Source organism: Nesoenas mayeri, assembly GCF_963082525.1.
Source record: "Nesoenas mayeri genome assembly, chromosome: 17".
NCBI classification, from domain to species: Eukaryota; Metazoa; Chordata; class Aves; order Columbiformes; family Columbidae; genus Nesoenas; species Nesoenas mayeri.
In genome coordinates, this window is record NC_137565.1 from 12,251,884 (window position 1) to 12,393,531 (window position 141,648).

General features: G+C 52.0%; 4 protein-coding genes across 6 annotated transcripts in view; all 4 read right to left on the reverse strand.

The window, feature by feature from the left end:
- Window positions 1-963: 963 nt before the first annotated feature.
- TESC (tescalcin) lies at window positions 964-8,611 on the reverse strand. 2 transcript variants are annotated; one of them, XM_080355472.1, is made up of 8 exons: window positions 8,540-8,611; window positions 4,643-4,712; window positions 2,644-2,724; window positions 2,261-2,322; window positions 1,861-1,922; window positions 1,683-1,790; window positions 1,224-1,271; window positions 964-1,121 (listed from the first exon to the last, which is right to left on the reverse strand). In XM_080355472.1, the coding sequence occupies exons 1-8, from the start codon at window positions 8,595-8,597 to the stop codon at window positions 1,044-1,046; spliced, it is 567 nt and encodes a 188-aa protein (XP_080211598.1). In that variant the 5' UTR covers window positions 8,598-8,611; the 3' UTR covers window positions 964-1,043. The 2 variants fall into 2 exon arrangements, with proteins under 2 accessions (XP_080211598.1, XP_080211597.1); XM_080355471.1 differs by having other exon boundaries at window positions 2,261-2,400.
- A 3,945-nt stretch (window positions 8,612-12,556) lies between these two features.
- On the reverse strand, window positions 12,557-32,616 carry FBXO21 (F-box protein 21; the record flags this gene model as incomplete). The annotated part of the gene is made up of 13 exons (XM_080355447.1): window positions 12,557-13,019; window positions 13,323-13,497; window positions 16,434-16,591; window positions 17,560-17,750; window positions 19,942-20,074; window positions 20,799-20,975; window positions 21,770-21,906; window positions 22,983-23,116; window positions 23,603-23,749; window positions 25,179-25,300; window positions 27,144-27,238; window positions 29,385-29,520; window positions 32,396-32,616. The coding sequence occupies 13 exons, from the start codon at window positions 32,614-32,616 to the stop codon at window positions 13,004-13,006; spliced, it is 1,842 nt and encodes a 613-aa protein (XP_080211573.1). The 3' UTR covers window positions 12,557-13,003.
- A 10,737-nt stretch (window positions 32,617-43,353) lies between these two features.
- Window positions 43,354-84,989, reverse strand: NOS1 (nitric oxide synthase 1; the record flags this gene model as incomplete). 2 transcript variants are annotated; one of them, XM_080355446.1, is made up of 27 exons in its annotated part: window positions 43,354-43,534; window positions 44,531-44,725; window positions 45,938-46,086; window positions 46,583-46,704; window positions 46,969-47,056; window positions 47,799-48,009; window positions 48,232-48,401; window positions 49,329-49,522; window positions 50,424-50,502; window positions 51,236-51,374; window positions 51,793-51,967; window positions 52,209-52,325; window positions 55,368-55,426; window positions 55,572-55,676; window positions 56,096-56,240; window positions 59,325-59,410; window positions 61,385-61,579; window positions 62,356-62,457; window positions 63,975-64,149; window positions 64,587-64,726; window positions 66,001-66,142; window positions 66,380-66,471; window positions 67,619-67,781; window positions 68,413-68,558; window positions 69,025-69,162; window positions 74,315-74,441; window positions 84,268-84,989. In XM_080355446.1, 27 exons carry the CDS (start codon window positions 84,987-84,989, stop codon window positions 43,412-43,414), a joined length of 4,299 nt encoding a protein of 1,432 aa, XP_080211572.1. In that variant the 3' UTR covers window positions 43,354-43,411. The 2 variants fall into 2 exon arrangements, with proteins under 2 accessions (XP_080211572.1, XP_080211571.1); XM_080355445.1 differs by having other exon boundaries at window positions 74,315-74,447.
- A 43,873-nt stretch (window positions 84,990-128,862) lies between these two features.
- Window positions 128,863-141,648, reverse strand: part of KSR2 (kinase suppressor of ras 2) — a gene marked incomplete at both ends in the record, with an annotated part of 79,192 nt that continues 66,406 nt past the window's right edge. The window contains 4 exons of the mRNA XM_080355005.1: window positions 128,863-129,000; window positions 129,410-129,539; window positions 132,216-132,347; window positions 136,936-137,069. Of these exons, the coding sequence (XP_080211131.1) occupies window positions 128,863-129,000; window positions 129,410-129,539; window positions 132,216-132,347; window positions 136,936-137,069 (534 nt within the window). The remainder of the gene's footprint in view (window positions 129,001-129,409; window positions 129,540-132,215; window positions 132,348-136,935; window positions 137,070-141,648) is intronic.

The following is a 141,648-nucleotide window of genomic DNA, read 5'->3' on the forward strand; positions in this document are numbered from 1 at the left end:
CCTCAGTGCGGGGCTGCCTGGGCAGTGCAGAAACCTCCGTTAACACGGAGCAGAGAGAGAAATAGTCCATGCTGGGCACTCACTGCCCATGGGGGGACAGAAGGGGTGGCACAGGGCTGTGCATTGCTCACCGCAGGCTTTGCTCGCGGCCGCTTGCTGCGGTGGGGGCTATTTTGCCACTGAGCATACATATTACCAGGAGAACCTATTTTTTGATAAAACAAACAAATCTTTCCAGCTTTTCTAAAAATAGCCATTGCCCTTTTTTTCTCCCCCCGCTTCCCTTCCCAGCTCAGGCTGCCTTAGAGACAGAAATCCGCCTCGAGCCATCCAGTTATTAATACCAGTAAACAAACCCTTATCTCCGGTGCCTTGTTCTAGCAGGAACACGTGGGGGCGGGAGGCACCCGGCTGCCGGGAGCCCACGTCCCCATGTCCCCGCATCCCCGCTGCCTGTGCCCCAGCCCCGTGGTGGGGCTGGATGTGAACCCCCATCCCCAGCACAGTCCCCACTGCTCCCCGTGCCCGGCAGACGCAGCTCAGGTGCCTGGTTTGGGTTTCAATCGAGGTTTTTCCTCATGCTGCTACCACCTTCACCAGCTTGTGTATCTCATGGGATGCGACTGGCCGTCCAGGTGCGGATGCTGCTGCCTTCACCCCCCAGCATCCCCATCGCTGCCTGCACACGGTCCCCATGGCACGGGATCGGGGGCTCCCCGCACAAGTCGGGCAGCCCCTTCCCCATGGCAGAGGCTACAAATTCACATCTAAGTGGACACGAGGATTGTGGAGGTTTTCTGCACAGGGAGAGACCTCGCCAGGCTTTGGGTGATGGACGGATGGAGTATTTCTCAGCAAGGAGTAAAAAGAGAAATACCTTTTATTACAGATAAAAGCCTCTTATGTTTCTAGAGAGCAGAAGGCAGCCCTACCACAGGACAGGCACAAAGCGCTTGGTGCCAGGAACATGGAGCTGCTGCAGAGTCCTCTTCCTCCCCCACCTCCTCCTCCTCCCCCTCTGGCTCCCCGGAGGCGGCCGGAGCTCAGTAGCAGTGCGCGATGGTCTCCATGTTGAGGAAGCGAACGTGCATCTTGGTTTCGATGTCGATCCCCTGCCACATCTGCAAGGGGAAGGGGCTGAGCGGGGCCGGCGGCCGAATGCCCTGGTCCCTGCGGCCACCCGGTGCCCTCCTCCTGGGGACACGAGCGGAGATGCCACCAACCTTAAGGAAGTCTTCGAAGGTGATGCCCTCGTACACCTGGTCCGGCCCCTGTGCACAGCAAGAGAGAGAAGGTGACAGCTGCCCTCAGGGGTCTTGGGACACTGTGTCACCAAGGCTGGGTCCCCTGGGGCTGTGGGACACGTCTCCCATGGGCGCTGTGCCCCATGGCCAGCCCAGAATTGGTTCCCAGAGCCACCATGGCTGCAAGGAGCTGCCTTTTACATAAGCACTAAAGCCCCAAGTACTGAGGATGGTGCTTTATGGGGTGCTGCTTGCTTATCCTCCTTGGCTCTTATAATGGAAAACACCCCTCCAAAAAACCCTGAAAGCTTCTGCCTGTGAAAAAATAATCGGTAACCAAAGCAGCCTGGGGACAGGGAAGATGCCTCGGGCACCTTCCAGCCCTGTTTTGTATCTGTGTATCTCTGTGCCATGGTAGAGCAAGGAACCGGTTCCCACCATTTGTCCCACACAGATGCTGGCCGCCTCCATCATGGCCCCGTCAGCGATGGACCGCGCCGACTCCTTCTCCAGGTGGGGGTTCCCCGATAGCAGCTCCTCCACCACCTACAAGGCAGCAGGTCAAGCTGAGGGCCGGGAATTCGGTGGTGCTGGGGCAGGAGGGACCATACGTTACATTTCTGTACTCCTGCAGCGTGATCTTCCCGTCGTGGTCTGAGTCGTACATGTGGAAGAGGACTGGGGAGAGGAACACGGCAGGGTCAGGGGAGCCCTGTCCCATCACTGAATCACAGAATAGACTGGGTTGAAGGGACCTTCCCATCTTCCCCCCTGCCATGACAGAGACATCTGCACCAGCTCAGGGTGCTCAGAGCCCCGTCCAGCCTGGCCTGGGATGTCTCCAGGGATAGTTCAGCCACCACCTCTCTGGCCAACCTGGGCCAGGCTCTCACCACCCTCAGGGCAACAATTCCTTCCTCATGTCCACCCTGAATCTCCCTCCTTTAGTTTAAAACCATCACCCCTTGTCCTATCAACCATCCGACCCCCAGCCCCGGGCTTTGCATAAGCCTCACATTTGAGTTTCTCTTTGCGGAAGCGATCGAGCTGCTCCTCGTCCATGTTCATCTCGATGGGTCTGAAGTAGGACATGATGGTCAGGAAGTCTTCGAAATTTATCTCATCCGCCAGCCCATCTGACTCCGGCCGCAGGTTCCTGCGAGAGCGGAGCCACTGGTGACAGAGAGCTGACACCCCCGGCTACCCCCACCTCCCGCAGAGCCCAGTGTGTCCCTTGGCAAAACTTTAGGACTGTTGTTTCCCTAAGACTTAGCTTTAATGTCTGTAATTTTTACCCTGGCTCCCTCCCAGCCTTCAAGGAGAAGATCTTTGCCCTCCTGCTTCTGCAGGATAAACCAATTACCCCTGACCCTCCCGGCAGCACCGTGGATGTTCTTACCGCTTGTCGAAAAAGGCATGAACGATTTTGGCCCTAATCGGGTTGAACTCCAGGTCAGGGATGCTGTCGAAATTCTCCTTGCTGCAAAGGAAACACAGGCAGCCCAAAATGTAAAGGGAGCCGCAGAGGAGGGAGATGCTGTGACAGTCACTGAAGGGCTGGAGCAGAAGCCCTGACCCCATTCTTTCAAAGGAATGCTGGGTAAAAAAAAGGAGGTTTTGCATGAAAACCCCTTTTTGCCTCAATTCAGAGTGAAATCAAGCTGTGCTACTGCATCAGTCCGTGCTTGGTGGAGCTACAAGGGATTTTTGTCTCCACTAAAATGGGTCTTGGGGAGCTCTGGGTCACAGCAGCTTGGGGCTGATGTTTGGGCTCTTTGCACGGTTTTCAGGCAGTTTTCCCAGGCACACGGGGTTGGACGAGGTGGGGAAGGAGCTTCTGCCGCCCCCCGTGCCCCGGGCTCCCTCTGCCTTTGCACCTCGCTGTGCTGGGCTGTGCGGCACCAACACCGGGCCAAGCCTGGGCTGGGTGTTTTGCCGTCAACTTTTTACAAAGCAAATGAGCCAAGAAACAATCTCCGCTGCGGCGGATGCAGAGGGCAGCTGGGCTGCCCGGCTCCTCGCGTGGCTGGTGCCGCCGGTCGGGTGTGCCGGAGCTTTCCTGAGCCGCGGCTTTGGTGAACCATGTCCTGCAAAGACACTGGGGACAGGGAAAAGGGCAAGTGCAGCAGGAACGTCTCACTTCCCTCCCCAAAACTGATTTTAAGGCTGGAGAAAAACAAGATATTCGGCAAGAGCAACCCAGCTCTCAGGCTACATCTTTGCCGCTCATTTTTCCTCCTATTATTTGCAATCCTAGAATAGTTTGGCTTGGAGGGACCTCCCCAGCTCCCCCAGTGCCCCCCCTGCCATGAGCAGGGACATCTGCACCAGCTCAGGTTGCTCAGAGCCCCGTCCAGCCTGGCCTGGGATGTCTCCAGGGATGGTTCAGCCACCACCTCTCTGGCCAACCTGGGCCAGGCTCTCACCACCCTCAGGCCAACAATTCCTTCCTTGTATCTAATCTAAATCTCCCCTCTTTCAGTTTAAAGCCATCACCCTTGTCCTGTCACTATGTGTTGTCATAGAAAAGTCCTTCTCCAATTAAATTTTACAGTGAAAATTTTAAGTACTAACTCAAATTATTTAAGATGTCATATGATCTCTTTTCTCTATTTGTTTACAGCTTTGATATTTTACATCTTTACGGGAAAATGTTTTTCTAAATTCCTATTTTGTTAAGGATTATAGTCTGAGCATTCACAAAAAGGAGTGAAAATACACATGTACGAAAAAGAACAATGGAGTCATATGAAGCAAAAAGTCTTTCAGGTTGGGTTTTATCATGAAATTATAATATTCAACTAGGTATGAGACTAATCAGTCTAATCAAACTCTGTCAATATAAAATGGTGAGATATCTGAGCTGGAAACTATGAACTGTAACTGCAACGCCGGGCTGCAGAGAGCAGCTCAGCACGGCCAGGGGTGGTGGGAAGGACCCAGGACCAGGTGCACCCTGGGGACCCAGCTCCCCAAACTGGCACCTTTGCCAGCCTGGGGGACGCAGGTGCTGGGGGAGCTCTGGGCAGCCCCGCGGGACAGGGATGGAGTCACAGAATCATTTTGGTTGGAAGACACCCTCAGGATCATCGAGTTCAACCATAACCCAACTCTAGCACTAACCCATGTCCCTGAGAACCTGATCTAAACGCCTTTTCAACCCCTCCAGGGATGTGACTCCACCACTGCCCTGGGCAGCCTGTTCCAGTGCCACGAAGATAGGGATGAGATGATGGAGATGGAGATATGGAGATGATGGAGATCAAGATAGATGGAGATGGAGATGATGGAGATGGAGATTGGAGATGGAGATGGAGATGGAGATGGAGATGGAGATGGAGATGGAGATGGAGATGGCGATGGCGATGGAGATGGAGATGGAGACAGACGGGCCATACCGGATGGTCAGCTGGTCGCGGCTCAGCTGCTTGAATCGCCGGTGCAGGTGCTCGATCTGCTCTGACGTGACTGTCAGGGGGGAAAATAGAGAGGTGATGTGGTTGGAAAGAGGTGACAGGGGGAAAAGAGAGAGGAGACAAGGGTGATACCCCTGGGGAACAGTCCTTGGGGACCCCATCTGCAGGGCTCCTGTCCTGCCCACTGCCACAAGGAGATCAGGGGGCACCAAAACCTGCCACAAAACTCATTCCGTGGGGACACCAAAGCCCACCCTGTCCAGCGACAGCCAAAAGCCTTCCTGCTCCTGCATTCCCTTGGGCAGCCTTGGGCACTCCTTGGCACAGTTGTCCCCATCCCCATTTCCCTTTGTTGGCGCTATGCAGCCCTGCAAGGTCCACCCTGCTCCGCTGCTCCCTGGGTGCTGTGTCCCTTGCTGCGAGGCGGGTGACAAGGGGATGGCGAGGGCTGGTTTGTGACCAGCCCCCTGGCTCAGACTGCCCAGCACGGCACAGCGGGATCCCACCTCCCCCAGTTTAGGATTCACAGACCCTGCAAACAGGCTTGACCGTTTAATCTGGGGTTTGCTGGCAGCCTGGGCAGGAGCTGTGTGCCCTGGGAGCGCATCTCAACCTGTCCCAGGGTGTCCCCGCTTTCTGCTGAGAAGTTAATGTGCTCATGGCCACAGCCATGAGAGGGAGACAGAAAATAAAGCTAAACAAACAAAAAGAAAAGCCCAGCGCTGAGGACAACCCGCTGTGTCTTGCCAGGGCCGAGGAAAGGCTGAACATGCAGGAGATGCAGCGGCACCCAAAGAGCAAAGCCGGGTTTTGAAACAGCTGCTGCTTGAGCAAAGCTGGGACATGGGGGAGCCCTGGACCATCAGCCTGGGCTCTGGGCTGGAGGCAGAGCCTGTCAGCTTTGCTTTGAGCCCCCAAAATGCTGAGGTTACAGCGTGAGGCTCAGCAGCATCTCTTCACCTCTTTCATCCCATGCCACAGGCTATTTGGTTTTTTCCCAGCTACTCTCTACAGGCTGTAACCAAGCTCTGCAAACCCCGGGAGACCTGCAGAGCCTGACTCTCTTGTACAAATATTGACAGTAGCAATTCCCAGGGGCCAGGGAAGCGGCTTTCAGTGCTGTTCACATGGGATGGTGGCGTCTGCCTGGGCACCACCTGGACCCTGCGCTCAAGGCGGCTCCAAGCAGGTCAGCAGCCTTTCCCGGCGGTGCGGAGAAGGATAAAATCACGTTAAAGTGTAATTGAGGGGTTGCAAATGGTTAAGCACTGCAGCTGAAAGACAACAGGTCAATGCTGAGCTAGCGTGCTCGCTGGCTGGCTCCCTCTCTCTCTTTTATTATGTTTAAATAATGTCCTCTGCTCCGTTTCTCTTTGCTGTTTCGCAGCCTTGAAATAGAAATGGTATCGATCAGCGAGGCTGAGCCGTCAGAGCCCTCTGTTAATGGACTGGGAAACCCATCTGTGCTGCTGGGGCTCAGTGTCTGGTCCCTTTGCAGGATGAGGCCATTTGAACCCCTTGGATCAACTTTGGGGGTCCCCCCTCTGAACCCACTGGCCCTCAGGCTGCATAGACACCACTAATTCACCCATTTGATGTTTTTTCCCTAACGCCTCTCTGCCTGGTGCTCTGCTGCTGTTCACACACACACACACAAACTTTCTCTGGTCTTTGCTTTCCAATTTTGGCCACAAAGAAGTGACCTTTCGCTTTTTCCCGTGACAACATGGCCGTCACCATGGGAGCAGCTGGGCCACCGAGCCTTCAGCATCAGCTGGGACTTGGTCACACACCAAAAATCTTTGATCTCTTGGAAAAATATTTCCATGACAAAAATGTGGGGTCAGTGGCTGGATGCTCACGGTCAGTCCAGCCCCGCTCCCCATCCAGCTGCAAGGCAAAAAAGAGGGATCTTCCTGGCTGTTTCCCCAAACCCATGTGTTTGCGGCACAGGCAGGTCTCCGAGGACGGCACCGTCCTGCCAAGGGCAGCAGCACTCAGCTGCTTTCCAATCAAAAAGCAGCAAAGCCGCACCTACACAAAGGGCAAAGGCTTTTCTGCGAGCAGGACTGGCTCAAGGGCAGCACAGGCTGCTCGTACTGAGCATCATCCCCAGCGCTCTGATGCTGCAGGCCCGTGGCTGAGCACGGTAACCTGTGCTATAGGGGGAAAAAAGGGTATTTAAAACAAAGGGTGTTGGGTTTGCTGTTTCCCAGCCTGCAGCAGTTTGTAGGGGTGTTCCCCGGGAAGAGATGCGCTGGGGGGGGCTCAGCCCCCATTGCCCTCCCTGTGCTGTGTTTTGCATCACTGGACTGGCCTGGGTGTAGAAAAGATTGTATTGTCCCAGGAAGAGCCACTTCAGCTCCGGGCAGACGCCGCTGCCGCTGCTTCTTCTTAATAGGGCACGTGGCAGCAAGGACGGGAACCGGTCCTGATGGTCCTGAGCAGACAATAATGGGCTCCCCTGTTGCTTTTGGGGAGGGAGAAGGCAAAGGAACATGCCATGGGCACGTCCTGGGGAGCTGCAGGGACCATTGCCCTGTCCCTGCCACTCCCACGGCCCAAGGGTGATAGCAATGCCCTCCACGCAATGCCCACAGTCGGAAGCCTGGGGCAAACTTGCATTCCCCAGGTTCTTCCAGCAGCAGCCACAGCACCGTGGGAGCCCTGTGAGTCCTGCTGGTCCTGGCACAGGGTTATTGCAACTCCCGCCACCCCCAGCTTCTGGTTTCGGTGAGACTTTTTCTGGGTGTTGTCTCTATAAACCCTTATCTGGAGGGATTCCTGGGGCACTCGAGTGTGGGGCAGGTGCTGGAGAAAGGCTCGTGGGCAGAATCTGCACAGGAGGTGCCTGGTACAGGCGGCCTGGCAGCACCGGTGCGGCAGGATCCTCAGGTTAGGGTGTCCCAAAAACAACCTCCTCCCACCCCGGGCTGCCACGCTCGCACCCTGGGCTCCCCGGCTCTTGCCTGCCCGCAGGGCTGAGCTCACCCCGGGTGCTGCAGAGCTCAGCGCTTGCTGGGAGAGGAAGAGGAGAAGAAGCGAGAGGGGAGGAAGCACGATGTGACCATAGGGTTGGGGAGAAGGGGCTGGATCGCCCCCAAGCCCAGCACATCCTTTGGGTAGGAGAAGAGCCTCCACTCCCCCCTCCATCCCAGCTGGGGGAGTCGCGGGGGAGCGCCCCAGCGCTGGGCACATCCTGGGGCACCCTGGAGCGATGACATTTCCCAGGAGGGACATGACCACCAGCACCGAGCCCAGCTTGGAGCCCTGGGCCACGTCCCCCCTGCAAACCCCCGCTGCAAACCCCCGTCCCTTCTTCCCGCACCGCCGGGCGCTACACCCGCACCGGCCCCGCCAGCATCGCCGGTGGCTCCGGGGCACAGCAGCGACGCGGGGACAATTTCTCGCAGTGGCAGCGTGGGTGGGCAAAGCGCTGCCGGGGCTCACACGTGTGCGGCACCGGGGGTGCATCCCTGCGGGTCACACGGCTGCATGTGTCTCCCCCCCCACGGCCCTGGTGACATGCCAGCACCTCCAGGTGACATTCCTACATCTCCCCCCCACCCCCCCATCCCCGGTGACATGCCTGCATCCCCCCGCACCGCCCCCGGTGACATGCCAGCAGCTCCAGGTGACACGCCTGCCCCCCCAGCCCGGTGACATGTCTGCATCCCCCCCCCCGCCCCGCAGCTGACATGTCCTGCACCCCCCCCCCCCCGGTGACATGTCCCCTGCAGGGCCGGCCAGCCTGTGTCCCCTGGCGGGTGCGCGGCGGTGGGGCAGGAGGGCTCCGGGCGCGGGGGAAAAAGCGGGCAGGGCCCGGCCAAGGTGCCCCCGGGCCGGGCTGCCCCTGCCCCCGCGGCGGGCGATACTCACAGCCGGTCCTGTCGGCCAGCTCCCGCATCTCGGCGGGCACGGAGTGCGCGGAGCCCATGCCGGGCCGGGCCGGGCCGCTGCACCGGCCGCCGCCGCCGCTGCTGTCGCTTATAAGGGCGGGCGCGGCGGGGAGGGAGGAGGCGGCAGCGCGGCTCCTCCGGGTCCCTAAGCAACCCGCTCCGCCGCGCCATCATTAGGTTCCAGAGTTAACAGCCTCCCCCGCCATGCGCTGGTAGCACTTGCAGCACCCGGCCGGGCCCACTCATGCTGGGACCAGTCCCTAGGAGATGGGCACAGAGTGGCCCCACGGTCCCCCCACTCCCTGCCCAGCCTGGGCTGGGGTCTCCCCCGTTGCAGCAGGAACCCCAGTTCTCATGTGAGCCCTCCAGCTTCTCCCACAGGGACCCAGGAATGACACAGGAAGCTGGGAAGAGACCCAGGGATGACACAGAGTCCCCTCAAAAGCAAGAAACCCCAGCAGAGGCGCTGGCTGTGACCCCGGGGTGCAGGACCAGTGGGGAGGCAGCACCCAGCAGGTCTGCCGGGGCCCGGTGCAGAGGTGGGTGTTTCTGTCACCGTGTCTCTCGGTGCCAGACTGGGCTCTGGCAGTGGCAGCGACACGTCAGCCTCCCACGGGCGCAGGGAAGAGCAAACGCGTTCCGGAGACAACGCCGCAGTTTGGGGAGAGGCGGCTCAGGAAGCGCAGCACGCGAGGACAGGAGGCAGCAAGTCAGGGTGGTTTATTTTTTTTTTAAAGCCAAATACAAACAGGACAAGAATCAAATAATTTCCAGCCTCCAGCTGCCCCAGATCCAATAAAACACCTGTTTCATGTTTTTAAAAAAAGGATAAAGGAGAGATGTCCCCATGCTGCAGCCTCAGCTGTCACCCTGGGCCAGGACTGGGGGAGACAATTCATCTTCTGTATCTTTTCACCCAGCCCAGGTGTCCCCAGCCAAAGGAGATGGGTAGGAAAGCGCGGTGACACCAACGCAGCCAGTCCCCGTGTCGCCGCAGTAGGGAAGAGCCACAAACCTTGGAGATGTTCAACACTAGGCAGGACAATACCCTGCACAACCCAGAGCGAAGCTGAAGGTGGTTTGGAAGGGACCAGAAGACCCAAATAGGTCTTTCCTCCCTTTTCCCTCCCACACTCAGCAGCAAAGCCCTGGAAGATGCAGCTCGCCCCTGGCCAGAGTCCGGGCTGGCTGGTGCATGGGGCATCTGCTTTTCCTGTAGAGGCTGGTGACAAACTGCCACGGTTTGTCACAGAGGCCACACGCCACGCCATCAGCTCTACAGGTTGTCAGGGCACACCTCCCATGTGTCCCCAGTGGCCCCATGTGTCACCTCCCTGCGCCCCTTCCCTAATGAACCAGACAACAATTACTACTTGCTCCTGTCCTCTCTTCCTCCCCTCTGTATTTTTCTCCTTCACCCTCCAGAGAGCCATTTGAAGGCGGTGGCACCCTGGCTGTCCTGTCCACAGGACAGATGGCCGATGACACAGAAAAGATGGTGTTGGCTGCGGGAAATTCACCCCTCTGTGGCACGGGACCCAGGATGAGGAGAGCTGGGCACTGCACCACACCAGGGGTGGCAACTCCACCTTCTCCAGAAAGCAGAACGTCCCTTCTCCCAGGTGAGCTCTGCATAGACACGACAGGACAAACCGGGATGTATGTGCATCTTTGACATACATAGATACACGTGGACCCAGACGTTACTCACAGACATGAACTTTTGGGGACCCACCGCTGGCTTCTTGGGGAGATGGTGGCTGCAAAGACACCCGGGCTGCCAGGAGGGGAGGGCGGGACAGAAGAGCCACCCGAGGGACCAGCAATCACCTAAAGCTGACTTCCATCAGCCAGCAGTGCCCTGGCTGCGCTGGACCGTGGATGCTCAGCCCGCAGGAACAGAGGTTGCTCAAGTGGGGATACAGATGTGGGGTTTTCAGTTTCCCCGAGGACCCTGGGGCTGAGGTCTCCACAGCTGCACACACACACACAGCTGGGTATTCCTCCTCACAAAGACTCAACGCAGTAACTGGCACATCGAACCAAACCGGAGCAAAACGGGGGAGCCTTCCACACTGTTTCCTTTGGTTTTGTCTGAAATCCCAAAATGGGACTTGGATGCTATGCTGATGGTTTGCGGTGCCTACCCAACACGCCTCCATCTCTTCCCAATTTGGCACGTACAAGGGGGTGTCTGCGCTCCTGGATGCCACCAACACCCATGTAACTGTGCGCCAATGCGGTCAGCACAGCAAAGCAGGCAAGAAGTCCTGTCTGGGGACGCAGTTCCTCTACAAAACGTCTGTCAAAGCGACGAGAGGTTTTTAGCAACAGGGCTGGCTGGGTCGCCTTGTGTACTCAAGTCACTTGCAGTCTGTCCCCTATTGCACCAGAACGCTCTCCTTTTGCACCCCAAGCGAAAAGGGAAACAGCAAAGAGCCTGTGGGTGGGGGAAACGTGTGTGAACCGCGTGAGGAGCAGCTCCCACACCTCCTTGGCCAGACTCTGAATTTGCAGAGTATAAACACAGAGTGGCTTCTATGTTTAGAGGCCATAATAATGGGCTCCTGCTGGCTGCTCTGGGACCCCCACGTTAAAGCACACAGCACATTTTCACACGGGTTAGATCAGCGCTGTCCAGCCTCAGTTTTCAGAGGAACTTTGGGCAGGTTTCTGTTGACTCCTGTGGCTTTTTTAATGGTGCAATCCTCCCCGAGGCAGCACCTCTTGCTCAGGGCTCCTACGAGCTCAGTATGCGGCAGCTCTCCATGCACTTGAGAGGAGCAAGGTGTCGGCAGACTGCCCGTTCGGTAGAGAGGAGCACAAAGCCCCAGGAAACTCACTGGTATCTGTGCTGTCGCAGAGTCGCCCTTGTCAAAGTTGAGGCTGCGAATGGAGAGCCCAGGTCCTGGCCCCGCAGGGCTGTTCTCAGCTACCAGCACCAACCCTGTGACTCCACAACCCCATCCCCAACCTTGCATCCCTGCTGGGGATCTTTTGAGATCTGCTTTCAACCCTTAAAAAGGGTTGGGGTCTACTCCAACCCTCAGAAACAAGAGATGGATATTAAGATTTTGCCTAATGATTCCCTACCCTGCTTTCAGTTGGACCCATTCTGCTTCTGCAGAAATCCTTCAGCCTCCCCCCTCTCCAAGTTCAACACTGACTTTACAGACAGTTCTCCTGGGAGTACAGCACCTCCACCGCTCCTCAGCACCAAAACACCAGCACAGCTGTTCTTCCTAAAGCACCCGGAGCCCTGCAGACCCACCACCACTCTGCTGGCAGAAGCGCTGGGCTTTCCGTGTTTATTTCTCACATTTAATCAGTGCTTAATATTGCAAGAGGATGGCATGCAGTTCAAGCATTCTTTTAAGAGGTGGGCTGTGTGATTTTGAATGGCGATACCTGAAGGGCTACAATAGGCTAAGAGCATCCATCTAATTCTATAGGGCATGGTTCCTAATGCTCACCTCTGGCATAACTACGGTTTTGCAAGGGGACAGTGACAGGAGACAGTAGCTGCACCCAGTCTGTAGATGTTGCTTCAGAAAGCACAAAGATACGTACGCGCAAACACTGTGTCACTCTGCAGCCCCGTAATACCTGAACCCAGAGGAAAACCTTTGCTGCAGTGGCTGTCTGGGCCTTTAAGTCATGTTATAATAAAATCCATGTGCCTTGAGCTGTTAAAGCTCTTTTCTTCTGGGCAGCAGAGTCTGCGCTCCCCTAAAGTCCATTCACTTTTGGCAAAAAGGAAGAAGGACTCAAGCTGCAGGAATTAACATCTCTCTTCTGTACATGGTTTGGCTGACTCCAAGGTTGGCCAGTTTCCAGTCATGATGCCATTATATAATATTGCATAAATACCTATAGATGGGAGACAGCAGCGAGTGGAAGCTCCCCATACATCAAAGTCATTGTGGCACTGACTTCAAGGCTTCCACGAAACAGTGCTGTGAGGTTCAAAATCATCCTGGGAGCTCTCGTGGGGGTGCTGAAGATCCTGTCTTGGACATACACAATGAACAGATCAAAAAAAAAGGTGAGAACATGGAGTGGGTGTGTTTGGCAGGCGCGGAAAAGGGCTAACAGCTCATCTTCTGCTTTGGGAGAGTTTGTATCATCAGCAAGGCGCCCAAGTGGGCCTCAGTGTTAGCCCTGCAGCGGTTTTGTTGCCAGGGCCCATAAGGACATTCAGAATTGGAATGGTAGCTCTATGAATAATCAGACTACAGAGGTGAAGCAAAACCTTAGCAAAAATTCAGACTGGAAAAGACAACAATGAAACATAAGAGAGTTTAAAAACTATCACCTGCGTGAGATATACTTTAAAAACAAACAAACAACAAACCCCAACCAAACGAAAACTCACAACACTGCAAGGACAAGTAACTTCCTTCTCTGCAAGAGGGGGGTTCTTCCATATTCCACATCAGGGATCTCACTGTGTCGACCTTCTGGGCAAGACAATCACAGAACGAGTAGCATGCGCAAATCCTCCCAAAGGACAACACGCTTCCTAGCACAACTGGCCCTGCAAGATCCTTACGCTTGGCCTCAACTACCAACGCGTCCCTGTGCCTTTGGGCCTTGCAGGCAGGCAATGGAAAGATGCTATAGCACCGGTTACAAAGTTCAATGCAGTTTTCAATGCATTAAGCCGAAGGATTGTCGCCAAACTTGCCTTCCACGCAAGTTTTGCAAAGAGGGTAAAGCTACACTCCAGCTGCTTCTGTGCTCACGATGCTTTTTGCACTCACTCCTTGCCTGAGCTGTAGATCATCTGAACTGTGACACGTGTCAGGTCCATGTCCTCCGGGTACCGAATTTCTAGCTCGGTATTTGCTAGGTAGTGAATGCCTGTAAACTCTGAAAAATAGCGGCCGATGTCAGGGTGAGGGATCTCTCGAGGCTCAGAGTTATATTCCAGGTTCTCTGTTAGGAAAGAAAAGAAGTTATCACCACATGAAATGCTTGCTACAAGGCAATAAATCCTGTACCTCTCTCAAGTCTTGTTTCTGGCTCTAGAAACACCACCTGCTGATAAGATAAAAAAAAATAACAAATAACAATCCAGGAAACATGTACAGAGTGTGCCAGTACAACTGCTCACAGAGCCGCATCTCCTACGTGATGCTGACCCCGTTTACTCATTGCATGAAAACTACTTTATGCCTGATCACATTGTCTGACGTTGGGTTAGAGAAGGAGGACACTGTTGGTCACAAATCTTGGTTGTATGCACAGGGAGAAGCTGCTGCCGCTGAGCTCTGATCCCTCAAGCCCCATGAGAGATGAGTTTCCAGAAGGGACCTTCTCAAATGCTCCAAGGTGAGGGTGACTGCACAAGGTTGTCCTGGCAGAGGAGTCAAGTGTTTTCTTGCTGCTCTTCAACCACGTTAAGTCACCAGTCTGGTTTTCAAGCTAAATTAGCTTTTCTAAATCCAAACTTCCCAAAGCTAAGAGAAAGTCCCCAAGAAGAGCACATTAATTCCTTCCCAGAGTGCCCCATTTCCTCCTTTGCACTAAAAGAGGACCTGATTAAGCACAAGAGTTAATCAGCGCAGAAGCACTGGCATTAAAACACGAAGGTGACCCAGGCTGAGGGCCCCTTTGCTCCCGCAGTATCTGTGTAACGCAGCGCGAGCAGGAGGCAGCCCGGCAGCAAATCACACGCGCAGGTGCCCTGCAGCGGTCCCCAAATGATGTCATTTTTTCCAGCACGGCGCCAGACACACAGGTAGAAACCAAAGCTGCCGGCATCCCAAAGCCTGACTTATCTGCAAGGCAGGGCAGGCACAAGATGGGATGCAGAGAACATAATTCAGCTGTCAATCAAACTATTCAGTTCACTACAGAGAGCACATACAAGTCAATATAAATCCATACAGGCTCTTGGAAGCTGCTGTATATCGGTGTGCACAGCCAAAAGCACGAGAGCTTTCTGCACTTCACTGGGCTGGTGCAATACTACGGGCTTGCAAAGTACCTTTTTCATATACTGCACCACTGCGGGAAAACAATTTGCACTCCCCTCTGCTCTGCAGAAGCAGTGAGCTGTGTACAGAGAGAAAAACACAGCGGAAAAAGAAGCTGGCAGGGGGGAAGAGACCGAGACAAGCAAGTTTGGCACAAGGTGAGGAGCCTGAGAAATATGCTGACTACAAATTTTCAAACCACAGATATCTGCCCTGTGCTGTCACAAAGGAAAAAAAGGAGTGGACAGGTAGATACCAAACTCACTGTATGAAACCGGTGTTTTGGCATTAGTTACAGCTCCACCTACAAATGTACAGGAAGGACTCAAAGTGAGGTACAATTAACTATAATAAGCTTGGTGTTATTTCTGAGCTGGTTAGCTAAAGCTCTGCATGCAGATTTAAGGTTCTATAAGTAAAAAACTAACATTGCCTCCCCAGAGTCAGGTCACTAAGTTACGAAATAGTCCCTTCCCAAACGAGCTGGCGATGTATTTGAGAGGGAACACTCGGTAGCAAGGCAGCAAGATTTCAGCAAGCAAGGACAAACCGTTCCGTTTTCCCCAGCAATATCAAAACACTTGGATGCCAGAGGGATGATTGTGTCAACCTACAGCTTGGCTAAAATACTCTGTGCTCTGGAACCAACCAGCATTGTACTCGTTTATAAACAATTAGACAAAAGATATGAGAGATGACTCAGCCCCAGAAGTGTCGTGGCCAATTATCTGATTAGTTTTCACAGATGCGTGTTCTAATACCAACCCATGGCACACACAGATTTTTAGTTTTTTAAGACTTCAGGAAGCTAAATACTGCCTAACATGAGCCATAAGGCTGAGCTTGATATTCACAGACCCCACTTCTAGACTGTGCTTTTGCAAGAAAGGTTGGACCAGATGATCCTTGAAATCCCTTCCAACCTGGTATTTTCTGACTGATTTTCTTGCACTACTGAATAGAAAGTAACATTCAGGATACTGAGAAACACCTGCACTTTAAACCTACAAAGACAGGAGCGTCCCCTACTGTAAAACCACCTCTTGCTCACATGCACAGGACCAGGACGTGCTGGGGAACATCCCTGAGTGAAAGAGCTGAGCTGCATTTTGTCCAGCATTTCACCTCCAGCAGCTTCTACATCTTGTCTTAGCAAAACACAGTCAGGCTGTGCAGCTGCCCTGCCAGCTGGATGGGATGTCTCCGTGTCACAAGAAAAACAACAAATATGAGGAAAGAAACACTCTGTTTACAACAGATTGAGTTACAAACATATAAGTCTTTTTCCCCTTTTGAACCTCACTTGAACACATCTTGTATCTTAACCTCATATCCTGACCATCAGACATGAATATCCTTTCTTACAGTGTGTTGCAGAAAGAATGGGTGATAGAGATTTCACAAACGCAAAGAGGTTTAGAAGAGATGTTCGCTTTTGTCCCTTTCTATGCGAGGTGGCACTAAAAGCCACACTACCTGTTCTCTGGGAGCTTGGCATGTCCAGTCTCTCGATGAGAACCGTGCCCTGGCAAGCAAAGCCTGGGTGCTTCCTCACTAGATCCTATTTTGAGGCCCTGCCCAAAGCACACCTACAATTTCAAAGAACAAGAGCTGGTGACAGAACTTCAGACTTCAGAAAAAGGTGAATTACTTCTCTCAAAAGCAGCAATCACGGTTTACACCATAAAACCAATCGTGTCCAAAGCACATTTCTTGGGCAAGAAGAGACTACACCAGAGTGCTCCTTGATGTTCATTCCTATCAGGCCATGAATTCAAGATCATCTTCCACCCTTTTAGTTTATGTTTCATACTTGAAGTGTTAATCATTTAAGCATCCCTCTCTCCTAACGTATTTCTAAACAGATAGTAAACACAGGAGACTCCTACTCACCTTGAGCAGCGTATCTGCAAGAACCATCTTCCACCAGCACGTTGTAGAAAGGCTGGTGGGGGCCATGGGTAAGGCTGTGGACGTTCATATTCCGGATCCATTCATGCCCCATCATGCAGGCGGGATCCCAGCCATAAATCACGCAGTTATAGCCATATCTAATTAAAAAAAATTGCACACCAAAGACTGTGAAAACTCCAGGGCCAGCTCTTTTTCCTCAAGATTAATAAAGCACAGACTGGATAGGAGCCTCCTGTGAGTTGGCACAAGGAGAGGACAAGGGGGGAAAAAACCAATCAATTAAAAAAGATTGTGTGTATATGTGTGTGTATTTTGCGGTGGAGGGAAACAACTAGGAGTGGCTGGATAGACAGACAGGAACAAAGAGCTGAGGACAAAGAAACCAAACAGGAGCAAGAAAGGAGAATGGGAGAGAGAGGAAGAAGGAAACAAGAAACAGGGAGGGAAACAACCATCCTACTGTGTCGTGCAATTCCTTCTGAGCCCACTGCACAGACATGGTAATCCCAGTGCTGAACTCCCAGAAACAAAGCCATCGTTATTTTCAGATTGTTTATGCGATTAATCGCAAGGTATTAAAATTGTCACTGCCGACACCCTTAAAATATACTCCAGATGTCTTGTTGAGTTGGAGAAGAGGCCAGAGCAGCACAGTGCTGGCATGTCACTCTGGCAGAGTAGTGCAGACAAGAACACAAAGCCTCTGTGCAGTGCAGGAAGGGGGGATAATAATAGCACAGGGAGAGATTAATAAGCTGTCTTAGGAATCTTACAATCCCTTTTGAAGTCGACTCTTCCATGGTCCCTCATTAACTGATTATTGATGTTTCTTCGAGAGCTCTGGGATGTGGAAATTTTAGCTGTGTGATATGTGATGACTCAGACAAGTCACCTCACAAGCTCTCCTCTGCGAGCAAACAGCAGTGAACACGCTCGCTCTCTCAAAGGACAGACAGAGCTGCTCCCGTTTTCCTATGAGGTACATGGCACAGATGCACGTCTGGTATTTTCCATTCCAGGTACCTCCTTGCCAGACAAAACCACATCTCGTTACTGTCAGAACAAACACTTCTGCCTAATGTGAGGAAGGTTTTGAAGAGCTCACCTCTTGTGTTTCATAATGAGCCCGATGGAAAAGCAGACGTCTTTGTGCTTCTCATCTGAACGGTACTTCACCTCAGGTCCCACCTCCTCTTTCCGGCGTTCAATATGCTCCAGGGTATGTTGAACCAGGTACCCGACAGCCCCATGCTGGGATGGGTCCAAAGCCTGAATATGCTGCAAGATGTCCAGAACCTTCAGCAACCAAACCAAAGAGACAGATTCAGAACAAGTCTCTACTGCAGTCCAACACTTACACGTATATACTGCGTTAGTGCCCAGGCCTAGAGGTCTCCCACACAAGTTTTCCAGAGAGGACTGAGAACCTTTTCTCCAGTTACAGGCTCCCAAGGAGTTCTTCACACTTGCTCAGTCTGTAGAAACTGCAACTGCTCCTTTTCCATTTGTAAAGCTCCCTACTTCCAAGGAAGGGCAGTGTTGAGCAAAGTAACTCCCTAGAACTAAGTCATACAAGTTAATTGCGTCACATTTGCTGCACTGACGAGACCCTTTCAAGGTGTATGAAACGCTAAGAGAAAACTGGTGCTAGTCTCCCAAAATGCTGCTGTGAAGTGACTCCAGATGATTTCTGTTGTACTCGAGAACAAATATTTTAGTTTAAAAGAGCTCCTCAGCACACCTGCGGGAGCCTGGAAGAGGAAAAATGGAGCAGCACAGAAGGAAACACAAATAACCTCTATGATGTTATAGCATGAAATAGTGAATGAGACAGAGAGCCTGCTTGTCTCAGGATGACTAAAGAACACTAACTTTAAACGTGCTTTCAAGGCAGCAAACCCTGTAGATCCAGAAAACCAGCCCAGCAACACCCTCTGGCACACTTTCTTTCCTGCTCTTAACAAAACTGTTGTCTAAACAGGTTGGGAAAAGACAGATGCGTCTGTCCCAATATCAAATATCCCAAGTGCTGCCACAGTTTTAAAATGTGAAACACCATAGCACCTGGCAAAAGGATTTTCGCCTTGATCACACATGCTGGGAGTTTTGGTCAACACTAAGTTCAGAGCAGCAGCAGAAGAGGAACAGAAATCTCAGGCATGAGCATCAGCCAAGAGGTGAAGAAAATAATTGCAGAAAAAGAACAGGTAAGTAATGAGGTATGAGAAGAAGAAACACAGCTCAGGCTTCTCGGTCACCTTAATTCTCTGACAGGCACCTTAAGAAGGATGTGAAAATCCCCAAAAATCCCACAAAAAGGGGGACAGTGACCACAGCTTCTTGGCAATTTAATTTACTGTTATTTGCAGACATTTAGGACAAATTCCAGGTAGCCTTGCTTGACTTTTAAGATTTTGTACCTCTTTCCGTAAATCTGTCAGATCTCTATTAAAACCAGCATCCCCTGTTCTGTCAGACACAGCGTTCTCCCTGACTTAGCTACAAACCCACCCGACACCCTGGAACGACTGGGTGCATTATGAGGATGCAATACTGAGAAGTCCAAATGTACCCATTTTCAGTGCACCTGGAATGCAAACCTCAGCCATGGGCCTTCATTATTTGTCTGAGGGCAGCAAAATGCAAGTATGTAAAGCCTCGATGCTTTACAAACACATCACTGAGTGCCAGAAACGGGAAGGAAGATCTTGCAGCGTTTCACTGAGCTGTCTCCTATTTACGTATAGTTGCCACTTCAGCTCAGTGAGTCCCCTGTACACAATTCCTTAGTTTGTGCTTTTCTTCTCCTGTGGCAACCCTAAAATTTGCTGCCATAAGAAAGGAAAGGCAAACTTATGTTCTTCAAAAGGAAGGCAGCTTGTAAGTCTTGGCACCTTCCTTCCCATTTTCCCAAGACTCAAGTCACTACGCTAAAGGTGACATTAAAAAAGAATCCCAAGGACAGGAATTTAAGTTGCTTTTTCACATGAGCCACTGCTTGTGTGGCTGAGGTTTTCTGAGAACAGTTTTGATCATAATTATAAAAGATAACTTCCTGCAAGTTTTCTGATAAGCTAATTGCTCCTTTTACACGAGTTCAGGAGGAGTTTTACCACCACTCCCACAATCTAGGGGTAAACCAAAGAAAATGCCCTTACAGAACTTACAACCACAGTATCGGTTGCAAGACAAGCTGTCAGACTTGGGCAGTAAATCATACATTATGACTCAGACTCGAGGCTGCTGACAAGTCTCCCCCCGGGCAAGCAAGAATCGTCCTCTCTTCCCTGCTTCGTATAGTACAAATTGATTCTCTGAAACATGATAACCCATTTAATTGTGTTTATTACAGAAGCAACTTGTGGCAGACTGTAATGCAAGCTGACGTAGTCCAAAAAAAACCCAACAACAACAACAAAAAAAATCAATAGACATGTGTTAATAGCATTTAGCCTAACAGAAAACATACGGCTGAGCGGCGAGGTACCTTTTCTGGCCAGATTCCCAGGTGGAAGTATAACCTGGCCTGGAGCATCAGATGCTGCACGTTGTCCGGATACATGGCCAGGTACAGATCCAACGAGTCTCTCAATAGTTGGTAAGACTGATCAGTGCTTTCCCTGCCAGGAAAAAAACAGCACAATCTTAAGGTTAGCTCCTCAACCCCTACCCCCGGTACTCTGATTTACAAGGATAGTCACAGAAAATGACACTACACACATGCTCATTCAATCAGAGTGACTTCAGCACTGACTGTCACTTGTCACACCCAACAGGCTGCTCAGGAGGCAAAACAGGACACAACTGACCATTGGGCTCTACCCTCCCACTTCACTAGTATTCTACTTGGTCAAATAATCCTACACAGACAATTCACTCTCCAAACCATTTTCTTTTGAAATCTGCTTTTGTTCCCCTAGCTTAATTCCACCTAAAACAATCCCTTCACTCTGGGATTTATTTTTTTGGCTACTTGGGAAAGTGATTATCGGGGGTATTAGAAAATAAGACCAGATTTTCTACAAACCAGCAGTAACTATGAAACTGCCAGTGGGTTGTGTTTACCAGATCATAAAAGGCCTCAGCTCTTAAGGGAACAGTGGGCACTCCCTATCAGCTTTTCACAGAGAAATAAACTATCTGTCCATTTGCTTGTGGGGAACTAGTTTTACTAGATATTCTTGTTTCCATGTAATACTGCTGCAGGTGATTAGAAGCAACTAAATGCAACATGACATGCAGAATTTTCATGATCCCCTGGGGCGACTGACACCTTTTTAAAGCACTCACTCAGTATCAGACACACAGACACTCTCCTTACAGGCAAGATGATCCTCAACTCACCGCTTGCCAAGGTTTAAGAGATTTCCCACCATCCGCTGCAAGACCTCTTTGGAAGTCACCACTCCGTAGAACTCTTCTGTCACATGGTGGCCAATTAGGTACTCGCACTCCTTCACCGTCAGCTGCTTCCCCTTCCCAAAGGCATCGATGTAGGTGTAGTCAAAAATATCTGTGCTTCTAATGAATCAACACAGAAACGAAATTGTGAACAGCACAAAACCTAAATTGTGATGATAGGTCTCACGGTAAAGCATGATTACCTATTTTTGTTCTTCCCTCAGCACTTTCAAGCTTGTTTTTAAAAGCAGCGTCATTCACACCTCAGCTCCCTCCCAAAAAGAGATCACCTGCCACCTTCTCTCTCCTCCTAGCTACTTCTTCAGGTAAATATAGGTTTTTTCCTTCAGATATTTTCAGGTTTGCTGCATCTACCGCTAGATTATATTATGACACTGCATCAGAAAATGTGACAGAGCCCACGCATACAACATCTGAAGCCTAGTGCCAAAATACCTAGTGCAAACAAAACCACCACCTTCAACTGGACTGCTGATGTCATTCACAAAATAGATTTCTGTAAACTGATCATGACCTGGTCAAAGAGGTATCCTGCACTGACTCAGAGAATTAAATGAATGTATGGAACAACAGCAATGGTCTCTAGCTGCTGTTCTGTATGAAAGGTCATATGAAATCAGCACCTTTTATCTTATTTTCAGCTTTCCATTATTTTCTTCAAGAAGAGAAACATCACCTCATGTTTGCTACTATTTCACACTCAAAATCTGTTCTCATTCATCATCAGGAGAGCTGAGTTCTGGGAAAACTTCTTCAGAGGTCTGATCTTGTCTTCCATATAGGTTATAATTAGATGGAAAATAATTAAACATTCTGGTATACATCTGGAGCTGTAAATGCTTTCTGGCTTCTATTACTGTGGACACAACTTCGAAATTCAGCAGATCACTTACCCTTCTTTTCCTTGACACCATCGCAGTAGAAAATGGCTGGGGAAGTTGACAGGTTCAAGTTTGACTCCCAGCTGCCTGGCAATTGTTAAATAAAGCACAGACAAACTGATGGGAATTCCCGTCCTGCGGATCAAAACCTGGGGGATAAGAATATGATAAAAACACATGGGATATTAAGAAAAACACCAACCCTTAAGGTTCGATTTCACAAATGAAAAATACTGTATGCTAACGTACTGCCGCCCAGTGAGACCTGGACAGGCTGGAGAGTTGGAGGGGGAAAAACTTAATGAAATGTAACAAGGGCAAGTGTAGAGTCTTGTATCTGGGCAGGAACAACCCCAGGTTCCAGTGTAAGTTGGGGAATGACCTATTAGAGAGTAGCGTAGGGGAAAGGGACCTGGGGGTCCTGGGGACAGCAGGGTGACCATGAGCCAGCACTGGGCCCTTGTGGCCAGGAAGCCAATGAGACCTGGGGTGGGTTAGAAGGGGGTGGTCAGTAGGTCAGAGAGGTTCTCCTGCCCCTCTGCTCTGCCCTGGGGAGACCACACCTGGAATCTTGTGTCCAGTTGTGGCCCCTCAGTTCCAGCAGGACAGGGAACTGCTGGAGAGAGTCCAGTGCAGCCACCAAGATGCTGAAGGGAGTGCAGCATCTCCCGTGTGAGGAAAGGCTGAGGGAGCTGGGGCTCTGGAGCTGGACAAGAGGACACTGAGGGGGGACTCATTCCTGAGGATCAATATGGAAAGGGGGAGTGTCAGGAGGATGGAGCCAGGCTCTTCTGGGTGACAACCAGTGACAGGACAAGGGGCAATGGGTGCAAACTGGAACACAGGAGGTTCCACTTAAATTTGAGAAGAAACAACTTCTCAGTGAGGGTATCAGAACACCGGACCAGGCTGCCCAGGGAGGTTGTGGAGTCTCCTTCTGTGCAGACATTCCAACCCGCCTGGACACCTTCCTGTGTAACCTCATCTGGGTGTTCCTGCTCCATGGGGGGATTGCACTGGATGGGCTTTCCAGGTCCCCTCCAATCCCTGTGATTCTGTGATACACCAACTTGAGAGAATATGCACTAAATGATGACATCATATTGACTTACAGCGAGTTGTTCTTCAGAGAAAAATATTTGTCTGACTACATCTGGACTACTAAATCTACAAACAGAATTTCTCAAGCCTGGCAGCCCCCTCTTTTTCTCCAACATATACATACCTGGTGAATGTATGAATTCAGGGAGTTATAGTAATCCAGCTCGTTCCCTTTGTATTTTAACTGCTCATACAAGACACAATTCATAGCATCAAGCACCTGCCGCTGAAGCTCCACTTCTGGAATCAGGACCTCTCCTAAAAACAGACGCAAAGAAACACAGACTGAGAAAACAAGTGGTCTTAACATTTGTGCAATTAATCTTTTAGCAAAATTCTTCATATGGGCTAAGAACACAAGAGATCCATCTCAATTTAGATTCAGCGCTGCCTCGCTTCCTTCTGTAGCTGAAGGACTTGATCTCCTGTCTCACAGCTCTGCTACACACATCAAGACTCAACTTCAGAGAGAAATGGGAACAAAAACAAGAAGAATTCCCCTCCCAGTCCTTTTTGCTAATACAGCATCAGACAGACAGGCAATCCTGGGCTATGGAGTTCCTGTGACTGAACAAATGGCTATTTCCTGAGTGATGCTTTAAGCAAATGTCAGAATACGCTTGCCAGGGGATAAAGAACAACAGCTCTTTAAGCCATGATAATTCAACAGCTGTTTCACCTTGTCTGCCTGTATTGAGACTTGCAGAAATGCTCCGCAGTAAAACATGTATTTCTGTACAGTACCTGCCTTGGAAGCCAAGCTGGGGTGCCTTGGATTTTTCGTCCGCAGGACTTTGCGCACTTTATCTGTGATATCATCCACCTGCGCCTGGACGCTTTTTAAGCAGATGTCTGACAGCGGGTTACAGTACTGGTCAATTAAAACAGCACCTGGAAAAAACAAACTATATAAGAAACAGGACTTCAGTTTTTTTTTCTTTGCTTAGTTTTATCTGTTCTAAATTCCAGGCATGCAGCAAGCAATTGCAGCAGAACACAAGAGCTTTCTTTTTAAAATTTATCGCATAAAATGCAAAGAATAAGCTGACAGGATAAATACCATTTCAATCCAGTATTCACCTCTCCACCATCTTGATAAGATTTGTACACTGAGCAGGTGTTCTGCTAAACCAGGCTTAACCATCCAGCTCTCCAGTTCCACTGCATCCCCTGGCATCCTCTCAACTTACAGTTGTTATTCAGAGCCTGAAACAATCTCCACTTCTGATTTCTTCCTGCCATATCCCCCATAGCTATCATTCTTGCTCATCATTCCATCTACCACTACATTCATCTTTCTCTTCCACGCCTGCTCTCCATCTTCATGTCAAAAACCCGCTATAATAGAACACATTTTCATTTTTCTTCTGCCCAAGCCTCTTCTGTCAAACTTTTGCAGCAAAAAAAATAGCCCTTTCTCAGGATCTTCTCCTTGTCATTTCATCACCATCGCTCTTTCCAAAGCCTGCCTATTGTTCAATCTTTGGAATTAACTGTATCCACTTGCAGGAACTTTGCCTGGATCATACCTCTTCCAGCTTCCTACACTGCTTTGTTAGCCCGTCCGTGACAGGCCTGATCAAGGATTTCAGCAGGACTCCAAGTCATGTCTTCTTTGCCCGGTGCTCTCCATGCTGAGCAGGTGAAGTTTCCCAACAGACTACCTGTTGGTGCTCTCACGGTACCTCCATGGCAGACAAATGCATTTATTTGTGACCCACATGATTAAGTCACACAATTAACTGTCTCAGTTGTTTCCAGTTAAAGCTGCTTTTGACTTCTCCTTCTTGCCTTAACACAGTCCTTTCTTCAAAGTCTACTGCCACTAACAAGAACCAGTTTTGGTGTTAGAGACTCCTTTGTGTGACATTTTTGAGGTACATACCAAGAGTAAGGGACTCTTCTATATACACCGGCAGCTTTCGATCCACTCATAAGACCTTCTCCATCGGAAACTTGAAGAAGAGAACAAACCCCCAGACTGAGGACACAAATTGTGGAAAAGCCTTTTCTTTCTTCATATCTGGTGCCTTCCCACCATGACACTGGACACTTCTCTGTTGCTTTTCAGCTCACCTGTCCGTGTGCAATTATTCAAGCATACAGCACTGACAGAATCTAACGGAATCCTGAGATTCTGATGCAACACTGTGCAACTACGGCAAGACTTGAAGGATTTCAGGCACATCAAAAATCCAAACTTAATTCTGCGTTGCCCAAGTGCTAGTTGAAATACAAACAAGGAAGGCTCTTTCCAAATAAAGCAACAACAGAAAGCTGTCATTAAGTGTTTTACATGGGACTTCTTTCAAAGACTTACCCTCCAAAAACGACTGCCGATCAGTCGGGCGTTGAAGATACTCCTTCAGGTTTTTTAGTATATTCTGTTGCCGTAAGAAGTATAGAATTTTCTTTGCATAGTACTTCCAGGTGAGACCTTTTCTGCATATTGAAACACAAAGAGCAAGCACTTTAAGGGTGAACATTTGATTTAACTTTTCCAGTGAATACAGGTTTACAATTCAGATTGTTGCTTTTTTAACAAGTTTAACAACACCACTATCACTGATGAGTCAACCAAAAAGGTCAATGTTAAGAGGAAACTCATTAAAAACCCTGCAATATAGGACACTTGCAAAACATTTCAAATTTTTATCCTATCACCAATATATAATTTTGAGAAGATATAGTATCATGGGAAACAACACAGGTCATAATTAAAGTAGCTCGGGAATATCTGGTTAAAATCCTATCCTTCATTCTTAAAACACTAGTCTCTGTTTGACTGGTTCCCTCCAAAAATCAAACTATCCCCTCATCATTAACAAGAAATTGATGAGGACACAAATGTAGGTCCAATAGTATTCAGAAGAATAAACAAAATCCCCATAGGAAAAACACCTCTGCTGCTCTGAATAGGCAGGAACAGATCAATAGTTGGTCTGTAGATCATACAGCCCCAAAACCTTACAGCTTTTATAGTAAAGCCCCTTCTCTTTCTAAATTAACAAGTGAAGGAGAGTGCCCAAGAAGCAATAGAGCTGGTTATTATCCAGGTAAGTTTGAAAAGGTCACCTGAATATGACAGACCAATGTTCTTCAGAAAACAACCTTTTACCCTGCTTACATTTCCTCTCCTCCAGACTGCAGGTAAAAATCAGCCTTCTCCATCCTGCTGGCCAGGAGAACAATCAAACCTCATCACATTTATCCTCTTCCAATAAATTGAGATGCTCAATAGGGACAACTGCTTTATTGGGATACCTTCCAGGGAAATGATTTAGCCTAATGCCCCTGCGCAGTAATGGTGACAGCTTCATCAGGGTGTACTTAGCATCAATTCTGCTTTATCGGGAGGCATTTGGCTGGTGCAAAGGCTCAAAAGCTTTTCATCCAGTTGTCAAATGGGAGATGTTCAGTCCCAGTTCAAATAAAGAAAATAATAAAATGCATGTGAAAAAAGCAAAAATGAGATGATTGCCATTACAGTTATAGTTTGTTTTTCAAGCTCCACTAACAGTCTCTTTAATCAAGGTTATTAGACCCCATTAAGAGCAATCTATCGCTGCTTCGTAGCACAGCAAAATCAGCATGGTTTATATGCTACCAGCAGAAAAACCTTCAATTAAAGCAGTGACTTATTCATCTTGCCCAGTGTTAACTGTAGTGATGGGAATACCTAGGCAGGTGCCAATCAGAAGTTTTATTTACCTGCTTGGCATTTCATCTGTCTGAATTACTTACAGAACTGCAAATTTTGCAGTGGCTGAATTAAACTCAGTTGCTTATTTGGGGACAAAAATTGTACCAACCTATGGAGCTAAGAAAAGCAATAAGAAGAGGGGGGAAAGGAAAAACAAAGGCTGTAATTTCATGATAGGTGCACTCAAGGTGACAGTCCTCAGGGACTATTCCTGCTTTCCTCCCGTGCTGTGGCCTCATCCAGCAAATCAGTTCAGCACACTGATCCAGATTTAAATAAAAAAGGAACAGGAGGATGGGAACTTCTTAAATCAAAACTACAACAGAGAAAGGGGCACGTGGAACATGTCCCAAGTGATGGCATGAAGTAGCAAGGCAACAAGTAACAATCCACAACACAAAGCCAGGTGACCTTCTTCTTGTAGAACACAGCAATACTTCTCAGCCTTGGTCAGCCTGGGGATGTTGTTTGACAAGTGACAGAAGGACAGAAGCCAAGGGCAGACGTTTACCACAGTACCATTCTTCTTTAATTGATGAAAGGGGAAAAACCCCTTCCATTTCTAACCCTTCTCTTTCTTACCTTCCTTCCATGTTAAGGATACACATCAGTTCATCCTCAAAAAAATGACTTGGGCACCCGAGCGTCTCAATGTCACTGAATCCATCACAGGGGACCTGTCGAACCAGACAATGAATTATGCAGAGCCCAACAGATTCTTCCCAAAAGAACATAATCACAGAATATCATAAAAAGTCTCAAACCCAATTTTGTTCTATTTTTTAAAATTTATCTAAGATCTTAAAAATGTCCAGCTCACCAAATACTCATAGTCTCTGCTCCATGGAATTACTGCAATTTTAGCTAAATAAAACAGTGTCCAGGACTCCTCCAGCGGGTGTATGGACCAGCCGAAGTGTATCAGATCTTACGCAGACTGGGTCCAAGCTGAAAGTAATTTTAGGGTGGAATCAACTGTGGTTGACCAAACCTCTACATATGCTCCTTGGTGTAGCAAACTGCTCCTGAGGAAAGAAATGAAGGACCAGAAGCCTTCATTTCAGCCTGAAACCTACACTCAAAAACCTCACCTGATGAAGCAATAATGACAAGCGCTAACCCACGGTTACCAGTGTGTTGCTAGAACAGTATTTTTTGGAACACCTTGGTTTGAACTGTAAGAAATATTCCCGCTTTCAAGCTTGTCAGTATAGGACATGGGCTAACAGAGGAAAAAGCAACTCCCATTATACTGTATCTTAGTGGACATTCCACAGGATCTAGTGGAAGTAGATTGAAAATCTCTTCCCCTCAGTTCTAAGTAGGGAATCAAGCTGCAGTTTCCAGCCCTACAGGAGATGATCCTCATTCACAGAATCCCAGAATGTCAGGGATTGGAAGGGACCTCAAAAGCTCATCCAGTGCAATCCCCTCATGGAGCAGGAACACCCAGATGAGGTTACACAGGAAGGTGTCCAGGTGGGTTGGAATGTCTGCAGAGTAGGAGACTCCACAACCCCCCTGGGCAGCCTGGGCCAGTGTTCTGATACCCTCACTGAGAAGTTGTTTCTTCTCAAATTTAAGTGGAACCTCTTGTGTTCCAGTTTGAATCCATTACCCCTTGTCCTACCGTTGGTTGTCACCGAGAAGAGCCTGGCTCCAGTCTCCTGACACTCACCTTTTATATATTTGTAAACATTAATAAGGTCACCCCTCAGTCTCCTCTTGTCCAGCTCCAGAGCCCCAGCTCCCTCAGCCTTTCCTCACATGGGAGATGCTCCACTCCCTTCAGCATCTTGGTGGCTGCGCTGGACTCTCTCCAGCAGTTCCCTGTCCTGCTGGAACTGAGGGGCCCAGAACTGGTGTTGCTGACTGGTCTCTCAGTCTTTGCACATGTGATTAAAACAGCAGGAAACCAGGAGCCTCTGCCCCCAGTTATTAATGCCCTGACGCACATTTCTTCACGGTCAAATGTCCCACTGTTGTAGCTACAGCTGAACAATTCAAAAAGAACAGTTTAGAGAGATGCAGCTCCAAACAGCCTTTTTCTCCAGGGGTGCAAACCCAGGTGCCAGCCCTTAGTTAAAATCAGATAAGATTTCAACACAGGTCTCCTATGTCTTAGGGGAATTCTCTAATGGACCACAACATATTCACAAATGAGCCACAGAGGGGCAGCCCTTCAGTGGCTCTTGTGTGAACTTTTTAGGTTACAGGCAGCATTTATTCCTATTATTTCACAGAATTTCAGGCTGACTCAAATTGTACGGCTAGCCAAAACCCACAGCCACCGACTAAGCAAACAGACAATGAAATAACTGTTGATCCTCAAACACGTTAGACAAGATTTTCACCTTATTCACACTGAATGCAAAAGCATCTTGATGTCATGGCTGTGCAAAGAACTTCAATAATATACTTCACAATTCACTGAACCTATTGCACTTTGGTCCTGTTTTCAAATGACTTCTGCCAACTCGCAGAACGTATCCTTGCACAAGGTCTGCAGTGAGATAAATTCATACGTGTAAACAAGCCATCAGTCCATCAGAAGTTCCCAGAGCCAGGTCTGAACACGCAGCAACAAAGAAAGAGCTTTTAAAGCTGCAGCAGCAACAGCTGAATGTTGCGTGCAGTTTGCACCTTTGGATTTTGAACTGTCTCTCTCCGTTTTTGGCTGGTGCTCTAGCATTTCCACACAAAGTGAGGAAATAGGCATTTTCTGAATGGATAGCTGAAAAGATGTGAAGAAAGAGGAAAAACAAACTAATAAAAATACTAAACAAGAAGTTGGGCTGTTGCACATACATAGAGACGACTTACATGTTCTGAAAAGAACCTTTTGGAGAATGATGCTACAATTCTCTGGGCTTCTAGACCAGCGTTGTGCCGTGCTTTGTACTCTTCAAGCCAGCTGACACCGTCTGTGTGGCTGTAATACTTCAGCAGTGACGGCCACCTACACAAGACACCAGTGAAAAGGTTCATTAGAATTTCAGCATCACTGAGAACCTCCAGAACTGTCTAATGTATATTGTAACCATGTGAATCGAGGGGCTGAGACATTGCCAAGACACAGTACAACTTTAAATGTAGTTGTATACATTAATACAATGACTGACTCAAGCAACAAAGTATAAATCCGATGGATTTCACCTGTGTATTGTTATTTAGCAGGAAGCTCTCCTGAAGTCTTCCGACAGGAAACCTTCAAAGGCTCAAACGTATTTCAATATCTAAATATCCTAAACACTTTTGAGATTGATAAGAGGAGTAAAGGTATCACATTAGTAGAAGAGATGCAGAGTTTTATAATAAAAAAGCTTGCCATTCTGAAGATATATCACATTTAAGCTAACCTGTCATCTAACAGACTGAGAATTCACTGTCCTGTCTTCTTCCTACTGCCTTGTGGGTCTAATTAAAAGGAGCACCCTCTATTGCCCTCGCTGGCGGCAACATCTACTGGAGGAAAACAGAATTCTGAAGTGAAACTGTGACAACTAAATGGCTTTGGAGATCATTTTTAACGCAAGAAATAATTATTTAAAAAAACCCTCAAGCCTTTATTGTAAAAGAAAGCTGTACCTGCTTTATTGAGTCTAAAAATCCAAAAGCTAAAACACCCTCTACAGTTTACTAAGAAGTGTTTCAAGTGAAAACCTGCAAGTATTATTTTGGGGACTATAAACTATAAAGCAGCACCTTTTCTATTAAAGTGGGCACGTGGTGCCACAACACAGCCCTGTGCAATAAAATCCGAGCCAGCGCAGCAATACCCACGATGGTTCTGAAGACACCAAGATCATTCGTATCTGAAACACGAAGAAGAATCAGCACAGATGGAAATATTTTGGACAGCATGGGAAAGCAAGCAGAGAGAAAAGCCTCTTGTAATTTACAGAGAGGTCCATTTCACATTTTGCAATTCTGTTAATTATTACTGGTTTTTACAAAACATTTTCCTTCAAGTAGGTGGATTGCCCTAGGTCCTTTTCAGGTTATAAATATTTTATACATATATATATATATATATGTACTTTTATATGTCTTTATAAATAGAGAGAACATCAAATGTTTAAATCACTAGTTCTGTATAAAAATTGTTACCAATTGACCAAAATGTAGAGTTATGTCCACCTACACAGGGATGATACTTCATTACTAGTTAATAATAAAACTCCACTGCAATTGCAGTTACAAAATAACATCAAAGGCTAACCAAGTAACTTCACATTACATAACAAGCGCTCTCCTGATAGATCCCTGGCCGCTCATCTACTGCTGAAACGCAGCCACGTCATACTAACAATTACAATCATTTATTTTAGGATGAGAACGAATAATTTCCTGGGTTGAAATTATACTGAAAATTTTAGGGTGATAAAGCGCAACTGCTCACAACGAAATCCAGCCAGGACAAGGTCAATGTGCAAACTCCTGCCAAAGGTTCTATTATCAAAGACAGAGAGGATGGCAGTGTATGGTAATCACCTACCACACTCCATTTCAGCTGTTGGATCTCAACCATTTTTAAACTTTCAGGTTCACTTCAGAAATTAAGAGCCACTGAATCGGTGAAAGGATCTGGCCGGCCATCCCAAGCCATAATTCAGTGAATTGGGGAGGCTGCAATTGTCCGGCAGCCTTTTTCAACCGTGAAAAGAGAATCATTCCCTCAATTGAGCTGTGTTAAATTTTAGAAGCCAACTGGTGATTAGAGAAAGCAATATTGCTACTTTTTCTGTGCCAAAACAGACAAAACGAGGTAGCAAATGAGTGTGTGCTATTCCAGACAGGTTGGCAGCCCCAGTGAAGAGGTGGCATTTATAGAACTGCTGAAACCAGTGTAGCATAAGCGATACAGCACTCACACTGTATTTCCAACTAAAGTATTAATAGGTTCCCCGGTTATAACACAGCTCTGCCCTCACCAAGTGCCCTGTGACAGCCTTTGAGGGAAAATAAACCCACAAGAAGCAAAAATCCATCCAAAGGATTTTGGTTGCTGTGGAAATAACTCTCCCAAAAGCACCACAAATAAACACACTGCAGAGTATTAGTCCTGGGACAGGACAAGTCTCGGTGGTTACTTTGGAAGCTGCCAGCTATAGCTGCCTACCGGGGAGGTCAATCCACAACTCCACTGTGTGTGTGGCCCTATGTCCATAGCATGGACACCAGGTTGGATCTGGGATGCACCACAGGCCCAGCTGTGGAAAGGGTTGAAAAGATTGATTTTCCCTAAGCGACAAGGCTCAGCCCACAGAATTCCGGAGGGGAAGCAGCCTGGCCGCAGTCCCTGCGGGGAAGGACACCCGCACCTCCTCACCCCTTAGACACACAGCAAAAAGCTGCAGGGTTCATCCAGCTCGTGGTTCAGATTGGATATCTGGAAACATTTCTTCCCCAAAGGGCTGTGGGGCATTGGAACAGGCTGCCCAGGGCAGTGCTGGAGTCACCATCCCTGGAGGGCTGGACAGACGGACATGAGGCTCTCAGGACATGGGGCAGTGCCAGGGGTGAGGAATGGCTGGACTCGATCTTGAGGGTCTTTTCCAACCACAGTGATTCTATGAGGGTTTCAGCATGCAACTTGCGAAGCCGAGGAGACAAACACGGGGTGTGTGGGGGGCACCTCAGCACCCCAGGCCCCCCCAGGCCTTCGCACGCAGGACACGGTCCCCGTGCCCCTGAACCCCCGGGCAGGCCCCGCCTGCGCTGACAGGGCCCGCGGGGCGCTGAGCAGACCCCGGGCACCCCTCGCCCGCCTTCCCCGAGCCGCGTCCAGCCAGCGCAGCCCCCGGCGGGCCGGGCCGGGCCGTGCTGCCCACCTGAGGCGGAAGCGCTCCCGCCACACCTTCCCGCGGGGCTGGCACGCCTCCCGCAGCCGGCGGCAAGTGCACGACACCCGCCCGATGTCGGCGGCTCCCAGCACGTCGCAACAGAGGATCAGCTCCAGCAGCTCGCCCGGCAGGTCCGTCAGGCCCATCCCGTCGGGCTCAGGCCCGCCCGGTGCCGCCGCCGCCGGGCCCGGGCTCTCCGCCGCCGCCATCTTGGCTGTTTACCTGCCCGGGGAGGGGTTAGGGAGCGTCTGCCGCTTCCGGCGCAGAGCGAAGGCGGAGGAACGGCCCAGGGAGCGTCTGCCAAGTCCCGCCGCGCCGGAAAGCGCAGAACGGAGCGAAGCGACGCTTTCTCCCATGTAGGCACCAGGGAGCGTCTGACAAGTGTCGCGGCGCAGAGCGGAGCGCAGCGCCACTCCGGGTCATAGCAGCGGCGGGGCCTAGGGAGCGTCTGCAAAGTTCCTATCCGCCGAGGGGACCCTTAGTGTCTGCAAACGGCGTCTGCTCCCCCGACCCCGATAGAGCTGGGCGGGCAGTTAGAGACCAGGGCCGACCCCGGGGCAGGGTGCAGGGAGCCGGGGCTGTGCAAGCGGTTTGTGCCTGTCTGCCCTGGGCTGACAGGGCTTAGGGCGGCAGAGGTGGAATGCAGTGCAACTCTGCCACCGTGTCTGAGGTGACACCTGAGGTGCCACCTCTGTCAGCAGCAGCACCTGAGGTAATGCCACCGCCATGCCTGTGGCAGCACCTGAAGTAACGCTGCCGCCATGGCTTTGGTAACGTAACGCCTGAGGTAATGCCACGGCCATGTCAGCAGCAGCACCTGAGGTATCACTGCCATCATCTCTGTGGCAGCACCTGAGGTGACACCACTGCCATGTCTGAGGTAACACTGCTGCCATGTCTGAGGTGACACCACTGTCATGTCTGAGGTGACACCGCTGCCATGTCTGAGGTGACACCGCTGCCATGTCTGAGGTGGCACCACTGCCATGTCTGAGGTGGCACCGCTGCCATGTCTGAGGTGGCACCGCTACCATGTCTGAGGTAACAACATGGCCATGTCTGAGGTGACACCGCTGCCATGTCTGAGGTGACACCACTGTCATGTCTGAGGTGACACCGCTGCCATGTCTGAGGTGGCACCGCTGCCATGTCTGAGGTGGCACCGCTACCATGTCTGAGGTAACAACATGGCCATGTCTGAGGTGACACCGCTGCCATGTCTGAGGTGACACCACTGCCATGTCTGAGGTGACACCGCTGCCATGTCTGAGGTGGCACCGCTGCCATGTCTGAGGTGGCACCGCTACCATGTCTGAGGTAACAACATGGCCATGTCTGAGGTGACACCGCTGCCATGTCTGAGGTGACACCACTGCCATGTCTGAGGTAACACTGCTGCCATGTCTGAGGTGACACTGCTGCCATGTCTGAGGTGACACCACTGCCATGTCTGAGGTGACACTGCTACCATGTCTGAGGTGACACTGCTACCATGTCTGAGATGGCACTGCTGCCATGTCTGAGGTGACACCACTGCCATGTCTGAGGTGACACCGCTGCCATGCCTCAGGTGACACCACCACAGTGACCGAAGTGACGCTGCTGCCATGTCTGAGGCAGCACCACCATGGTCTCTGAGACAACTCTGTGGTGATGTCTGAGGTGTAACCGCAGCAATGTCTGTGGTCAAACCACCGCTGTGTCCCAGGTGACACAGCAGCCACGCACCCCTCACGCCAGCCGGGGAACAGCCCTTCGCTCCCGCACAGCGACGCCTTCCATCCTCCTGCCCGCTCCTTGCAAAAAACCTGGGGTCTTTCTGCCCTGCTCACATTCCTGGTAACCTGTCCTGCTGCTCTTGAGGGAGCACTAAGAACTGAACTCTTTAATAAAGGCAGATTAGCACCCCGTTACAACAGCACGCTGCCTTCCCGTGCAAAAAGCCGCGTCCATACTTGTGGCTCTTTCGCCTCTCCATGTGCAGCTGTTATTTTTGCCAGCCGGGCTGCTTGGGTGGCATTTTCCCAGCGGACATGGTATAAACGATGTGAAACATATAATGCTGTGACTCAAGCAACCTTACAAGAATGTGTTTCTGTCTTGCAGATAAATAGATGATGCCATCATCCTATTTATAGTGCTCTGGCATTACAGGTAGCGAACCAGAGCAAAGCCAAGATATCCAGAGAGGCCTTTCGGCACTAAAACCTCAGAGATAAAAGAATGAGGTCCACCAGATTTTCGTTCACTTTTTTATTTTGACTGTAATGCAAACAGGCATAAGTATTCCATAAAATCAGAAGATCGGAACTATATAGAAAGAGGTGCATGCTTCAGAACAACGTGGATATCTTGCAAACAGAGCCAGAGTCAGTCCGAAAGAGGGGGCTGGAGTACATTGTACGAATGGCAAAGATTTTAGCAGCATTAAGAGCTCAGAGGTAGGGGAAAACCATGTTTCTGACCGCTTAAAGCACTGGTATGATCAAACACAACACCGGCTCATCCCTGCTCCCATCGTCCCCACCCCTTTACTCAGAAAAAACCCACCTTAGGATCACACGGAAAGCTACAAAATAAGCTACTCCCTCCCCCCCAACATATACCTGTCTTATGGGATGCAAAGTGAGAGTAAAGACAAGGTGCCAGATTTAACTCACGGCATCATTTTATAAACCCAATGAAGGCACAGTGAGATGAGGAGGTGCGGAGGGAGGGAGGGAGGAAGGACCAGAGAACAGCGAGAGGCTGGAGCCCCATCGGGCAGAGCAGAATTAACCCACAGCCGAAGAGTTTAGAAAAACCTCTGTGATGGAAAGTTTGGGACTTTCCTGCCCCAAAACTGCAGCCCTTCACAGATCGGTCCCCATTCTCATCTGGGCACGACTGCTCTGCATGAAAAAGGCCACCAGAAAACAAACAAACAAACAAACAAATCCAAACCAACCTTTGAGGCTTATGCTTTTCAAAGGTGCCTAAGGGAACCGAGGGAATGAATCCCTGTTACAAAAATTAATTGGCACTGAATATCGGATTCCCTGGGCGGCTGGCAGAACTCATGTTTCTAAGCACATGCAATCTCCAAAGCAATGAGTCCTGGCTGAAAGTCATCGTATTCCTGCCTGGGGAATTTTGTGCACTCTGCAAGAGCTGGGGATGGTGCTGCAGACTAGGGAACTCAAGCTCTTTTCAGCGTGCAGATCCCAGGGTTTTTTGAAGGCATTTCAAGGCAGCAGAGCACATTTAACCTTGGGAATTGTGGACATTGGCCTATTTCGTAGAATTCTAGCAAAGCAGGAATTTTGCATTGAATTTCATTGGCTTCAAAGCCATCACTTCAATGCTGGGTACGGGGAGATTCTGAAACACCATCTTCTGCTTCTGCAAATCCTGTCGAGTACTGTTAAGTATATTTTGTTAAGACATGATTCCATGCCATGATCACACAGAGAGAAAAATTAAAAAGCAGGTTCAAAAGCAAGTAGTGCTAATGCCTCTTGTTGGAATTGAGTATATATTAAGGCAGTTTTCTTGCCCTTGGAAAAATTTAAAATCTCCATCAGCAATTATTTTGGGAACAAAATACTTGATTTAATCCAAAACAGTTTGATATATTTTTTGTTTGCTTTCCCAATGCCTGAAAACAAAGGAACAAAAAGAAGCCCCAAATTGGTTGCTCTTTTAGACCGAGTTTTTTAGTATCTAATCTTTAAACTTCTAAAGTATTAAGAATGCCCCTGGAAGAAAAATACTTTTCTCGGTGTTATTCTCTAGCAGATTTCTGAGGAAGCCCCGCAGACCTGTGTGCAGATGCTGCAGTTGGGCTGTGCAGGACTCTCCCGGCAGCCCAGCACCACGCTCCAGCTTCTGCACAGCCCCACAACTGCTCCTCAAGCTTCGACCCGTGGACGCAAGAGAAGCCACCAGTGTCTTGGCATTTTCTTGCTTTTGAAGTGCTTTCTCCTTCTTCCCTCCCTGAAATCTGGCCAGGTAGGTACATGAATAAGGCAGGAAAGCGGCAGCCCTCTCAGTGAGGCACTCTCACTGCTAAACAAGCTGCGACTGCTCAGCTACGAACTCACAATCTGTTTTTTCTTTATTATTTGTCTCCTGTGATTCGATGGCTCAAACTTCCATCACAGCCAAACATCTGTAGGGGTGGAGGCCAGGAGTTTCTAGTCTGCTTCATTCCTGGCATGGCAGGAAAAAGGCGTATCTGCATTACAATACTTCAATATTTCATGAGTTGCCCTTCTAACCGTGCTAAATTCAAGCCAATTTCAACATCTGATAAGGTCTGTTTTACTTCTGGAACCAAGTGCTTTAAAGCAGCAATCTCATCAGCTTTCTCCAGCTCCCCTGATTTCCTATTAAATACACACGGCCGTATGGAAGAAGCTCGAGCTAGATCTCCCTGTTGAGGGTAGATTTCGAATGAATTGCTAAGAGTCATGCATTGCAGGCAAGTGCAAGTGCAGATCGACACACGCAAAAACACTGCTGTCACAAAATTGCTGCCGCTGCTGTGAAAGTTTGATCCCACAAGCTGCTGAAATCCCCAGCGCCACTGAAGCCGGTGGGTGCAGAAGGCGTTTTGTATCTGTGAGAACTCAGATTCTAGATTAACTTAATCCAAGTTTGGTAATACAGTTTTCAAGAGTGTTTAGCACTGGCCAAATTTTGCCCTTCCTGTTATAGCAGAAGAAATTGTTATAACAAAGACAGAATTATGGCAAAGTTGAATGATCCTGGAAATGTGTCTCCATCTGTTCTGTAAAGGGACTGTGCTCCCCTCTGGAACTATCAAAGCAATTGCAAAGTAATCAGGGCAATTCTGAAGCTGAGAAGTGGTCCCCAGTGAAAGCAGGAACAAAATTTAGTTTTAAGCATAAAATTCTCCTTCCGAAAAACGCTGGGAACTCTCTGCAGCTTCCCCACAGGTATAAATCAGAGGACTAATGGCTTCAGTGGTCATGAAGTTGGGAGGCAGCAGCTTTGGCTTGGGCTTAGTGCAAGGCCATGAGGCTTCAGCAAAAACATGCCCTCTCTCCCCAAACAGTGTGGTAAAAATGTGGTTTCCAGTATGTGGCGGGTGTTCACAGACCCATGGTGCTTGCAGAGGGTTGTGTCTGGTTTGCACCCCCACTCTAACCGTGCCCTGCCTCCGTTCCCCTATAAAGCCCCATCAGTGGGAGACTAATTAGCAAGGAGGGCTGTAAGTTTGCTCTCAGGGGGAACTTGTCCAGCAAGAATTTAATTTATAAAATGATGTTTACCGTTCCCCTCAGCGCCCAGGCTCTGTGTGCAAGGAGCATCTCTGCAGAGAGCAGGATTGGGAGGGCACCCTCGGTGCAAGAGTCTTCCCAGCACAAGGCACTGTAAGTCCGTTGCTGTCCCCAAGACTGACCCGTGCTGAGCAGCTTGCTGCACCTTTTGGCTGGGCCGACAGGGCTGAGAAGGAGAAAGGAGGGATCTCCAGGGGGGTCTCCAGAGAGAAGCAGTGGAAGGAAACTGGGTTACAGCCCAGGACGGGGCGAGAGGTGTTGCGTATGGAGAGTAAAGGAACTAATGAGCAATCCCATTTAAACTAGACACAGCTTCACACAGCTCCTGTCTCTTCCCATCTCCTCTTCTGTGTAGGTACAATCACATTTGCTCAGGACACAACTGCAAATTTGCCAGCTGCGCACAGACACGTTGGCTCACGCTGCTCTGGGTGTGAACAGAGTCCCCTGCTTGTCCCTGGGGATGCATAGGCACAGGACAGGGGACAGGGAGTGAGGACAGCCCAACCCCAAACCCCATTTCTCTGGCCAGTATGGATGCGGCTGGCTCGGTTCCTCTAGTGCAACAAGCTCAGGCCTGCCCAGCATCGATCGTGGAGCTGTCATCTTTGCGAGTCTGCTCCTGGTGACAGAAGTCTCATTATTTTCCCGCTGTCTATCATAAACAGAAGAACAACAAACTCCCAGGCAGTCCTTCTGGGGAGATGAAACCTTTGAAGTCATCAGCAACACAGACAGTAGATACCCTTGCACTGTATGAACAACTTGTTTTTCCCTGTTAGTGGACACAGCAGGTTGCGAAAACAGAGAACCATTTCCCACGAGTTTTTGAGTTCATATATAACTTTCTCTGAACATGGAAAAACCTACATATTAGAATCTTCAAGAAAAAAAAAAAACCCTCATTTCACCATGTCTTGAAAAATCAAATCTGTTTAGGAAGAGCCTCTTTAAGTTTAATCCCTGGGAGGGAAAAGGAGCTGAGCTGCTGCAAAAGCAGCAGTGACGGACATCCTCCATGAGGACATCGGATCAGGCTGGGTGTCCATCACATCCAGTGTCCCCTCACCGCAGGAGCCACATGGGGCTGTGCAGGAGCCCGGACAGGGAGCAGCCACCCAGAGGTGACAGGTTTGTGAACCAAGTGCCCGAGACACAACCCCTGTGTGCATGACACCCTCGAGCAGCTCGTGGCACTGATCTGCGGCAGACCCCACCTCGATCTCTGCTGTTTACGCATGCCGGAGATATTGTGCCTACACCCACATGTCAGAAACGTCACACTGAGATGAGCAGAGTTGAAACAACTGGTGGAAGAGCCACATTTGTGGGATGATAAAGCAGATCCACAAGTTTATTTCCCCCTTTGCTGTGGGAGAAAATGAAGCTCGAGAGGAGTGCGAAGCCCCTGCAGGTAAGACGGATGAAGTTAAGACGTCTGAGACTGACTCAACCAAAAACAATGAATCAAAATTCCCAGTGGTGCACCTTGTGAGGAGCAGACGGTCCCACTCAGGCAGAGGGAGCAGAGAGGCAGCTCAGAGCCCTTGGGGACATATTGACTTCATGGACCTTCCCGGCAGGGAGGGGGTTTCTTCTCCAGGGCCTGGCAGGCAGGCTGGCCTTAAAACAGCATTTCCCTTCCAAAGAGCTCTGAAGGACTCACCTACACAAAGCCTGTTGAGGTGGCCTTGCCCGTCTGCTCTGCACAGACCCTTTTGGAGATCCCATTGATGGTGATGCACGCACCCCGGTCCCTGCTCTGCTGTGCTTCCTGCTGCTTTCACTGGTGGTTGAAGTGGACAAGGGAGATGCAGGTGGCAGTATTTGGGGTGCAGGAAAAGCAAAGCCAGTTCATCCCAGACACAGACTGAAGCAGCAATATGACTTCCAGCTGTGAGAATGTATAGTGATACGGGCAGAAGGCAGCACAGGAGAAAACGAATTGCCAGCAACACAGGATGAGCTGGGAAGAGGATGAAGACGAGGGCATTTCTTTGGGCACTACCTCCTCTTCAGTTCTCATCGCTCCTTCTACTTAAAGGAGGACCCGAGCCTAAACTCCAAAGTCAGAATAAAATTTCCCAGAAAGAGGAGATGGGTTTGAATCTGTTTTTTAGCTCTATTTCTGCAGCTGTAGGACTGGGGGTTTGGGCCAGGCCAGGGAGCAGGACCTCTGCCCAAACTCACACATCCCAGCAGAAAAGGGACCTGATTCTCCCACAGGCTGCCTGCCCTGGGATTTGGGCACAACCCACAGAGGTGGAGCAGGGGCTGCCCTATTTCCTGTCTTGTCCTGCTTTCACTTCCAGGCTACAAAGTCCCCGAGCGCTGACACAAACCCAGCCTTGCACCTGGCTCCGACCAGCCCGCCAGCCCAGCGAGCTCGGCTCTGGCCGCATCGTGGCAGCAGTCATTCGCATTGTGCACCGATGCTCTGCTGCGACCAACAAAACCGAGACCTGGATCTTGAATTCTCCCAGTGCCTGGATGCCTTTTGCTCCTGGATTTCGGGCTGGAGCTGCTTCAAGCATTCAGGGAGTCAAAGATGCAGAAGATGGTCACAGCACATGAAGATGTGGCCAAGCCACAGGAAAGGGCAGGAGGTGCTGGCTGAGGGTGTGGACAGCCTGAGGTCAGAGGAGCCAGCACGGCTTGTACCATGGGCTGAGAGGGCAGCAAACCTCCTGCAGTGATTTTAGTTCTGATTCTGGCTTAGGGAAGTTAATCTCAGCCCTCTGAAAGCAAAGCTCACCATTGCAGCTCCTGGACAAACCCCCTGCTGTCACTGGTGCAGGTGCTTTGCTCCATAGAAGCACCAGCACGCGGTGCAGCAGAGCAGGGGCAGGAGGAAAGGATCAGCACCTAGCAGCTTAAAACATCAACACTGTCTCCCTGCCTCCAGTAAGACACAGCCATGCCCTGCTGTCCTCGTTCTGGCAGCGAGGGCGGACGGACCTTCTTCAGGGTGAGGAAGGGAGGAGGAGGAAGGACACACAAGGTCAGAATGCTTTACCTCACAGATAGCTTTTCTCTGTTAAAGAGACTGGGACCTTTCTGTGATCGTGTTCACAGATTGCTTTCAGGGCCAGATTTTTGCAGTGGGGCTGACGTGCGAGCGTGTCAGAGCCCAGAATCACGCAGCATCTTTGCAGCCGATCTCACCTCCCTTCTCACATGAGATGTCCTGGCAGAGACAGCTCGTGCCGCTGGCAGGTGGCGCAGAGCCTGCAGAGGGGACGCGCTTGCAACCGAGATGCCACATGTATTTCTTTTGGCAGGCAGGTCGCTCAGTGCTGGCACTTGCTGCTCCCAAAGGTGTGGAAGTGGCTGGTTCTGCTGTCCCAGAACTGTGCTAAGGTGGAGCTGATGCTCTCTGGGATTTCAAAAGTCCTTGGTTGGCACATCCTCACCAGGAGCCTCCGTAACCCTCCAAGTGCTGCCTGAGTGCTTCTGCACTCAGAATAATGGGGGTTAGTTTTGGTCAGAATTAGGCCTTCCAAATAGGCTTTGTTACCAGGAGGCTGGAGCTGCTTCTCTCGCATCCTTGTGGTTTTCCAGTCTCACCTGGGAGGGGGTTCACACATTCACAGCATGCAAAGCGCTGGGATGCAGACGGTCCCTGTATGTCTCCCACCAGCATCACGGCTGCAGATCACAGATCTCCTGGAAAGCCTTCTGGAGGACAGCCTGGCCAAGCAGCACTCATTGCCATGAGTTTTTTCCCCTAAGATACACATCAGTGTTCAGTGCTTGGCTCCTCGGCAGGAGGACTTTCATGCCAGCGAATGTTGGGACTGAGCAAAAGGAGGGGTTCGTGGGGAACAGGGAGAAGAGATGGAGGCAAACACAACACAGAGTCCATTTATGAGAAACCACGATGTGTGAATCAGAGACATCCAACCCTTCAGATCAAAATAGACACATTGGTACCCGCGCTTTGGGGATGAACAGAGTTCATAGGCACGAGGGCATTGCACATCGTCTGCCCCCAGCCTCAGGTGTGCAGCCAGGTCTGTGCAAGTCCAAAGAAAAGCTGAGAAAATGCAAAGATTCAGCCAAGCCCTGACCTGGGGAAAAGGGGAGCCTGGGGGAAACAGCCCCAGCTCTGGTCAAGCAACGAAGACCTTGCTATTGCCCAGCCCCTGCCACCTCTGCTCTCCCCCAAAACACCAAAAACATAGATGATCACGAAGATGGTGATTTCATGCAGATGCAAAATGCCCTTATGAGAAGAAGGAAAAATGTGAAATTCTGTTAAGAGCCACGGCAGATTATAAAGCCATCGTACTTTAGTGGGGAAATCTGGGGAAAACCAGGGAAACAGGGTGAAAAGAAATGGCCACAGGACAAGAGCAAGAGAAAGAGGAAGAAAAGGAAATAAAAATCATCATCATCATCATCAGGACACAACAACAGGACAAGAGACTTTCCATGGGCAGTTCCCCGCGGAAAAGGAGCCACCGTGTCCGTGAAATACAAAACCCAGTGCCCTCTGGCTGGAGGGGCCAGCAGGTGCTGGGACTGGTTTGGCATCCCCTTGGGGTGAAGGGTCCAGTTAGGAGCAGAAAACCCTGCAAGGGAAAGGGGAGAAAGGCCAAGCTTAGAGCGATGAGGAGCACCTAGGTCTAAGCACTTCCCAAGGGACCATGTTGTGGATGGGAATTTACAGAGCCCTTTGCAGGTGGGTGAGATGAGCAGGTAGGTGACTCTTATCCCAACCTAGAGATGGGAAACTGAGGCACTCTGTGTACAGTGCAGACCTCAGAGTATGGGTTGTGTTGGAGAAGGTGCTGCAGCCTCAGCTGCTGAGGGGCAGGACTGGTGACAAGGGAGATTCAGGCCAGACACGAGGAAGGAATTGTTGGCCCTGAGGATGGTGAGAGCCTGGCCCAGGTTGGCCAGAGAGGTGGTGGATGAATCATCCCTGGAGACATCCCAGGCCAGGCTGGACGGGGCTCTGAGCAACCTGAGCTAGTGCAGATGTCCCTGCTCATGCCAGGGGGGGCACTGGGGGAGCTGGGGAGGTCCCTGCAACCCAAACCCTTCTGTGATTTTATGATCCATGCAACCGCCCATCCCTTCTGCTAAATAATCCTGCTCAGCCAGGGAAAATCCTGCCAAGGCAGAGCTGAGCAAATGGCAGGACACAGTGGAGCAGAAACAAACATAGCAAATGTCAAGGTTCTTTTACTTCTTTTGGTTGTTTTTACACCAGTGGAAAGAAAAGTCTCTAGATCTTTCCTAACCAGGCATGCAGCAGCCTGGAGACCTCTCGAACCGTGGGTACCTGCTGCCGCACCCATGGAACCAACCAGGTCCCCCCAGCCAGAACTGGAGCTGGGGAGAGCCCCCCCTGCCATGGATCCTGCAAACCTTGTACCCATGATCCGCTGGTGGCTGTCTGGAGAGCAGAGACAGGCGGCAGGCAGGACTTTTGCTTTGCATCCCCATTGGGATGGGATTGTCAGGGCTGAGCACATTGGTACAGTGGGTGCAATAACCCAGGAATGCTGGGGGGATTTGTCCTGGCGAGGTGACAGCTATTTCAGAGCGACTGCCAGGCTGCAGCCACGGCTTCCAGTGCAAAAATCAAATATCTTGTCTCAGCCTCTGCTATAAGAAGGACCACATGTGTGCAAAAGTTAAAGCTCCCTTCCCCATCCCACAGCCCACGTGCTTGGGAGATCATCGAAGGGGTTAAAAGAAACACGTCAACTCACTCGTCCGTATCTTTTTTGCTCTCCTCGATGAATGCAATAGACTCAGATCTAAGGCGGTTAGTCACTTCGTACGTACGCAGGGTGACTCCAAAAATATCCTCGTGGTACCGGCTGTCATCCTGAAACAGAGGATGGGAGGGGGGCAGTGGGAAAAAGGATATTTACAGAAAAAAAAAAAAAGAACATTTACAAAAAAGAATATTTACAAACAGTTGGCACTGCTGCAGCACCAGAAAGCTGCCATGTTGTGAGTAGGTACCAAACACACACCAAGTGTCCTAGGGCCTGTCACAAGAGCTGGTGGGACAGGAGGGGCAGGGACAAGCAGGGAGGTGACATGACCTTCCCAAAGTCGCACTGCGGAGTGGTGGTGGAGCTGCTCAGTGCTCAGACCTCAACTGCTGCAACCCAAGGACTGCCTGGCTGTCAAGGGGACAAGGAGCTTGAGGTCAGCTCACATACAAGAGATTTGGTGGCAAACCAATGAAAAATGTGGTTCTGGGCCCCCTTGGCTCCTGGGTGGAGTGTGGGGACATGCTTCAGCCCTGTAGGAATCAGGCTGAGTGGTCCTCCTGGGCAGAAGCAGAGCGGTTTGAGCATCTGTCCTCGGGGCTGTGTCCCAACCTGAGCTCACTTCTGCTTCAGCTGCAATGTCAGCAGCAACGTGTTTGTCCAGGGGCAGCATTCAACCAGATGGACAGACAGAGGAGATTTCGGGAGGGGAATGCTCATGCTGCCCTGTTAGCTTGCTGCAATGATGGAGGGACAGCGGGGACTTAACCAGGTGAACAAGCCCTGCCTGGGCTACCTAGGATGCCCCAAAAGAGCTTGTAGCAGCGCTCAGCACAGCACCAGGCTCATTGTGGGTGCCCAGCGCAGGCTGGGAGGGGTGCAGCCCAGAGCAGAGCTCCTGCACTGCCGATGAACTCCACTGCACACCCAGACCTTCAGCAGATCGCTCTCCCAACCCTGCCCGGGTGCAGGCAGTGTGCGAGGGAACTGCAGACCCCCCAGCACCTGTTTCCTCTGTGCTGCCCGTTCCGCAGGAGGAGGCACCAGGTGCAGCGCCCGTGGCAGCAGCTCGCCCGGTGTCTGGCGGTGCAGACGCGACTCACCCTCAGCTTGCTGATGAAAGCTCCTGCCTCCTCCACCGACAGCTGGCCCTGCTGCCTCACAATGCGCTGAATGGTCTTCAGGACGTCCCCGGCCATGGTGACATCCCCACAGACGTAGATGTGGCCTCCTTGCTCCTTCAGTGCTTTGAACACAGTTTGGGCTAGCTGCTCCTGTAACACGTCCTGCACGTATTTCTGAGGGAGAAGGAGGTGGGAGCAGAGATTAACTACAGCTCATAGAATCATGGAATGTCCTAAGCTGGAAGGGACCTGCAAAGATCATAGAATCCAACTCCTGTCCCTGCATATGAGAATTGCAATATTCCCACCATGTGTCTGAGGACATTGTCCAGTCTCTTCTTGAACACTGTCAGGCTTGGAGCCATGACACCTCCCTGGGGAGCCTATTCCAGTGTCCAGCATCCTCTGGGTGAAGCATCTTTTCCTAATGTCCAATCTAAACCTCTTCCCGCCATTCCCTCAGGTCCTGCAGGTTCTCAGCCCCATCCACCTGTACACTCTGGTCAGTTTCATGTGCACCAGCTGCCTTCGAGGCAGCTGTGCAATGTGGCCACCTCTTTGGGGAAGCATCCCTGCACCTTGCAGCACCCACAAGGAGAGAAAAGAGATGAGGAAAGCAGCAAAGCATCATTTTGCTCTTGCATCTTCACACCTCTACTATATATAGAATCACAGAATCGTTTGGGTTGAAGGGACCTTCCCAGCTCCCCCAGTGCCCCCCCTGCCATGAGCAGGGACATCTGCACCAGCTCAGGTTGCTCAGAGCCCCGTCCAGCCTGGCCTGGGATGTCTCCAGGGATGGTTCAGCCACCACCTCTCTGGCCAACCCGGGCCAGGCTCTCACCACCCTCAGGGACAACAATTTCTTCTGCATGTATGGCCTGAATCTCCTCTCCTTTAGTTTAGAACCATCCTATCGCAAGAGTCTGTCCCCATCTTTCTTATCAGCCCCTTTTAAGTATGGAAAAGCCACAATAAGGTCTCCCCAGAGCCTTCTCTTATCCAGGCTGAACATATATCTCGTTGCCACACCTGCTCATGTGGCAGTAGGAATTTGGAGCAGATGTTCATGCTGGCACTGGGCCACCCCACTGGTGACACCACTCCTTGCCCACCTGCTCAGGAGGTTGTGTCCGGTGAGGGCAGCTGCAGCCCTCCCAGGCAAAGTGTGAGTGATGTGGGGACATGTTCAGGCTGGAGCAGGGATAGGGATGGGCCCTGGGAACTGGGGCACACTGGGAAGGGCATGATCCTGTACCTTTATGCAACAAGAGCACCCCAGTGCATAAGCTACTTTGGCTTCACCAAGGAACCAGCATCTCCACACTGTACCGGCCATGGCTACCCATGGCCACACACCAGGACCGTAGCGGTCCCATCACACACCTTTGGTTTGTCCGGCTCCCGGGAATAGGCTGTGTACAGCTCTCTGAAGACACCTTGGGTTTTGGCAAAGAGCGTCTCCTCTTTGTAAATGTGGTCAATCCTGGACTGTCGGCAGCCGAACACCAGGACCATAGGACAAGGCTTCAGACCTGGGGCACAGATAGGGGAAGCAATTAGCCCAGGAATCACCGATACCTGATTTCTGCAAGCCACCATCCTCCAGAGCCGGCAGCAGCCACAACAACCAGTGTCAGGCTGCCAGGAGCTTTCCCCGGCCAAACTGGGAGGGAGGAAAAACCAGCAAGGAAGACGGAACACACTGACTGGCTGAGCCTGGGAATCACATGGCAGGGGCTCTGTGCCAGGATTTGGGGAGAAATTAAACTCTTTCTTTTTTTACCTAAATGGTCTAAATGACAAGTGAAAAATCTGTATTCACATAAAAACAATGCCAATGTTATATTTCTGCCATAAGAACCTGCAAAGTTTTACAGAAGGATTTTCACGGCGTTTGTTTTGGGAGCTTGGGCAGATCTCCAAGCCTGCTTTGAGGAGCCCTTTGCCTTCCAGGGCAGACTGGACCTCCTTCTCTGCACCACCAGCCCAGGGTGAGCTGAGGAAGAGGAGGAAGAAGCATCAACCCACCTTTGTGCTGGATTTCAAAAAGCCGCTGCTGCCAGAAGCTGCGGAAAGGGGCGATGCCGGTGCCGGGGCCGATGAGGATGCAGGGAACCTGCGGGTCCTGGGGCAGGTGGAACCCGGGTGCGCTGCACACATGGAAGGTGTCAGTTTAACCCAAGAAAGATGATCCCCCAGCCCACAGCAAGCTGAGACACCACCCAGAGAAAGAGAGGTAGAAAACAAGGAGAAATCCCAGAAAATTATATTTTAGCACAGAACTGCATCCAAGAGGGACCCATTTGCTCACAAATCCAGCCCTATTTTCTTCACTCCCTTAGTGCTTTGCAAAGAAGAGCAGAGGGCAAAGAGCTCATCCTGCAAGGGGGGTCACCCTTGTGTGGGCCACTTACCCTCTCACAAAACAGGGCACCACTTCATCTGTCTGTATACGATTGAGCCAAGAGGAGCAGACCCCGTGGTGGATTGGTCCTTCTCCATCTAGGAGGGTAGAGAAGGAGATCTGTGCTTGACACACCAGCCAACCACTCCAGTTACTTTATTTTCTGAAACCCTCCCTGCTACTTTCCACATGAATGCTGCACTGAAAACTTGAGTATCTCTGTGTCCATCCCCCATGATCTTGGTGGAAGTTTGGCACTTAGAACCCTCTGTGGAGCTACCCAAGTTCCCCCAGGAGCCAGCCCTGGGATACCTGGACCTTCACAATCCTTAGGACACACCCAGCTTCAATTTGGTCCTTTTGGGCAGAAGCAGCATCATGCTGTGGTGCTTCCAGGCACAAACCCTCTATGGCACCCCCAGATGAATGGCCAGAGTCCTCCCCTGTGTCCTGCTGCTGCAGGAGTGATGGGGCTGTGTCCATCTACACCACAACCAGGGCCATGTGGCCACATCGGTGCTTGCACAGGGACAGAAGTCTGGCTGGTCATGGCAGTGTGGACTTCAGTGCAAAAAAATGATCTCATGTGGAGCTTGGAGCCACTGTGGCTGGTACCTGACCCAGACCTGGCACCTCTGTAATACACTGATGGATGGCCGTTCTCCATAATGTGGGCCAGCAGTGGCACGGGTTGAAGGAATCTTGTCTTTGCAGCAGGCAGAAAGGCTTTAAAACACCATCTCTCTGCCAAAGACCTTGTGGTGTTGCCCATGTGCAAACACTTTTCCCCTGCTCCCCACCCCGAGCCTGTCTCCACTGCCCCCTGCGTGAGTGCAGTACCTCTGGTGCGATACGAGACCACAGCCACGGTGAGGTGGACCTCGCCTGGGTACATCTCCGGGGAGGAGCTGATGGAGTAGTAGCGCGGTTGGAGGAGGGGGAGCTGTGTGAGCAGCAGCGTGGAGGGCATCTGCACGGAGGGGAACTCCTCCAGCACCTCCACGATGGTGGGATTCTTGGACCACTTCCATTCCTCGTACTCCTGCAAGCCCTGCAGCCAGGGAAGGAGGGGGGAGAGAGCTGCAGCATCGACCTGTTCCAAGCTGTGTCCCTCCACCAACGTCCCACCAGACCTATAGCAAAGCTGGGGCGGGTGGCATGAAGGCAGGAGCTCTGCTATCACAGGTAGAGACTTAACACAACCACAGCGTGGGGTGAAAGTGCCCTGGGGCTGTGATTGTCCCCAGGGCCTTGAGGAACTTGGGGTCTTTACCTTGCTAAGGACCTGCAGACGTTTCTTCTCCTTGTCACTGGTGGCTAACAAAGCAAACTGCTGCAGCAGCAGGGGGGTGGGAGGGGTGGTGATGTCCAAATAGTATTTAAAAGCCTGGAAGATGGTGCATGGTGGGACACGGTTCTCATCTGTCCAGTTGCTGATGACACCTGCCAGGAGGGAATTCAGCACAACCAGGGGATCAGCTGAGCATAAGAGTCAAGTTGGATAAATCTTTGCTTTCCTTCCCCCTTATCAGCTCTATGACAGTGAATGATGAAGAGCTGGAAAGAAGAGTCAATGAGATATCCTTGTGCCACAAGTGAGATGCTGTACAATGAGCACAAATTGTCTGATACTCCACCACCTTCAGCCTCGGTCTCTCCGAGTTAACTAATACTGTTTTCCACCTCCTGTTACACTGTGCATGGCAGTAGGGTATCAGACTTATCCCTGAAATACAGCATTGGGATGGTCCATCAAGATCCCTGAATTCTTCCTTACAGTTCTAGACGTTGTTTTGTCACAAGAGCATGTACTGACAGGACAAGGGGTGCTGCCTTTAAACTGAAAGAGGTGAGATTTATATAAGATATAAGGAAGAAATTCTTCCCCATGAAGGTGGTGAGACACTGGAACAGCTACCCAGAAAAGCTGTGGATGCCCCATCCCTAGAGACATTCAAGGCCAGGCTGGATGGGGCTTTGAGCAACCTGGTCTAGTGGAAGGTGTCCCTCCCTGTGGCAGGAGGGGTTGGAACTACAGGATCTTTAAGGTCCCTTCCAACTCAAACCATTTTCTGATTCTGTGATTCTGTGTTTCTTTTTCCATGAGAATATAAACAGCTTTAATTCTTCTGAAGAACAAGGGAACATCTTGTCACCCTTCAAACCCTTACTGTACACCCCACATGCAGACGAGCAATGGCTCTGCGCAGAGGAAGGTTGAAGAAGGTGAGCCCAATCCAGGCAAATACACCAGTGAGATAGGAACTTATTTCTCCTGGAGGCCACCTCCCTTCCCAAGGAGCTACAAGAACCACTCCAAGGGAGAGGTGAGGAGAGAGGCCACCTCTACATAGAAGTGGCCCTGGTTACCTAGAGCTGTGTTCCTCTCCTCCAGGAGCTCCACCTTCACCAGCTGGTTGGCTGGGGGAGCATCTTCAAGCCTGTCGATCAAAGCATTGACCAAGTCTTCGTGGTTCCCTGGAAACACGCCCAAGTGGTCCCCGGGCAGGTACTGCAGTTCCTGGTGGCCGTTGGTGTGGAGGCGCACGAAAATTGTCAGGCGACTACAGGAACAGGAGAAAAAGCAGGATGGGTTTTGGGTGAGATCTTCAGGGAGATGCTGAGCTCCGGCCTCAAGAGCTGCTGGTTGTGCTGGGCAGTGGTGGCACGTCCAAGCCCTGGTGGCTGGCTGAGCACATCCCCAAAGTCACAGCGAGAAAGGACACTGCAGTGGCCACCTCCCTTCACCGCTGACTCACCCTCAGGGACTTTTTAAAAGGGAAAAAGCAGTTTAACCTCTTGCTTCAGCAATTTTATCCTTTTTTTTCCTTTTTTTTTTTTTGTTTTTTTTGTTTTTGCATGTGCCCCACCACTCCAGCAGTGCAGCCACCCGTGTTCTCATCCTTACAGGCAGGAGGCTCATTTCTGTACCAGCAGATTTCACCGGGTAAGAAGGCAGGAAACATCCTTCCCTGGGTCAATGGGGCTTCCAGTGTTGGTCATAATTTGCACAAAGATGCAATCCATGGGACATTTAGGGGTCAAGGGATATTTGCAGCACCGTGTGCAGGGATGCTTTGGTGCACCACGAGTATCTGCAGCTTCCTGGACAGCTGCATCAGTGCTTAAAAGGGGCCAATAAGAAGCATGGGGACAGACTTTTGAGCAGGGCCTGTTGTGACAGGACAAGGAGTGATGGTTTTAAACTAAAGGAGGGAGATTCAGGCTGGACATGAGGAAGAAATTGTTGCCCTTAGGGTGGTGAGAGCCTGGCCCAGGTTGGCCAGAGAGGTGGTGGCTGAACCATCCCTGGAGACATCCCAGGCCAGGCTGGACGGGGCTCTGAGCAACCTGAGCTGGTGCAGATGTCCCTGCTCATGGCAGGGGGGGCACTGGGGGAGCTGGGAAGGTCCCTTCAATCCAAACCATCCTGTGATTCTATTCCATGATGCTATGATCTCTTACCTGGACTTTGGGCTCTGCAGGTTCTGCCGTGTGATAAGCCGGGCTGCATAGACGCGTTTTTTGTGGATGCTGTACAGTCCTGCAGAGAAGAACAGTCATGAAGCAACGCAGCAGAGTGTGGCCAAGGCAGGTGGCCTCTGGCATTTGCAGGGCTGTTGGCCACCGCGCTTCAGACTGGAATTGTCACCAGAGGACAATGGGCTCAATGACTCTCCTGTCCCCATCTCCTGCAAAGCTTCAGCGAGCCCAGGGGATCCAAAACCTCAGGGGGAAACCCAACACCTGTCCCTTGTGTTAGTGACTGAGGAGGACAGAGAAACCACCCGCATGAGGCTCAGGGACGTGCCCTCATGTGCAGGAATGCACCTCTCGCTGCCAGAACCACCTGAATTCGGGAAGATCTGAACCGGTGCGGCAGATCATCCACTGCAGGAGCCGTGCTGAGTGGCCAGGTGTCGGTGGGCTGGACCTGCCATTGTACCGCCATGCTCAGCCGAGCGGCATTTGGACACAGTGAGCTTGGAAAGCTCCCAGGTTTCCAGCTCTTTGCTTCAGAAAATGGGGTCAGGAGGAGGGAGATCAGATCAGATCTCAACATCTCTGTTACAGAATCAAGCAGGGACCAGCCAGAGGGGCATGAGACCTTCACAAACTGTTCCTACAGCATGAGATGGAGGGGAAAAGATAGACTGAAAAGTTGGGAATTTAACACAGAATAAGGATGTCTGGCCCCTTTCTGCCCACTTGAGCCCACTGTGTCTTCTCCACCTGCCCCACATCCAGATCCCCTTGGGGTGACCCCACCTTCATACCTTGTGTGAGCTCCGGGGCCTCGGCCACGTAAGTCAGGCGAAATTTGCTCCTCTTCCAGCTCCGGTCGTTGCTGATGAGGGAGTTGTTTGCTTTCTCAATGTTGACATCGTCCCCCACGCAGAACACGTCGCACGCTGCCTGCAGCACACACCAGCCTCTCAGGCACCTCCCCGCTGCCCCTTGGCTTCCTGACCCAGCCCCACAACCTCTCTTTTCCCTCCCCACCTCAGCCAACACATGGAGGAGGTGGCCCCAATGCCATAGGGCTATAGCAGAGGCCATGGGCATGTCCCGTGGTGCCCACCCCCACCAGTTGTCTGAGATAACACGGGAATTCAACATTCAGCTCTGGCAGTCAGCACAAACCAGAGTGTCAGCTCCACCAAAACATGGAGAACTTCTTTATTGTGGGCCAGGGTGATGGGCGGGTGTCCTGGTGTAGGGAAGGAGATGCAAGGAGATGCTGGATTTTGTTCCTGCTCAAACCAGCAGCTTTGCTCTGTCTCTGTGTCCTTCCCTCCCTGCTCCTCCCTGGAGCACCAGGGACGTGAGTTACCTTGAAGACCTTCTTGGCCCAGGTCCTGAAGGACTCCTCTTGGCCACAGAGCTCATCCCCTTCTCCCATGCGGAGGATTCTCTCTCCACCCAGCTCCTCCAGGAGCGTGTCCACTGCCCGGGCAAAGGCGCAGAAGTGGGGGTACGCTCGGGACCCCAGCCCAAAGACAGAGAACCTGGGGAAAGGTGGCATAGCTGTGGACACCAAGCTGGGAGGGACATGGACATCTCTCCCTCACACACCACTATGGCCAACACCAGCATGAGGGAGCATGGAGGGATCTGCTTATGGCAAGAATACATCATATTATAGGAAAGAATGAGCTGCAGTAGGAGAAAGGGGCTCCGTGCAGCACCAGCTCCTGCTCTGTCCCTTCTGCAGCAAGAAATTGTCACCTCCCACCCCAACCCATTTACCTGACATTAGCCAGGGGCCCTGTGCTCTCGAAGTTGTCCCTGGAGTCGGGGCCATCACTTGAGGATTTCCGTGCATCCGAGTAAGAGGAAACGCTGTTGAAACGAACCTTGTAGCTCCTGTGAACAGCAACAGCATCAAGTATTAACTGTGATGACCATGTGCACGTGGGTCCCACCGGGCTGCATGTCAGAAGGGGACCACCAGGCTGTGGAGGACATGAAATCAGAGCAGGCTCAAGCTCAGGGCTCAATATTTCATGAGCAGGTACTGTGATCAGTGTCTGGAGCAGAGAAATGTGCTCCCTCCTGGAGGTAAGCCATAGCAGCCCATATAGAATCATAGAATCATTTTGGTTGGAAAAGCCCCTCAAGATCATCAAGTCCAACCGTTCCCCCACCCCTGGCACTGCCACATGTCCTGAGAACTTCATCTCCATCTGTCCAACCCCTCCAGGGATGGTGACTCCAGCACTGCCCTGGGCAGCCTGTTCCAATGCCCAACAGCCCTTTGGGGAAGAAATTGTTCCCAAGATCCAAACTCAACTTCTCCTGCTGCAATTTGAGGCCATATGTTGCACCCCACCAGCTGGAGCTGGTTTACTACATGGGGTCTGCCTGTCACCTCAGCTGTTGGCCACCACTTTGTCCCCAGTGGTGCAGAGGTGGCAGGACCTTTGGCTCTCCCTGTCCTTCCCTGACTGTACACAAGGTCGGGTGTACATCTGAACAGATATTCTGAAGGTTTTTTCATTCATAGCAAGTAAAAAAAAAACCCACAGAGTGAGAGCAGGGAGGAGGGGGAAAGGGGGAAAGGGAGGGGAGAAAAAAAATCTGACAACAGCAGAAGTATTTCTGAATTGAACCATCTTCAAAAATTGCTCTACACAAGAGTTTCTAAATATACTGCCCGAGCAACGCAGCAGTGGTGTGTGGATGAGTCACAGCATCCTCCAGCACTGACACGTTGAGGAGACAACCCCTGAGCTAAACATCTGCCTGGGTCATAGAGCCCCGTGCTCCCCCTCTGCTCCGGAGCCTCCTCCTCTCTGCCCCGACAGCAGGTCCTTAAATACAGAAGGATCATTCAGGCCATACATGAGGAAGAAATTGTTGCCCTGAGGGTGGTGAGAGCCTGGCCCAGGTTGGCCAGAGAGGTGGTGGCTGAACCATCCCTGGAGACATCCCAGGCCAGGCTGGACGGGGCTCTGAGCAACCTGAGCTGGTGCAGATGTCCCTGTCATGGCAGGGGGGGCACTGGGGGAGCTGGGAAGGGCCCTTTCCACCCAGATTATTCTGTGATTGTGAATGCCTCTGGAAACACGTGGCAAACCCTTGCTGTAAGACACAAGGAACCAAATATACAACTGGGCCATGATTGGAGAGCCACAACTGCAGTGCCCTGGCAGGCTCCTTGAGACATGGTGGCTTCCAGAGGCCACCAATCCCCACATTGCGGGGTCTCAGCCACCCTCAGCATCCTCAGGTGGACATGGAGCTGGGAGCTCATGGGATGCAGGGACAGGAGCTGCTCCCTCCAGACCTTTCTACCAGGCTGACTCTGCTCCTCTTCCCTAGAACATCTTCTCCAGGGCGCCTTTTCTCATTGCAAAAGCTTTTTTTCATGCTTAACTTCAGCATCTCTTCCTACCGTACAGAGCCATGACCTCTTGGCCTGTCCTGGGGGGGGCACAGGGAGTAATTTATTCCCTCCGCCTCTGCAGTCACCTTTGCTGTATGTGAAGTGTGCTACTGCACTGCATTTCTGTCTCCTCTGCTTCACATAAAACAGCTCTCACCCTTTTGATCCATCCTCGCAGGTCGCTGTTTCCAGCTCTCTGACCATTTTTGCTGTCAGGTAACCAAGCCACAGGCAGTCTCAGCTCTTAGAAACTCCTGCCAGTCCCTTAAATTCCATTCAGAGGTGACTGGCCCAGCTGGCACCCAGCTTGGGTGCTTTTGTCCTCCTCAAACCTGCCAGGCTTGCCATGGGTGGCACCTCCGCACCCAACCCACCCCCAAAAAGGGAAGATCCTTGGGGTGAGTACCACGTGCAAAACGCCCCTTTCTCCATTCAGACACCTCCCGGGCAGCCTGCACATCCCATTTTGTCGGCTGTCCCCATTAAGGCACAAGGCTATTAGACACCTAATGGGTTTTTGGCTGGCGAGCCCTGTGGGATCCATCAGATGACTTGGCTGCACAGCCAGGAGATCACTTTGGAGCTGCTGCTTCACCAGCAGCAGAGAGGTACAAATCGGTCCCTGCCCAGCGCTGTTTGTCACCACTTAAGCAGAAAGTCAGGGCTTCGGTGCCCAGTTAAATTGCACAGCATCTCTGGCCAGTGCTAATTCTTCCTTAATTAAGGAGCAGCCTTTTGCCAATTGTGAGCATCACTGTGTTAACTCAGGAGAGACTCCAGAGCAGTGTCCCAGTTAAGCAAAATATATTGTATTTAACAGATAAAATAAGAGGAGGTCCCAAATGATTAACACTTTGCCAGCTGCCCTCACTTCCCAGCCTCCTGGACACGCAACAAGATGCTCGAGGTTCATCTTCCACCAATGGGGGATTTTCTAAAACCCCAGACCTGGTCTCCAAGGTACCAGTTCCAGACTCAGTGTTACAGACATCACAGCTGGAATTTATCACAGCTCTTATTTTCCCTAGAAATATTATGACATGATGCAAGAAGCTAAATTTGGTTCTCAAGCCTTACCCCACCTACATCCATATAACTGGGATCTCCCTTCTACCTCCAGATCTTACTATCTGGGTGTCTCCTGGACAGCCCCAGCACTTGGATTCAATGATTTGGGGGGAATTCCTGATTTTATATATATCTATGTATATAGATACATATATAATTTTTTAAAATAGATGCCCGGCTCTTACAGCTGAAAAGAGAAACTTTACAATGCCAGCCCAGGGAATTACAAGCTGGAATCCACAGCCATGCCTGACTTGGTGCTTGTGTCCTCCCTGGGACCTCCACCTCCTCCATCCCCTGGTTCTCCAGGCAGGTTCCATCCCTCGGACCTTTGCAAACTTGAAGCCCACATAGGGATTTCACACTCCCTTCCAAAAGGAGGGACGCAGAGGAGCAGGCTGTCCTGGCTGTGGGAAGAATGAGTGGAAAAGAGGGGTTTGGGGTGCTCTTACTTTCTCTCCTCCAGGTTGGAGTTGGGATTCTTCATCTCCATTAACGCACAGCCAAATTTCTGCAGAGAAGAAATTTTTAAAAAGCCGTCAGTTCTGGCAACATCTACAGGAACCAGAGCAGTGACCAATGCCCTGGGATGTTCCTCCCCATTCCCCACTGCCCGTGTCCCCACATCAGTCACCCACCCCTGTGCCCTGTCCTACCTCTCCGTTCTCAGGTGGGTCTCCATTGCCAAAGGTGCTGGTGACCACCAGGACCATGGTTTCATGCTCTAGGTGCACGATATCATATTCGTCCATGGACATGACCTGGGAGCAACAGAGATGTTGTTATAGCAAGAGGCCTTTGGTGGGGAGATCTACCCCCAGCCGCTCTACAGGGATGGAGCCCAGTCCACCCGAAGATGGGAGCAGCATATCCTCACAGAGATCTCCACACAGGGAGCATGAGAACAAGAGCTTTAAGGAACATGGACAAACTACGGGGCTACCATCTGAAAGGCAGTAGACATACATATGCTACAAAGCCTGCAGGACCTGGAAATCAGCTGGAAAAATTCCTGTGCAGGCTTCAATCCAGACCCACAATGTCAAGTCCTGGGAGGTGCTGAAGCCCCTTGGCAGCTGGGAAGCTCCACATGATCCGTGTATTTTCCCAAAGCCACGTATCTCATTGGGCCGCCCAGATGTGCACATTATTTTGCAGGGGCTGGGAGCCGGTACGATACCTTGGCATCGAAAGCGTGCTTGAAGATTTCACACAGCGTTTTTGCATAGACCTGCGACTTCCCTGTTTCTGTGGCGTACAGGATGGTCGCTTTGACTCTCTTAGCCATGGCCTGTCCCATCAGCTTGGCTGAGAACTTCACAGCCCTAGGAAGGAAGAATAAATCCTGATAAGATACCTTGCTTCTTTGTTGGCACTTCTAGCCCAGACTAGTCACATCGTGTTATTTATTATTAAATGAACATTCTGCCTTAAAAACTGCAGCATCATTTTTTTTCTTTTGCTGTTATGTGCCAAACAGGGCAGCTGTGGAAGAGTCTGTCTGTCTTGACTTGTCAGAGAGGAAGATGAGATGGGGGGCTTGAAAAAGAGCTGAAATATCTGCCCGGGTGTAGGGAGGAAAATGCTAAACCAAGTGCAGAGGTGCTCTTTCTGCAGGGACACAGAAGCAGAAGAATGAGAGGCAGCAGCTGCTGAACTCAGTGACCAGACAACCTCAAAGGCAAAGCTGTAGACCAGCCTCTCCATCTCTTCATGTCTTTAAATCCTACCTGGCTGCCATTCTGCAGGAGGTGACTGAGCCGAGCAGGGGTGCCTGGGCTCCACACATCACACACGAAGCCCCAGGACAAGGAGAAGGTCAGACCAGGCTGTCGTCCCTTTGATTTGCACTCCGGTGACATTATGAACTTGACTCAGAGGAACAGCCCTCCCGAGGCTGAGAGGTTGCACATTTATTTGAGTGTTCACAGGGCTGTGTCTAGCCGGCTGCCTCCTGCGTCTGCAATCGTGACTAGAAGCATTTGCTCTGGTTTTCCCCACCGTCTGGGCTCTAACAGGAGGGCAGAGGGGCCCAGAAAGGTCACCAGCCTCTCTAATAATGGCCAAGGTGATGCAGCACTAGAAACACTGGCTCCTTGTCAACGCTAGTGCTGCCAGGTTGGCATTGAATCATTTTGGTTGGAAGAGCCCCTCAAGATCATCAAGTCCAACCATTCCCGCACCCCTGTCCCTGCCCCATGTCCTGAGAACCTCATGTCCGTCTGTCCAACCCTCCAGGGATGGTGACTCCAGCACTGCCCTGGGCAGCCTGTTCCAATGCCCCACAGCCCTTTGGGGAAGAAATTGTTCTCCACATCCAACCTCAACCTCCCCTGGCACAACTTGAGGCCGTTTCCTCTCATCCTATCATCAGTGGGAGCACAGTGATGAGGGACACGAGCCAGCTTTGGGGTGCACAGTGGGGCACCAGACCCAATGTGGGAAATTTGTTATTTTAGAGCCATTCATAAGCACAACATTTTTTTTTCTAAGTGCAGAATATCTTCACCTTTTCTAAATGGACCATCAAACCTTTGTATAGAGCCACCAGAAAGATGGGTCCGGATTTAGCCTGATACGTTGCAACAGGGAAGGGGCAGTTTCTGGAGTGGCTGAGAGAGCACACAGCACCTCTGCAGCCTTTGCAAGAACAAGGGCTGCTTGATTCACTTCTGTGGGGTGATCAGACCCTGCCCTGGGCAATCAAGTTCAGCAGGACTCCAGCATCCCCTTCAGAGGAGCTATGGGGAATGGAGATGAAGATGGACTGGTCACACTGGCAGGAGAAGAGAAGCCCAGCTTCCCCCTGCCCCTCCTGCCGGGAGGGAGGAAATCACTTGGGGGACACAAAAACAAAAGAGGAGGAAAGAAGAAGTAGAAACCCCACCAGGCTGGTATGTTTTGCCTCCTCTGCGCAGCTCCCCTTCATGCCAAAGTCAGCCTCAGGAGCTTTTATATTATCGATATTTGCTGCTATACAATCACTCCTCAGCATCATTCTGCATGTTGAAGTTGCCCATTTGCTTTCATGTGACGGTAGTGCCGCCTGTCCCCAAGGCTTACCCTGTCCCCAGGGCAGGGAAGGGGCAGGGACTGCAGCTTTGAAGGCTCAGATTTGGCCAGAACCAGCACAGCCTGTCTGAACAGGCACCAAAATCCTGCTGCAACCAGTGCCAAGCACAACGCTCAGGGCTGCGGGGCTCGGTCTGTGTCTTGTTCAGCTGATTAGCTCAGATCCAGGTAGGATTAATGGTGAATTACAAAAATAATTCCTCTCCTCTACATCAGGGACAATAGGGTTGTTTTTTTAATTACCTGCCATGCTCACGTTTTTATAAAATCATTCATCAGTCGCACACACACAAATAAATGCATTGTTTCTCCCGACTCAATGGCTCAATTAATCTTCCTGTGCTCTCCAGCAGCCCCGTGCTGCAGCCCAGACCTGGGCACCGGTGTAAGCCCCAGGAGCACATTCGATCACGTTTATGGATGCTCCATGGAAAACACCTTCAAAAGAGGTGACAGCTGAAGAGTGGGAACAAACTGATGGCAGGGACTTGGGGAAACTGAAGCGTGGGGAGATGCTGTGAACAGCAAAAGGCCACCCGGCAGCCTGGCCACAGGTACTGGGGCAGACCTGGACCTTTCCAATCTTGGCTTAGGGCTCTGCTGTGGAGTCAGCCGCTCCTACAAGAACCTCTCCGCCAATGGCCCGCATGGAAGACATTTGGGCCATGATTAGCCAAAAGGTCCAAATTACACTCCATTCCTACACGCCTAGGAGATTTGATGGGGAGAGGGACTCCCCATCACTAGGGGTCATCTGGCCATGAAGTCCAAATCTGAGTTCAGCCCTGATCCGTCTGCTACTTGTCAGGAGATTCCTCATTCCCATCTCCCCGCTCCTTGCAAAGAGGGTGTTTGGAGGTTTAGACGCGCACTGGAGACAAGTGCTCCTCAAGTAGCTAAGGAGCTGGTGAGAAAAAGAGAAATATGGACAGGAGTTTCACCTCGCTGGTGCCAGCATGGCCCTGGACAGTGGTGGGTGATGTTCCTGGAGGCTGTGACAGGAGAAACAGGCAATATACCCACAAAGAAGTGAGAAAGCCCTTCATGAGCATCTCCACATTAGTGGAGAATGAACCAGCTTGGGAGAAGAGAGTATATGCAACATCTGGTATTCACCTGGTTGCACAGCTTTTGATGATCTCATGAGGTGTTTAAAAGGCTGCCTGTTTCTCCAAATGTCCTTCTTGGTGGTTAAAGGCTCCAGTGGCCTGAGATCCAGGCTCACAACCCATCAGTTTGCACACATCCGTACGGCAGCACCATCAAACAACCCGACTGCCCAAAAGCAGGACCAGCCCCAAACCCTTCACGGCTTTTCAGAGCCTACTGGTGCTTACTTTGCTAACTTCTTAAAGCCAATGGCCCTCTTCTTGGTGGGTGTTCCATTGACCCCTTTCCAGACGTGGGTGTTCCAAGGGTCCGGCTAGGAGAGAAAACAGCAGCAGCAGCTGATGGGCTTTGCTCAGAGCTTTGAGAAATGCCCTACGGCAGCACGGAGTGTTGAATTCCTCAAGTCATGAAGGGGAGGACTAGCTGGCCTCTTCTGCTTCTTCTCTATAGGTCCCTGGTCTATGAGCCCCATGGGTTTCTTGGGGAAGCTGGGCAATGGAGTATGCACAGAAAAAATGGCAATACAATAGAATTATAGAACCACAGAATCATTTCGGTTGGAGAGACACTCGAGCTCATCGAGTCCAACCATTCCCCCACCCCTGTCCCTGCCCCATGTCCTGAGAACGCGTCTCTGTCTGTCCAACCCTCCAGGGATGGTGACTCCAGCACTGCCCTGGGCAGCCTGTTCCAATGCCCCACAGCCCTTTGGGGAAGAAATTGTTCCCCAGATCCAACCTCATCCTCCCCTGGCGCAAATTGAGGCCATTTCCTCTGCTCCTGGTGCTTGTTCCTGGGGAGCAGAGCCCGACCCCCCTGGCTCCAAGCTCCTTTCAGGCAGTTCAGAGATCAGAAGGTCTCCCCTCAGCTCCTGTTCTCCAGCTGAACCCCCCAGGTCCCTCAGTCGCTCCCATCACACTTGTGCTCCAGCCCCTCACCAGCTCCGTTCCCTTCTCTCCACTCTATAATAAAACCTTTCTGGCTTGTAACAGCATCTGGCCAAATGCTTTCTCACCTCTGAGATGAGCATTAATGTGCCATAGGCAAAAAGAAAGCAGGCGATGCCAGAAGGGAGGAAGCAATAAAAACACATCTTTCCCTCTCCCCGACCCACAGCTTTTTTTATTCCCTGTGGGAAAGGGAGGCAGCTGAAGTGAGGAACAAGCGCATAGGAGCTAATTCAGTGCCCTGGCAGGCATCTGTCTGTAATCAGGGCCAGGAACCATCGGGGCTCCTGGTGGGTTGGTTCTAGAAATGAACAGGCTGCTCCTGGTTTGTGATTGTTGCTTAAGGGCTCTTGACTAAAGGTCACATTGTGTGAAAACCACCGGAGCGGGGATGGTTGGCTAATGAGGATGTGTTTGCTTACAGCTGTTTTTCTCATGGTTTGAAGTGTTAAATACTCCAGCACCAGCATTGCAAACTTGCTGCTTGGCCTGCTGAGCAAGAGTCCACCCATCAAACTATTGGATCCCCAAGCTGGCAGGAGCCATCCACTCAAACCAACAGGCTGGAGAGGGGAAGGGTAGGGTGACCACCAGTTCATATCCTCACCGAGCCATCAAAATGCAAAATTAGGTGCTTCCAAAGGGAGGGGGATCTGGTTAATTCTGCTTCCAAGGTTAAAAGCTGGGGCCTCAGGCATCCCATGTCCCCACGAAGGGACAAGAAGCCATAGTCCTGGGAAACAGTACAATATCCAGGGGGTTATTACCCCACAGAAGGGGGGACCACCAATTAGGCTTGTACATGGTCTTTATTGCCTTGAAGGCAGCTTGTTGATGGGACTAGATGATAGAATCACAGAATCATTTTGGTTGGAAAAGCCCCTCAAGATCATTGAGTCCAACCATAACCCACCCCTGGCACTGCCCCATGTCCTGAGAACCTCATGTCCGTCTGTCCAACCCTCCAGGGATGGTGACTCCAGCACTGCCCTGGGCAGCCTGTTCCAATGCCCCACAGCCCTTTGGGGAAGAAATTGTTCCCAACATCCAACCTCAATCTCCCCTGGTGCAACTTGAGGCCGTTTCCTCTCGCCTTATCACTTGCTACTCGGGAGAAGAGAGCAACACCTTCCATGCTCCAACCTCCTTTCAGGCAGTTGCAGAGATCAGAAGGTCTCCCCTCAGCTCCTGTTCTCCAGAATAAAGCACCCCAGCTCCCTCAGACACTCCCCAGCACACTTGTGCTCCATGATGTCCCTCCCCTTCCTGTGTATCCTGACCTCCTGCTCCCACCCTGCTCTTGGCTCTACCTCTGTGCACCCAGCACTGCTAGAATGTACCTGGTACTCAAAGGAGGGTGTGAGACGGTAGTTGAGCATTTCCTGATGGAAAACTGGGGTGATGCTGCCAGACATTGGTGGGACAATCCACACCCAGTCAGCAGGACAGCCTCCACGGCATCGGTACTCGTTCTCCATGTGCTTGATGAAGGACTCGGTGGCTGAGTGGTGATCCACAATGGTCACCTTATCACTCTGTTGGAGGGAGAAGAGAGCAGAGCCAACAACTGTGGGTTAATACTCCCCAGAAAGTGAAAGCCAAAATTCTATATTTGCAGTTGTTTGACCCAAATATGCCACATTCTTGTAGTCTTACAGGACTGTGCCTTTGGAGATGACACTGACTGCTGACCCTTGTCTTCTGAAGGAACACAGTCACTGAGCAACGCCATTTTCCAGGGCTGAGATGCTGCCCTTGTCTTTCATGAGTAGATATGCTATGGGATGGCTGTTTTTCCTGCTATTTGTCATGGGCCAAGCAAAGACTACGATGGCGTGAACGGGATGGAGCACGCCCTGCTCAGCCCCTTGGGGAACTCTTTCATGGTTTGCACAACTCCAGGAGCAGCTCTGAGCCAGCTCTGGGAAGAACTCCCACCCTTTACAGTTGTGTTGCCAAGGACAAGTTCTGCTACTCAAACTTTAAGTGCAGGTGGGGAGACAACCTGGGCCGATTCTTGCCTCATGGATGGGACAGAAGGGCTGGATCTCGCCCCCTTGGGACACTCCCTCTGGACCAGCAGAGCTCAGGCGCTTGTAGTGATGGCTTCACAACATCCAGGGCACAGAGATTATTAAATTTCACTGCAGGCTCCTGGAATGACCCAAAACTAGGAGGATGCAGCCCAATTTCAGTTGAGTGTAGCAGCTGCTGCCATTGTCCTTGGGCAGATGTCTCCATACTCATTCCATCAAGTCCTTGCATCCCTCAAGCCTGACCCAAACACAACAGAGTCCTACTATGCAGGTACCTGGAAGCTGTACAGCACAGCAATGTTGATCTCCACCAGGGCCTGATCCTTCCACAGCGAGGAGGTTTTCCTCATATCCAGATTCATTTTCTTGGCCACTTGCTGTAACAAAACACGGTAGAAAGCGAACACATGTAATGGCCAAGAACCAAGGACTGAAGATCTCTGCCTGGGGAGAGGAACCCAAAGGAGGGACCCAGGCTGACACAAGGCACCTGCAGGGCAGGGCAGCACAACTGGCTGATGTTTTCCCTTCCTTTGAGAGATGTGGTCCTGCTCTTTCCTCTCCTTGAGAGAGGCAGGGTCAGTTTGGTCTTCCTTTCTCCCCCAGGCGCAGGAAGATGACTAAATGCTGCTGAAAAGGGTCCTCAAGAGCAGTTTCTCTTTCTGAGAGTAGAAATCATAGAATCATAGTTGTCGGGAGAGACCCTCAAGATCATCAAACTCAACTGTCCCCCCACCCCTGGCACTGCCCCATGTCCTGAGAACCTCATCTCTGTCCAGCCCTCCAGGGCTGGTGATTCCAGCACTGCCCTGGGCAGCCTGTTCCAATGCCCCACAGCCCTTTGGGGAAGAAATTGTTCCCACATCCAACCTCAACCTCCCCTGGCGCAACTTGAGGCCGTTTCCTCTGCTCCTGGTGCTTGTTCCTGGGGAGCAGAGCCCGACCCCCCTGGCTCCAAGCTCCTTTCAGGCAGTTCAGAGATCAGAAGGTCTCCCCTCAGCTCCTGTTCTCCAGCTGAACCCCCAGGTCCCTCAGCCGCTCCATCACACTTGTGCTCCAGCCCCTCACCAGCTCCGTTCCCTTCTCTCAACTCGCTCCAGCTCCTCAACGGCTTTCTTGGCGTGAGGGGCCCAAAACTGCCCCCAGGATGTGAGGCTGCTGATCCATGTCCTGGGAAGAACAGACCCTTGCACCCCTTCCCATGCCAGACCTCCCACTGCTCCTAAACTCTGTTCTTTCTCAGCCCCTTTCTTCTACTTGGAGACCTTCCTCCAGATGCTACGACAGATGGGCACATACACGCACACACACTCACTCTCACCCCGCTGGTTTTCAGGCACCTGGGTAGAGATGCAGCTCCTCCACATAACACAACATGTCCCTTGGCATGGCAGAAGATCTCTCTTGATGGGTGCAGATCCCCTGCACCAACACTTCCCCATGACCTGGCTTTGTCCTGACTCACTGTGTCCCCAAGTGTGGGGAGTCCCTGAGCCATGGGAGAGCACTCCAGAGGGACCCTGTGGGCTCAAGTGTCCCAAGTGTCTCAGCCACCTCTCAGTCTCACCATGTCTTAGCACTTGACCTCAGTCAAGCACATGACCCGCTGAGCCATAAGATGCTTTGAGAATCCTATGGGGAGCTCAATAGACATCACATTCGCTATGTTAGATACCAGCTGGCCCCATGGGACACAAAGAAACTTGCCAGCCCATCACACCCTGGCCATGTGGCTCCAGAAGAATGGAACTGCCCTGTCTTAGAGACACTTGGATGTCCTACACTCTCCCACACTCAAGGCAACACTCTGCCAGTGTCCTGCCTGCTCCCCAGTACCTTCACACACGTCTGTGGCCCCTTAGGAGCTCCTGGCACCCTCAAGGAGGGGAATTACCTCCAGTATGTTGTACCGAGAGTTGTCACAGTAGTCCCGGACCCCAATTTCTGTGCCCATGTACCAGCCGCTGAAGGGGCAGGCGGAAAACTCCAAGCCACCGATCTCGAGGAGCATGTTGGAAACCGCTGGCAGACCGTACCACCTCAGGCCCAGGTCCTTAAACCATTCAAACCTGCCGGGACACGAGAGGGTGAGGCGACCAGCTAGATCTCCCCTGGCCACTTCAGGCAGGGGAATGGAGAACGGTACTTTGCTACCAGCCACCAGGCTGAGGGACATGTGAGCAGAGTAGTTCCTGGAGGCAACATCTCCCTCAGGGACTGTTTATGGGGAAAAAACATTAGATCAGGAGTGGTACAGAGTGGCCTAAGTTCTGAGAGACTTCAAGGAAAGGAAAAACATCCCTGAGACAAAGGACATGACTTTTTTCCACCTCCAGGCTCTGCCAATTTTGTATCAGAGATGGGGGAGGAACTGAAAGAGGGTCTTGACTAAAGCACCCAAGTCACAGCAAAGAAAAGCCAAGGACACGAGGTGACTTAGTGTGAAACCAGAGGAGCTGAGTCCCACTGATCCCCTCCGGCAGTTTTAGGGCTTATTCTGACTTACTTGGGATGCCGGATGGGCACTTCCAGCACAAGCTCTGGAGGGATCTCAAAGAGCTCTGGATCATTGCCGTTGGCTTGGAGGAGCAGAGGCAGGACATCGAAGCGCCCGTACGGAGCCTTCCAGCCTTGCTGAATGCAGATCTACAGGCAAAACAAAAGTGGGGTTTAGACATCCCAGCAAATCATCTGCTCTTCAAGCATTCTGGGCAGGGAATTGCATAGCGCTGAGCAGTGTCTTCTGACAGCATCTCTGCTCAGCCCTTACAGCCAAGTGATAACTTCCATCCAAGGGATCCACAACACAGGGCTGCCTCTCACAGCCAAACCAGGACCATATGAGGGGTATACGGGCTGAAAATGAACCTAGAATCATAGAATCATTTTGGTTGGAAAAGACCTTTCAGATCATTGTGTCCAACTATTAGCCCAGCACTGTCAAGTCCACCTCTAAACCATGTCCCTAAGTACCTCATCTCTACGTCTTTTAGATCCCTCCAGGGATGGTGACTCCACCACTGCCCTGGGCAGCCAAACTGATCCCCAGGTAGAATCACAGCTCTGAAAAAGCTGTTTACCCTATTTGTGCCCATGATGGTGAAAGAGAAAACGGGTAAGAAAAGCAGGGGAGTTTGGAAAGAGCTGATCAGAGCACTGGTGCTGTGTGTGCAGCGCCACGAGGCAAAAGGCAAATCTCATTCCTGATGCTCAGTGGCCCAGGTCAGCAGTGGGCACACGTCCTTCTCTGTCAGCACCACCAGCCAATCCCTTCTCAGCAAAAAGCAAAAGGAGATAAGAGTCTTTCAGTGCAGCTATGGCCAGATGTGCACAACTGGAAAAAGCTTTTATTCCTGGGAAAATATCCAAAGGTGAGACAAATCCAGCCCCACTTCGTGGTGCTTCAGTAGGTGTGATAAACCCTGCTTGGCCCAGCATGTTCCTCACTCCTGGGATGGTCACAGAATGGTAGAATCACAGAATGGTTTGAGTTGAAGGGACCTTCCAAGGTCATACATCCAACCCCTGCCATGACAGGGACATCTGCACCAGCTCAGGTTGCTCAGAGCCCCGTCCAGCCTGGCCTGGGATGTCTCCAGGGATGGTTCAGCCACCACCTCTCTGGCCAACCTGGGCCAGGCTCTCACCACCCTCAGGGCAACAATTTCTTCCTCATATCCAGACTGAATCTCCCTCCTTTAGTTTAAAACCATCACCCCTTGTCCTATTGCAACAGGCCCTGCTCAAAAGTCTGTCCCCATCTTTCTCATTGGTCCCTTTTAAGTACAGAAAGGGCACAATAAGGTCTCCCTGGAACTTCTCCAGGCTGAACACCCCAACTCTCTCAGTTTGGTCAGACCTTCTCCACACTCCCACCAGCCCCATGCCCGTGGTGCCCAGGAAGGTGCTTCAACTGGTACCTCCGTCAGCTCCACGTTCGCAGGGTCTCCCAGGATGGTGCCGTCGGGCTGTTTGTAGCCGGCGTAGCGGATGAGCTGGGTGTTCCAGATGCGGAAATCGTGCTTGCTGTCTGTCCGCTGCGGGAAGATGGTGATAGCAGATCTGGAAGGAAGAGGTAGGGCTGGTGAACGCTGAGGACATTGCAATGGCACAGGACAAGGTCATCAGAGCAAGGAGAAATACTGGGACCACCATGACACCTTCCCCTGATAGCAGGTCCCTCTAACGATCCCTGGGGCAGGTACTGGCTACAACCATCTCCTTAGTCAATGTCAGCAAGGCCCCGAGCTGGGTTCCCACACATACAGAGTCCTTCGGATATTAACCCTGGTGGCTCACCTGAGGTTGCCTTTGTTGGTGGCGTATTTGATGTGGTTGCAGATATAATTGAACATCCCATGGGCTGTGGTGCAGTCCCGGGCATCGAACACCTGAAAGAGTGGAAGTAATTGTGGTAATGCTACAAGATGCTCCAGCTCCTAGGGCAGAGTCAAGCAGAAGAAACACAGCACAGGGAAAGCCCTAGAGGCTTTCTCTGTCTTTACAACACGTGGATGTCTAATCCAGCTGCCCCTTCTGCTTTGGAGAGGTGAGTCCTCTGCTGCTCCAGCAAAACCTCCTCAGTGCAGTGCTCTCAGCCTGTTGCTATTCCTGACTTATTCACCAACAGTTCTGGTTTCTGCTCTTCATCTCTTGTAGACCAAGACTTGAAGCTCAGTCAGGCCTGAGATCCACTGAGAGGATGGGTTTGGGTTGGAAGGGACCTTCAAAGCTCATCTAGTTCAAGCCCCTGCCACAGCAGGGACACCTTCAACCAAACCAGGAGCCCTGTCCAACCTGACCTTGAGTGTTTCTAGGAATGGGACATCTACAAAAGGATGGGGAAACCAAGAGAGAGGATCAACAGGAGGCTTGAAGGCAACTTCTTGCAGAAATGGCTCCTCCCAGGGTTCAGATATGCCAAAACAAACAGTGGAAGAGACGAACTGAAGGCTGCACTGGGAGTGAAGGAGACCCAGCCTCCCAGCCCCAGGCATTACCAAACCCTGTGTGAAGCAGCCACAAGAACTGCTCAGCAGAACCTGAGCTGTACTCCAGGTTACAGAGAGAGGCATCATCTCCATACCAAGGGATTCCATCAGAGATCACCAATTTAGATCCTACCTCACGCTTCCAGCTACTCAGAAGGGCACTGAGCCAAAGCTTCTCCTGCCGTCACATCTCTGTACCAAGGATGAGTGTGTCCTGCTGCCTCTCTTCAGGCAGAACAACAGTTTTGGAAGCAGCACGTAAGATATTGGAGCAGTATCTGATTTTGGAAAATCTCCAGAGCGTCACATTCTAGTTGGCCCCATTTCAGACACAGACATCTCAGCTATGCCAACTCCACAGCTGCTTTTCCAGACTCCTCAGCCTGTGCACCCCCCAAGCTGTCAAGGAGAAGGTACCTGCTGTGGGCTGAACAGCCCCAACCATACATGTGCTGGGCTTCCTTGGGTATTGGAAGAGCAAGATTTGCTCCTCCAGAACTTCAGTGCATCCTTGGCCAGGCAACCTGCCAGCTGTGCTGGTGCTCACCTGCAGCTTGGACCACTGGATCCTGCCCACGCAGCGGGCTGCGTTTCTCCAGGCGTGCTTGGCTCCGTAGATCAGCTCTGTGTCCCGCAGCTGGTAGGTGTCAGTGGCTTCAATCTCCTTGGTCACTTCCTCCAGCCTTTCCATGTGGGCTTTGGAGCCAGATCTGCATGTGTGGGGAACAGAGGAGGTGTCAGTCAGCAGCCCAGGGGGAGGGCAGGGAATCCTGCTGCTTACACCTGGGCATGAGTTTTTTCTTTCTTGAGCACAGAACAGATGATGAAACACAAATGGGAGAGGTCAGGAATTTGCACAGAGGTACATAAAAAATGCTGGGAATGAAACTCTCCTGAACAAGCAGCTGAATGTGGAGGAGCACAGGCTCACCCTGCTTTGACTCCCCGGTGTGAAAGATCAGATCATATGGGACATATAATAAGAGAATCATTTTGGTTGGAATTGACCCTCAAGATCATGGAGTCCAACCATAACCCACCCCTGGCACTGCCCCATGTTCTGAGAACCTCATCTCTGTCTGTCCAGCCCTCCAGGGATGGTGACTCCAGCACTGCCCTGGGCAGCCTGTTCCAATGCCCCACAGCCCTTTGGGGAAGAAATTGTTCCCACATCCAACCTCAACCTCCCCTGGCACAACTTGAGGCCATTTCCTATCATCCTATCACTTGCTACTTGGGAGAAGACCAACACCCTCCATGCTACAGCCTCCTCAACATCTCCTCCAACATTTCAGCATAAGCAGCAGCCAGGGCCTGCAGCCTTCTCCAGCCAACACTTACCTCTTTATGGAGGAGTAGTACTGGTCAATGAAGTCCTTAGCCAAGAGGAGCACCTCTTCTTTTGTCCTGGTATCTTCTGGCTTGCGGACATGCTGGCTGGGGGTCATTACTGAGCCCATGCATATCTGCTCGGTGCACGCGGTGGACTGAGGAGACAGAAGGAGACACACGTGTCTTGGGTTACAGCAGTGCTTTTGGTTACATGAGCTGGGCTGGGGGAAGTCAACGATTAGCCATGCAGAAGTCAGTGGCATCTTTGAGAAACAAGGATATTTCCAACTTAGCTGTTTTTGCACCTATGGGTAACGTGTAAGACAGCTCAAGCATGTGCTGTCATCTCTTGTCCCACGCGATACGGACAATCGGGGCCCATGAGATTCTTGCCCCAGCTTGGCATGAAGTCATATGCTTTTCCTGATTTATCCCAGATGGGCTCCCCTCTCACCCAGCTTATTGCACCAGATGTTTGAAATTCAGCCACCACCAGGGACAAGAAGCCTGGCCTGAAATCATCCAGTTCTGCATACTCAGGTGACGCCACCTTGGAAACACTGTGTCATCCACTCCATTGTGCTCAGACAACTTTTGGCTAGACCTATCAAGTCTACTCACCATCGCCGTCTTGAGGTGCAGCGTGTCGTGAAGCACGGAGCCTGTCTCCCAGTTCTTGATTTTGAAAAACCGCGGGCATTTGGAAGGACTTCCATTCACCGTGTTCTTAGTCGGAGACTGCCGCCCAGATGGCGGTGGCTGGACAAGAACCAGGCACGAGGTTAGTATTTGTCAATGAGATACAGGAAAAGGGCCACAAAACAACAAGCAGCATCTTGTATTAGTGGATGCCTGTGCTTAAATCCTAGTGATAATATGTTGAGACAAGGTATATGATCCAAATATTGGCATCCTACAATGGAGTGACCAACTCTCAATGCAACTGAGAAGTCGCCTCTGTTTAAAGAAGAGCCAGACCTGTAGACTGAGAGTTAAAAACCAGAGCAATGACTTAGGAGAACATCATGTTCAAGTTTCCCAGTGGAAGACTTACCTCTCTAAAATGTATTAGATTTTTTTTTAAAGAGCTTCACCTGCTCAGATTTTACACCTGCCAAATTCTGCCTCACTAGTACGAGCACCGTGAGATAGACCTAACAGCCCATCATTCCTCTGAGCAAGCCAACAGCACATCTCCTTTGATATCAATGCTGCAAGATTGTAGGAATAAGGATGGATAAATTATGCAAGTGGGAGGGTTGCTGAATTATGCATAGTTGGATACTTTAATCTCAGCTCTGAATCTCTGCATCAGGGTGTGCTCATCCAGCACATCTTGAGTTATAAGCCAGCATAAAGAGGAGACTCAGCCAGTAGAGAGCTTGTCAGGAGAAGAGCTGGCTGCAAGAGCTTGTGTTTGCACGTTTTCAGATAATATCTTGCATTTCTACTGTGACCCTTATTTACTCCAAGCACTTAAAGAGCAATTAGTGTCTGCCAGCATGTCAGGGGACAGCGAGATCTGCGGTGATGCTGGGAAGCAGAGACAATTCTTTTAGAATCAGATGTTATGAAAGGGTGGAATTAGTCACCACAATCACTACAGTGTTGCTGCAGGTTTCGAGGGGAGACTTGATCCCATACCAGAGCGTCCTGTCAAAGCCTCCATCACTTAGAGGCTTACAGCTCCGCAAAGAAAATCTGGGCTTGGACCAACTTTTGATATGGTCTTCCTACATGAATCCTGGAGCTCATGTCCCTTTCTAATCCACCTGCAAGGTTTTTTAAAGATGGCACTGACTTCAGCAGAGATGTGCAGTGTCTCACTCTGCTTTTTGGTGGTTCTGGGCTCACGTCCCAGCTGCAGCACAAATCCAGCATCGCAGCCCAAAGAACCAACCAGCACACAGTGGAAGAAGGTCTTGTTCCAGAACAAGCACTTTTGCTAATGAGCAAACCCGGGGGGGGAAACAACAGGGGCCACAAGGATGACAAAAGCAGATGAGGCTCCAGATCTAACTAGTTCTTTGTTTTTCTGAAGCAGAGGGAGATTGATGCCTGATTAATTGCAAGACTGATGCCCTTCCAGGCACCGCTCCATTGCTCTGGTGGCAATGTTGGCCACATTTTTTGCCTAGTCCTTGTTTTTACCATATACTCCACACTTTTTTCCCCCGGAAAACAGAGATTTTGCTGTCAAGCAGCCTGAGGCTCACAGTGTAACACCACACGCTAAAACAGATGCTGGGAACAGAGAGGATGGAGTGGGAGAGGTTTATAATGTGACCCCTTTGTAGGACCCTCTTTGGTCCTCACAGTTTCCAAAAACCACTCTCTGCACACCACAGGCTGTGCTGTCACAGGTCACTGTGACATTCCTCCTGTCACAAGTCCTGTGATCTTCCCAAGGAGTGCTTTGAAGTCCCTGGAGCCAGATGACCACACACTGGATCTCAGCTTCTCCTTTCCAGACTGCAGAAAACAAATAGAAGACTTCATACAGAGCTGAAAATCAGTAGGAAATAAAAAAGGACCTCCTAGATGTAGTCCTGGAACAGCATTATTTTTAAGTGGGTTTTGTTTTTTGTTTTGGGGAATCTGACCTGAATTATGGCACTGGAAGTTCCTGGTCATTTAATTCTGCTTGCTTTACACTTTTAAGAGAGCTAAACCATTCCTGAGGCACCAACAGCATCCTGTGCTCTCTGAGCTAACCTGGGCCACCCTTAGGATGGGAGGGGATAATTTGCCACTTTTCTCCTGAACGTGATTGCTCAGAGAAGCTCCATGAGACTGGTAAAATATAACTGCAAACTGCTGCTCAAAAATGCAAACAAAACCAACCCTCACCTGTACCTCCACCTGCCAGGCAGCAGTCACCAAGCAGAGTGTGTTGGATGCATCCAGCACCAGGTTTTTATTCTGATTTAGTTTTAATTTGCTGATGGGGCTTTGGTGCAGGTTAGGAGATGTGTGGCTAAACCACATCTTGCAAGAGCAGATCTGGCCCAAGAGTGTGTTATGAATCCAGATCTAGCAATGACCCCATCTTTGGAGCGAGCAAGCTCATGGTCCAAGCTGGTGGACATCAGTTGCTTAACCTACAGATGTTCTACCTTCAACCTCTCTCAAAGCTTCTTGCTTTCCTTTCTGTATTTTCCCTGCAGAACTAGCAGGGTTTGAATCTTTGCCGAAAAAGGGTCACAGTGCAGAGACACAGCGAATTCCTGGGATGCCATTGGGGCTGGAGCAGCCGAGGTGACACCACCTACAAGAAAGCGGGGTGCCAAATCTAACAGCAGCTGTGGAGAGAGCAACACCCAGCAGAAACTGGGAAACAGCTTTGTGTGTGTGTGTGGATGCCTTTCCTGTGCAGTGCAGCTGAAGCCAAATATTACCCCTGCTTCTGTCAGGGAGGTTGCGTGAGATCCTTTCATGCTTTAATTAGGCAGCTGTGATATTAGTGACTCAAGAGTGGGACAAACGGAGAGACGAACGTAGCGGTCGGGGCGCACATGCATTATGCAAACATCTTTTCCAAGGGAGCGCGTTGGCACTTATCGTCAGGCTGCAGCTTGCGAGCTGTCTGCGGCTCTCACAGACGCCGGGCAGAAACGCGCCCAGCCCCGGGATGGCGGGGAGCACCTCCCGTGCTGCGGACCCCAGGGGGCTCGATGGCTCCTCAGCTTTCCACCCACAACCCAGCTGGGTGGCAGGGGTCCCCGTGACCGCGGCATATGTTACCCTGTGACAGTGGGAGGATGAGGTCTGCAGCATTAGCCCTGGTTGTGGATATATTGGCACGCTGGCATTTCCTTCCAGACTGCATTAACCCTTCTAGCTGAAAGCGTGTTTTTTGCTTTTATAAAGCTGTAAATCATTCTTACAAGTGCAGAGCTGATATTACTCTCCCTGGTAGCTACACGGATGCAAAATCCGCTGGTTACCCTGGACCTCGTGACAAATCCACCTGTATGGACTGAAATGCAACTTGCATAGGATCTGGGTTGGGGCGAACACAGCAACTTTCCGTGGGTCAGGTTTAGGGTCAGGGGACTGGGCTCCCGGTGAACAAGCAAAGCACACTGCCTGACTTTGCAAAAAAAAAGAGGGGTAGGGATCAATGACTAACGGGTATTTTAGCACCTTATTACAAGCCTCAGTGAGAATTCCCCACCTGGGCAAGTGAATCCACCAAATCCTGCTTTAAAGAACAACGTTTATAGAAAGCTTGCACTTGTCTTGACTTGCCCCTTGTTAACAGTATTTATTGCAGCTTGCAAGAAGTTCGGTTGCTTGACAGCCTGGGGAACAGCTGCAGGGAACATGGGGGAAAACCAAACTGCCTCCAGAAGAGCAGGCATACCAGTCTGGGGATAAGAAGGATCAAAAGAAAGCTGCACATCTAGTGAAAAAGAAAAAAAAAATTAAAGAGTTTAATATCAGCTTAAGACCGGGAGTATTGGCAGCCTTAACACGGCGAGAAATTAAGCTCTGAACACTGAAGGTTATAAAGTGCTTGTAGACAGACATGTACTTGCAAGGAGCTTAGCAAAGGAGGCAGGGACAGCATCTTTCCAGAGCTGGGGCAAATGGACCGGAGCTGTGACCTGTCCTTGGGCTCATGATACCTGCCACAGCGAATTAACCGTGCGGTGGGACATGGGGATGCCCGGGGTGTTGATACCCAGCATTAGGTTGTCTGTGCTGAGCTGCAGCCAGGCGAGAGGAGGGTGGAAATCATTCCCCACTACATCTAAGCACCCAACCACTTGGTTAAAACCTGGTCAGGAGCCTCTCAGCCACCCCGTGTGTGCACCAGCACCGGCACAGTGGGTGTCGTGTGTCCCATGAGCCTCCGACACTGTGCATGCTGAAAACGTGCACACAGGTATCGTTCTGCTCAGGAGTCCCAGGAGTTAAGAGTTAAGCCACCGTGCCCAAGACCATGTCACCTCCATGGGCATGAAGGGACCACGTCACCTTGTGTGACGTCACCCCTTGCTTTTGGCTCTGCATCTTGCAAAATGCCCATGAAATTGGAAAACATCCCCTGGCAGAGCTGTGGGGAGGTGATGCTGGACACTGCTGGGTGTCAAGGTCATGGTCAACATCTGGGGGGCGTCTACATCACGAGTGGCACCCACCCTGGGGTGCTCTGCACTTAAGGACATTCCCGAGCTGAGGAAATACTGATTTTCTCCGAATTCTTCATATGACTATTTAATCACTTTTCTGGAAAACAGTCCTCACTATGTCATCTGGAGAAATATAGTGGGACTAGGGGACCAGACAGTCCCCAGACTGGTCCCCCATGTCCTGTCCTGCTCCTAGTTAATCCCATCAGGGAGATACGTATGCCTGAACAGGCTCGTCAGTGCACACGCACGTCATGTTTTCCCCGGGGTGATCTTTCCACCCCGTCAGGGTCTGCCTTACATCTCTGGCTTTGCTACTAGGTGGACTTAATCCACTTTTGGCAAGGGAGTCTGAGAATTTATGTCTGTAGAGCGTGAGGAGATGAAAAGGCACCGTACAACATATTATCTGAAGTGCTCTATTGAATTACCGTCATATAAATCTAGAAGAACTTAACGGTGCAACTCGGCTTTTTGCCAAAAAAAGGGATGACGATCCCAAGGGAGGTTTCATAGTCCTGGTCCCTGGCTGTGCTCCCGTCCCGTTCTGGTCCCTTGGGTGACAAGCATCGTTCTCCAGTGACCTACAACCTGCCCGAACCACGGGGAATTCAGCTTCTGGACCAAATGGGCTCTACGCCCCATTACCTCTTGGGATCAAAGGTCTTCAAGGTAGTTCTTGCAGGTTCTTCATGGTGTGAGAACCCACCAGGATGGGTCATGTCCCCCAAAGCCCCTTCCCACCCAAAGCAGCACAAGACGTGGGCTCTTACCTGGTCGGCTTCAGAATAGGGGTTGTTCAGGACCATGGGCACGTTGCTCTTCCCCCACAGGTCACCGAGGACACGGTCATTCTCCATCTGGGCCGGTAATGCTTTCTGTGGCTTGTTTTCCCCTTCCCTGAAACTAAAGGGTTAAAAACAATTTGGGTGAACGGGCTGGGGGGTGGCTGGGTGGTGGGACCAGGTCCCACATCGATGGCTCTGGGTCCTGCTCCAGCTGCTTCCTGCAGGAGTGAAAACTCACACATCACCCGTGGGAGGGAGGAAACACGTTGCCTCCGCCGAGGCAATGAATCACCGCGGCGAGGACAACCCAAACACAATGAAAATTTCACCACCCGAGTGAGTGCGGTGCCTGCAAAACAGCAGGAAAGCCCCACACTGGCTCTAGTGGGGTCACACACCGGACCCTCTGCACCCCAAAACCAAAGCTGGAGCCCTGTGAAAGTAAACACGGAGCTGGGGGAAGGAGACCCGCATGCACTTCGAGCTGCAAAACCCCGTTGCAAAACCTCATAGCAAAATCTCATAGCAAAACCAGCTGGGTTTGCAGAGCAGCTTGGTGTTTATGAGCTGAAGAGAGGGGGAAAAAAAAGCCAAGAAAAAATAGGTGGCTCCCAAGAGGAAGAGACAGCTCTCTCTCGTCTTCCTGACCTTTACTGATGCTGCAAACGCTGGCGAGTGCAAGCGACTTTATTTCAGTGAACTGATGGATTGCCTCCATGGAACCGGGGGTGTTGGTAAGAGTGAGGGTGCTTCAGCGCTATCTCCCCTGGCCTGTGCAGTGAGATGGGTGTAACTCATGGTGCACAGAGTCTACAACGCACGTTTTGTCTGGAGAACATACCGCGGGACATCGGTGAGGTTGCTAAATGCCATACAGGCAGGTGATGGAAAACCACTGCCACACGAGCTCTCACAAAATGGAAAAACAAATGGGGTTTGGAGACGTGACATTCAAAGAAGATGGGCTGAGGCATCCGCACCGATGGCACCAACCATCCACGTGGGACCACGCGTGGGATGGAGCTCCGTGGGGCCACAGGCTGCAACAGGCTCATGTCCACGTTGCCTTCACCCTTGCTCAACAGCCCATCCAGGCAGCACACCCTGGCAATTGTTTTCCTCCCACTGTCAGTTCTTAAAAGTCTTCCAGATGTCCACTGAAGTCAATAATGAGCTTTCCCACTAATGACAGCAGGCTCGGGGCACTGACCAAAGTAGGACACAAGCGCTCAGGGCACAATTCACACCAGCACGGTGCTCTTGACACCACCCCAGGAAGATACAGATGTAAACCAAGTGCAGTTTCACAATCCCTCTTGCCCCGCAGCTTGTGTCTTTAGGTGTGGCTTAAGGAAAACGCTCCACTTAAAGATGATCTCCCTGTGCTCTAAGCTTTCTGTAGTTTTTCTACCTTTACTGAGCTATGCTTAGCTGCCAAAACATGACACCAGGCTGCTGGACACCTTCCAAACATTGGCTGCCTTGGGGTGAAAGTGGCCAGCTTGGTATAAGTGAGGGGGTACAAGCGCAATAGGTGCAGTTTTGACTGGGTTTTCTATACCCCCAGGCAAAACAAAAAGAAAAAGCTGTTTTTTTGTGACTTGGCTCCTATGAGTACATAAAAGGGTTTCAATCAGATAAACCAGAAGAAACCCCACCCGCTGCACCACACAGCAGCAGCCAAAGACAACAGGTCCTGGGTCTCTGCTACACAGTGGCAGCCACGGCACTCCTGGGGCTGGGAACAATGATGAACTGCACTGTACCTGCTCTGCTCTCCATCAGCCCACCCCAAGTGAAGCTCAGGGTCTCCTGACACCTCCAGCCTACCTTCACCCAGAGAATTCCAGCAGCAAGAGAGAGAATTAGCAGGATGAAAATTCAGCCAGTCTGGCTCTTCTCCCTGTATTAAGGCCAGCTATTGAATTCCTTGGAAAACACTCATTTCCATGCCTGCACACCCCTGTTCTCTCACCCTGACCGCATGAGAGTAGGTCAGCACAGAGTCATGGACCACACAGAATGATGAGCACACATGAGCCATCACATGTAGCTTCCAATGTGCTACTCCCTGTGACTGGCCCAAAATCAAGACACAAGCACTAAATCCATAGAATCACAGAATCATTTTGGTTGGAAAAGCCCCTCAAGATCATTGAGTTCAACCATAACCCACGCCTGGCACTGCCCCATGTCCTGAGAACCTCATGTCCGTCTGTCCAGCCCTCCAGGGATGGTGACTCCAGCACTGCCCTGGGCAGCCTGTTCCAATGCCCCACAGCCCTTTGGGGAAGAAATTGTTCCCACATCCAACCTCAACCTCCCCTGGCGCAACTTGAGGCCGTTTCCTCTGCTCCTGGCGCTTGTTCCTGGGGAGCAGAGCCCGACCCCCCTGGCTCCAAGCTCCTTTCAGGCAGTTCAGAGATCAGAAGGTCTCCCCTTAGCTCCTGCTCTCCAGGCAATGGAAGAAGGTGATGGAAGAAATCCCTTGGCTTTACTGGTGCCTGGGGCTCAGCAGAGGGAACCTGCCTCCTGGGACACAGCCTTTGCCGCTCTGCAGACAGGAGCGGCTTGGGCAGACAGACCCCAACGTGCCAGATATCCCACAGGTGCCTCCAAATGACACTGAGCACTCCCTGCAGGCACCTGGCATGACCCGCCCTTTCCAGGAAGGTGTTTGCGAGCCCATCTAAATGGGCATCTGCCAGCACGAGGGAACCTCGGAGAGAAATCATCACTCAGCAGCAGCAGCAGCGGTGGGGAGGCTGCACGCATAATCTTGTCTGCACACCAGCAAAGCCGTAAATGCTGTTACTTGTGCCAATGGCATGGAAAAAAGACCATATGCTTGAACTAAATCATCACCGTTGCTGGTTACTTTGTCTGCTCCACTGGAGCAGGTCCCTGCTCCCATTTACTGGCCCTGAGCATCACTTGACAGCAAGATGCTCCATCCTGAGGAACAGCAAAGTCCAGGTGGGGGCTAAGGGCTGGATGCTCAGGAGCAAACACTCCACATCCCGTTGCATGTTTGCAACTGGGGCAGAAACGGGTTGTGTATCACTGTTCCCAATGGACTTACAGCTGTGGGAACGAGGCAACGAGGTGCTGCCCTTCCCCTGAGTCTCTGCTCTAAACCCACAGCCAAGTGGGGCTGCAACAAAGCCATTAGACCCAACCCCGGTTGTATTTCTTGGCGTTGTGCTGCGGTTTGCTTGGTGTGGGGTGAGGAGGGGCTGTGGGTGCGTGTCCCTGCACAGACCTCTCCCGGATGACGCTGCCCAGAAGTATCCGGCTCTGTCTTTTGGAGAGAAACAGGGAGAGAAAAGCCCATTCAGAGCAGCCGCAGCCTCACCCCAGATGGGGAAAAAAAAATTTAAAGAAATCAATTGCTTCATTTTACAAATATTTCCTGCCCATTTCTTGTGAGTGCCTTGTTTGCGAGACCAGGCAGGAACAGGGTCTTTTGGGTCAGTTATTTTCCTCTCTTGCCTTGGCTTCCCCAGCCAGCAGCAGTGATGCAGGGTGACCTGCCACGTTCACACGAGGATGTCACTCACACGCTCCAGGAGCCTGGCCAGATGGTGAAAACACCGTGCCCGAGCTCAGCTCCAGAGAGCATTTCCAAAAGCACTTTATCAACAGGAGAGCCCGAAGGGACATTCACAGGGTGATGGGGGGACGCGGTTCCCCCAAGGGGTGTTTTGAGGCAGGAGCAGCCCCATCCTCAGCCCTGCAGTGGAGTGGGGAGCTTGGGCACTTTAGGGCATTGAACAGGATTTTTTAAATCACTGCTTAGTGTTTTTGAAGAACTGGAAGTGATGCTGCAGGTCTGTCCTCAGAGACACCTATTTGGCCAGATCCAGGATCCAGAGATCTCTCTCTGACCTGGTCCTCCTGCCAGATCTATTAAATAGTATTAGTGAGATCTCTTGGATCTAACGGAGGTTTTTAGGAAGGGACCCCATCTGAGGGCATCTTTTGTTCTGAAAGCAAGAATTGTTACTTATAAAAAGGAAGAGGGATCCTGCCCTCCCCCACCGGTGCGCAGGCAGAACCTCGGATGCTGCCCCACCTCACAAAGAGCATCTGGCTGCTCGGAGAAATGAGAGGCACCACTGTTTTCTTTTGACTAATTTGATGATGTTGCAGTGCTCAGAGTGATGAAGCAGAAGGGAAGTTGCTGAGACAGCCCTTTGAGAAATTTTTCCAAAAAGAAAGAAGAAAAATAAAAAGAGCAAAAAGAAAGTTTGTCGCTTCGCTTCTTTCAATTTACTTGGCAGAAGAATCTGATTTCCCAGGCGGAGATGCGAGGCACCACTCGCCACCGCAGTCCCCAGGGGCCAATTTGGAAGAACTGATAATGATGCGCAGTCCACACTCCAATGATGGCTCTCGTGCCGTGATGCCAATCGGGATAGATTCCTTCCAACCTTTGTCTAGGTGGCTGAAAACCCTATGCTGGTGCTTGGGCTTGTGAGTTTGAGATGCTCACATGTGCACACCTTGCTTACTTTGAGCTTTGGATGAAGAATCTCTTGGTTTGACTTTTCCCCCCTCTCCTGGTGTGTCCTTGGAGACGGCAGCAAAGCTCTGCTGTGCATTGCTCCTCCTTCCAGTGCTAGAGGCTGGAGTAAATGGCTTTTGCCTCACCTTTCTTTCACCCCATGGAAAACCGGACTCCAGAGGGCATTGCGTCCTCAGAAGTTAATATTTCCTTTCTATCATGATGCTGGAGGATCTCACAAGCTGAATTGTTGGAAGATGTGCTGGCTGCAGACTCCTTGCCTTGAGGTTTAAAGCAAGATCTGACACAACAGCACACGTTTTAGGGAGAGGTGGGAAAAGAGATGGGGCAGGAGCTACAATTTGTAGGGTGCAGCGGATGGAGAAATGCTCAGGAAATGTTGGAGCCAGAAGGAATAACTCCAAAAGGTGGGATGCGGCAGTGGGACCAGCTTGCCTGGAGCTGGTGGTTGCAGAGCTATCAAAGCAAGAAAACACTTCCTAAAAGAGAAGTGGGAGCTTGAATGGCACTGAAGGAAGAGGACAAAAGCCTCACCAACAAGCACATGGCATGGCTTGAAGAAGGCCTAGCCCCTCAGAAGGTCAGAGCATGGCTGGGCTGTGCTCAGTGCTGGGATTAGGGACTAACGAGCTGAACAAGCTGCACGGAGCAGCTTTGGAGACAGACCTATGAAATACGAGGCTGGTAAATGCCAGGCATCAACAGATAAAGACCTGGGAAGACCTGGGAAGAGATCCAAGCGATCCCAAAGTCCCACTGGCATTGTTTGAGATTCAGCCAGTGTCAGATGCAACCTGTAGCTGCCACGCTCATCCCTACCCAGCCGTGCCCAAAGAGCGCCCGGAGGATTCCAGCCTCAGCATCTCATCTGGAGGCCAAACGTGATTCAGATCTGTCAGGAGACCACAGGCTCGTACATGGGCCATGGGTTTGTCTGCTGGGACCACGTACAAGGAGAGCAGCCACCCCATGGGATGCAGGAGGCAGCACCAGTACAGAGTGGGTGAAGGATGCTCTGGAGACTGGTCCAAAAGGGCTCCATGGGGTATATTTGGGTGGAATATGCTGTTTGAAGGCACAAAATGCCTCTCTAGATGCAATTGATGTATTATAGTCGGAGTGATGAGGAGGAAGAATCTGTGGAGGTAGCAAGGGAGGGTTACTCACCACCAAAGCTTCCTCCTTCACTATTTTGCAGAACGGCAATAACATGATAGTTTCAGGGAAACCTTTTCATTTCAGAGGTTTTAAAGTTTATGTCCAAGTACGGAATAATGAAGACATCAGAAATGCAAATGAAATGTTTTGAGCAACACAAAGAGATTTTTGGCGGCGGCGAAGGAGGTGGGAGGAAGAGAATTTTCTTTTCGAGAACTGCAAAATTACGGGGTTTGTTCCAATGCAGGATGGAGCCTGAAACCTTGAAACCCTTCATAAACAGAATTCCTGCTCTCAGCACACTTCTCCTTCTCAAGGCTGCTGATGCTGCTTTTTGGACCAAAACTACCATGTTTCTATCATGCTGTTCATGTTATGGAATAGACCTGAGAGGAAAAATAAGCACTGGCAACTCGGTGGGGGGGAGAGGGAGGGAAGATGGGACCTGACAATCTCCCTAGAGCTCCGAGGGAAAAACAGACCCAGGTTAGCTGGCAGCGAGTGAATCAAACTCTATTTTTGTTTTCTAGCCCACGGTGAGCCTCGTGGCAGAAATGCCAGCTCTCATCATACCTTGTGCCCCTCTTTCATGGTTTAGGATCGACTTCACTGCAGATGGCTTTAGCCAAGTAGCAGACACTGAGCCGTAGCTGCAGCCCATCCCACGGGCATGACCATGGACCTGGGGCACTTTACAGCTGGAAATGAGCTGGAAGCAAAAGCCAGGTCACTGCAGGGACAACAGCCCCAGAGAGTGCAGACCAGGGCTGCAGGGGTGCAGATAAACTGATGTTTTCCCCCAGTGCAAACTTAGAATCATAGAATAATTTGGGTTTGAGGGACTTTCCCAGCTCCCCCAGTGCCCCCCCTGCCATGACAGGGACATCTTCACCAGCTCAGGTTGCTCAGAGCCCCGTCCAGCCTGGCCTGGGATGTCTCCAGGGATGGTTCAGCCACCACCTCTCTGGCCAACCTGGACCAGGCTTTCACCACCCTCAGGGTAACAATTTCTTCCTCATGTACAGTCTGAATCTCCCTCCTTGAGTTTAAAACCATCACCCCTTGTTCTATTGTGCCTGTTGGAAACTTTACAATTCCCAGTTTTCCTTGCAAGTGACATCAGAGACATGGGCTGGAAGCCCAAAGCATCAGGTGTGATTGGAATCATTTTTGGCAAAGATCACCTCAAACAAGAAGCGTTTGGCTCCCTTTGCATAAACCTCACGCTTATACCAGCCCTTTCTGCCCTGGGAAAGCTGTCACAGCTCTGCCAGCCAGTCCAGCTTTGACAAAGCGCTGCCGGCTGTGAAGGTCAGCACCATGGGAGGGCAGGGTTGATCCCATCTCCAACTGGATTGATGGTCAAGTCATCCAGGCTGTGGGTGTCCAGCTCAACCTTGAGCGAGGTTTTTCACCCTCCTGCTGTCTAGGTTGAGCTCTATTCCTGTTCTGACTAACGCTGGCTTTGCTTGCTCCCCCCAGCCGGGAGCAGTCACAGCCTACAATGTGAGAGCCACATCAATCTGATCTGGATTACTTAAATTTTGTGGGCATTTCCTTGGCCTCAATCAACACATTCTCCCCAGTTATCCACTCCCCATCACTTCCCAACCTCTCTATGCTTCTCCTATGGACCAAGAACACTCCAGCTGTAGAAGACCTTCACGATGCCCCAGCTCTGTCTGAGATCAAGCCGGGGAGATGAATCATCTCCAGCCCGTCGCAGGAGTGGGAGGAAAGACGGCTGCAAAATGCCCTTTACCCAGCAGAGCAGCTCTCGACAAGTTTTCCCTGCAGTATATCTCTTTTCCCACTTCTCCGCTCCAGCCCAGGGCTTCTCGCTCATCCCGAGTCCGACCGCTGCAGCTTTTCATCAAGGAGACTGAAGATGAATTTCGACTGAGAAGTGGATTTTCAGTCCCGAGGTACATAGATTACATAGACTTTTTTTAAAAGGATATTTTAAAAAATTAAGTGAGTGGAGCTTTGGTGAAGTACCCACTTCGCTAATATTCTTGCTGGTTTGAGGTCCTTCAGTTTAAGTCAATTTAAAGCGTCTGGGTTTAATCTCTTCGTGAAAAGAAGAGACTACTCAAAGAAAAATCACATTTTTCATCCTTTCCCCAAGCCAGAGCAGAATTTCCTCAGACAACCTGCACTGACGGCACAGGATGGGGCCACTGGGGGACAGTCTGAAGGGTGATGTTGTGCCTTGTATCAATGCTCAGGATTGTGCCATTGGGGGCTTCACCAGATTGTGTCCCCCAGCTCCATCACAGCAGTTGTAAAAAAACAGAGGGACAGAAGAGATTTTTAAGCACCCTGGCACATTTTCTCAGACTTGTGGTCAAGCCAAACCCCTTCAGGGTCTCAATTCTTCGGTTGCTTAAATCAGGGCCCCCCAGGGTTGGGTGTGTGCTGATTAAAGGACATGGGCAGGGAGCCCTCAGCCTTCCTGGGGGTTAAATTACCTCCTATTGCCCAGCAGAGACTAAACCCAGCAGTTTCTGAAAGCAGACAAACGCAAAAAGCAGCATGCTGAGACCTGGGGATGTGTGAGGGGACAGCAGGGAAGGATGTCCCCAAGTGCGCCCTGTCCCACGTCCCCGGCCGTCTGCCACCCGCCGCCGGCAACGAGCTGAGATGATGTTTTGTCTCTGCTCTGACTCAGTGTGATCACCCTAACGGGCTTTGAGTAACCGTGTCCTCCGCGGATAAGATGCGCCCTTTGGGAGAGAGCAGAAACGACGGCACGAAAACAACTGAAACTGGTAAAAAATCTACGGAAAACACAGAGCGTGGGTGTTGGTTTGTGATGGGAGAGATTGGGAGCTCAGGCGCTGAGTTGGGCACAGAAACCCACCGCAGGGATCCTGCTTGTCCCCAGCCAACAGCTCTGCCTTTCATACCCCATTGTTTCTGATAAAAGATAAATAAATACAATTTTTTTTTCTCTTCCCTGAGGAAACAGGTGCAGCAAAGGAACTTGAAGTTACAAATTCCTCTGTCACTGAGCTGAGAACAGCAAACTCTCCTGAAAAAAAATCCTCCTGGTTTACACAGCCGAGTCCATAACCGAGGGCAGCCCCAACCCGCTGCGGCACTTGACACGACTAAAATGTGTTCAGGGACTTGGGGAAAGGCAACGGGAGCAGGTGACTTATCATTGCTAATAAACGGCCAGGAGGCGAGAGAGCTGGTACAAAAGAAAAACAGCTACTGACAACATTTTGCAAAGCATGAAGGGCTACGGGGAGCTGCTTTGGCTCAGAGCGATGGTCTGTATGGCAGGGAAATGCTGAGCAAGATCAGGAGGGCAACACCCCCCACACGGCCCTTTGCAGGAGCAGAAAGCAGAAATGAAGTGGTTCCGTCCGCAGGATAGGACTTCATCCTTCTCAAGAAGGATGGGACAAGCATCCAAATGTCTCCACCCTCATGATATGGATGTACATATATTGAAACGATTAGCCTGATCAAGAAAGGGAGGAGGGGGTGAACAGCGTTTCAACACAGGATAGGCATTTCTTAGCCCTTGATGGGAAATGTTTCCCCCTTTCCCAGAAGAAGGGGGCACCCAAGGCAGGTCCCACCACCCTCGCACAGAGGTTCCCTGTGATTTCAGTGGGAGCTGCACTGGGGCTCCCTCACTCCCTCCCCAAATCCAGAGCCTGACTGTTAAAATCGCAGAAGGTTTTGGAACTCATTTGTCCTGAGAAGCATCGTGCTCTGCTGGTCTGACCTTCCTTCTCCCTCTCCAGCAGTTAATCAATAGCAGATTTCAAGGGGAGAGCTCCGAAACAGAACAGCAAGGGCAGACACGACCATAAATCTGATTTGGCGGATGAGGAAAATGAGGCATGGGATTTTGTTTAAAATTTAAAACCAAATGAGATTGAGAACACAGAAGAGAAACAAATCCTAGCCTAGCCCACCATCCACCACATTGCACAGCCCAGCTTCCACGAAACATCGTTCCTGCTGTCTCCCCGATTTCCCATGTTTTCATCTTTCCCCCTGTCTTCCACCATCTACTCTTAATTTTTCATTCCTTTTATCTTCCCCTCATCATCCACGACCTCCCCCTCTTTCTTTTCTTTGCATCCCTTTCTCTCCATCTCCATCCTGCTGCATCAGAGAGCAGCCGTTTCTGCAGAGGTGCCCACCAACACTGAAAACAGCCGCCTTAGGCAGCCAAAACCACCACATTTCACCAAACGTTAAAAAAAAAAAAATGTATTTAGGGACCTACCAGTCCACCTGGACTTCTATATCTCTTGTCTCTACCTTGGAGGGTGCATCTCCATTGCCATCCTTACTGCTGCTCTTCAGGAGATCCAGGACGGGCTTGATTTCTTTGAGCAGTTCATTGTCTTCCACGCCACCGTTGAGACAAGAGTGACCACAGGCACCCTCCTTCCCCTTCCCAGCGTCCTGCCCTTTGCTGCCGGTAACGACGCCATTAACGTGGACCATCGGCTCCACCTCTCGCCCGAACTCTCTTGTCCACAGGGAGCCCATGGTGCGGTCGGCTGCTGGCTGCTCTTTGCCGTGCAGGTTTGGATTGGACAAGTCAACCGCCTTTGGAGCCGGGCAGAGGGGTCTGGTGACACGGATGGTTTTTGGTGTCCCGTCACCTGCAAAAGTGGTCTCCAGGTGAGTGGTGAAGCCCTCAGGGCCCCGCAGGATGAGGACCACGTAGGTCTCGGAGGCGATGCTTCTCAGTATCTCCAGCGCTGTCTCATAGCTCACGTCCACCAGGGGCTTGCCGTTGACAGCTAAAATGATGTCCCCAGCTTGGATGAGGCCACTCTGCTCCGCGGCCCCTCCCCGGATCAGGTCAGATATGATGACGGGTGGCTTGCTGACGCGCTCCTTCACCAGGAAACCGAGGCCGCCCACCTTGCGCTTGAAGAGCCTCACTGAGATGACGTTGGGCTGGATCTGCTGCACGCTGAACACATTCTCTTCCATGGCAGCCTCGGACCTCAACCCCCTTTGTGTGCAGAGAAATTCACTGCTTGAGATGTTTAACCATGCCAGGGCAGGGAAAAAGTAAATATTTGGCTTTTAAGCAACTGGTCTTATTGCAAAACTCATCTGGGCTGCGGCTGCAGGCTGGATTTCTGCAGCATTCTGTCCCAAAGTGACGCCTTGGGGAAAACAGGGTGTATCAGTGGTGGAAAGCACGGCAAGGGGCAGGGCGGGCAGCGCTGGGCATGGAAGGGGCTGCAGCGGACAACATGCCAGCTTCCCAGTCAGCCTCTGGTCCTGCGCTGGGCAGAGAGGGGCAGGCAGCCCGCTGGCTTCATTGGCATCCCCGCAAAGGGTCCGTGCGCTTCTTCAGCTAGAAAGAGAAGAAAAAATAACAAAGGAGAAAGAAAAGTGAGAGAAGGCAGGCATAAGCACGGCTCAGCACGGGGCTCGGCACGCCACAGACACCCCCATGCATCAGCACGTCCCCACAGATGTCACCCCCCGGGCTGCGGTTGGGAGACAGGCTGCCGCCTCCCAGTGCTCTGGGCTTTGTTTCCTCCGCTCCCCCTGCGAAAAATCGGCACCATCTGTTCGTCGGGGGCCGGGGAAGCATGGGGGGGAATGGGGGAGCCCTGGGAGGAGCTGCTGGGCAGCCTCGCTCGGACCCTCCCCGCTTTGCCATTGGGTTGTGAGCAAAAATAAAAGCCCTGTGCAAGCGAGTGGTGCAAAGGAGTCGAGCCGCATGGAGCTCAGCGGCGATTTTTGCCGGCTGAAGATCTTGTCTGCGTGTGCTTACCAGAGTATCCAACAACCTGATGGTTGAGATCGGTCAGGGTGACCAGACAGGCGACATACGTCCCTGCCCAGGTGAAACTCATTCCACAGGTGCTTTCACACTGTGGTTTTCGGTGCTTCAGGAGAGTGGCAGCCACAAGCAAAATGAGGCAGTAGAAGAGACACCCAGCTCCCCTTACCCTGAGTTATAGCAAAGCACTGAGGATGGCAACCGCTTTTAAGCCCGGTTGCAGGGATCACAGCCTCTGCTCCTCCTCTCCCCATGTTCCAACCCCGGCGCGGGGATGCGGGAGGCAAACTTGCACTCCCCTGTGCCCAGTCCTGCCATGCAGTTCTGAACAGCTCCCAAACAAACTGATGGAAAACCATCTAGAGAAGATGCGATGAGTTTAGCCAGCTCTCGGGGGAACCTCAGCCAGCTGCGCTTGACTTTCTACAGCCCTCGCGTGGGGTGGGGAGCCACGTCTCATTGACTCCTGATGGGACCCTGGCTCTTACATGCATACGCTTAGGTTGGAGAACTTCACCTCCCAAATCCTCTCTGCGTTCCCCTCCTGTTTGTTAAATGCTCTCGAGAACATTTCTCTCCGGGACTGTGCCCTGACTTTTAACAGCAAGCTGAAACGCAGATGCCCATTTTTCCTTTTTAAAATCCAGATTTTGGGGAGAGAACAGAGGGCACCAGATCTGCAGGCTGGAGGCACCGACGTGCCAAGGAAAACACTCTCCTGTCTCCCAGAAGCAGCACGTTCCAACACCGAGTGCCCCTCTGCCAGGAGCTCCCTCCAGCACCCAGACGGGAAAAACAGGGGTCTGAGGAGCAGGGCAGTGACACCAGCCTCGGCAGTAATTCACTGGATTATTTTAATCCTCATGTGATGAAGGCTGCTGACCCCAGCCTGGCTTTTTACAGCCAAGTAAAGAATAAAGCAATTAGAGCCCGATAACCCAAGCCAATAGATTTAACCCGAATTGCCCTTCTCCTGCCATTACTCAGCCCTGTGGAGCAGTAGCAGTGTACAAAGGGTTAAATGCCACCTGAGTTAGTAGGGAGTCACCTCCTCAAGGGCTAATTAGCCCAGGTGACATAAGCCCTGATTGCTGCATGAGTTCCCACAAGTGACCCTGGCCAGAGGTGGCTGGAGCGGTACCTGCGCCAACCCCAATGGACTGTGTCAACTCCTGGGGCTTGGGCCAGCCCAGCATGACATCTCCAGACTCTGGGGCCACCTGGGGAGGGAAGGCCACGTATTTGGGGAGGAAGGAGGAAAACAGAGGTCTACTTGGATAGGGAAGGTCCCTGTCTCTTCGCAGCCCTTCCCCAGCCAGACCCTGCTGTCATTGGCAGCCAAGCCTCCTCCTCGTTCACAGTCGAGAGCCCTTTGGCTCTTTGGTGCCAGGGCCAAATCACAGGACCAGCTTCTTTCTCCTTGCACAGGGTCTGTCATTTCCTTGCCCCACTCCCAGCAGCCCACCAGCACTGTCACCGCATCCCCCAGCCCCGTTACTGGTCCCACTGCCAACCACGTCACTGTCACCCTAATGCCAGGGCAGCCACTGATTCACACAGGACTCGGATCTAACGCATTATCTGATGCTGTAAGGATGAACAAGGCTTTAAAATTGGTGTAAGAACCACACGAGTGCAGGACTATCAGCTCCCCTGGCCAGTGGACAACCCTGTTATTTGCTCTGGATTAGTCACCAGTTACATAGTGCTCATGAGCTCCTGGCAGTCGGTGAAGTCATGTTCGCATGATCCCGTCTCAGTGGGGCCAGGGACATCTTGGGGACGCTCAACATGAGCCCCTGTTGCCGCTGGGCTGGCACGTGTCCCCGGCAGCTCCCACAGGCAGATGTTCAACAGCTGGAGGAGATGATGTTTTTCAGCCCAGCTCAACCGCTGTGATGCTGAGCTCACTGGAAAGGGCCTTCACTCACCCCAAAAAGCTAAGAAAACCCAAAGTGTTTACAGTTCCCCACTCTTCTCCCACTCGGCAAATTTCCACTTCTTTCTTCCCAAAAGCTTCTAGCAAAGCTCATATTTTGCTACATATGCACAGCTCCAGCCTGCAAGATCCCAGGGAACATTATTGCTGGTGCACATCGTTCCTCATCCCCAAAACCCACCAACATCTCAGTATTTCTTACAAGTGTGAAGAGGATAAAAAAACCCCACAGATTCTAGGTGATACTTAATCACCCAGCCAGGGATTTCTCCAAAATGGGGGTGAGCATCAGCATGTCCCATACAGACAAGAGGGCGACTCGTTCCCAGACCTCGGATGCTCTCTCCCATGAGTGATTGGGGTATCCTTGTGGGTTCCTTCCAAATCAGGACATTCTATGATTCTATGATGTCCCCCCACTTCAGCTACAGGCTCTACAGCAGCAGCTGGGGACAATTGGAAGACAGGGAATGACCTTATTTACTTGTTCAGGGTTTTTTTCCCAATCTCTCAAACTCCAGCCTTTATTTCCTACTTCTCAGCCACTCTCCAGAGTAAGGAAAGTCAGAAAAGACCCAGCAGCAGAGGAGCAGGCAGGAGGGCAACCTGTGTCTAAGCCCCTGACCCTTCTGCTTCTTTGGAGAAGAGCTGGACAAGCATTTTCATATAATCATAGAACTATTTAGGTTGGAAAATATCCTTAAGATCATCAAGTCCAGTCTTTTTCCAGCTACAAAATCTTGCATAAATTCAGACTGAGGATGGGAGGGAAAGGTTCAGGGCAGGAGAATACAGCAGGGGACACATGGAGCACAGGGGAGAATTCCCTGGACACCCAGCAAGGGTCAGGGCTTCCCAGGGTGACCCGGGACATCTGCAGCTCTGTTTCCAAAGGGGACACGTTTCAGATGAAACTCGAAAGATTTAATCCCCGTGCGAAGATGCCGTCTGCTCGCAGCGCGGGTGGCTGAGCTGCGCTGGGCTCTGCTGAGCTCAGTTCTCCCCACGAGCATCATTAAGAGTCTGATTGATGAACCCAAGCGCAGTAATAGGTTTCCCAGGTCATACATTTAAAGCTACTGGAAGTGTCACGTCTAACTGCTTAAAACCAGTGAGAGCAGCACCAGGGCAAGTGCTACGTAGATGGAAACACTGACTTCACCCCAAAGGACAAGTGGAGGTGGTCAATGCCGTATACAAAGCCGCTCACCCCGTATGAACAAACCTCCACGGATGGTGCCGTCCCACTCCCTGCCTCAGTTTCCCTCCCCTTCCAAAGCATAAAACCACCTCAGTTTACAGAAGAGCAACAAACCCTGCAGAGCTGTGAACTTCTCGCACCCCAGACAAGCGTTACGAAAAGCGTTAGCTCTGATCCCGACACCGATCCGCGCTGACATGGCTTGTTTGGAGCTTTAATCAGCGTCGGGCAGAGCAGCAGAACAGGCTCCCCCACGGCAGCGATGAAGGCGTTTACTTAACGAACAAGCCCTACAAAAACTAATAACAAAAAGCTTTTAGAGTCACCAGATAACATTTCAAGCAACAAACTCCAGCACATATGTTAATTGGATGATTTGATTTAGAAAGCGAAGCGGAGGAGAAATAAATCTTAGGAGCTTAACACAATCTCTTAACTCTCCCAGCCAGGAGCCGCAGGCGATGGGGAGCGGGGACGGACCCAACACCGGCCGTTCGGTGGGGGCACCCAGGTTGTCCTTGCCCTCCCAAATCCATTTTGAGTCTTGTCTTCACTGCGGTAATGGCTTACATTTCTACGTGCCAACTTTAAATGGACACCATTGTCTTATTTAATTAGTTTTTGTGGGATTTATAGCATTCAACAAAGAACCCCAAGGGCTGATGGATTTATGCCCCTTTAATTTTTACGACCCATGGAGCGTCAGTGAATCTGTTGAGGAGCAATGGGATACAACATATGCACAGTTACTGTAAACCTGCGTGTTTGTGCATCTGAAAATGGAGCATTAAAGTGATTCACTGGCAGCCAGCTCACTCCTGCCAGCAGTTCAGCGCTCAGCTCCCGTTCGGTTCAGACCAGCGCCGCGGTGTATCCACGTACACGGCCTTTTAATTCTGAGAATATATAGACAATGTTCCCCCTGTTATCTCTAATTACCCACCTTCCATCAACCTTGCCAAAAGCCGTCTGGGAAGGAGGGAGCCCTTTTTCCTTCACAACCAAATGCTCTCCCCTTCTCCCTTTCCACTCCCAGCCCATAAAGCTGGAAAGTGGCTATTTCACCTGGGTCACACCATTTTTTTCACCTCCAATAAAGCTGATTTGCACCTAGGAGTGAATTGAATAAGAGGCACTTCACCATCTGTACAACACCCTGGATGCTGCAGAGATGCTGGACCAGTCCTCGTGGCCACAGGAACCAGTGTGTTTGGGGAGGATGATGCTGGAGGGATGAAGCATCGAGGTCTCAGCCCTGGAGACCCCCTGGCCTCCCCCACATCAGCAGTGCGTGGGTGTTCGCACTGAAGACATGCCTGGCACTGGTAAAAGAACAGTTAGGAAAAACAAATGCTTGGGGGCTCATGGCCACATTGCTGGGCTGAAGCTGCCCCAAAGCCTGCACATTTCTCCAAATCCTGACACTTGTTTTCATGTTCCTCCCAACTGCCTCTCTTCAGGGAATTAAATGGCCAGGGAAAGCCTAGTCCTAATTGGACTATATATGATCATTGTAGGTCCCTTCCAACTGAAATTATTCTGTTCTTCTATTGTATTTTATTCTGTTCGGGCTGGCATCCTGCACACTTCTAGTCACAGAGCGGCAACACTAGAGGAGGCAAAACCACCCCAAAACTTTGCAGTAATTCAATGAAGTCTCTCATTCCTCTCCCCTTCGCTCCATCCAATACAAGCGGTATCTCTCCGAGCAGACCGCAGGCAACACATTTTAATGTTGCCAAGACAACTGTGTTGACAAAATTCCCCCTTTTTCAGATGCCAGAAGCTGGGTTTTGTTTTAATTTGGAGTTCAAGGCTTAGCATATTTCAGTAACACGCCTGCCATTTCTCTTTTACTGTTTCGTACAATATTTCCTTGACGCCTGTGGTGTGCGGCTGAAACAGAGTTTAGATAAAACCGTCAATTCTGCCGCTAACTCCATCTAAAACTGATGTTCTTATTAGGACTCAGCCCATCTGTAAAACATAAATTTCACCACCATCAATTTGCCAAGGGGATTGGAATTACACCAGCGACTCCAGTTTGACAAATAGGACCTGTGTTAACACAACGCCACTTTGTCCTACATGACAAAATAGGTAGATAGGAAATAAATGAGAAAATGCCACTTGATAGATGGCACCGAAATCCAATCGCAGCACACGAGGGGGAAAAAAAAAAAAATACAGAAAAAGGGAATTTAAAAGTCGCAGCAGGTTGGCTGGAGCTGTAATAGCTCCAGAGCCGCCAGCCAGCATCAATAAAGCCAGCGGCAGATCTCGCAGCTCACGTCGGTCCAGGAATTCAACTCCCAGCTCGTTTCTGCAACTCACGTTCTCATCCCCTCCTTTGCTGCTGACTCCCCAAAATCCTTCCAGCATGGCATTAAATTTTCCTACTCTAACAAGCCAGTGGGAGAAGTAGCTCAATTAGGACATTAAATAGCAATAAACCTTATTGTCACTGATTTTCAGTGAGAGTGACTCATATCACTATTTAAAAACCTTGGGAGAACATCAGGCTCCTCACGGCACAAGCCTGGGTTCCTCGGGCTGGAGGCACCAGGTCCCCGTGAAATCCTGATGCTGAACAGGTTGCAGGATTTTCTCCATCCCTCAAGCATCCCTACCACATCTCTCCAACATCAAAAGGTGTAGGAGGACCAGAGGTGCGATTCCCCACCGATTAATCTGATATGGAGCCACAGCAGAGCTCTCACCCTCTTTGCACCCACATCCTAGGTGGCTGCGCAAAATAAAAAGAAGAAGATAATTTGTTCCCCTGAGTTTCCATCTGCGCTTTTCTTAAGGTTTTGCATTAGCACTTGTTGCCATAGTATCAACGATGGCGGCAAAGTTCTCCATGGGTCTCCTGGGACCTGCTCCTGGTCCCACGGAGGTCTCTGGCTCTAATTCGAGCAGGATTGGGCTTGGGGGATGATGTGGAGTTTTCTGCTATCTGATTTTAGCTAAAGGTGCTGCTGGCAATAGGAAGGTTGTTCCTTAGGGGCAGCACCAGCCACATTGCCCTCACTCCACCAGCTTCCCTGACCATGGCCCCGTTCGGGGCTGGGTGTGTGACACGGTGGCCAGAAAACGCATGGGGTGGGGAGTAGAAATTGGTCCCCTTCCCCCATGGGACAGTCCTATGCTGGTGATGCTGAAGAAGCCCCAGTCCCTACCTTGAAAACAGATTTTTTTTCCCCACACCAGAGGATTTTGCCTTCCCGAGACCCTGCTTCTCAATACGGGCATTGTGGAGGGTGGCAGCCGTGGGACAGGTTGTCACAGCAGGGCCACCATGGTCCCACCACACTGCAGTGGGGCTGGAGCTCTCGGCCCAGATGTGCCAAGGATGTTTCCAGGGACATGTTCATTTTGATGAACTGCTCTGAAAAGACAGAGCTTTTCTGACTTTCAGGGCGAGGAAGAACTGCACGTTTTCAGCACGGCTGCAAACATAAGCCTCAGACTCTGCAAAATGGGATTAAGACAAGCCTACCCTAGAAGGGCTTTGCAAGATCTCATTAAGCATTTCTGAATTGTCACATAAAAAAGGAGCTATGAAAAGAGTTGCCTTAGAAGAAATCCCTCCAGTTCTGTCTCTACACACCCAGTACTCACAGGTTTCCACACTCTGCATATAGAATCAACATATTGATACCATATGGCCTTTCCAGACCGTGCGTTTCTCGTGCCCGCAGCCAGATCCCAAGCATTCGCTTGGCATCATATCAGCACTTTGCTCCCCTTGCTTTCCAGCTGCGACCCGGGGGGCGCCGGGTCAGGTACCACGTCGCACAGTTAATTCAGGACAAGCGGATGGTCATAAACACGTTTCATCCAGCTTCAGCCAGACAGTGACTTACAGATCTTTTCTCTTTTTGGGACACAATATGTTTATTTTTGGCTACATACAAGAGATCAGATCACATATATAGATTTGATTGAATGCACAGATACAACCAGAACAGCATGAGAGAGCAAAGGCATTTTTAGCTTCATTTGGAGCCGCCTCTCAAAACCGGTTCCTTGCTATCAGAGTTGTATTTCTTTAGTAAAAATTGATGGTATCAACAAGTATCAAACAATATTCTTGTTACTCGGGAAAGGTAAATGCTAATCTATGCCAGTGAAGCTCATGTGACTTATCAGTTACTATATATAGTTGTTTTCAGGCACTGATTTAGGCAATCTGGCAGATTTCCTAAGCCCTTGTACTGATACACCACTGAAACAGAAAATACAACACACACAAGCAAAGCAGGAGGAAAAGATTCCGATGGGGCTAAAATGTCCCTGGGGGTCAGGGAGGACCAAACCCTCCCCATCAGCAGATACACAACATTGACTGCAAGTGAGGATTCAGCCCAAAGCCCTCTGCCTAAGATGGCCTCTGCGGTACTCGCTCTCGATCGCTGTGCTGATGGAGGGAATAAACAGAATTCAAAGGGCACAAAGACTTGTCGCTCTCCTTTGCTCAGGAAGGAATGCAAATGCTTCTCCCAGTGCAGGTATCTGATCAGAGAAATATCCCTTCAAAACCTACGTCTGCATAAGACAAGACTCTGTACTGGGAGTTTGTTTGCAAACACACACACGTTTTAAAATTGGAGAGTGTATGACTGAGTTTGTAGCAGCTTTTAAGAAAATATTCTGGGTACTAGAAGCTAAGAAGAAAATAGGGGGGAGGAAGAAATTGCTGATGCAAACTCAAACTCTTGAAAATAAGACTCCCCCACCTGAGACCTTTAAAAGGAGAAGCACAGCCAACCAAGATGTGCAGACAGAAATCTCCAGGAGAGTGTTATTTTGAACAGCCCCCTGTCCCAAAAGAGTCCCCACAGCTTTTGTGCAATCAGCCCTGCAGATCCCGCTCCACCAGCTGCCTGAGCCATCAGCATTTGGGAACACAGAAGAGGAGCTGGCATTTAAAGCATTTGAAGCACTTGAGCCCCCCCATCACTGCGACTGCCCCTCGTAGTCTCCCACATCTCCCGCTCCAGACAGCCTGTGCTCCCCCGAGGAGGAAGGAGACACTTCCCCTGCATTTCAGTGAGAGGCGGATCAGCTCCTCCGGGACTCAGCAGATAATTGTCAAGTTGCCTGCCAGAATTTCCTCCTGACAGTCAGAACTTGAAAGCGTTGGAAGAAAATGTCTGCACCTGGGCTGTGGAGTCAGCATGCTCAAGGGAGCGTGGGGCTGAGGCAGGGAAAGGCTGTGGATGGGGTGACACGCACCCACCCCAGCACCAGATGCTCCAGCTGTGCATACACAAAGGTCTTTTTTCCTCCACTTTGCCAGTGAAAACCTGAAGCTTTCTACTATCTACTGCAAACCAAGCCAAGAGCGAGACCACAGGCAGGGCAAGCAGGGCTCATCTCCTTTGATCCATGCGACGACTCCCTTCTGCATTTCAAGCCTATCAGTGGGGATGCTGGGGGTCCTTGGTGCATGGGTGGGGAGAGGGAAGGGACAAGACCCAAACTGACCCCCGGCTCTCCCTGCAGGACGGGAACCAGAAGTGAACGGGACAACCCAAGGCTTCATTCGGGGGCTGGAGCAGCATCGGGGTGTCCCTTCCCCACCCCGGGCTGGATGGAGATCTTGCTCCCACCCCCGTGCCCTGGGGATGGTGGGGACACCCTGACCCCGTGGGACAGGGGGAACAGCAGGGGAAGGACCCGGCGTGGGTCACCCTCCCAGCCCAGCACTGGGGGGTGACGGCATCTCCGTCCGCCCAGATCCCGCGTTGTGGCGGGGGGCCGAGGCTCCAGTCGGGCGGCGGCGGCGTTCAGCACCCGGGACAGCTCCAGCACCGCCCGCCGCGGTGGGGGGAAGGGGGCGAGAACAGCCCTGGCCCTGCCCGTCCACGCGAGAAACTGCCCCCCACTCCCGGGAAACTGCACCCCAACAGCACCCCCCCCCCCCCGCCCGGGGAAAACCGCCCCCTCCCCAGTCAAACCGCCCCTGGCACGACTGTCCCCTGCCCTCCACAGGCAGATCCCACCCGGACTCCCCAGCCTGCCCCGGTCCCGTTTCTTTCCCTCCCCGGGCAAACGGCCGGCTGTCCCAGGCACGCTGCCCGATGCTCCCTCCTGCCTTCCCTGGCCAAATTGGCTCCCTGCCCCCCACCCCGCCCCCGGTAAACTGTCCACCCGTGCAAGCGGCCCCCCCTCGCCCCATTCAAACTTGCTGTAAAGAGTTGCGGGGGAGGGAGATAACAGCCAGCTTCTCTCCGCTCCCTGCAGCTGGCTCAGCCCCCCCAGCCCGGCGGGCACGGAGGCGGTGGAGGAAGTTTTGCTGCGGATCCCCAGGGTGCGGAGTGGCGGGGGGAGATTGGAACCGACCGCGGCGACCGACGGGCAGCACAGTCCCGGGGGGACGGGTGGGATCCGCGTCTCGGCGCGGTCACCCGCGGCTTCACTGCCCGGCAAAATGGCTTTAACCGGGCAGAACCCACGCGTGTCCCCCACTCTCCTCCCCTCCCCGCGGGACCTGGGGGCAGCTCGCCCAGCTCAGGCTCCTGCAGCCGGGGGCAGAGCCCGGCTACCCACACCGGTGGGGCTGGAGACGCGCTGTTACCCCCTATCCCCGTAACCCAGCCAAGGGCACAGCGGAGCGGCGCAGCCCTGGCGGGGAAAGCGCGTCCGACGGGCGCCCGAGGGAGCGCACGGTCCCGCGGGGCTCCGCGTTCCCCCTGCCCCGCCGCAAAGTTTCCCGGAGAAGCGGGGCTGGAGGCAGCCCACCCGCCGCCCCACCTACCGTGCGGCGGAGCGGAGCCGTCCCCGTCCCCGTCCCTGTCCCCGTCCCCGCCCGGCGCATCCCTCCCGGTGGCTCCGGAGGGACGGAGCCCGGCGCGGCGCTGGGCGGGCAGGGAGGGAGCCAGTCCTCGCTGCGCCCCTTTATCCCAGCATCACTGAAACGAATCCGCTTTGACGTCCAACCAGGGTTTTTATGGGTGTGGAGCAAGCCGGTGCAGCCCTCATTAGGAGACACTCTGCTCTCCAAATCATACATCTTTTATATAACCTCATTTCCAGCGTGGCTTTTCTTCCCCCTCCCTCCTCTTACCGGGGAGCATCACCCCCCGCCCAGCTCCCTCATCAATTAAAGAGCCAAGAGACACCCCCTTTGCCCCCACTTGTTGCCTGGATGCTCCGCTCTGCTGCCCACGGGCCACCTCAGCGTTCTCCGAGGGAGAGGGGGCTCTGCTTGCCCCGTCCCCCACCCAGCTCCACCACCAGCTGCCTCTGTGCCCCTGGAAAACCACAGTCTCCTCACCTCCCTGCTCCCCCCTGGGTTATGCTCTGGGGGCTCCATAGAAGCCCCCTCCCATTTCCCTGACAGGGTTCAGCCCTTCCTGCTAAGTCTGCCCCTGTCCTCGCCCCTCTCTGTGCCCAGGGCAGGTGCCACCAGCCCCATGGGGTCCCCCAGTGCCCCTAGCCCTGAGCCAGGCAATGCTGCAGGCAGGGACAGCCCTGTCCCTCTCCCAGGTGCCCACACCTCCTCTGCCAGAGCCAAACCTGGGCTGCACTCAGGAGAGGGAGCAAAGGGGCTCCTCTTCACCCCATTTCCCCTTCTGACTCTTTACCTGCCCCCAGTAAGGGCCCAGTGCAGACCAAGGCTTGACATCAGTCTCGAGGCTTTGCAATTGTGCTCATTCCCATGGCAACAAACACACACACAATTATAGATATATAATATTATATAAACCCAAGTGGGTTCTCGGGCAGGAGTGCAAGGTTCACCTGCTCACAGCCTCCTCCCAAGCCTGGGGGCAGCTGCCACCAGAGCACGGAGAGGTGGCTTCAACCTGGTGATGATGCACAGGCCGTGGATGGCTGGTGGCTCTGGGAGACAGTGGCCCCAGGCAGCCCCTGCCTGCCCCACCACCTCTCTGGAGGCAGGCAAAGAAAGCGCTGCACAGCAGGCAATTCAATTGCAAAACTTCCCACAGGGAAAAGGAAACCGAGCAGCCCTGTTCCTCACCAGCACAGAGGGAGTTTTGCAGAGGTGGTGAAAGGGAGAGGATAGGCAAACACAGCAGAAGAACTGGGGCTGGGGCTGCTTCTCCCCTACTCCCCCCTCCATACATCAAGCTGTAAGGCACTGTCTGGGGCTAATGAAAACATGATTATGCTTATTTAGATGTGGGAGGACTAATCTAATAGTGAGCTACCCAACGACATCTGCTCTGATCCACTGGGCAGGGAAACCTACCCCATGGAGGGATGAGCATACCGGCAAAGAAGGGCTTTGTGACCCTGCCACAGGCTGAACATTGTAGCTTCAGCACAGGCTAAGAAAAGTCCAAGACCTTCTCTTTGCACGGCTCCCACTGGGGCTAGTGATTAGCAGGGGAACTGGACTGACCCCCCTAGGATGGGGGTGCAGACTGACAGGGATGAGGCTGATGGGTGCGATGGACTCGTGGGATGTTCAAGGGAACCCTGTGCTTCCAAAGCCACCCTGACACACGACACAAGCTCCTGCTACCTGCACCTTGCTGCTTCTCTGCCCTCCTGCCAGCGAGACAGACCTATGGAAGGCAAAAGGCTGCTGGTGAAGCAAAGCCCTGGCTGCTGGGGTGCTGGGATCCAGGCACACAGGCTCCCTGCGCTACTCCAGGATCCAGCTCACCCACCACATGCTCACCCACCCGAGCTGCATCCTCGGCAGGATCCCAGCCCTCCCCGCTAGCCCCAAGCTTGAGGCAATTAGATGAGCTGTGCTCACCCATGAGCCACATCTGCATCACTTTCTTCACCGGCAGAAAAATTAATGGGACAACGCTCATTTTTGTATCATCTGAAGCTTCACTGAAGCCCATAAATCTGGGTGAGCCAGGAGCAAAGCATCAGTACGAGAAGGGAGAGCTGCTGGCTTGTGCATGTCCTGTGCATTCCCCTGAACCAGGGATGAGCCCCAGGTTGCCTTTTTCTCCAGCTGATAGCCATGAGTCAGCCTGGAGGTTCATAAACAACTAATGAGACAGATGTTGGTCTGTAAATGATGGAGCGTGACCCTCTCCAGCCCATCTGCACCCAGTGAGCCCGTTCCCACACAGCTCTTGGTGTGACTGCAAACATTTGCACCTTCCTTCCTCCAGCAAAGAACATTTGTGGAGAGAATTTCTCCATGGGGAGCGTGCTCCTGTAATCCTGCCTCATCCTACTTGGGCAGCCGAGAGCCCCAGAGAAGAGACCCCAGCTCTGGAGAAGCGCCCCCATACCCAGCCCAGCCTTGTCCGTGGAAGTTGTTTCTTCCCTTCTCATAGCTGGAAGCAAATGCAAGCGATGCTACCAAGCAAGTTATCCCCAAAACTGCTGGAGAGAGGGTACAGCCTCCTCCCTACCCCTCACACAGCTGCTCCCCGCTTCCCTCTCTCCTCGGAAATCAGCTCAGCGCCGCTCGCTCCTGGCCATATGCTGCCAGCGGTTCGAGAAGCCAAATATAAACACAGCCGCTAATGCTCACCCAAGTTTCCTTCCCTCCCCACCCTGAATCTGAGTATTTTCCCCTCTCCTGCTGCCGTCTGCCCTCACCCACCTCTCTTTCAGGAGCTGGTGGTGGCCGTGGCTCCAGCGAGGAGCTGGGCTGTGTATCGAGGAGCTGGCGATGGGTCCCTCTCCAGGGCAAGCGGTTGGGGGGTCGCAGCCCGGCGGTGGGAACGTGCCGCTCGGGATGCTCAGCTCGCTAAGATCTTCAGGAAACCGCGGCCTCGGCACAGATCACACACACAATATCCCCGGCAGCCGCGGCTCGGGAGTTAGCCGGCTGCTATTTCTATGCAACTCGAAACGTGTTCGAGGGATTACTGCCCGGGGAATAAAGAAACGGCTAAACATATTTATGCTGAAGCTTAAGGAGCCTATGTAACTGCACACACACAGACAGCTGAGAGGGGGGTCTGGCACAGAGACTGCGGCGATTTGGGACAAATCCCAGGATTGTCTGTCCGTGTTCTAGTTTAGAGCAAGTGCCTTTGCTGGTGCTTGCCTAGAGGTGGCAGTGAGCCTTCGCACTTGTCCTGGCCCCGAGCAGAGCAGCAGGGCCTGGGGTGTCCCCAGCTGAGATGGAGCTTTGCATTCTCACCCCACAGGTGAAGTTTTGGCTGTGGGCACAAATATAGGTAGAGGGTCCCGCTGCCTCCTCCCTCGGTCACTCCACATATGCTGCACACCCTGGGCTTGGGGGGTTGTTTGGCATCATCCTCACTGCAAGGTGCACGGGGAAAACATTGGGGTGTGATTAAATCCAGACTGCCTCAAAAAATAAGAGCCAAGGGAGCTGCGTTTTAGAGACATCCCTGTGCCAGCTCCAAGGCATATTTGGGGTCAAATCTTTGCTCTCCACTTTCAGAAGCTCTGAGTGACCAGACAGAGACATAAAGTTAATCAGCACAAACATCGATTTCAGCTTTTCCCCAAAAACACCCTCCCTTCCAACAAGACACCTGTAAATCCCACTGAACATTATGTCTGAAACCTCCCTGAACTGGGGGTTACAGTTCAAAACATGCTGCTGGAAAGATTTTTTCCAAGTGTATGTCACTGCCTCCAAGGGTATAAAGTGGGTTATAAAGGGTGATCTCTCTCTCACACGTACACGTGGGCACGTACGCGCACACAAAATCTAATAAAAAGATATTAGTCGAAGAGTATTTGGCTTCTGGCATTCAACTAACTCCAGCTTCGTACAGACACCAAAGAAATGAAATTATGGAAGCACACAAACAAGAAATTCCAAGGGGATGAATTAACGTTTCATCGCTATTACAGGGCAGAGAAGTACCTGTCTGTCTTCCCTTGTGTTTGTACTTCAAAATGTGAACCCGCTACCTTTGACAGCCACAGCAACATGTTTCCTCCACCCAAGCCCTACCACCTTTCCATCAAAATTGCTTTCATTATCACTTTAAGGACACGTTGGCAGTCTAACAAACACACCCAAGTTCAAGGACTTCTTGTAAATCCGGGTCTAATTTAGACAGATTTTTAAAAGCCAACAAACAAAACACCTGCTTTAAGATCTCGCTGAAAGGGGTTCGAGTTACTTCTGGGTGATTCAGATGCAAACCCTGTTTCGAAACACGAGTGCCTGAGCCATCCAGCAGCAGCTGGAAGTTTGGGGGCAGATGCTCGGCAGTGGCGGAGCGACACGACTCCACTGCGATCAGCAGAATTGAGATCATTAGAGCCAGCTAAAACCAGCCACTTCCCCCTGCTTTATACCATCTGAGTCCCTGTTTCCAGCCTGCTCCTTCCTAGCAGGATCAACCCCCCCCCTCAAATGGTATCTTTTAACCTTTGGGTCAATTATTGAGGTAATTACAAATTAGAAAAATCACTTTTGTGTCAAGCAGTATATTTAGAGATTTATTTTTATTTTTACTATTAAGTGACACATTTCAGAGGACTGTAGGTTAAAGACTCTTTCAAAAAAGACCTAAATCCCTAATCTTAAATGAAAAGTTATCACCGGAGGACCCGGGGGTGGGTGGTGACAAAGGCAGGAAAGGGCCCTGCGTCAAGCAGCGCCCTGGGTAAATAGGGCCGGGGCTCGGAGCAGCCTGACGAGCCTGATAAGCCAAATCTGCAAAGCATTCATTGCAAAAAAAGAACACAAAGCAAACCCAAAAGCAGAGAAACAGCTGCTGTCGAGTTCTTAATTTCTAAAAAAGAGCAAGAAAAAAAAAAAGAAGCCAAAAATACTCCGCTACCCACCAGCAAAGCCCCCCATGTATCTCCCCGCAGGACAGGTGGGGAGGGAGGATCCAGCATCCCTGGTGCCCTCCAGACCCGCTGAAATGAAATGGGGTATTTGAGGCAGCCCACGAGGAGGAACAAGCTTCATCACATCACCCAGCCTGGATGGAGCAGCAAAGTGATGCAGCCCCAGCTGCAAAGACCAAAGCAAAGGCGAGAACGTGGAAGGCTGATCCCAGCCCCCAAATTACTCACAGCCCCAGAAGAGAAAAATATAACAAATAAAATTAAAACAACCCTTGGGGGATGTGCAAGCGAAGGGGGACACAAAGACATTGGTCACCCACCTCTGAATCAGCCACATTTGTTCACGGCCAAACAGCAACCAAGGTTCTCTCCCAGCCTAAACGTGTGAGTCAGCAGCTCCCCAAAAAATAGGGAGAAAAACAAGTAGTCGAGAGACAGAACTGTGGGTTTTTTCTCCCCCTTTTCTTCCACGAAGCAAACAAAAGAGACACAGTGCTCAGCCTTCCCACTGACTGGGGAGAAGTTTGCAGCAGCTATGCCAGGAATTTAGATTTATTTCTGGAATCACTTTAATGGGATATTGAAACGCTGCTGTAATTTAAAGGTACTAAACAGCTTCTCCTGGTTAAACCGTGATGAAGCAAACCCTTGACAAACTGCTTCACTTTGAGCCGACCAGCACAGCCCCAGCCAGGAGAGCTCAACAGCACAATGCAAAGCCATGGCAGCAGGATTGAACATGCCAGGCCCTGACTTCGCAGCTTTTTGGCTACCTCCAGACACTGCTCACCCTCAGTGATTCACCTACCCCCAGGCTGCAAGGGACTCCCACAACCAAATCTTGGCCCAGCCACAGCCTCTTTGGTTTGAGGTTCTTGAAATCAGGGTGACCCCACTAACAAGGGGGAATTAGGGCTGAGCTGCTCATCGGTGTCACCTGCAAGAGCTTCCTTAGCACCCGATCCCTGAGCAGGGCTGATGTTGGATCTAATAGGGTTGATGGAGACTTTGCCTGTGGTTGAAACCATCCCTGGTGTTTCCTTGTGAGATCACCGGTGCCACATGGATTTCAGTCCAAATCTCAGTGTCTTGCTCATTCCAGCCACCTGGGACCCATTTTCATACAAATCACAACATCGTATTCTTGAAGTCTCAACCCTTCCATTACACTGGGTCAAAATTAGCCGGATTCGTTAGAATGGGGTAGATGGATAAACACAGCACAGCTGGATAAACCTGTTTCCTTAGGAAAGTGGTACCAAAGGTACCTTTAAAAAAAAAGAAAAACCAACTCCCCAAACCTTGTAGTGTTTTGGTGCTGTTGGAGAAGGGAAATTGTGCCTGTGTTTAAAAGCTGGAGGATCTCCACTTCTCAATATCTCCAGTGGGTGATGGTAACTCCAGCAAGGGTGACATCGTTACCCCTAAAACTCAAACCAGCTGCTTTTGGGGGTTAAAATCTGTTTTCTTCCCTCTTTAGCTGGAGTTCCCCTCCCAGGCTGGGCCATGGGTAAGTCCCAGCAAGGAGAGGTTTCCTGATGGGCTCACACAGCCCAGTCCTGAGATCCTGCCCAGTTTGTTGAGGGAAAAGGTGAAATCCCAGGAAATCCTGGCTCTCCATGCCAGGGCAACGCCGGAGGGGCCCTGACTGCTTTTATGTCCAGGCTCCCGCCTTCCCCGCTGCGTTTTAACATGCTTTGACTCTTACGAGACGACTCGGTTAAGTCTGGATTAAATTGATTGCTGCGATGTTAACATCTGACCTCGGGTTTAGCCGGCAGCAGCGATGCGCTTTAGGGCTTTACCTAACGAGCTTGTGGATATCCTCGCTGTTCCATGCCGCTTTGTGCGGAGCCGGGTGGTGATTTATCCGCCGGCCCCCGGGTCACGGCTATGGGACTCGCTGCTCTGCAGCTCTCCAGCTCCATCTGCTTGAGCTTCTGCTCCCAGCCCAGCTCTGGACCTGATGGGTCCCACCTTGTCCCCAAAGCAGGGAATGTGAGGTCCCAGTGGGAGTAGTGCCACCATCACCCTCGGGCTCTTTCAAAGGCCACTGTGGCACAGGGGACAGTCCCTTGGCCATCAGGCTGCTAGCAGAAGCCCTTTGGCCATAGAAATTGGGTTGTGGTTTTGACTCTTCAAGACTTCACCACTGTCCCCAGTGTCACCGCTGCATGTCAGATGGGTTGAATCCTCCTCTCACCTCACCACTAAACATCAAAGAGCCCAAGCAGGAGAACGGAGACCCGCAGGTTTTGTCTCTGCGTTGGTAAAGCAGGACAGACCAAGCCCCATCACACCCATCTCCATCCCAGCAACATTTCCTGCTCTGTGAGACCGATATCGAACGGTCCTGGGTCGGGAAGGAGCACAGGTCCTCAGAAGGTACCAGGAGAGCTGGCAGCCAAAACACTCTGATTTTTACCTTATTTTTAGCAAGTTTATTTTCCTCTCCTTCATTTGAGGGAGGCATTTGCAGCAAGAGCAGCTGATGGCCTGGAAACAGGCTGTGAGCTAGGAGCAAGAGGTACATGTCCATGCTGCCCAAGCGGAAGCTTTGTGGCTAAAAACATAGTGAACAGGACAAATAGCCCAGCAAATGAAGAAACCACTTTGGATCTGTGAAGCACTACCCCGTGAAACGCTTGAAAACAACCACCCGTCTCACCAATCCCCATTCAATCAAGGGGGAAACTGAGGCACAGAAGGGGCCAGGGTCAGCCAGCAAATTTGCAGCACCCTGGAAGCAAATTTCAAAGCAAAAAATAATCAGATCAAAGCATTTTTCTTTCTCCTCACCTGCCTGCTAGATGAGAGACCAGGCTTGGGCTTTTCACTGGGGTTGAAGGACCATCAGGAATCCCTGGAGCAGGGGACGGCTGGAAAACACTTGCTCAAAGCATCAACCATGGCTGGCGAAACCCAGCCTGGGACTTGGCAAACCAAAAGCTTCTGTTTGCCATTCAGACAGGAATAAATTAGAGAGGCAGACACTCGGAAAGAAAAGAAAAATCGCACAAGCAAGATCAAGCAAGAAAAGAGCTGTTGCGAAACACCAAGTTGCAGCAGGCGGATCTCTTTGGGCTGCATCAAAAGCTTCCAGCCCCAAAATGGTTCCCAGCAGAGAGACCGCACTGGAGCAAGCAATGGAGCGTAGAGCCCAGCCCTGCCCCAGGGGAGGCTGGCTGCTCATTCCGGGGTGAAATGAGGCCAATTTGGGACATTCGGGAGCACCTGCATGCAAGCTGATGGAGGAGGAGGGGAGGGACGTGGCCTTAGCAGAGGCTGCGGTTGCACCAGTTGCACTACTGGTGGCTGACCCAGTGACCAAGGTCGCACTGGTCCTGTACCCAGGTGTGTCCCCTGTGCCACCCAAATGTCACTCCTGCCACCAATGCCACCCATGGGGGCTCAGCAGTGGGGACTCCCACCTTGTTGGGGAGCAAAGGGTCACACCAGTGCTCCCCAGAGCCCCTCGCTGGGAGCAAGAGGAGCTGTTTGAATCGGAAACACGTTGTCTTATGCATTTTGGGAGGGCAGCTCTTCCCAGGGAAGGGGTGTTTGGTGCAGTGGTCCCCACGTGTCCCTGAGGGAGCAACTGTCCCCATCCGCTGGCATAGTGTGGGGACAGTGGTCCAGCAGGACCAGTGGACGGTCTTTGAGCTCATGGCAGCTTCCACCACAGGTTTTCACAAAAAACAAATGCTTTTTGCAGGTCATCTCTGTCCTGGCTTCACCCCAGCCAAAGCACCAGGGCTGCAGTGACACTGGTGTCCCACTGCCAAACTGGCACAGGACTGGTGCTGAGCTGCCCCAGCCCGAAGCATCCCTCCCTGCAGACTCTGCCTGCAAATACACCCTGAGACCTCCTAGGGCAGAGCTGGAGGCTGCTGGCTTGTCCCCCTTGTAGCTAAAAGTCAGAACAAAACACACCTTGGATGCTCCTTGGTGTAAATTCAGCTTCCCTACAAAGAAATCACTGTCTTTCTAAGGTGTGTTTTCTCCCTGCAGCCTGTTTCCCCTTCCCTGCTGGTTTGTAAAGAATTCTCTCTCACCTTCGCTGAATTTTGGAGCAACATCTCAACCTCAAATGTGTTTTTTCTTGCTCTCAGGGTTCTATCAACCTCCCGTAGGGGAGGACAGGGCAGCCGATTGTCCTGAGCTGCATCAACCCGGCATGTCTGAGAGCTCCTCACATCTTCGATACCATCGAGATGGATGGAGCCTGAGACAGGCTTCCCCCTCCCTTTCTTCTTTATCTCTATTTTTTTCTTCCCCCCCGACCTTCTATTCCCACTGGCCAAGAACATTTAGTCTGGCCGGGAAAAGGAAATCTCATTACAGAATTACGGCTCATTTAGCAGGTCCCACTGGAAGCCCTGCAATAACCACTGGCTTCCTAACAGGATTAGCCAGGGGCTGAACCTCCCCATCTCGCTGCCGTCGGCTCCGCTCCCCACCACGGCTCGAGGACCCCAGAAAACCCCGAGCAGCCCTGGGAAGCCAAGATGCAGCTGGACAAGGAGAAGGAAAGATCAAGAAGAGCCAAAGACCGAGGCTTTGCGAACATGTGCACTGCTAGCAGAGGTTTGAGCAGATGTTATCCCAGGCTCTCCAGCTACAAATCCCACTTTTTTCCAGCTACAAATCCCACTTTGTTTTGCTTTCTTGGCCTCTTCCAGCCTCATGGCTCATTCTTACTCAATGGTGCATGTTGAAGGAGAAGCATAAGCAAGATGTCGGAGTAATGCAAGTTCTGCCACAGCATCTAATGGGACATACCCCGTGTGCTACACCTGAACCAGTACCGAGATGCTTGTCTAAGTTGGTTGAGGGTCCTTCTGATGTCAGTCTTGGAGTCTACATGGACATTAAGGTTTTCAATTGGCATCACATTGCACAGTAACATGTTTTCTTGGATCAGCTCTCTGTCATCAAGAGGGTTTAGAACAAATAATTCAGAGGAGAAGTTCAAGAAAGAAGCCAAGTTATGAGGGGCCACCAGAACAGCCGAGATCAGGTTTTGCCTTCAGTGATGCTGACATCTCTTTGCTTCTCCCATCCCTGCCCCCAATCAATACCAGGAAGACGTGGTGAAAGAGCAATAAATTGTGCATGAAACCACCTCTGCGATTTCACAGGGGTGAACATCTGCCTCTCGTCACAAATGTGCTTCCAGCCTTTCATTACCACACCAGTCTGTACATGGAGAGAAAGCCAACGCTGTCCCCAGCAGCAGCTGCAGGGATGTCGGGCTGAAGATGGGAAATCCAGCTTTCCCAAGCCAGCCTGGAGCCGGCGACATGCTTGGCAAAGCAGGAACATTGCAAAACACTTCTGCCTACAATGACCGATGAATTCGATGGGAATTGTCTCAGTGGCATCACTCCAAGTGTTACCTTGGAAAGAAGGAGTGTGAAACATGGGGAGGATTTGCCAGGTTTGCCTTCACTTGGAGCCAGGAGAGGTGACACAGCTTTAGTCTCACCAAAAGTAAGAAGCAGGAAACTGGGTTAACCAAGTTTGCCAAGACTCTGCTCTCACCTACTTTACTCCAGCACATATCTACTCGACCTTATTCCATCATACATCTGCTACAGGGAGCTTTGGCCATGGCAGAGCCCACACCAACAAACATAGGGTGCAGTCTTGCAGATGCCCAGGTCCTCTGGGACTGTAACCTGCTCTGGTCCTTCTCCAGTGAGGGGTGGGAGCCCTGGACAGGCAGAGACAGTTGGGGTGTTCAGCTGGAGAAGAGAAGCTCCAGGGAGACCTTATTGCAGCTTTTCTGTACTTAGAAGTGGCTGATAAGAAATATTGGGACAGACTTTTGAGCAGGGCCTGTTGCAACAGGACAAGGGGTGATGGTTTTAAATTAAAGGAGGGAGATTCTGGCCAGACATGAGGAAGAAATTGTTGCCCTGAGGGTGGTGAGAGCCTGGCCCAGGTTGGCCAGAGAGGTGGTGGCTGAACCATCCCTGGAGACATCCCAGGCCAGGCTGGACGGGGCTCTGAGCAACCTGAGCTGGTGCAGATGTCCCTGTCATGGCAGGGGGGGCACTGGGGGAGCTGGGGAGGGCCCTTCAACACAAATCATCTGTGATTCTATGGAAGGTGTTGGAACCCATCACAGCCCCACCTCCAGCCACGTCTCTCCTCTCTGACAGCACAAGGAACCCAGAACATTGACTCCCAACTTTGATGCTCCAAATGAGCTGAGGTGTCTGAGAAACATCATTATACTGAAGGAAATAAAAGGCCACATAGGGTTGTTTTTTCAAGACAGAGCACCGCAGCCCTGTCCCCACGGCTCCCACGCTGTTCCAGCTCCACCAGCAGAGGTTTCCATCATTAGCAAACTTTTGTCTGCAGGTGAAGGGATGCGGTGGCCTTCACACCACTGCTAACGAAGCTGCGTGGGCAGTGGTTAAATGCTGGGGGTCAGGTAGCAGCAGCAAGTGGAGGTTTGTGCTCACAGGGAGAGAGGGATGCTCCCACCAAGGTGGTGGGGACATCATGGGTTTTGCACGACCAGCCTGGTGACAAAGCATGGGGCGAAGAGAAAAGCTGTGGGAAGCGAGGAGGGAGGAATGATGCAGAGCCGGCAGTAGGAAAAGTTTCGCTCAGGCACGCACTGTGTAATTCAGTTTGCAGCGTCTCGCTGAAGCCAAGGATTGAGTAAGAGGCCAAAAGGGATGAGGCGGTGATGTGGCTAATGAGAATATGCAGGCTGGAATAATTCCTGCTGGCAAGAGCACCCAGCGGGGGTGTGAACCCCCTTTCCACCAGCCTCGGATCACTAGGAACACAGGGGGATGAGAGATGAGCTCTGTCTGTCAGTCTGTCTGTCCTGGGTACTGACAGTGAGGGGCAGAGGATGGGCAGGGGGAGGCACCACTTGTGCAGGGATGCTCTCGCTCCCTCAGTGCAGAAATTGCCATTGTACTAGTTCCTGCAGCTTTTGGGAGGATTGTTTAGCCCATTTTGGCTGCGGATGGAGCTGGCGCAGAGGTGTGAACACTCTGCCTTCCTCCGAGCATCATCACCCTTCCCAGCATCGCTCCCTACCACTGCCGTGCAGGACAGAAATGTGACTTGGAGAGCTGGGAATGAAGAAGTCTGACTTTCTAACATAACCATGTACAACATCCAAGAGCATCAGCCACCGCAGGGGAGATACGGGGCCTGAGCCGGGAAACCTGTTGGGCAGCAAGTCTTGCTACAGCTACACCCCATACCCTGCCCAACGCTTCACCCCACCCTCTTTGCCATTTTCTCTCTCTTCTTTGTTTGTTTGGCCATCCAAGCATTTCTAAACAGAAACAGGGTCTGGCAGCCCCAAAACTTTCCCTGGGGAAGAAGTTCTGGCATCCAGCGGCCAAGTCAGGAGATTCTGGAAAGCTGCTCTGAGCCTGTCTCATCTCAGGACTTGACATATCACCGCTGTCCATTTCCCTTCCCAAGGAAATCTGATTTGGTCCAAAGTTTATAGTTTCAGTGACCTAATCCCAGCATAGTTGTTCCTGTTTCCCTTTAATTTACTGCCACAGCTTGTATTAATTGATGTATTGCAGAGGGCTTGAGCCAAGCTAATTGTTTTAGAAAAAGAAAAAAAAAAGAAGAAAAAAAGAAAGAAGGGAGATGTGAGGTCCCTTAGTGGATTACGAAGGTATTGGAATGGGGAACCAGCAGCCACCAGAAAACCGCAATAGCTCCAAAGAGGAGAGGTGGAGGCTGTCCAGGCTGCTGCTCGCGAGATGCCGTCATGCTCCCCGTGAACAGAAATATCTTGCCTGGGCTGACCTTGAGGAGAGAGGCAAGGTGAGGGAGAGCAGGGCTGGGATGGCCAATCTGCTCCGCTGGGGCTGCTGTCACCCCCCGCTCTGTCCTCGCCCAAGGATGCTGCTGTCGCTGGGCGATGCTCGGGATCACAGGAGCGTCCCAAGGGCAGGACAAAGGCAAATGTCACCCATTGTCCAGCAAGAATGATCTAGGGAACCTCAGCCTGCTCAGCTTGTCTGAGAAGGGGATGGAGCAAATCCTCCTGGAAGCTGTTTCCATCTATGATGGACAAGAGAGGCGTTGGGAACTGCCAGCAGGGATTTGTTTGGTATAAATCATGGCCAATGGACCAGATCACCTTCCTGGGTGAGATGATGGGCTCTGTGGACCAAGGCAAAGCAGTGCAAGCTGCGTAACTTCACTTTAGCGAGGCCTTTGACATGATCTCCTGTAGTATCATAGAATCACAGAATCATTTTGGTTGAAAAAGCCCCTCTAGCTCATCGAGTCCAACCGTTCCCCCAGCCCCGGCACTGCCCCATGTCCTGAGAACCTCATGTCTGTCTGTCCAACCCTCCAGGGCTGGTGACTCCAGCACTGCCCTGGGCAGCCTGTTCCAATGCCCCACAGCCCTTTGGGGAAGAAATTGTTCCCCACATCCAACCTCAACTTCCCCTGGTGCAACTTGAGTCCATATGCTGCATCCCCCCAGCTGGACCCCAACACCCTCCAAACCACAACACCGTCCCATTAAAGTTTTCCAGGCAAGAAACTTGTTCCTTGTTGTTTTCCCGAACAAAATCACACCCCTTTGCATAAATCAGCCCTGGCTCTTTCAGCGTGGCTCTCATGGAGAGGTTGATTTATTCGGGAGCAACACAGGGAGTTTCCAGATTAACACTAATTGCTCTCCCAAATTACTTAATAGTTTAAATTGCAGTCCTCTCTTTGGAAATCATCTCAGACAGTTCAATAAAAAACTATCAGTGGAGAGACAACTGCAAATTGATAAAGTCTTTGAGACGCGGCTAATATCATTGCTGTCTGGCAAATTTATTCATCTGAAACAAAACGAGGAGGATAAACACCCTCACTCGGTGAGGAAGACACCGCCTGCTACTGAGTTGCTCAATTTTCTCTTCCAGAGATGCTCTTATTACTTGGAGAGAACCGCAACACGCCTGAAACAAGGCAGCCAACTGCGGCGCTGGCGAATAAACAGCACCCGCCTTTTCACGGCAGAGAAAAAACAAGATTTAAAAAAATATAACAATAATGATAATAAAAATAATAATACAGCAAATGCTTGGACTGGTTGTGGTGGAGGCAGGGGCTGGTGCTGCCCTTGGCGGGGTTCTGGGATACAGGAGCTGGCCGGCGGGCACCGAGCTCCTGCGGGCTTGAAATTGTCACCCAGGAGGGGACGGGAAAACTTGTTTCATTTTGGCCTTTTCCCAATTTCCCAGACTCTCCGGGGGCAGGAGATGTGATGTGGCTGGTGGGGGGGTGAGGGGAGGCCAGGGCAGGGCTGGGGGGAGAGGCAGATGTGTTGTGGGGGGCTCAGCATCCTCCTGCTGTGGGGAAAAGGGGGGCTGCTGGGGACACAGCCCTGGCAAAGAGCTTTAAAACAGCCTAAAGGTGCAGGACCAAAAGTGCAGGTGCAAAGGAAGCATGAGGGTAGTTTGGGGAGGTGCAGAGAAGGACAGACACCACCAGCACACTGGGAGCATCCCCTCCACCCTGCATTATTTTGGGGCTCGCTTGGAGCATCCCCTCCACTGTGCAATATTTTGGGGCTCACTGGGAGCATCCCCTCCACTGTGCAATATTTTGGGGCTCACTGGGAGCATCCCCTCCACTGTGCAATATTTTGGGGCTTACTGGGAGCATCCCCTCCACCCTGCAATATTTTGGGGCTCACTGGGAGCATCCCCTCCACCCTGCAATATTTTGGGGCTCACTGGGAGCATCCCCTCCACTGTGCAATATTTTGGGGCTTACTGGGAGCATCCCCTCCACCCTGCAATATTTTGGGGCTCACTGGGAGCATCCCCTCCACTGTGCAATATTTTGGGGCTCACGGGGAGTATCACCTCCACCATGAAATAATTTGGGGCTCACTGAGAGCATCCAAATATTTTGGGGTCACAGTGCAGCCCGGGAAGACATGTACCCCGCATCAGGGAGGGTCTCAACACTAGCATGGCAGTGGCCAGACCCACCATCCGGGGGTGACCCCACTTACCAACAGCCCCCCAGGACCCTGCATGCTCCCTCCCACCCAGCTAAGCTCCCACTCCTCCCCATGGCACATGGTCACCCACCCTCCCTGGGGTCAAGAGAGTTGCTCATTTCCTCTGGTGTTATATACATTTCTGGAAGGTTTGGCCAGAGGGTGGGAGGGGGAACAGGGTCTTTGCTGACACCGGTTGATGGGCAAGTGGTTCAGACCCATCTGCCTGTGACACAAACCCTTTCCACGCCAGGTCCCCTCTGGTCCCTGGCACAGAGCATCACACTGTAAATCACAGCAAGACACTGCTCAGTGGGTCACAGAGGGGGCTTAGATGCAACGTTCTCAAAGAAGAGAGAAAAAACAAACCAGTTATTTCCCCGGAGAGTGGTACGGGAGCGAGGGGGTTGCCGGGAGCTGCGGCCCAGCACGGTGCCAGGAGCCACAGGGATTTGAGAGAAAGCCCGGCCGATGGCTGCCATCTGCTCCTGGCACCTCGTGCCACCGCCGGAGCCCAAAAGCACACGGGTGCACGGAGCAAACAAACAGCAGCCAGCCCTGCTCCCGCCACAGCCGCCCCAAAGCAGGGGGAAGGTGCAGGCAGCAGGGGCAGAGCTGGGCACCGAGAAGGAGCAGCACAGTCATAACATCATAAAATAGTTTGAGTTAGAAGGGACCTTCAACGCTCATCCAGTCCAACCCCCTGCCATCAGCAGGGACATCTTCAGCCAGATCAGGCTGCCAAACTGCCGAAGCCCTTTGGGGTGTTCAAAGGGCTGCGAAACATCACCCACATCAGTGGCTTCACAGCTGGGGGCACATCCCCCTGTCCCTCATGGGGTGGCTGGGGAGGCGGCAGGAGGGATGGGGAGCTGTGGGGTCCCCAAGGATGCACTGACAGCATCAGTTCCCTGCGCTATGGCAACCAAAACACCTATGCCAAAAGATAACCTCGGGCAGGGACTCATTCTCCCGAGGACACATGGAAGCTCCTGGGGTGCAGCCGAGCAGGGGGACATGGCGACGGAACCCACGCTAAAGGGCACGGGGACACGCCTTTGATACCCCCCTGTGCAGGGAACAGCGGCGTGGAGATCCATCTCCATCCCTCCGGGAACGTGTCCAAGGGAACCAGCTTGGCAAAGCAGCCAATTAAAGCAAGAAACAGGCAAACGGCGAGCGCCGGCACACGGCCTCCGGTGGCCTCCGAGCCGCGGGGGAGAGCGGCCGAGTTTCCTGACCCACATCCCAACACCCCCCGGGGCTGAAAGAAAGAAAAACCCTTTAAAAAAATAAAGTCTCATTCATCATTCAGCCTCTGTTTGTTTTCTGCACTCCGTTAAGCTCAAACAAGCAAAACAGATTAGCTGGGCTCATTTGTTTCCTACTTAATTACACCTCTTCGGCGCTGATGTAATATTTCAAGATTTGGGTTGCTAAGGCTGAAAATCCACCTGCCCCCCTCCCACACCCACCTTGGCTTTTCATTCCCATCATGAAAAAGCCCAGATGGTTTTTTGGGGTTTTTTTTTGCAAAAAAAGCCCCTCTAATTATTGAGGAATTCAATGCTCTGAATACAGAAGCTGCCAGCGAGCGCTCAGGTTGTCAGAAGCAGATGGACGACGACTCCAGCTTTTGATCACAGTCTCTGAATCCCTCCCCAAAAATCAAGGAGAAGTGTGTGTGGGGGGGGTGGGTAAGGACCCCACATCTGCAGCCGCACGCAGCCCTGGATAACTTCAGTCATTCCCCTCCCCGGCTCAGAATTGCTTTGGCATCAATAGGACTTCCCAGGAAGACGGAGCAGCTGCGTGCCGACGCGGTTTGCAGGATGAGGCTCTTGCTGGATGGGGGAAGGAGCTCACGCCTCGCTGCAAAAGCTGCTGCACAGGCTGGGGGGGCACCCCCCCACCCCCAGCTGCTTTTATTCCTCCAGACCCCATGGCCACCCCTCTGTGCCCCACATCACTTCGCCCATGTGCTGAAAATTTGCTGTGGTTAATCAAAGCAGAGCATACCTCACCAGCCTGTGGCATGGAGAAGAAGCTAAAGGTCCCAAAAGATGCACATGTGGGGGATTTTTAGGCTTCCAGTGTATAAAATGACTCTGCAGACCCCAACCCACTAACCCACTGAGCTGAAGGAGCTACCGATCTCCTGCTCCAGCCAAAGGGATGGTGACAACATCACCGGCCCCCACCCACCCTGCAAAGGCCAAACATAAAATAATTTTGGTTGGAAGCCAAAGCCCCTCAAGATCAAGAATCCAACCATTAACCCAGCCCTGGCACTGCCCCATGTCCTGAAAACCTCGTCTCCGTCTGTCCAGCCCTCCAGGGCTGGTGACTCCAGCACTGCCCTGGGCAGCCTGTTCCAATGCCCCACAGCCCTTTGGGGAAGAAATTGTTCCCACATCCAACCTCAACCTCCCCCGGCGCAACTTGGGGCCGTTTCCTCTGCTCCTGGCGCTTGTTCCATGGGAGAAGGGATGTAACAAGTGATGCACGTGGAGAGTTAGAGACAAGAAGTGATCCCTCCTGGGCTAAGGGAATATCAGGAGATGGGGAGGTGGGGACAAGCTGACCCCCACAATCCCATCCTGAACAAACCATGGTGTCCCCAGGCTTGGAAACCTCCCAGCGGGGTGGGACCCAAAGACATTCACCCCACCCAACCACTCAGATCCACCCCCATCCTCCCCCCACCCACCCCACAGGTGTCCCCATCCTTACTTGTGTCCGCAGAGCTCTGGGCATCGTGCCCCGCTCGCCCCCGCCGCAGATGCCGCTTGGCCGAGGCCCCCACTGTCCCCCCCCGCGGGGTTTCAGCCCCAAAAGCAAGAGCAAACAAAAGGCACAGACCGACTCCATCGCTCTGGAGCCGTCCGAAGGGCTTTGCCGGCGGTGGAGCGGGCGGGGGGGGGGGACAGGGGGAGCTGCGGGGGGGCTGCGTGCATGGTGCTGAGCCGGCTGCGCAGCCACAACCAGCTTCCCACGGTCGCATTTGCCCTCAGTGGGGCCCTGCGGTGTCCCCGTCCCCCACCCAGGGCATGGCCAGCGCCTCCCAGGACTCACGCTGCCCATCACCCCAACCAGGGTGTCCCCTTGGGCTCCCCAGGGCTGAGGTGAGGTGGGGATGTTGCTCCTGGTTTTAGGTGACCAAAATACCCGTGGACTGTCTGTGGCAACAACCGGCGGCTGATGGAGGAGTTTGGTTATTCAATAACTTTTAACCTCCCCACGTGGAAGCCGCCTAATGGCACAATGGGGTTTTATTTCAGCCAGTTCTCAGGCATTTAGTGGTTTGGGGTCTGTTTCTCCCTCAGAACAACTGGTAAGGTTGGAAAAGAGGGTAAGAGCGAGAGCAAGCAACAGATTTAGGTTTAAAACATGCAATTAATGGGAAAAAATAAGGAGAAAGCCCAGCAGACCCTGGATGCTGTAGAAACAGGCTGTATGTCCCTCCCGGGGACATGTGAACGGGGACCAGGACCTTCCCCTCTGCAAAATGCTCTTTGCAAAGCAGAACAAGTCACAGACTCAGGGACAAGGCTGTTTCCACACCACAGCACGGGGCTTTTTGCCTTAGACCAAAGGAATTACATATGTGTATAAGGAAGGAGCTGGTTTGTTAGCCCAGCCCCGGCAGAGCAGGCAAGGAGCTCTCGTCCTTGACGCAGCAGTGGGGTTTTGTTTAAACTTCACCTTCCCGGCTCGATCGGGAGATAACGGGTCTTTCCAGGCATCTTGAAGGGGTTTGCATTGATTTTTTTCTCAGCTACAAAGCGAGGGAGAGCAGAAAGGTGCGCACGGGCTCCTTGCAGCGGATCCAGCCCCTGCGTGATGCAAAGTCAGGTGTGACCAGAGGATTAGGATGCATCCAAGAGTTGCTACATTAATTAAACCAGTGCTTCAAGATTAAATAATCAGCAAGGACACTATTGTCTTCTCTGCCCTCCAGTCTCCCCATCCAGCATCTGACCAGCGATGGGAGAGCCGCACCTTGATTCAGGATCAGGTCTGGCTGCTGCAAAGCTCCTGAGCTTCCCCAGCTCGGCCAGTGCAGAGGAAATTTGCTATTTTCTTTAAATTTAAGAGACTTTAACCCTAAGCAAGAGCCCTCCAGCCCTGAGCAGGGAGGGGTGCTCTTGACCCTGGCTTTGCACCATAGCTGTGTCTCTCTTGCCCAGAAGCCTCAGCTCAACCCCAAGGAACCCAAACCTTGTAAAATCAAAATAGTTTTGAAAGCATCCTGCCCTGCTTGCTGTCAACACCTAGTGAGCAGGTCCCTGCTGCACTTCACACGAGCCCTTCCCATCCCAAGGTGACTCAGATGCTGCTCTCGAGAGCAGGGGTGTTCTGCTGCACGTCCTCCCATTGCTCACTGTTCACCTGCAAAACCCCGCTTTGATCTGGCTCTGAGCAATTTAACCCGGCGTTTTCTTCCTCCAAAGCTGGTGAGTCCCCTTTGCTCTGCACCAGGGACATTTTAACAACAAGTCTCCATGCAAAATACTTCTGAGAAACCGCCTTGGAGCAGATGCATTGGGGCAATTCAGTGTTTCTGCCTTTACATCCCAGCTCCAGCTTCCCAGGAGAAGCAGAATCCATCCCTGCCCATCAACCGGCTTCACAGAAACAAGGTGGGGACAGGTGAAAATGGTGCTGTGCACCCATATACAGGAAAATTATATAATTGACTAAAGGCATTGAGAGAAGGGGCTTGGACACCTCCAGCAGAACAGGAGATCTGGAGGGATGCAGCATGGGCAGCAGCTCCTGAAGTGGCAGTTGTTATTTTATCAGCCTCCCAAACATTTGCAGGCAAAACCTTTGCTTTCCCCACTTTATTTCCAAAGGCAAGAGGGTTTTGAGCCTCTGCAACAGTTTTTATAGAAACATTTTGGTTGGAAAGCCCCTCAATATCATTCAGTCCAACCGTTAACCCACCCTTGGCACTGCCCCATGTCCTGAGAACCTCATGTCCGTCTGTCCAGCCCTCCAGGGATGGTGACTCCAGCACTGCCCTGGGCAGCCTGTTCCAATGCCCCACAGCCCTTTGGGGAAGAAATTGTTCCCACATCCAACCTCAATCTCCCCTGGCGCAACTTGAGGCCGTTTCCTCTGCTCCTGGCGCTTGTTCCTGGGGAGCAGAGCCCGACCCCCCTGGCTCCAAGCTCCTTTCAGGCAGTTCAGAGATCAGAAGGTCTCCCCTCAGCTCCTGTTCTCCAGCTGAAGCCCCCAGGTCCCTCAGCCGCTCCATCACACTTGTGCTCCAGACCAGTTTCATTACCCTTCATCTGCCCCTTTAGAAGGTACACATGACCTTCCCAGCCATTCAGCCTCCAAATCCCCCCCCTTAAAAAGCACAACAGACACCCCAGCACACATCCCCACAGCAGAGCCCCATTCAGCATCACCCAGCCCAGGGTCTCAACCCATCACCATGTCCCCTTGCTCACCGCTGGGTCCAGGGACAGTCCCTGTGTTGTTCCCCTGGGAAAAACAGTCCCACGGTGCTCCCCAGGAGGCTGAGTCTGCACCCACCAGGTGTGGGCAACCAGCACCCAGGGGCCCTTCTCCTGCCAGATGCATTGTATTTAAGGTGTGGGAGAAAATGCAAATAATGGGGCAATTTATTTTCCTCCCAGCACCCAGGGCAGGTTTGCTCCAAGACGAGCCCAGGGGCAGGACCTGGGGGAAACCAAGAGCATTTACCCAGCTGCAGAACAAGGGATCCCCAAGGCCGAAACCTTCTCCTTCCACCACCGTTACTGCCCAGAGCCTCCCCCCATCCCTATGGATGTGGGGAGCAAATGGGAATCACAATGTGTGGGCTACAAAACCAATGCAGAGCCAAGGCACCAGTGTGGATGTGCTGCTCTAAATGCAAAATTAACTCAGAAGCAGCCGAACATGTTGGGTTTTTGGGGCTCCAGATAGGGAAAAGGGACCTGTCACCATGGGGTAGGATGCTATGGGCTAAATCCAGCAGCAAATTCCACCCCATGCAATGGGTGAGCAAGGAGCCATACCCAACCAGGATGCTGGAGGGGGGTTGCATGGAACAAGCAGCTGAAAAGAAGAGAACGTTAGATTCTAACAAAGCAAGCAGCACGGCAGGCTGAGGAAAGACCTGCTGCTCAGCAAACAACTTTCCCACACACATGCAGTCGCAAGCGTTATCACCCATCGGATTTGCAGGCCTGAAAATAGCCGGCAGCGGGTGAAACACAACCCGGGCTTGGCCGCCGTGGTGGCACCACGCAAATTGTAGCGTCCACGAGCCTGGGGGTGACTGACCCCTCCCACATCCCTCCCCATCACAGGTTAGCAGCCAAGGCCACCAGAGACTCGATGGTGCCAGCAGCCACAGGGGGACAGATGGTCCCCAAGCTTAGGGCATCCCCAGGTGCCCGTGGCCACAGCAGCCAGCAAACTCAGTGCCGCAAAAGCCCCCAAGATAAGAAGGTATTTATGGAGCATGATTTTCTAAGAGACCTTTACAAAGCCCCTCACAGAATCACAGATGGTTTGTGTTGAAGGACCTCCCCAGCTCCCCCAGTGCCCCCCCTGCCATGAGCAGGGACATCTGCACCAGCTCAGGGTGCTCAGAGCCCCGTCCAGCCTGGCCTGGGATGTCTCCAGGGATGGTTCAGCCACCCTCTCTCTGGCCAACCTGGGCCAGGCTCTCACCACCCTCAGGGCAACAATTTCTTCCTCACATCTCACCTGAACAGCCCATGAGCTTATAGAGTTGTTACATGACCTGGTATAACAACATGTTATATATATATGTTCCAGGCATTCCCCTGCCCTGGCTGTGCAGGGGGTGATGTGGGCAGAAGCACTTGCTTTCATGCTTAGGGTCAAAAAATGGGCTGCTAGTAGAGGAGGAAGGGAGGAGAGGCCGAAGGCTCACCCCCAGTGTCAGGTTGTTGGGCTGTTTCTCTCCACCAGCTGGAAATGGGGACGTGGTGTCACCAGGTACCACAGAGCATCCCTGTCCCATGGCTGCCCCTAGGATCAGGGGCACAGGGTCTTCCACTCACCCCCTGGAGACCTGCAGTGATGCTCAGAACCCTGACATGCCCAAACACACCACCCTGTGCCCTGAAGGGATGATTTCTCCTCCAGCTCTCTAGGTGCCAGCTGCCTAAACGCCACCCAGGTGAGCGCAGCCCTCCCGGTGCCCCGGCACAAACTCAGGGCTGCAGGCTTGTTTCCCAGGGCGACCATCAGCACTGTGGTCCCACTTCTACACCATGGGGACCTCACAGAGCACCCAACAGCAAGTGGGGGCCCTGACACCCCCCACCCACCCCAGCCCAGGATTTGCAACACAGACACAGTAAAACACAGAATAAATAAGTAGCTGCGAGGCACGGGAAAGCCTTCAGCCTGTTTTTCTACCTGGTGTTGCCAAGGATGTGGCTCTTTAACCCTCAGGGGAAGCTGCAGGTGCAAAGTTTAGGGTGAAAAAGCTGGGAATTGGGAATTGCTGCTCCTTCTCAGTGCTGCCAGGAGGAAAGGGTCCTGTGCTGGGAGCCAGGCGGGAGCTCACGTCGTGTCTCCGGGCACAGGGCAAGGCAGGGGCTCAGGTTTCTGTCCCAGAGAGCAGCGTAAAAATAGACGTGAGGAAAGGGAATCTGCTGAGTAACGGGACAGCAGGGACAGCGGGGCTGGGGCAGCCCCTTCCCCAGCAGCTGGGCGGGGAGGATGGAAACCCCAGGGCAAAGCACAGCAGGGAAGCCGGGCAGCTCCCTTATAGCCCTGGTTGGCATTAATCCTGCTAACGAGCTGGGTCTTTCTGCAAAGCGGGATCAGCTCTGCTCCAGCTAAGAGCAGCAATCCTGTTAAAGGGTGGGTTGTCATGACAGAAGTGGCTAATTAGTCCATGCGTTGTTAGCCGCCTGCCTGGGACTCCCCACAGCCCCCGGGATGCTCTCGGGGATATCTGTGATGGAGCAGGCTCTGGCTGTCCCAGTGTGTCCTGCTCCTGGGGCAGGACAGCCCTTGATGAGCTAATAAAGCCCTAACGAAGGGCTGGAGCTGGGCTTTATTCCCCAGCCTGTGCCCACACATGCATCACCCAGGCAGGACCCCCCAAGTCCCTGCTGGGGCGGCTGTGGGAGGCTCAGCTCACCCCCAAGAAGGGACCAGCCCTGTGCTGCAGCAGTGAGGGCTCATCGAGGCTCCTGAGAAAGCCTGGGCAAGCCTGGGGAGGAAGCATAAATTACAGGAGCTGAACAATACCCCATTGTGGGGCACTGCCACAGCCCCCCTGTGCCAGGGCAGCACCAGCCTGGGAGGGACCGGCACCAGCAGGATGGTCCAGGGCAGCGATGCAGAACCCCCACTAGCCCCATCCTGACTCTGGCTGCGTTAACTGGCAGCGTTTTTCCTGCTCTGCAAACCCCCCCGGGCCCCCCCAGTGCGGTGCTGGGATGGGTGAGAGCACTGGCTGGGGCCACCACCGGTTCTCACCCTCCAGGCTCAGGGCTCAGCTCCCTGCCAGGGTTTTTTTCACCCAGTTCTGCTGGTGCAGAGCAGGGGGGGGAACTCAAACCTGCCGGCAGCCAACTCGGCCTGGAGCCATCCCTGAGGTGACAACGCAGTCCCCGGGGCCAGCCGCGGCTCATGGCCAGCATGCAGCTCTAACAGCCAGGTGCTGCAGCTTGGTGCTCACATATCTGATTGTTTTTTAAGTTTAAGTCAATAAAAAGCTTCAGCATGTGCTTTATTTTAGGGGCAGACAGGGAACTGTTGCAATAGGACAAGGGGTGATGGTTTTAAACTAAAGGAGAGAGATTCAGGCTGGACATGAGGAAGAAATTGTTGCCCTGAGGGTGGTGAGAGCCTGGCCCAGGTTGGCCAGAGAGGGGGTGGCTGAACCATCCCTGGAGACATCCCAGGCCAGGCTGGACGGGGCTCTGAGCAACCTGAGCTGGTGCAGATGTCCCTGCTCATGGCAGGGGGGGCACTGGGGGGCTGGGAAGGGCTCTTCAACACAAACCATCTGTGATTCTGTGAACATACACGTGTGCAAAACCCCATTTGTCCAGAGAGAGGGTGGGTCACCCAAGAAGTACCTGGGACATGTGGGGACAGCTCTGAAGCCACCACGGCAGCGAAAACACAGATGCCCCATGCTGCTCTTCTCCACCAACACTACTGACCCAAAGAGAGCCAGTAGCCCAAAGCAAACCACTCTGTTTGCAGACTGTACCCCTGCACACCAGCTGGGGGGCTGCACCCCCGTTGTGCCGATGCCACTGGCACCCAGTCCCGGGTGGGAGCAAAGCCCCCCTGAGTCCCCATGGGCCCTCTCGGGAGCAGCGGCAGGAGGGCTGGAGATGACGTCCTGGGGGTTCAGCTCCTCTTTCAATCCCTGCGTTTATTCTTTCTCTGTGAAATATTAATGGCTCGTGATTCATCAATGGCAAGAAGGAGATTACAGACACGTGTACGTATTCATGTGGCTCTCCCATACACACGCACACATATATATATGCAGATATATATTCAGAGGAGCCTGTAATCCACCATGGCTATTGTTCAGGCTGTTTCGGGGATATATTGCACATTTATCCCCAGCCTGGTGCTGGCATCTCATTAGCCACAAAGCCAGGAGCGAGCTTGGCATCCCTGAGCTGGGCTCAGCATCCCTGAGCTGGGCTCAGCAGGGGCTCAGCGCTGCCACCATCATTTCATTTAGCAGTTTTGTCCCTCAAGCACTGGAACAACCAGTGCTAACCAGTTACACTCCAGACTAGTGGGAGCCTTCCAGATTTACATCCAGGGAACCACCAGCAGAGTTTAACCCCCTGTTTATTGCACATATGGAGAGAGGTTCACACCATGATGTAGCCATCGTCCCACTTAGCTTGCAAGGCAGTGGGGGGTTGGAAAAGTCCTCAGCATGGTGAGGGCACCTCTTTACCCCCAAATCTCCTCTTTCTGGCTGCTTTGGGAGCTCTGTGCCCCATCACAGCAGCCCCATTCCATCCGGCCTCGCCTTCCCCATCCCTTCCAGGAAAATCCCGCGGCTGGCCCTGCTGCTGCTCCCTGCTCGGGATGAGCCTGGTCTAATTGCTCCCCGGCTCCTGCAGGCTTTGGAAGATGAAAAGCCCTCGACAGGAGAAGTGTTGAGTGTTCATGGTTTATTAATGGCGAGTCATCATTATTTTACCTTTCAAGTGATAGCGAGGAGGGAAGGGGGGCCAGGGGGAAGCGCCATGAACCTTCCCCAACTTTCTTCTCCGTCTCCTGCCATCGGGTACCACAAGCGAACGCTACGGCTGCTGCTTCCCAATGGGCTGTTTTACAGATTTATGGTGCACCCCCAGTAAAACAGCATGAGGGAAGCAAACAAATAAAGTGGCAGATGCGAGGAACCTCCAGTGCTTCATCACCAGGCTCAGCCGTCCCCGTGGGGACCCGGCTGCGGAGGAGCATCCCCCCAGCACAGCCCAGCACCAACCCCTCCGCCCAGCAGAGATTTATCCTCTGACTACACCATAATTTTCCCAGTTGCCATGTTTTCGGCTGCCACGTTTCCCATCCAAATGTGAATTATTGTTCCCAAAGGGCTGACACCATGGAGAGAGAAACAAAGAGGGTTCGGCAGTGCCGTGTCTTCCCCTGAGCATCCCTGGATGAGATGCTGATGGAGGAGAGTGGTCCAGACCCCCCCATGGACAAATATTCCCCATCGCTAGGATGCAGAGCAAGCAGAGGGCAGGGGACACGGAGCAGCATGGGGGTGCAATGGTTTTCAAAGGTGGGGGTTTTTTGGCGTGTTTTTCTTCTTTTTTTTATTGGCATAAATAATTCATACACTGTCACCTCACCAAACACTGCACGAGAAACCACGGGAACAAATGGCGATCCGTTTCTGCAGGTCACAGAGCTTCGCACCCAGTCAGACAGCTGAAATTATAAATACTTTCTTCAAGTGTAGAAAACGTTATAAATGTTACTGTACAAATTTACATCGGGGAGATCCATCGTGCTTTTCTCAGCGATTTTTTTGTTGTTGGTTCGTGGGTGATATTGGTGGGTTTTTTTGCACCAGAATCAACTGTTCTTTTCCAGTGACACGAGTTTTGCAACAACGACAACAAAATATATATATATATCTTTATGTATATATTTATAAAAAGAAAAGGGAAAGAGGAAAAGGGAAATGAAAGTCAGCTCATTCTGCAACAGTCAGAACTAACACAGAGAAAACAAAGCAGGCCACCAAGTTCAGTTTGAAACTGTACAGGATTTAGAGCTCGTTATATATGTATATATCTATATACATACATATAGAGATATGTATATATATTTATATATACCTTATGTACAAGAAAATGTAACAGCATACTTTACAGGGACCAGAAATTAAGAAGGCTTTTGCAGCTGACCAAGCTTCCCGAAGAATCGCTATTGGCAAAAATAAAAAGATTAAAATAAATTAAAATAAATAAGTGGTGAAGAAAGGAGGAAGGAAAGCGAAGGTGCCCAGTGGAGCGCCAGCCCACGGTGGGCTCGACTCAGGGCTCCCCGCGGCACTCGGGGGTGCAGACGGTGTCGCCAAGACACCCCCCTTCACCTTGGCATGGCCAAAGAGACCAAGTAGGCACCGACCCTTCCATGGCATCTACCAAAGGCTGGGCAGCTCCTCCACCTCCAGGACATTCATTTCTGTCTTAAACCCAGCAGAACCTGCTCATCTTGGCTCCTGCCGTGGCCAAGTACCAGGTCAGACCTCATCACCCCAGGAACCACCCGGCTGGTTGTGGCTCAGCAAGGATTTGGGTAATTTGCGGGGAAAGGTGGGGAGAAAAAGCAGAAGCAGGACCAGGGGATATCATTTAGCAGCCAAAGGAGGACATGGTGCTATGGGGCCGTGCAGCACTAGCTGTTCCATCACCACCCAGCCCCACACAACATTGAAATGCTGGAAAAAATCCTTCAGGCAGCAGCGAGGTCGGGGGCTGGGGAGCTCGAGGAAGAGCTTCAGAGGGTGACCGAAAGGATGGAGCAGCTGAGGGATGGAGAATGGGGCCAGAGAGCATCACTGGGGCTGCTCCGCTGCCAGAGCCCAGGGATGTAAAATAATGGAACCATTTTGGTTGGAAAAGCCCCTCAAGATCATCGAGTCCAACTGTTACCCCACCCCTGGCACTGCCCCATGTCCTGAGAACCTCATGTCCGTCTGTCCAACCCTCCAGGGATGGTGACTCCAGCACTGCCCTGGGCAGCCTGTTCCAATGCCCCACAGCCCTTTGGGGAAGAAATTGTTCCCCACATCCAACCTCAACCTCTCCTGGCGCAACTTGAGGCCGTTTCCTCTGCTCCTGGCGCTTGTTCCTGGGGAGCAGAGCCCGACCCCCCTGGCTCCAAGCTCCTTTCAGGCAGTTCAGAGATCAGAAGGTCTCCCCTCAGCTCCTGTTCTCCAGCTGAACCCCCAGGTCCCTCAGCCGCTCCCATCACACTTGTGCTCCAGCCCCTTGCCCAGCACATCTACCCGGGGTTGGGGATGATTCTCTATATCTCAAGCTGCTGCTCAAAACACCAGTGGGCTAAAAGTGGCTCCACTCTCACCCGGCACAGCTGGAAATAGCCCGTGTCTCCTCTGGCTCCCACAGCTAAACTGAGCTGCCGGATGGACCTTCTCACTCCTTCGGATCTCCTATTAGAGGGCATTGTGGAGAGCTTCTCCCACATTCTCTCCCTGCTGAAGGGCTGGATATTTTTAAACTAAGGAAAAGAAAAACCCTCACAAAGCTGGAGTCAAAAAAACAAAGAAAAAAGTAACAAAAATAAAAAGTAAGATTTGTCGGTTTGCTTTTTTTTAATAATTAAGACTTTCAAAAATAAGAAGGCATGATGCAAATAACACGGCTGCATAAACAACCGTTGCTGCACTGAATGGAAGGGAAGGAGCTGCTCTTCTGAGCTAATTTATGATAAATGCAGGGCAGCTATTTTTCCATCGATACTATTGTGCGACGGCTCTGCTTGTAGCCTGGCTGAGACGTTATGGTGAGGAAACGGGGGGAGAAGGAGGAGGGAGATGAGGGAAGAGTTGGCGAGATTTGTTGGCTCTGGGACCAGTTGGCTCCTTTCAGATGCCCAAAAACCAGGGCAGCAACACTTGGCCAAGGCTGATGGAGAGCACTCCATGCTCCTGGTGAGGATCTGACACCGTGGAGTCACCAAACTAACAGGTTCATCAGTTCACTTGTTTCCTTGAGTCTCCACCGATAAAATAGAGCAGGTGTCTGCCAACAGCTGGCAAGACCCCATGGGGAGATAAGTCAAGGTAGAATCATAGAATCATTTTGGTTGGAAATGCCCCTCAAGATCATTGAGTCCAACTCTTCTCCCAGCTCTGGCACTGCCCCATGTCCCTGAGAACCTCATGTCCGTCTGTCCAACCCTCCAGGGATGGTGACTCCAGCACTGCCCTGGGCAGCCTGTTCCAATGCCCCACAGCCCTTTGGGGAAGAAATTGTTCCCACATCCAACCTCAACCTCCCCTGGCGCAACTTGAGGCCGTTTCATCTTGTCTTATCACTGGCTACTTGGGAGAAGAGACCAACACTGTCCATGCTCCAGTCTCCTTTCAGGCAGTTGTAGAGAGTTAACGTGAGCCTTTCCAGGCAAGCAGAGGGCATGGGGCACAGTGAGCAAACCCACAAGTCTTTAAAGATGGACATCATATCTTAAACCATAAATCTGCACAACGTCTACCAGGCTACATTTCTTTGCCACCCCTGGTGCTGAGCATCATCCACAGTATCACCTCCTTCATCCTCCCAACAAGTTCCACTTGCTGCTACTGCTCTCCTGGGAAGTTCACACCTACTTAGAAACTAAAGCCACCAAGTGAGAAGGACACCACCTTTCTACAGCAATTGCTCCATCTGAATGTGTTTTGGGGACTGGTGATTTCATGGTGTGACCTCCCCGTGCCTCCCTGGCAGCTGAGACCTCTGGCAATGGGGTTGTCCTCCCTCTCACAGACCCCGGGACCACGGCAGGTGAAGGCATCGGTGAAAACTCAGAGAGTCTCTGAGGCTTTAGTGCAATGTTTATGGCACACGTGTGCACATGCGCAGAGGATGAGGAGGGAAGGGGTGGGACGGGGAGGACAGGCAGCAGAGGACTTCACTGGGGTGGGATGAAGAAGCCGGTTTGTGTTAGCGAAGGAAGAGGTGGGATGCGGAGGAGGCAGAGGATGAGCAGCCACAGAGCAACCTTTGGGATGAGGATGATGCAGCATCACACCCAGGGGACCCCAACCCACCCGGTGCAGGGGACAATTAGCACAAACGAGGGCTCAGCCTGCCCTGGCTCGCTCGTCCCGCTTGGCCTCAGCATCAAAAGCAGATGTGGGTGATCCTGCCTCATTCCCACTTTGTGCAAAACATCTTAGAGCGAGATGCGACCACACAGCACAAAAAGTGCCCCAAAAGCATCACCAGGAGATGCATCCAGAGCGACCCCAGAGGTCAAACTCACCCTCCTGCTCCTGCCACCTCCACTTTTATGCATATGAACGTGTGCACATTTTAAGAAATAAAAGCACCTTCTTACACACCCCCACAACTAAAGTAACATCTCTCCCTAGCAGCAATTAGGTTTCTAATCTTCATTTACTTATGCTAAAGTGGTTCAAACATCAGTGAGAGGGAGTTAGAGGAGCAGCAAATAAACCAGGGCTGGTTAAGTTTGCAGAGCCTCATCATGTCTCCAAATTAAAGCTAACTTAGACTGCGATTGAATTATTCAGGATAGTTCCTGTCAAGCAATTATGCTCAATAGAGGCCTGAAAACGCAATTTGCTATCGTCTGTCGCTTGACAACTCATCTAACGGGCTCAGGGGCCCGTTCGAGCCGAGGGGGAGAGGGAAATACCAGCACATGGTGATATTCAGATGGCAATACCAACCCTGCGATGCTGCCCAAAGAGCATCTTTTGGGGGAAATCTGGGATTTGGCTGATGGAAAATGAAGATGCAGGGAAAAGTGGTCCTGGGGACAGCTGCTTGGGATGCTGAGACAGTCCCGGCTCCCGTGCGTGGGGCTGGGAAGGGAGATGCTGACTTTGTACAACCAGAGCCCGTCCACATCCCCAGCAATGAGCCCAGGGAAGAAAGTGGGAGCAGGGAAGGACCCCAACATCAGCCAGCCCTGCTCTTCCTGGCCCCAGAGCAACCCCCAAACCGGGGCTTCGGCATTGCCTTTGGGAGTGAGGGTCAAAGCCAAGAGCAACGCCACACCACGGGGGAGCGAGAGGGAACGGCTCACTGATTAGATGTGCTAAATTAACAGGAATGTAGAGATGCGCCCTGGCGAGAGGGAGACCGGGGTGGGGGACATAAGTGGGTATGGCCGGGAGGTAGAGAAGCCACTTGTGAAAGGTCAGCGCTGCCCGTGACGGGGCTGCCGAGGCACCGGGGGAGCTGGACTCCTCCAGCTCTGGCTCTGCAGATGCATTTCCCCGCGGGTGGCAGCTAATAGCAGCGGCACTCCCGGCCCCCAGCGGGCTCCAGCGCTAAACTCGTGAATCAGCAACATTTCCCCCTTTTTTCATTAAAAATAATAATAGTAATAAAGGAAACAAAATAAACCCACTGAGAATCAAAAAACAACCCCTCCCCAAGTGAGCATCAGGTGCACTGACTGTGCTGATGGGGATCAGAGGAGCCCTGGGGTGACACTGAAGCCACGGGCCACCCCTACTTGAGGGGAATCGGCCCAAGATCTGACCCCGTGTTCATGTGAAACCGCCCGCTGTCCCCATCCCACCGCAGCCGGGTGTTCCGGGGCTCGGCTGCCAGCTCAGCTCCTTGCAGAGGCTCCGCAGGGTGAAGCAGCGCGGCATTGTCCTCATCCTGCCGTCGGCCCGCGGTGCCCGCTGCTCCTCCATAGCGTGGGGTAGGAAGTGGAGAGGAAGAGGAGAACCGCAGGGGGATAAAGGCACCGTCCCTTAACTCCTCCTGTCACAGCCTGGAAGTGACAAAATATCACAGAGTCAGTGCTAGGCACTTTGTCCCACTGCACTGGGGGATTCTGCAGGGCAGCCCATGGCAAAAAAGCCTCCCCGAATGGCTCTGCCATGGGGCTGGCCCCAAATGAAGCCATGCACCTTCTCTGCAGTCTGGTTTGGTTAGCCTGGCGCTGGCAGCTCTCAGGTTTAGCATCGTCTAGAGGGGTAAAGTGCTTGCTAGGCACCACAAATCTCATCCCCATCAAACAGAATCATGGAATCCCAGAATCGTTTTGGTTGGAAGAGCCCCTCAAGATCATTGAGTCCAACTCAGCACTAACCTGCATCCCTGAGAACCTCATGTCCGTCTGTCCAACCCTCCAGGGATGGTGACTCCAGCACTGCCCTGGGCAGCCTGTTCCAATGCCCCACAGCCCTTTGGGCATGAAATTGTTCCCACATCCAACCTCAACCTCCCCTGGCGCAACTTGAGGCCGTTTCCTCTGCTCCTGGCGCTTGTTCCTGGGGAGCAGAGCCCGACCCCCCTGGCTCCAAGCTCCTTTCAGGCAGTTCAGAGATCAGAAGGTCTCCCCTCAGCTCCTGTTCTCCAGCTGAACCCCCAGGTCCCTCAGCCGCTCCCATCACATTTGTGCTCCAGCCCCTTCCCCAGCTCCATTGCCCTTCCAGGCTCTCCCAGCATCAGGACCCCAGAGGGTTTTTGCCCCCCATCCCCTTCAAGCAGGGCTGGCAGAGCCCTCGGCGCCACAGCCCGGACACCTGAGCAAGCAGAATGCCAGGAACCAACAGAGGAATGCCAGGAACAAGAGGCCAGAGCCGGGTCCCTGAGGACAGAGGCAGCTGGGATGGGAAGCGAGTGCCGAGCTGGAGCATCCTCCCTCCTCTCACGCTCAGCAAGGAAGGGGCTGGTAATTACAGGGAAGCCGTGGGGCAGCCCAAGCTGGTGGCAGGCAGAGCGTGGCTCAGTGATTGCAAAAACCTTCCCCAGCCCAGCCGAGCAATTACACAGCCACTGCTTCGGGGTTCATCAACCTGCAGGTTCCTTGCCTGGCTGCTGGAGCCACCCCAGTGCCTGCTCGGAGCACGGATTGGTAATTAACTTCCCTCCTGATTAATGGCTGATGTTCCGGGTGGTTTGGGGGCCATCTGACCCTGACTTCGTGCTGTTTCCCAGAGCCCCAAGCACACCGGGGTGGGAGGGGACACTCCAGCAGCTTTCATTGTGCACAAATGAGGCTGCACAAATAAGGAATTGAGGAAGTTTGGTTATCAGATTCAGGAGGAAAAATCGGCATCTTCCGGGTCCAAAAGGGATGCTTGAAGCAGCCTGAAGCATCCCCGCTTCTCTCCGTTTTCTTCCCTCCCTCCATCCCCATTTCCAGCCGCCACACTCTGGGGATGCACTCCAGGAGAAGGAAAAATCCCCCCCGAATGCAGCCTCCGTGTGGGTTAGGCTTTGGGTCCTGTTTGTCACACTGTGATGAATTCAAGAGAAGAAAATAAGTTTCTAAGTGATTTTCCAGCATTTTGCCTGCTGTTACCACCAGGCCAGATCCCAAAGTCCTGACCGGGGACCCATTTACACTGCGTTTGCTGCACCAGGGGGATGTGACTAAGCCAATGCAATGAAACGGAGAAGGACTTGGCCACGAGCTCTTTCCAGGGTAGAAGAGACCATGTTTTCTTCTCCCACCGCTGGAAGTTGCGATGGCTACACAGGCTCTAGGTTTGGGGAGGGACCCTGATCAAGGCATCCCCACCAGCGACTAATCTGGGCAAAAGAAGGAAAAGCCACGTTTCCAGGAGGGAAAACTGCTGTGAGTGTTGTACACAGGCAGGCACTGGAGCCCTGGCCAATGTCCCCAAAGGAGATGTCCCCAAGGGCCCAGCCTGCCCCTGGATCTACCCTGCTTCTTCCTCCCGGCGTTGGTGGAGCACATCGCCACACTCCTCCTCATCCTCTCCTGCCACTGTCACTGGCTTTTTCACCCCAGCAAGGACAGCCAGCACTGCAGTGACAAAGTGGCATGGGTACAGCACGCTGTTACCACCCTTCCCAACCACCCAAGTGGCGTCAAATGCACCCACAGCTTGGCCCTGTGCTCCCCCGACACCAGCCGTGACGTTGGGGTCTTAGGGGGCGCGGGCAGAGGGACAGGGACTTACTCTGCCGACTTCCAGAAGTGCCCGGGGTGGGAAAGGCGACGGTTGCGCTTTGGCAGTTTCTCCAGCATGTCCATGAGCTTGGTGAAGGTGGGTCTCTCCTCTTGCTCGTAGGCCCAGCAGAAGAGGAGGATGTCCTGCAGCCACAGGGGTGAGCACATGAGCAAGCCTGGCCAGTCCCTGTCCCACCATGACTCCCGCACCCAATGACCACCCTGCGAGGACCCCACACCCTTGAGGGGAGGGGATGTGCAAGCTGGGCTGATGCTGGTGTCACAGCAGCATAGAATCATAGAGTCATTTTGCTTGGAAAATGCTTGTTCGTTTCTATCCACAACAGGAAGATCTGGTGATTGAGGGGAATTTAACTCAAAATTTCCCAAAGCAGGAAGGTACTTGGAGTAGGACTGAGCCACACTGGCTGCGGACAGAAGGACAGATCGTGGGCAGCACAGCGTTTTTCCAAGAGAACCCTCCACCCAGGGCACATTCTCCCTGCCCGCACACCGATGCCCACGTGGCTCCAGTGCCTGCCTCCAAACCTACCGAGATCTCCTTGCCCATCCCGATCTGGCTGAGGTTGGGCTTCATTCCTCTTCCCACCTGCCAGATTATCGCCTCTGCCGGCTGCGTCTTGAAGGGCCATTCCCGTGCGTGCAGCTCGTACCAGATGGTGCTGTGGGGAGACAGTGGGGTCAGGGGATGGAAAGGCACCCCAGGTTGGGGGGACAGGGACATCTGGCCATTGCATTCACATCACCACCTCTGCCTGCTCCAAAATCACCGACATCCATTAAATGTTTCACACCTGATACAACACCAGAGGTGCTCAGCCCTCATTATGGAGATAGCACCTCTCCCACTTTCCCGACGGGGAAACTGAGGCTGTCGACCGAGTGTCAGGGAAGGACAAGCCTGAGCATTCCCTTTCGCTCTGAGTTTTCCCTTTTTCTTCTGCAAAAAAGCTCTCCAAGATGCAAACAATCCATCCAAGCCATGGCATGGACCATCCCCTGTGCCCTCACCGGATGATGGCACACGTGAACCTGCGGCCATCTGCTGCTGCACCGCTCTTAGCACTAAGCCAGCCCCTCCTTTCCGTGAGGACACCCAAATCCAAGGGAATATCCCAAAATGAAGGCGTCTCTGGCCGATCTCTGGCCGCCCCCGTGGTTCTCCACCCCCGCTACCGCCTGGGAGTTCTGCATCCTTGTTTTCTGGCACCCGGAGCTGGATGAGACCCGACTCCCACAGCGCTGGCCCCAGTTTCCAAGGCAAATACCCTGGAGCTGCTTTTCCCTTCCAGGGATGGCATCACGGCAGGTTAAAGCAGCAAGACATGAGCTTGAAACAGCATTAAGGTGGAAAAATCTGGTGGAGGGGGTCTGATAAATGAAAGATCAGTCTTGGATAGGGGGTTTCCTGATGCTGGAAATCAGCTTTTGTGGTTTTGGAAAAATATGCACATTTCGATTGTAAATCTGAAAAAAATGTGAATAATGTGAGATGCCTGTTGGTGCTGCAGGTGTGGAGGAATCAGGGGCTGGAGAGGGGCAGGTCCTGGGGACACAGGACAAGATGCTCCAGCAGGAGTGGGGATTTCAAAGGTGCCTCAGTGCCCCCAGTGCAGCTCAATTCAAGTTTCTACTTGGAGGTTTGGGACTTGATTTTTCACCCTCCCACTTTGAGGCGCATCCAAAATCTCTGGGCTGCGTTTCCTGGGATATGGATGGCGCTACGGAGAGGAGTTTGCTGCTCCATCTCCTTTTGCATGAGAAGACCACACGTCTATTATAATACTAATTATTGCTGCGATCTCTCAGGCTTCAGCAAGCACACATCACCAGCCTCAGCCCCCCCACTCTCCACCGCCCTCACACACACTTTAATTTAACATTTCTGCCTTCTTCTAGAGTCTTTAAAAGATCTTTTCCTCTTGCTGTCGCTGATCCTCAAATCCCTAAGGAGAAGCAGCGATGGCAATAACCCTCCGGATCATCCCTGAGCCTCCTGGGCTCAGCCGAGGGCAGCAGAAACAAGAAAGGGGAAAAAATGTGGGAAAATCTTTTAATCTTTTAAGGAAACTCATGCTTTATGTAAGGGCAGAGCTTACACTTGAAAAAAAAGGAAAAACTGAGTCTAAGTAACTAACTCTCACTTTGTTCAATACAATCTCTTAATTACTTCTCTATTTTTGTGCTAAAGTTATACCTCAGGGAAGGGGGGGAAAAAAGCGAGACCATTTCAGCTTTAATTACTGCGGTTTTGATGGAAATATCGCCTCCGATAACAGCCCCACGTGCACTAATCCCCGCAGCCTTTAAGGTGTCCACGAGAAAATTAATCTGCTGGGTAAAACCCCCAGCCCTACATCTGCCTCCAGAAAGGTCTGATCAGGGCGACTGGGCTCCTGTTTGTGTTCAGATAACCAGCAGGAGTGATGAGCCGGATCACTGAAAGAGACTCATCAATTCTCCTCTTCTCGGACTTTTGGCATCTTTTCCCACCACTGTCAGACCCCTGCAACCAGCTGCAGGGGAGAACCAGGGTGTCTGGGAGCTTCCAGACCTGTGTCCAAAACCCTCTGCATCCAGAGCATCTTTGCATTGGTACCCACCCCAGGAGGATGCAGGGGAGAGATTCTGCCAGGTTGCATCCCCAGGATGCTCTGGATCCTGCTGCCTGGAGACACCCTGGTCCATAGAATAGACACATACAATCATTTTGGATGGAAAAGATGCTCAAGATCATAGAGTCCAACCATTACCCACCCCTGTCCCTGCCCCATGTCCCTGAGAACCTCATGTCCGTCTGTCCAACCCTCCAGGGATGTGACTCCAGCACTGCCCTGGGCAGCCTGTTCCAATGCCCCACAGCCCTTTGGGGAAGAAATTGTTCCCACATCCAACCTCAACCTCCCCTGGCGCAACTTGAGGCCGTTTCCTCTGCTCCTGGCGCTTGTTCCTGGGGAGCAGAGCCCGACCCCCCTGGCTCCAAGCTCCTTTCAGGCAGTTCAGAGATCAGAAGGTCTCCCCTCAGCTCCTGTTCTCCAGCTGAACCCCCAGGTCCCTCAGCCGCTCCATCACACTTGTGCTCCAGCCCCTCACCAGCTCCGTTCCCTTCTAGCTACAACAGGAGGATTTAGTGATTGAGAGGAATTTAACTCAAAATTTCTCAAAACAGGAAAGTGCTCCGAGCCCAGCGATGGGGATTCCCATGGTCAGCATCCCCTTGGCATTGCAGCAAGTGAACAGTGTCCCTGTCCCCCGCCGGCTGCTCAGAGCAGCTCGCACATGACACAACCGCGCTGGTTCTCTGCCACCCACCCGCCTGCCCTGCCACAGGGACTCACCCCAGGGCAAAGACATCCGAGTGCTTGGAGAAGGGCAGCTTGTCCTCCTCGGTGTCTGGCGAGAGCTGGCGGATGATCTCGGGGGCGAGGTGGCACAACCAGCCGTTCTGGATCCGCAGCTTGTTCTCTCGCCTGCCAAAACATGGAGCCAAAGCCTTGGGTGACACAGCAGGGGACATCACCACCATGTGAGCAGCCTCACAGCCCTCCCACCACCTCTGCAGGACATTTAAGCCTGGTTTTCCCTACAGCATCCTAGTAAATCTGAGTTTTAACCCTGCTCTGAGCAATGCCAGCAGAGTGGCGTTGTTCCTGTCCCAGGCGACAGGGCAGTTTGGTCACAGGACGGTGGTGAGGGGGAGCTTTGGCTCTGCCAGGCTGGTGATGGGGACACAGGGTCTGCTGCGGCCCTCACTGTGACCATCACACCAAAACACCTTCAAAGAGCAAGGGGTAAATCCCACCAGCGCTGGCACCTGAACTGGTGTGAGCAGGAGGCAGGGCTGGGAATCTCTAAGGGTCTCTTCTGACCAAACCCACCCTATAATAATCACCTGGAAATCAGTGTTTTCAGGTGTTTCACCCCAAACAGCCTCTCCAGCCCACCTTGGTGTCCAAGCCTCCCATCCCATCACCCACAGAAGCAGCCTGGCTTTGGCACAATCACCCACCCCACGATATGTCGTGGCCAATCTCACTGTGATGTTGCTATTAAATCTCAGGCTGCCACCCAAATATTTCACTTCATCTTTAATGGCACTCACCAGCCCCTCAGCTAACCTCAGACAGTTTTTTTCATCCTCAAGGTCCCTCTGCTTGGTACAAACACATGAGGCTCCTTTGGCCAAGAGCTGAGGATGATAGCAGTTGCTGCTTCATCCTTCCCACCCTCCAGCAGGCACCCGGGATGCACCACTGGCATAAAAAGGGTCCCCAGGCAGGGACCACCAATGGTGGTAACACATTAAGCAGCTTGATCATGTGTCTGAGCCCAAATTCTGCAGCATAGTTTTGCAGGAGGTAACAAAAACTGTCCCATGTCATGTCGGGTTTAGAGAAGGATGAGCCCATTGACTTGTACCAAGGGATTTCTCCCTGTTTATGCTTTGATGACCTCCCAAAGGTGGTGACACATATGGGGAAGGGATGGCTGGGAGGTCACCTGTCCCCTGAACTTCATTCTGGGGCCAAAATCCCAGAGCCCAGGAAATACCATCCAGGCACCGGTTTCTCCATCCACCCCTGAGGCAGGATGACAAGCTCCCACCACAAACAGCTGGATGGATTGTGGCTGCGTGCACACAACAGGTACAATCCCAAGATAATGCAGTCTGGATCATCCCAGCCATAAAACCACACCTGTCCCCCAGCATCACCCCCAGAGGAGGAACCCCCTCCCTAGGGAAGGACACTGCCTGTCCAGGGAATTAACTGATTGAGCCTCCATAACCCCCTCCGGGGACTCGACGGCTCCTTGTCACCCTGCTGCCCCGGAGCCACCGCCGCAATCAGCAGCTCCGGCCAGACACGGACCCTGCATCACCAGGAGCCGGGGCCGAGAGCACTTTGGCACAGGGGGGAGACTTTCAGTTTCCCAGCTGGCTCCCGCCACCTCCTCCAGCCCTGCACAGCTCTTAATTACAAGCCGGCATTAAGCATCGGGGCAATTAGAGAGACGCGGAGGAGCTCGCTGCGTGTCTGCGGTGTCCACCCTCGGGCGGGCAGCGGGGAGCGGGACGCGGTGGGCAGCGCTCAGATCTGCTCCGCCGCCCGCAGCACGGCCAGGATTCCACCTGCGCCTTTTCTTTTTGCTCACTCAAGTGCTGAGATATCCCAGCAGTGGCATCCAGGGATGCTCCAGGGCAGGGATTTGGCTCCGCAGTTCCCCTCTGAGCCCAGTCCCGTCCTGCAGCAAAGCTCACGTACACCTGAACACACAGCTGCGGGTTTACGAGCTTCCAGCAACAAAGGCCGAGCTTTAGCGCAATCCCAAACGCGGCTCAATTGCAGCAATTTGAGGTTTCGTGACAAAAGTTTGCCTGGCTTCATAACTGACCCAGCCGCTTCCACCAGCAGAAAGCAGCACAATCAGCCAAGCGTCTGGCAAACCCACCCAAGGACGAGCCGCCCCAAGGCAAAAGCAAGAGCAGAAATGCTCCTCAGACTACTCAAGACCCACCCCATGCTCCTCCTAATTACAAAGCAGCCCTACCGAGCCAAACGATGTTTAAATAAGGAAGAAATAAATCTGATTTCATCAAAATAAGATGCCGGATTATGAAGTCTCTGCAGAAGGTATTTTAGTTGTGACAGCCATCTCATTTTTCAGCAGGACAAGCACGGCACGGCATGGACAGACACTGCGAACTTGTGCCAGGTGCTTCCACAAACTGAAGGTGACCCTGCTCTAGGAGGACAAGGAGGATTTTTAAGCCAGTGAAAAGAGGCCAGTTTGTAGTTCTCGTTCACACCTGAAGCAACATCACCATCCTTAACTTGACCTGTAAAAATTTGCTCCCTTCTCCATACATGCTTGTCCTGCAGCCACACAAGCCCCCAAGGACCCAAACCTGGGCTTTATCATTCTTCTCCATATGAGAAAAACATGAACAGCTAAAAAACACCAAACAAGACCAACCAATAAACAACAACACAACACCCTAAGAAGGGAAATAAGACTTGTAGACGCTGCTTCAAAATTCATGGTGACCAATGACTGTGGATCCCCAAAACCTTCTCTCAGCTCTCCACCAGCAGAAGACACGTGTGCCACCAGCAGTCCATGGCAGCCACACCTCAGGACAGGAATTGCCTTATTTTCTTAATTTTTCTAGCAAAACACTCCTCATTTCTGCCCAGCCTTGCAAATCTGACCATCCTTCCTCTCCTGAGCAACCTTCTGGACTTTAACCCCCAGGTGACACCTGGATATTGATGGCCACACATTGATCTCCCCCATCGCATACCCCATTTCCCCAGCATCACCTCTCATTTTATCACCAGGGCATGTGTAAAGTTCACAGCAAAGGTCTCTGGCAAAACTGAGCCATTTTTGCCCAAACCCTTTCAGTGGAATGAGTTGCAACCTCATCCTTGCAGGACTCAAATCCCAAACCCCCTGCCCAGCTGCTAAACCAGAGCCAAACCCCACGTCTCTGCTGCTGGGTTTCTTGGGCTTCCTGAGCTTTTCCCTAACTTTGTGCTAAAACCAGATGATATTTATACAAGCGGAACGGAGAGGCTGGCTGCCCGGCTCGCCGGGATGGACAGAGGCGCTCGTTGCCTTTTCCTCTAATCCTTTAACCTCATCACACAGAAATTATTAAAAATATATATATAGTTTCCAAAGAGCATTTTATCTCTTGAGCATCTTCGCCGTAAAGCGATGATCGGCCATGACAAGCTCTCCAGCAACAAGCTGCATCGCATGGGGTGATGGAGACCAAAAGGACCAGGAGGTGGGTACCACACTACCAGAGGAAACCTGCTCGAGCTGCCGGTGCCGATAACACCGCGCTTGGCTCAACCTCCTTTTGGCACAAAGAGTTTAGCGAAAAGGCACTCTCCCACTGGGAAAAGTCAGCAACGCTCTTTTTATTTGTTTTAACAAATAATAAAAATATGACCTTTGTTCTTTTTCCCCTCTTCTGTTTCCTTTCCCTCCCCCCAGCTTTGCTTCTCTTCCTTTCCACGGCTGCTGAAAGTCTTTGCCCTGCCGTGGCTGGAGCTTGAAAACCTCACAAAGCACTAGGAAAAAAATACACCACAACCAAACATTTAATAAGGAACATTTACCAAATGGACTTAATTCCAAATCCAAAGAGACCCAAAATGTCACAGCGTTGTAAATGTCCCGAGCTTGGCTCTCATTTGCTCTGTGTCTTGCTCCATGCCCTGGCTTGGCATGGACACCACGGCCAGATGTCTGCAGCACCCAAAAGGTCACCAGAGCAGCTGGGGGACAACCACAGGGACGGCACCGCTCGACCTGGCCTGTCGCTTCATCAGCCCAGAGGCAGGAGATGAAGCAGATGCGGGGGATTTATGATGGTGTTGGGGAAAGGCCAAGGAATGAGACAGCTTTGCCAGCCCCAGTGAAACAGAGCCCAAGAAGTGTGTCCTGGCTGTTTTGGCCATGGAAATTATGTATCCCATGGGAAGAGGTTGGGTTCAAGAGACCCTGCCCGGGGCCAGGTCCTGCCTCTTCAAACCAAACAGCTGGAGACCTGCACAAAACATCATGCTCCTTCCTACCCATCAAGAGCAACTCTGCCTTCCTGAACATAGAATCATAGAATCATTTTGGATGGAAAAGATGCTCAAGATCATGGAGTCCAACCATAACCCACCCCTGGCACTGCCCCATGTCCTGAGAACCTCATCTCCATGTCCAGCCCTCCAGGGATGGCGACTCCAGCACTGCCCTGGGCAGCCTGTTCCAATGCCCCACAGCCCTTTGGGGAAGAAATTGTTCCCACATCCAACCTCAACTTCCCCTGGTGCAACTTGAGGCCGTTTCCTCTGCTCCTGGCGCTTGTTCCTGGGGAGCAGAGCCCGACCCCCCTGGCTCCAAGCTCCTTTCAGGCAGTTCAGAGATCAGAAGGTCTCCCCTCAGCACTTGCAGGGGAGGTTTTTGGGCTCCCTCCCTGTGTTCTCAGCTGAACAGGATGCTCTAGGGTATGTGGAGGAATGTCAGTATTTCCACCACACCATGTCCTACCTGCCCGCTTGGAGAACTCCCGAGATGCTGAAGAGGCCGAAGTCCGTGATCACCACCTTCCCATTGTCATAGAAAACATTTTTTGACTTGAGATCCTTGTGAAGAATCCCCTTGGCGTGCAGGTAACCCATTCCCTAGGATGGAAAACAGAAAAAAACAACCCAAAATTCAAAAAGCAGCACAACTACATGGGATAATCCCAGCACGAGGGCAGCCTCATGACTGCTGAGATGGGGAGATCCCGGCTGCCAGCGTCCCTGTGCCGCGGCGGCACATCCACAATCCCGAACCATGTCTGGGCCACAGGCAAAGGCGGCACGTCCCCAAATGTCCCTGCAGACAGGGCAAGTGTCCGGGGAGGTCCCTGGTTTGGGGCGGGTGATGCTCACAGAGCGCGATGGGATGTGTGGCTGTGACGGCACCTGCTCATCTTCCTGATTAATAGGTTATGCAAGAAAAATTAGCAGCAAACCAAACTGCCAGTCGCTTTCCTGAAATCCTCCGCTGAGAAACTGATGATGATGATGTTTTCACCTTGGTTCTCTTTGGCGGCTGGGAGCAGAGGGGTAATAAGTCAAAGCTCTCCATCCCCATACCCTGACTGAGCCATTAGTGCTGCCCACGTGTGTGCTGGTACCATTAGCCGGGAAACAAGCACCGCGCAGGAGTCCTGCCTTCATTCTTTTCCCCTAGGAAAAACTACTTGGTGGTTAATTAAAATCATTGTTAATGATGCAAAAAAAAAAAAGCACCATGGGTGGGAAATCCAAATTCCCCTGCACTGGGCTTGTTTAACACTGGCAAATCAAGCGGATTGCCGACAGCTCCGTGTGATGGATGTGCAGCCCAATGGGATAATCGGCTCTGGGAATGAGGAAGGTGATAAAAGCCATTTATCCTGAGATCAGTAGGGCTTCTGATGCTGTCTCGATTTTCATTCTAATAAGCAGACTAGGAGAACTTGGTGTAGAGGGAGCTAACAAAGAATAAATACCAAACAGGCCAGCAAACTGTTGCTTTAGAGCAAATATCAGTTGTCCATCACCGACAAGTGATTGACAACTTCAAAGGGGCTGATAAGAAAGATGGGGACAGACTTCTGAGCAGGGCCTGTTGCAATAGGACAAGGGGTGATGGTTTTAAACTAAAGGGGGGAGATTCAGGCTGGACATGAGGAAGAAATTGTTGCCCTGAGGGTGGTGAGAGCCTGGCCCAGGTTGGCCAGAGAGGTGGTGGCTGAACCATCCCTGGAGACATCCCAGGCCAGGCTGGACGGGGCTCTGAGCAACCTGAGCTGGTGCAGATGTCCCTGCTCATGGCAGGGGGGGCACTGGGGAGCTGGGAAGGGCCCTTCACCCCAAACTGTTCTGTGACTCTATCACATGGGAGGATTTATTAACTGGCTTTCCATGGGGATCCATCCTCAGTGTGATCTTTTCACTTTTATCATCATTAACTATGCATGCAGTGGAACAAGAAGATAGCTTTAAGTTTGGAGCTGACGTGGAGCTGGGAGGCATGATCCACATTTAGAAACTATCTGGAAAAATTGGGAATGCAACCTGAAAATCCCCTAGATCCTCAAATGCAAGGATAAGAGAGAAACCCTGAAGGTACTGAGGAGTCAACAGCAGCACAGACCTGCAGGGCTCCGCTCCAGGGGCAGCAGGACAGGCTGGGGACAGCCAGGGACAGCGTGCTGCTGGGGACAGCAAACACCCCCTCCCAGCACATCACAGGGGCCACACCCCAAAGGGCCTCTGCTAAAGGATGCTGGAGAAAGAAAAGGATTTGGGGGTCTTAAGATGCCACAGCTGGATGCCAGGACCATTCCAGGCACCGAGATTAATTATGGGGCTCCATGTCCCAGTACATGAAATAATGATGAGGTTTAAAAATCTGCTTTGAAATGTCACTGTCACCTTCACAAAGCACCGGGGTTGTGCCAGGAACAACATTTTGATGCCATGAGCCTGTTCCTCCTGCAAGGTGCACCCATGGGGCAGGACCTGGCAACATGGGGATGTTCCACAGCCCCTTCCAGCACCCCAGGGAGACAGGAGGTGGCATCAGGGACTTTGCACCTATGCAATGGATGGGAATGCATATCCCATGTGATCAAAGGCAGCCAAGCCTTCGCTGAAGGTGTTTCTCAAGGAGCTCTGGGCAAAGCCAAATCCCTCGCCTCGCTCCGCAGGGTACCGCACAGATCCCACTGCAAATTCCAGCCCCGTCGCCTTTGCCTGCGGGATGATCTGTGAGAAAACACTCTCGGCCCAGTAATGCCTTAATTTGCTGGGCTGCCCGGCGTATGTGAAAAGCCAGCTCCCTCTGCCGGCTTCGCTTCTTAAATAAATTAACTTTCGCCTCCAGAGGATCGCGGCAAAACAAGAGCCCTCGCACCCGCTAATCCCATAAACTCAATGGCTTCTCCTATCACAAACAGGGACACAAAGGATAAAGGCAAACAACTGCCATGACCAGGTAGGGGAGCCAACGCCTCCACCTGGTCCTGCCTCCAGCTCCTCTGGGTGATGCTGCCCCAAGCCAAACCAAACCAAGATGTCAAGGTTTTCCTTCATTTCTCCATGCCAGCCACCTCCAAGTCCATCAAAACATCCATAACATCTGCTGATGGTTGACATGGAAATGTGAGAAGGCAAATAATCATAGAATAGTTTGGGTTTGAGGGCCCTTCCCAGCTCCCCCAGTGCCCCCCTGCCATGAGCAGGGACATCTGCACCAGCTCAGGTTGCTCAGAGCCCCGTCCAGCCTGGCCTGGGATGTCTCCAGGGATGGTTCAGCCACCACCTCTCTGGCCAACCTGGGCCAGGCTCTCACCACCCTCAGGGCAACAATTTCTTCCTCATGTCTGCCCTAGGCAGAGAAGCTGCTCCTCCTGGTGCACACCAGCAACAAGCCACGTGTTTGGAGGGGGCTGAGACAGAAGCGTGATGGATCTATCCTGCAAGCAGGAGCTGTTGTCTTAAAATCCCTCCGGTAAGCAGGGAGAGCCTGTGCTGAGCAACCATGTGGCACAGCTTTGCCTTGGGACTTCTGCTCATTCCTATGGGCACCCAGGTTGGACCCAAAGTCCTTCTGCCCTGCAGTGGGTTGCAACAGGATCACCAAACCCCTGGGGTAACAACCAGCTCTATGGGCATTCATGCTGATTCGCTCCAGCACATCTCATGGGTGAAGTTCTTCATGGTGATGCTTTCATCTCACACATCCAGTGATGTTTCCCCAGCCCTAAGGATGCCTCGCAACATCACAAAGAGTTTGAGGTTTCCAGCCTCTTCCCAATGCACATGCAGCTGCAGAAGACAGCAATGTCATTCGCCTCATCCTCAAAACCCCAACCCACACGGAGCGATACAGCCCACACAGAGCAAGAGGCTGAACCGAGACATCACCTCCTGCTGGGAACATCTGGAGGCGAGAACCCCGAGTGCAAGAGTGGCAGAACTCAGGGGAAAAAAATGTGAGACAAGCCTATGTGATGGCGGAGCTGTTTGCTCAGGGGGAAAATCCATCTTTAAAAAGTGGAAAATACAAATTACAAATAGAATGAAGCGGAGAGGCCCTTGGCTGCCTCAGACACCCCAACGTACAAGCCAGAGCTTGCAAGAAGGTGCCACCACCTGGCTTTTGAGGTATCCTGTAGCCCTGACAGCATGACCCAACGGGCCCAGCAGCACCCCTGGGGCAGGTAGACCTGCTGGGTGCCTCAGGACAGCACAACAAAGACTCAGGGTTCATCTCCTGTGGCTTTCCCCGTCACCTCAACATGGGGCTCAGCCAGGTCACTGCTCCAAGATGCCTCTTGCAGCACCCGTACAGACATGGGCAGCCACAAACGTGGTTAAGCTTCTGTTCAACCATCAGCTCCTGCCTGGACCCCAGAGACTTTGGGGGAATTTAATGAATTTCCTTTAAAAACAGCATGCACTTTGCTAAATCTGGGTGTAAATAAACACAAAATAGGCAGTTTAATGGGACAGCTTAAGCATGGACAGGGAAACGGCACCATTCAGTTCATATTGCAGAACACATTCTGGTTTATAACAAAGCTTTAGAAATTGAAGGGGGGTTTAAGATCTTCCAGAAAGACAACTATTTTTCTTTGCTTTTGTTTTTCCCAAAGAAAGATGTTAAACATGAGCTCAGCCCCAGGTGATGTGGCCTTGCTGGGGGCCAGAGGTGCTGGTTGACCTTGAGCAGGGCACATGGTCAATGTCACGGCTCCCATGGTGGGACACATGCCAGATACTTCTGGTATCATTTGGTGCTAAATATGTCTGGAATCACAGCACAACCCTCCTTTGGCAGACGGCTCAACACCTCTCAGGAAAACGAGCCGTCACGGACACTCACTGGGAAGCTCTGATGGCTCAGGACCCAACTTCCCGGCCACATGAGGATGCTCCCCAGCATCTATTTATATGATCACATCTGGAGTGCTGAACATGCACTTTGAGTCATCTCGGTGAAAGGAAAAGCTTTTTTAGCTCTGAAAAACAGCCGTGTGCTCAGCCTCATGGCACACACAGCTCCCTGCCACGAGCATCGTGGCACCAGCTCCTCAACCGCCGGGATGCTCTCACTACTGAGACATGGAAACCTCAGACCAACTGCACATTCTTATTCTTTTTCCAAAAGCGAAGGAACATCCAACTAGCAACTTGCTCACAGGAGCAAAGGCAGACTCAA

What these genes read in the sequence shown, in the direction of transcription:
- TESC (XM_080355471.1), bottom strand. Translation starts at nt 8,597, where the DNA reads ATGGGCTCCGCGCACTCCGTGCCCGCCGAGATGCGGGAGCTGGCCGAC. An exon ending in CGCGACCAGCTGACCATCCG is followed by an intron (nt 2,725 to 4,642) that starts GTATGGCCCGTC and finishes TTTCCTTTGCAG; the next exon opens with CAAGGAGAATTTCGACAGCA. An exon ending in CATGCCTTTTTCGACAAGCG is followed by an intron (nt 2,401 to 2,643) that starts GTAAGAACATCC and finishes CCGCTCTCGCAG; the next exon opens with GAACCTGCGGCCGGAGTCAG.